Below are 110,860 nucleotides of genomic sequence, written 5' to 3' on the forward strand. Positions count from 1 at the left end.
CAAAGTCCAACAATACTGTCATTGCCTTACTCTTGATGCATTGTCAGTTCCATTTAAAAACAGTATTATTTCCTTGGCTACTGCACCATGTTATTGAGCATGCAAAAATTCCTATATCATTTTTAAACAACTATTTAGCTGTATCTTTCCCCTATCAAAAGTCAGAGGGTTGTGGGATCAGAGATTTAGACCTAGAAGGGACTTGGGAATTCATCTAGTCCAACTTCCTCATTTTGTACTTGTGAAAATGATTTGTTTACTCAACAGAGTAAGTGTGATGGAAGAGGAATGTGTGATGGCAGATAGGAAGTGTAAGGATGGGAAAGAGAAGACTATGGAATCAGAAAGTTTTCTTCAGTAACAAGCTAGTAGCCTCAGTGTAATATGAGGCCCCTCAGAGAGAAGAAGTGAGTCAACTAATTCAGTAATTCAACAGACATTTTTATTAAGAGTCTATGATATGTAAGGCGCCCTCCTGGATGTACAAAAATGAAATAGTCCCTTACCTCAAGAAGTGAACACACACACACACACACCATATATATGGCTTCAGTTTATCTTTCCACACTGATTTTACATTACTGACCTTCACAAATTCTATGTTCTAGCCAAACTGACATATTTGCTGTTCCCTATATAATGGGGATAATTAGGAGAGATTTCCCCTTTCCTATAATCTGGCTACAACACACCCAAATACAAACATATATATGCACAGATGAGTATTTACAAAAATAGAGAGATGCACATAAATATGTAATGAGAGACTGAATAATGAGCTCAGTCTTTATGAGCATGAACAGAGTGCTTCTGTTGCAACCATAATATGGATTTTGGAACATGTAGAGACATTCGGTAACAAGTTTTGTTCTGCTACCTGTACAGTTAGTAAGAGTCCCTTGTGCTACATAGCTACAATTTGGAAGTACATTCAAATGTCTCGAATCAATTTAATCCTTCCTCTCTTCATTTGATTTCTTTTAGACTGATAGTATAATGGTGAGGAAGAGACATTAGGCTTTGCCCATTCCAAGCTCTTGTGGTTCATGAATAAAGACCTGTCTTTGTTCTTTTTTTTTGCATTGCTTTTAACTTTAGGTGAAGATTAAAGATAACCATGACTTTATAAGCTTCAAGAGATCAGGAGAATAAGCCAGAAGGTTCAGAGATTGAGTCTAGATTTTATAGCCAACTGAATATATCTGACAGAGAAAGAGAAAGACAGAGACAGAAACGTAGACAGAGAGACAGAGAAAGAGAGAAACAGATACTTTAAAATATAAAGAAAACAATCATGACCTCAAGGAACTATGATTTCACCAGACTGGAAACTCCTTCTATTGATATTGACTAGCAATTTGTCAGTCTTATAGAGTCATTCATGGCACTGTGAGACTGAATTAATTGTTCATAATCATCAATAGCAGCCAAAGACATGTGGTAAGTACCTTAGAAACAGCCATGTGGTGGGGAAGAATTCACCCAATCATCACCAATACATAGAAAACAGCAACTAGGCCAGTTTGGCTAGGACATGAACAAAGAAATGCATTAGTGTGGAAAGTAGATTGGAGCCAAATAGTGAAGGGCTTTAAATATGAAGCAGAGGAATTTGTATTTTATCCTAGAGTCAATAAAGAGACAATTAAGGGTCTTAAGCAGAAGAATGAAATGATCTGGCCTGCATTTTAGGTGCAGTAGTTTGGGCCAGCTATGTAGAAGATGAATTAAAGGAGAGAAAATGAATTTAGGCAAGCCATTTAGGAAGCTATTGAATGAGTACCAGACACAAACTATGATACAGACTCTACCCAACATATAGAGGAAAATATTTTTATCTAAAAATGATATAAAAATTAATAAACAAAATCATTTGCAGCTAAAATAGAACGAGCAGCTTTTGGAGATCACTGTGGGTTTCTCCTCAATAGAAATTTGCAAGCAAAGACCAGTTGACAATATGTTAGAGATTTGTACAAATGATTCCTCCTCAGTTATCACTTGGCCTAAATGGACTTTTAGGTCCCCTAAATGCTTAAGTTTCTATGTTTCTTTATTTGAGAAATGTCTACATTTAGAATTTTAAGATGTTCAATAATAAAAAGTCAATACAATTAATCTATTTAAACAGTTTCTATCTTTTTTTTTTTTTTTAAAAAAAGCCCTAGTTGAGAATAATTGTTCCCTATGCTGTGATCCCATGATCTTATACCAACATGTAGCAGATGGTTATATTTTGCTTTCTTTTTCAGAAAACAAAAGTTATATACATCAAAGCTTCTTAAGCTGTGTTACAACTATACATGTGGTCATGTAACTGAATGTGGGAGCCACGAAATTATAATTTATCATCAGTAAATGTTTGATTTGTATATCTATATAACCAGGATCACATAAAAATTTCTCTGAGAGAAGGGATCATGAGTGGGGACAATTTAAGAAGCTCTAATGTATACCAATTAGTGTCTCTTTTTGCTTTGATTGCCAGAAAAATTACAGCCAAATTTAGGTGCCTCGTAGATTTTAGAATATTTAGAATTTAGATTGCTTGATTCTATTTGTTTTTTATTCCTTATTATTCTGTCCATAATTGTCCCTTTCTATAATTATTTGTTCTACCTCTTTGGAAGTAGATAAGGAATAAATTTATCAGAAATTATTATTTTATTATTTCATCCCCATAAAAAATAAGCCATGTGCCTATTTATTAGATAAATCCAAATTTTCCCTGCAAAATTTAGTATAATCAACTATGCAACCCATGATGACCTTGGAGAAGCAAACAGTGAAATAGTAAGTAATGAATTTTAAAAAATTGAAACATTGGGGTTTGAATTATGAGTCAATCAATTTGTCCAGGGACCTGTTTCTTGACAGGTAGCTTGACTTGGTAGCTGACTGCTCCTCAGCAAAGCTTGCATAGAAGAGATGAAAAATAGAAATCTGTCTAGTAATAGAAATATGTCAAGACATTTCATAATATAAATTTTCCAGAGTAATTTTTACTTTCCAGGCAGGGCTAATTAATATGGAATGACATCATAGTAGCTGGATAAAGGAGTAACAAAAGTCAAATAGTGAGATTGATCTGCAGCAACATAAATTACATCACACATCCTGCAAAATTCATAAAATAAAGCATCTATCAAATATATAATGGGTTGAGAATAGTTCATTTAATTTTGAATTGAAAAATTCAAATCTTTTGAATCAAAAATTCTCCATACTAGGAAGGAGTTTATAGAACAATGAGAAATCATCTACATGTATTTTAGGATAATCTCTATCTATTACTAAGACTTTTGAAGGTCTGATAAGAGTTCTCTTTTGTTGATTGTCCATCTTTTTTTTCATTGCTAAGGCTAATATTTTCAGAATATGACATTTTGGATTGAATCTTTAGTTCCTTTGCTTTTTTTGAAATACAATTTCTCATTAATATGGAATAATCCAATGTGAATCAAATTCTCTTATTTCATGTTGGAAAATTTGTATCATTATAAGGTCATAAAATGTTTTGCTTTTCACTTAAGTTGGAATATTTCATGATCACACACCTTAGGATTTGAAGCATGGGTATTTTCATGATGGTGATGAATTCTCTACATCAATATTTTGTTGTCTGCAATCAAAAGTTCTGAAAACTTTTATTACATTATTTCTGACATTACATGATTAAGATTTTTTTGATTTGTCATGTTCTTCTGAGAGATTTATGGTCATTATCTTTATGCATACTATCATAAATTGTTTTGTTTTATATGTAATTTATGGACTATACTGAAGATAATACTGCCTTTTGCTTTTCTCCTGTCAAGTTTTTTTTTTTTTCCTCTTCAGTATATCTGGCCTATAAATCTAATCTCTCTCTCTCTCTCTCTTTCTCTCTCTCTCTCTCTCTCTCTCTCTCTCTCTCTCTCTTTCTTTCTCTCTCTCTCTCTCTGTCTGTCTCTCTCTCTTTCTCTCTCTCTTTCTTCACCAGATCTTTTGCTTTCATCAGTATATGGAACGTCTACTATAGAAACTCTTTCCACCATTGTAACTTCTCAATTCCTCTATAATCACACCTGAAAGAAAAGTAAGTAATCAGGCTTTACTAATGTGCTAGCAATAGCAATACTACCTCTTTGTTTCTCAACCCTGACAACTATTGAGAATAATTAACAATTTATTTTATCATTATTTAACAATACCAGCATAAATTTATTTTTTATTTATTAAAGCTTTTTATTTACAAAGCATATGCATGAGTAATTTTTCCAACATTGAACCTTGCATAACCTTTTGTTGCAAATTTTCCCCTTCTTCCTCCCATACCCTCCCCTATTTGTCAGGTAGTCCAATACATGTTAAATATGTTGAAATACATGTTAGATCCAATATGTGAATACATATTTATACAGTTATCTAGTTGCACAAGAAAAATCAGATCAAGAAGGAAGAAAAAAAACTGAAAAAAAAAATACAAGCAAATAGCAACAGAGTGAGAATGCTATGTTGTATTCCACCCAATGTTCCAATGGTTCTCTTTCTGGGTGTAGATGGTACTCTGCATCACTGCACAAGTGGAACTGGTTTGAATCATCTCAATGTTGAAGTGAGCCACATCCTTCAGAATTGATCATCATATAATCTTCTTATTGTCGGGTACAATGATCTCCTGATTCTGCTCTTTTTACTTGGCATCAGTTCATGTAGGTCTCTTCAGACCTCTCTGAAATCATCCTGCTGGTCATTTCTTATAGAACAATAATATTCCATAACATTCATATACCATACTTTATTCAGCTATTTTCCAATTGATGGACATCCACTGTGTTTCCAGTTTCTTGCCACTACAAAGAGAAGCTGCCACAAACATTTTTGCACGTGTGGGTCATTTCCCTCTTTAAAAATCTCATTGGAATATAATCCTAGAAACACTGCTGGATCAAAGGATATGCACAGTTTGATAACTTTTTGAGCATAAGTCCAAACTGCTCTCCAGAATGGTTGGATCATTCATAGTTCCACCAACAATCTATCAATGTCCCAGTTTTCCCATATCCCCTCCAACATTCCTCATTATCTTTTCCTATCATCTCAGCGAATCTGACAGGTGTGGTGATATCACAGAGTTATCTTAATTTGCATTTCTCTGAGCAATAGTGTTTTGGAGCACCTTTTCATGTGGCTATAAATAGTTTTAATTTACTCATCTGAAAATTGTCTGTTCATATCCGTTGACCATTTATAAACTGGAGAATGGCTTGAATTATTATAAATTTGAGTTGATTTTCTATATATTTTAGAAATGAGGCCTTTATCAGATCCTTTGGATGTAAAAATGTTTTCCCAGTTTATTCCTTCCCTTCTAATCTTGTCTACATTAGTTTTGTTTGCACAAAACTTTAATATAATCAAAATTATCTATTTTATGATCAATAATGATCTCTAGTTATTCTTTGGTCACAAATTCCTTCCTCCTCCACAAATCTGAGAGGTAAACTATTCTATATTCTTCTAATTTGTTTATAGTATCATTCTTTATGTCTAGGTCATGAACCCATTTTGACCTTATCTTAGTATACAGTGTTAGGTGTGAGTCTATGCCTACTTTGCCATACTAGTTTCCAATTTTCCCAGCAGTTTTTGTCAAATAATGAATTCTTATCCCAAAAGGTGGGGCTTTTTGGTTTGTCAAATATTAGATTGTTATAGTCTTTGGCTATTTTGTTCTATGACCCTAAACTATTCCACTGATCAACTAGTCTATTTCTTAGCTAGTACCAAATGGTTTTGATGACCATTCTTTTTAAAACCACAGTTTTAGATCTGGTACAGTTAGGCCATCTTCATTTGCTTTTCTTTTCATTAATTCCTTTTAAATTCTTGACCTTTTGTTCTTCCAGATGAATTTTGTTGTTAATTTTTCTAGTTCAGTAAAATAGTTTCTTGAGAGTTTGATTAGTATAGCACTAAATAAATAGGTTAGTTTAGGGAGTATTATCATCTTTATGATATTTGCTCATTCTATCCACAAGCACATGATATTTTTCCAATTGCTTAGATCTGACTTTATTTGTGTGAAAAGTGTTTTGTAGTTTGGCCTATATAGTTCCTGACTTTCCCTTGGCAGATAAATTCTCAACTTTGCTAAAGTTGTAGGTTATTTCTAATAGCTTTTTAGTTGATTCTCTGGGGTTTTCTAAGTATACTATCATATCATCTGCAAAGAGTGATAATTTTGTTTCCTCATTACCTACTCTAATTCCTTTAATCTCTTTTTCATCTCTTATTGCCAGTGCTAGCATTTCTAACACAATACTGAATAGCAATGGTGATAGTGGGCAACCTTGTTTCACCCCTGATCTTATTGGGAATGGTTCTAATTTATCCCCATTACATATGATGCTTGCTGATGGTTTTAAATAAATGCTACTGATTATTTTAAGGAAAAGTCCATTTATTCCTATACTCTACAGTGTTTTAATAGGAATGTGTGTTGGATTTTATCAAATGCTTTTTCTGCATCTATTGAGATAATCATATGGTTTTTGTTAATTTGGTTATTGTTTTAGTCAATTGTGCTAATAGTTGTACTAATATTGAACTAGCCCTGAATTCCTGGTATAAATCCTACTTGGTCATGATGTATTATCCTGATGATGATTATCTGTAATTTCTTTGCTAATATTTTGTTTAAGATTTTTACATCAATATTTATTGGGGAGATGGGTCTATAATTTTCTTTCTCTGTTTTTGTCCTACCTGGTTTACGTATCAGTACCATGTCTGTGTCATAAAAGGAATTTAGTAGGAGTCCTTCATTCCCTATTTTTTCAAACACTTTATATAGTATTGGAGTTGATTGTTCTTTAAATGTTTGGTAGAATTCACATGTGAATTCATCTTCTCCTGGGGATTTTTTCTTAAGGAGTTGATTAATAGCTTGTTCTACTTCTTTTTCTAAAATGGAACCATTTAAGTAATTTATTTCCTCTTTTGTTAATCTAGGCAATCTATATTTTTGTATGTATTTCTCTATTTCACTTAGGTTGTCCAATTTATTGGCATACCATCAATTAGAGAATGGCTGAGTAAATTATGGTATATGAATGTTATGGAATATTATTGTTTGTAAGAAATAACCAGCAGGATGAATACAGAGAAGCTTGGATAGACTTACATGAATTGATGCTAAGAGAAATGAGCATAACCAGGAGATCATTATACACTTCAACAACAATACTATGTAAGGATCAATTCTGTTGGAAGTAGTTATCTTCAACAATGAGAGGATCCAATTCAGATCCAATTGATCAGTGATGAACGAAACCAGCAGCATCCAGCAAAAGAACAATGGGAAATGAGTGTGGACCATAGCATAGCATTGACACTCTTTCTGTTGTTGTTTACTTGCATTTTTGTTTTTCTTCCCAGGTTATTATTACCTTTCTAAATCCTAGTTTTTCTTGTGCAACAAGAGAACTATATAAATATGTATACATATATTGTATTTGAGATATTTTTAACATGTTTAACATGTATAAAACTGCCTGCAACCTAGGGGAGGGGTTGGAGAGAAGGAAGGGAAAAGTTGGAACAGAAGTGTTTGCAAGGATCAATGTTGAAAAAAATACATATGTTCTGTCAATAAAAAGCTATAATAATAATAAAAAGTTATAATTGGGCAAAAAAAACAAATTTATTGGCATAAAGTTGGGCAAAGTAACTCCTGATAATTGCTCTAGTTTCCTCTTCATTGGTGGATAGTTCTCCCTTTTTATTTTTGAAACTAACAATTTGATTTTCCTCTTTACTTTTTCTAATTAAATTAACTAATGGTTTATCTATTTTGTTAGTTTTTTTTTTCATAAAACCAACTCTTAGTTTTATTTATTAATTCAATAGTTTTTTAGTTTCAATTTTATTGATCTCTCCTTTTATTTTTAGAATTTCAAGTTTGATATTAGATGGGGGTTTTAATTTGTTCTTTTTCTAGCTTTTTTAGTTGCAAGCCCAATTTATTGATCTTCTCTTTCTCTATTTTATGCAAACAAGCCTCTAGAGATATAAAATTTCCTTTTATTCCTACTTTGACTGCATCCCACAAATTTTGGTATGTTATATTTTTATTGTCATTCTCTTGGATGAAATTATTAATTGTGCCTATAATTTGCTGTTTCACCCATTCATTCTTTAGGATGAGATTATTAAGTTTCCAAATTCTTTTTGGTCTGTTTTTCCCTGGCCCCTTATTGAATGTAATTTTTATTGCATCATGATCTGAAAAAAAGTGCATTTACTATTTTTTGCCTTTCTGCATTTGATTTTGAGGTCTGTATGTCCTAATATTTTTGTATAGATTCCATGAACTGCTGAGAAGAAAGTACTCCTGTCTCCATTCAATTTTTACCAGCATAAATTTAAAAAAAATCAAGTTCAAAATATAATTTGTGGAATTTATTGTATTAAATACAATATTTCTCAGAGTGCCTCATCTAACCTATATTGGCAGTGGAAGTTTGGTCCTAAGACAAGGCAATTACTATTACCAGGGTTCTGGTATAGGCTGGGAGTGGCCATTCTTCTAATATTGAAGTTAGAAGCCAACATCAAACTCTATGAATAGCCCTTGATGCACTTTTTAGAGAAGACATTTATTCATACAGCATAGCAACAATAACAGTTACAAAGTATTTCTCCAAAAAAAAATCCTCTCCCACAAATGTACACATAGCATGGGGCAAGGTTGGAAATAGAAATAAATAATGTGCAAAAGAAAAGTACAGTAAAATACATATGTATGGAATACACGTGGCAAAGGCAATTTATAACTCTAAAACTTCAGGTTGCTAATACCTTTTGATCTCTGAACAATTCTCACAAAATTGGCCATGTTATAGTATGGTCATGATGGACAAGTTGCTTTACCGCTGCTCAGGTGGATTAATACAATGAAGAACATAGTACCTAACCTGGATGAGGCAATATACTGCTAAGCTGAGACAAGCAGGGTCACTTAGCTATATAATTAGTTCTTCATTAGTTTGAGTTAGGATTGACTGCTGCTGCCACTGTGCTTTGCACAAATCTCATCTACCAGATTTCCTAAATTCAATCTTAGGCAGCTGCAAACTTTATTACTTTTAGCTCTGGTTTGGCTGGGTGTTAAGACATTCTTTTCACTCAGAGTGTTACATTATATGTATGTATTATTTGTAAGCACATATATGTGAGTGTGTGTGTGTATGTGTGTGTATATATATATATATATGTATATATATATATATATGAATTGTTTTTAAACTTAAAGATCTTCTATAAGTCACATATAATGCATTTCCAGGATTCACTCATTGATGCATATTTGCTAATTAATTTCTACTTAAACTTATCTTATTATTTTTCTTCTAAGTTATCAGGCAGTATTGTGATATTTTTATATGGAAGCTAAAGGAAATATAAATTTATAATTTCATAAATATTTATTAGCAATTTCTTGAAATAAATGGATGAAAGCAAAAATATTCTTTACTTATAATATTTTTCTATGTAATAAAATTGACTTATTTTGAATAAATGTATAAGTAGAAGAATACTTTCCAATTGAGAACATTATGAAATAATACATAACAGATAATAATAGCCATTTCATTCCAAGTAACACAAAAATACTGAAATTAGAATATATTTCTGGAAGAATCTTAACTACAATCAAGGCCAACACAATCTATTAGTATTCATTCAGATGTTTAATTTTATTCATTTTTTTTGGTTCACAAAAATATAGCATATTTATATACTCAAGTATGTTACTACTGATTTTGTCACTTTAATATACATTCTTCATAGTTTTGTAGATATATATTCTTCATAGTTTTAGCTGATTACTTTTTATATAAAATACATATTTGCTCAACTTGTTCAGAGTGGAACTGACTAATCAAACATATCATTCTAAAAATAAAATTTCTCATTTAATTTTTTTAGGTATGGCAGAGTAATGAAAATATCCTATGACACAATTCTGTGCAATTTTTTACATTGTTCAGGTCAAATAATTTTTTAGAGTAGATCATGTTGTAGAATAGCTGAATGAGAAAGACAATATTCAGTTTATAATCAAGATGGGTTACAGATGTCATGGTTGTCAAATTACCACACAGAGAGTAAAAGGTATCCCTAAAGAAAATAAAACATTTCTTATTTAAAGAGAGCCATCAGCTTCCAGAATTGTGATTCATTTCCTGACCTCACAGGAGACCTGTGAAGTTTTATCAGTGATGTAACAACCTCCACACCAATCTTTCCTCCCCTTATTTCCAGAGCTTTCCTTAGGAAAGTTAACAGAATAATCTATTTATACACATATCTCATCTTGTCACACTCTTGCTCAAACCCATTCAATAGTCCTCTGTTGTCTAACAAGGTAAAGTTTAAACCTGCATAATCTACACTTCTCAATCGATCATCAGTCTTATGCCACTCTGTTCCCCTCTTCTATTCCCCTTTTCCTAGGTACAAATAAAATATAGAGATAATATTGATCTCAAGTTTTTTAAATTTTTCATAATATTTTACATACATTACATTATTTGATTCTTAGAGTGCTGAGAAGTAGCTATTATTATTATTCTCATTTTATAAGTGAGGGAATTAAAGTTCAAAAAGGTTTAGTGCCTTGAATTGGGTCACATGTCCAGCTCATATCAGAAGCATAATGGGAACCCATTATCTTCCTTCCTCAAAGGCCAGCATGCTATTTACTATTATAACACAATTTTCTAGCCAGTTTCTGTTCTATCCTACATTCTAACCAACTTAGAGTTTTGTCTTCTTTTTCTTTCTTCTTTTTTCTCTCCCTCTTACATTCCTTTTTTCCTTCATTACCTTTTTTCTTTCCTCTCTTCTTTTATTTCCTTTTTTCTTCCTTTCCTTCATTACTTTTTTCTTTCCCCCTCCCTTTTCTTTTATTCTCTCCTTCCTTCCTTCTCTTCTCTCTTTCTTCTTTCCCTTTTTTCTTTCTTCCTTTTTCCCTCCTCATTCCCTTCTTTCTTTCTTCTTTTTTTAAATTTTTAACAGCTTTTTAAAAAAAATATATGCAAAAATAGTTTTTAACAGCTACCCTTGCAAAACCTTATGTTGCAAATTTTTCTCCCTCCCTCCCCTAGAAAGCAAACAATTTAATACAGGTTAAACATGTACAATTCTTATAAACATATTTCCACATTTATCATGCTGTTTATTCTTCTTCCTTTCTTGAACATGATTTCTCTCCCCACCCCCTTATTCCTATTCTTTACTTATCCAATTCCCTATATCTAGAATATCCTTTCTACCTATTGAATTATCATCATCTTCAACAGCCATAATTTCATCTAGAAACCAACTCCTCAAAGAGACAACTCATCTTTAAATTACACTTGTATAAAGTTGTTTGAAGCCAGGGGAGTGCTGGTAAACATTTAACAACTGATTCTCCCCTAAAAAAATTGAATGTATGACAAATTGTTAAATTCAATCTACATAATTACATTCTCTAGCACTTTCTTAAATCTAGACAACCAACATAACACTATATTAAGCCCTGAGTTGTAACATTTGTCAATTTCTGAGGTGTAAATGCTCACAGTGAAAATTTAATAATCATCTCTCATGAATTGATACAAACTGGCTCTAGTTTATCACTGTCTGAAGCACTGAGAATTTCAATTCATAATTCCTTTATTAGTAATGATTTAGAACATTATTTCATATGGTTGTTAATACTTCACAGTTCTTCTTTTGAGAAGTGTTTATTCATATCCTTTGACCAATGAATTTTGATTATAAATATATATGTGTATGCATGTGTGCACATTCATAGATATACATATATATATTCACATATGTGACATATGTTTAATACACATACATTATTTGTATATCTTAGACCAAGATTTTTTTCTCATTCAACTACTCCCCTTATTATTCTAAATGAATTAATTTCATTTATGCATAAAATTTTCAACTTTATATAATCAAAATTATCTATTTTACCTTCTGTAATAAACCTTCTAATCAGAGCTATGAAAGATATGTGGTTTTTTTGTCTTGCAATTGTTTTATGTTATTATCTTTAACATTCAGGACGTATATGCTTTGACTTTATTGTGGAATATGGCATAAAATGTTGATCTAAATCTAATTTCTGTTTGACTTCTTTTCAAATTCCAAATCAACAAATATTTATTAAGGGCTTACTATATACCACACAATGGGGTAGGTGCTGAAAATATAAATACAAGCAAAAAAGAAAAACAGTTCCTGTCCTCAAGAAGCTTGCATTCTAAAAAGATGATAAAAAGATAAAACAGTGTTGAAAATATTAGAGATGGTATCCATTCAGGCACATGAAGATAGGCTTCCAAACAGGAATAACTTCTGAAAATTTGAGCATAATCAACCAGGTTGTACTGTAGATTGATCACTGGAGTTGGGATCAGGAAGGTCAGTTTTAATAAGGTCTCAGATAATTACTAGCTGTGTGACCCTGGACAAGTCAGCTAACTTCTGCCTGCCTAAAGCTTTCTTATCTGTAAAACTAGAGCCTCCCTGTGTATGTAGAGAGTATAAAATAAAATGCTATTTTAAAGTGTTTTGCAAACTTTAAAGTGCTATATAAATTCTAACTATTATTATTATCATTCCTCCTTTAAGGGAGAAAATTGGTCTCTAATGATATGGGGACTATTGAGTATTTCTGATGAAAAGACCAGACTAGGAACTTCAAAATACAAGTACAAGAGAACAGAGAATCCTACAAGGATAAATTTAATTAAGGAATTGGAAGGAATTGGATGTCAATTACAATCTAATCCTTCAAAATGGATTGAAGGCATTAAATAAGAAAAACAGAGGGCCTGAAAGTGGGCTGGTTTTCTTTAGAGGGTTCTGAAAACAGGTCAATAAAGATAAAAGAAATGTATGGAGTAGAAGGTATAATTCTGACTTCCTGGGATGAAGCCAAGATGGCAGAGTAAGGGCAGGAATCTGCTCAAGTTCTCCTAGTTTCCCTCAAAAACCACATGAAACCAAATCTCTAAACAGAGTTTGACAAAATGAAACCACTCTCCAGATCAAGACAGATTTAAGATCAATTGATCAAGAAAAATCAATCTCACTGGAGTGAAAGGGATTAAACAGAATCTGGGAAAGCCAATAAGAGGCTCTTAATCATAACAAATTGTCAGCTAAGGCCCTCAGTCCTGGTAGACCAGTAGAACAGTCCCCAGAACCATCTCAGAAGGCAAATTTTGGAAAACCAGGCTGTTTCCTGGAAAGAGCAGGTAAAACTGCAAACAAAACACAAAACACAAGGGACCCCTGTACTCAAAGACATGGCTCAGAGTTGAACAGGAAGCCTGGTACAGCTCCCCCTTGCCTCAGGAATAGACTTGACCTTAAAAGGTTTTTTTTTTTGTTTTTTTTGTTTGTTTGTTTGTTTTTAAAGAAGAAATACAAAAAGAAAAAGGAAAAAAAATAAGCAAGAAAGAGAAAAGAACTTTGACTATAGAAAGCTGTAATGGTGACAGGGAAAATCAAAACACCAACTTAGATGAGGACAAAATGTCCACAGAGGAAATTTCAAAGAGTGATATGAATTGGTCTCAAGGGCAAAGAGGTTTTTGGAAGTGCTCATAAAAGACTTTAAAAAGAAAATAAGATAGGCATAAGAAAAAATGAGAAAAGAAATGTATGAGAGAGTCAACAGCTTGGAAAAGGAAAGCAATTCCTTAAAAAATACAATTGGCTAAAGGCAAAAAAATCCATCGAAGAAAACAATACCTTCAAAAGTAGAATAAACCAAATGGAAAAAGAGGCACAAAAGCTATCTGAAGAAAATCACATATTAAAAACTAGAATAGGGCAAATGGATGCTAATGACCCTATGAGACATCAAGAATCAATCAAACTAAAAACAATGAAAAAAGGGAAGAAAATGTAAAATACCTCATACAAACAGGTGACCTGCAAAATAGATCCAGGAGGGACAATTTAAAAATTACTGGTCTACCTGATGGCCATAATCAACAAAGGGGTCAAAGAATATGATCAGACATTTTTCAGATGATGAAGTTAAAGTCATTTATAGTTATATGAAAAAATATTCCAAATCACTATTGATTAGTGAAGTTCAAATTAAAATAACTCTGAGGTACCACCTCACATTTCTCAGATTGGTTAAGATGACAGGAAAAGATAATGAAAAATGTTGGAGAGTATGTGGGAAAACTTCATTGTTGGCAGAGTTGTAAAACAATCTAACCATTCTGGAGATCAGTCTGGAACTATGTTCAAAGGGCCATAAAACTTTGCAAACCCTTTGACTCAGAAGTGGCATTACAAGGTCTATATCCCAAGTAAATCACACAACTATGTGTACAAAAATGTTTGTAGCAGCTCTTTTTGTTGTAGCAACAGATTGGAAAAGAAGTAGATGCCTGTCAGTTGGGAAATGGCTGAACAAGTTGGGGTATATCAAAGTAATGGAATATTATTGTTCTATAAAAATGGTGAACAAGCTGATTTTAGAAAGACCTGGAAAGGTTTACATGAACTGATGCTGAGCAAAACAAACAAAACCGGGAATACATTGTATACAAGAACAGTAAGAATGTGCTATGATGTACAATGAAAGGCGTGGTTCTTCTCAGTGATTCAGTGATCCGAAGCAATCCCAATAGACTTTGGACAGAAAATGCATCTGCATCCAAAAAAAGATCCTTAGATCTTTCCTTAGAAACTGAATGTAAATCAAAACATTCTATGTCCACTGCTTTTTCTGTTTTTTTATCTGTCTCATAGTTTTTCTCTTTTATTATGATTTTTCTCTCCTAACATGATTCATAAAGCAATGTATATTAAAAAAAAATAATCAATGAACTTATTACAGCACACACACACAAAAAGAGCCTGGATAGCATTCTTCAAGAAATCATCAAGGAAAACTGCTCTGATATTTTTAAAACAGAGGATAGAAATAGTCATTTTGAGAATCCACCTATCTTCTCCAGAAAATGATCCCCCAAGGATAACTCAAAGAGCATTGTTGCAAAACTTCAGAACTATAATCTCAAGGAAAAAAAATACTACAAGCTGTCAGACAAAAGAAATTTAAGTATCAAAGAGTAACAGTCAGGATTACCCAGGATCTGGCAGCATCTGCAATATAGGATTGGAAGGCCTGGAATACAATATTCTAGAAGGCAAAGGACCTGGGTTTACAATCAAGAATTAACTATCCAGTTAGAATGAGCAACATCTTTCAGGGGAAGCAATGGATCTTCAATGAAGTAAGAGACTTTCAATCATTTCTATTGAAAAAAACAAAACTAAATAGAAAATCTGATCTTCAAACACAGAACTCAAGAGAAATATAGAAACAGTAAACAGGGGGAAAATATATATTACTTTACATCCCTAGATGGGAAAATGATATCTGTAACTCTTTAGTATCTGTTATTGAGGTAGGGGGCATTACAGAAGGTATAGTTGTGAATGGACTATCATGTAATGGTATCAAAGGAACAAAAACATTAAGGGATGGGAAAACGACTCTGCTGGAAGAAGAGGAAAGGGAAGGTGTTATGGGTCAAATTAGATCACATGAAGAAGCACAAAAGATCTATTACAATAGAGAGAAAGAAGGGAGGAAGATGAGCATTGTCTGAAGCTTAATCTCATCAGTTTTGGCTCAGAGAGAGAATAACTTAACCATTCAGTTGGGTGTAGAAATTTATCTTACACTTAAAAATGTAGGATGAAAAAGACAGAGGAGCTGGGATAGAAGGTAGGGCAGAAACACTAGGAGAAAGGTGTAAGGGAATGGGGAGTGCAATAGAAGGTAGGGCAGGTAGAGAATGAGGTGGGTTAAAAACAAAACACTAAAGGGGACAGAGTGAAAAGAGAATACAAATGTAGATACAGGAGAGAAAATAGGATAAAGGGAATTTAGAGAGAATTTAGAGAGGGAAAAAGAGTTAGTAATCATAACTATGAATGTGAATGGAATGAACTCTCCCATAAAATGGAAGCAAACAGCAGAGTGGATTAAAAAACAATTCTACAATATGTTGTTTACAAGAAACACATTTGAAAAAGAAAGATACATACAGAGTAAAGGTAAAATGCTCGAGCAGAATTTACTACACTTGATGCAAAAAAAAAAAAAAAAAAAAAAAAAAAAAAAAAGGCAACAATTCTGATCTCGGATAAAGCAAAAGTAAAACTAGATCTAATTAAAAGAGATAAGGAAGAAAAGTAAATCTTGTTAAAGGGTACCATAAATAATGAAGTGGTAAATATACTAAATGTATATGCATCAAGTGGTAGAGCATGAAAATTCCTAGAGAAGATATTAAGCCAGTTATAGGAAGAAATAGACAGCAAAACTATTAGTAGGAGATATCAACCTTCCCCTCTAAGAAGCAGACAAATCTAATCACAAAATAAACAAGAAAGAAACGAGGGAGGCTAATTGAATCCTAAAAAACTTAGATATGATAGATCTCTGGAAAAAAAAGTGAATAAGAACAGAAGGAATATGCCTTTTTCTCAGAAGTACATGACACCAACACAAAAATTGACCATGTATTAGGGCATAAAAACCTCATGATCAAAAGCAAAAAGGCAGAAATTGTAAATGCTTCCTTTTCAGGCCACAATGCAATAAAAATTATATTCAATAAAGGGACAGGGAAAGATAGACTAAAAACCAATTGGAAATTAAATATTTCTAAAAAATGAGTGGGTCAAAAAACAAATCACAGAAACAATCCATAATTCCATCCAAGAGAATATCAATAATGAGACAACATACCAAAACCTATGAGATGTAGTCAAAGCAGTTCTTAGGGGAAATTTTATATCTCTAAATTGTTACATGAATAAAATAGAAAAAAAAAAATAAAAAGGAGATCAATGAATTTGGCATGCAACTAAAAAAGCTGGAAAAAAGAACAAATTAAAAACCTCCAATTAAATTCCAAATTAGAAATTCTGAAACTCAAAACAGAAATTAATAAAATGGAAACTATGAAAACTATTGAATTAATAAAACTAAGAGTTGGTTTTATGAAAAAATCAACAAAATAGATAAACATTTGGTTAATTTGATTAGAAAAAGGAGAGGAAAAAAAATTACCAGCATCAAAAATGAAAAGGATGAACTTACTATCAATGAAAAAAGAAATTAAAGCAATAATTATGAGCTATTTTGTCCAACTGTACAGCAGCAAATCTAACAATCTAACTGAAATGGATGAATATTTACAAAAATATAAATTATCCAGATTACCAGAAGAAGAAATAAATTACTTAAGTGGTGCCCTTTTAGAAACAGAAATTGAACAAGCCATCAATTAACACCCTAAGAAAAACTCTCTAGAGCCAGATGGATTTATAAGTGAATTCTACCAAACACTGAAAGAACGATTAATTCCAATACTATGTAAATTATGGAAAAATAGGTAAAGAAGGAGTCCTGCCAAATTCTTTCTATGACACAAATATGGTACTGATACCTAAACCAGGAAGAGCCAAAACAGAGAAAGAAAATTACAGACCAATCTCCCTAATGAATAGAGATTGCTGCAAAAATTTAAATAAAATATTAGCAAAGAGATTATAGCAATTTATCAACAGGATAATACACCAAATGGCATTTACACTATGAATTCAGATCTGATGCAATATCAACAAAACTATTACCATAATTGATCATACCAAAAATAAAATAGAAATCATCTGATAATCTCAATAGATACAGAAAAATATTTTGACAAAATATATTACCCATTCCTATTAAAAACACTAGCAAGCATAGGGATAAAAGCAATTTTCCTTAAAATAATAAGCAGTATCTATCTAAAACCAAAAGCAAACATTACTGGCAATGGAGGGAAGCTGGATACATTCCCGGTAAGATCAGAGATAAAGCAAGGACACCCATTATCACTATTATCATTCAATATTATACTAGAAATGTTGGCTTTAGCAATAAGAAAAGAAAAAGAAAGTAAAGTAATTGGAGTAGACAATGAAGAGATAAATCTATCGCTCTTTGTACATGAAATGATGATATACTTAGATAATACTAGAAAATCATCCAAAACCTACTTGAAACAGTAGACAAAATAAAATATTTGAATGTCTACCTATCAAGACAAACCCAGGAACTATATGAACATAATTACAAAGCACTTCTCACACAAAGTCAGATCTAAATAACTAGAAAGATATCAATTGCTCATGGGTAGGCCGAGTTAATATAATATAAATGACAATTCTACCTAAATATGGTCTACTTGTTTAGTGCCATACCTATCAAACTGCCAAAAAATGAAGCCTTTATCAGAAATACTAGCTGTAAAAGCATTTTTCCTATTTTTCGGATTCTCTTCTAATCTTGGCATTGATCTTGTGCAAAAGCTTTTAAATGTAATCAAAATTATCAATTTTGCATTTTATAATGTTTTCTCTCTCCTCTTTGGTCATACATTCTTTCCTATTCTATATATCTAACAGGTAAACTATACCTTGCTCTCCTAATTTGCTTATGTCTGTCACTCTTTAATGTCTAAATCATATGAGATATATATGTTTTTGAAGTGGCCACTGTGTGGATTTGTTTTGCTTCACTATGCTTATTTAAAATAAGGCCTTCTCCTTTTTTCCATTTAATTAGGGGTAGGGGAGGGGTAGCTATACTGATCCCACCAAAAATGACCATTTAAACTTTTTTTTAAGTCATAGAATAGAAGAGAATTACGGAGGAGGCAAAGATAAAAATTGAGGTTTTAAGAGTATCATGTAAGATTTGCTATATACTTTAACAAAAAAAAAAAAAAAAATTTTTTTCCCCCCATATAATCCTTTTTTTTAATGTTCTGCTATGATTGTAAAAATTAGGGGGGGGGGGGGTATTTGTTTGTTTTTTGGTGTTTAAATTCATAATAATTTTTTTTTTATAAAAAAGCACCTCATAATAAAAATAAAAGCACAAAAATAATAATAACAAGATAATAATAATATCTTATTCTGGGAGGAAATAATAGAATAAAAATACTTCTTCAAGAATTCCTGAGGAAATACTAGACTTTAGTAGAAACTCTGAAACGCAAACACAGGGATCAAGAAAACAAAAACAAAAATAAAAGCCTTTGAAAACTCTATTTAAGGAGCCACAACAGACCACTCCCTGAGGTCAAAGGCCAAACCACCAGCCTCGCAGAAAGCGAATGGAAACGAGGAGGTTTGAGCACTCTAGGGCTCCGTAGGAAGGATTACTTCCGTCTCGGCGCCGGAAATGCTCCCGGTGCCGGAAGGCTTCCACTAGAGTGGCAACTATCCACAAGTTCTCTCAGAAACACCGAAGCAAGCCTGGGAAGAGTGGGAATGGCAGCCGCTCGCCGTTCTCTGGCGGCGAAGTTCGTCGTGGTCGGCGGGGGCATTGCCGGCGTCACCTGTGCCGAGCAGGTGAGTGGGCGGGGGAGGGGCACATCCGGGAGGCCCGCCTCTACGAGCCCCTTATAACCCTTCCCTCCTTCGAGCGTTGCTCCCTCCTCTCGGCTCTTACTTGCTCCGAAGCCCCGTCCCTATGCGAAGGCCGGTCATGTTTGCGTCTTTTAGTGACTGGACTAGACAGGAAAGCCAAGTGTCTCGTTGTTGGAAGTTGTCTAGTTGCTAGTAATTTCCTGCCGCGGAGCTCGTATAGAGGGAGTAGAGAGAAGGGCCGGCTTTTCTTCTGCCTCCAGCCGGGTTTCGACTCCCGAGTTCTGTGGAAAACTTTCCAGGAACAGAAAAGTGGGGAAAGGCGACTTGTGGTTCTTCCCATTAGGGAGGAGCCTGAGGTCTTCAGGGAAGAAAATACTCTTGTAATCCCTTGGATAAATTTAACAGTCTCCCCAGAGTTGCTTTGACTTGATTTAATTAAATGAATTTTAGGTGTGCATAAGTGCTAAATCTTTTTAATCTTAGGTTTATCCTATTGGCCGAATTATAAATATCGTCAAAAAATATTTCTCCCTTAGGACTAAGTCACGTCACTTGTTAAGCATTGTTTCCGCATGTGTGAAATGGGATAGTTCAACTTTACAGTACTTAACCTGTAATGTAAGCACAAATTTAATGGAAGATTGAAGATAATCAGATAAACTGAGAGAAGAAAGTTTGTGCATATATAAAATATATATGTGTATATATATATATATATATATATATATATATATATATATATACATGCTGGAGTTTGGCTTGCATTTGGTTATACTTCGATGATGATGTTGAAGATAATGGCTAGGATCCCGTTTTGTTTTTATAAATAGCCAGCTCTTAAATCATCTGAGCCACTAGATGTGACATAGATCAATACTTGATATTTCTGTAGGGCTTTAAGTTTGGTTAAGTGTTTTATTTGATCCTCAGGTCAACCCAATGAGAGAGATAATTACAGGCAGTTTTACTATTATTTTACTGATCAGTAAATGGCTCGCCCAGGGTCACACAGCTAGTAGTTTTACTCTTATTTTACTGATCAGTAAATGGCTCGCCCAGGGTCACACAGCTAGTAGTTTTACTCTTATTTTACTGATCAGTAAATGACTCGCCCAGGGTCACACAGCTAGTAAGCATCAGAAGTGGGATTTAAACTGAGGCCTTCTATGATTCCAAATCCAATGCTTTGTCATTTGGATGTATTTTATATATTGTGTCAACAGCAAGATTTATTAAACTAATCATTTGTATTTCCAGAGAATACTGTGGGTACATTGTATCTAGGATATACTATGACATATTCAACATATATAGGACTGCTTGCCATCTAGGGGAGGGGGTGGAGGGAGAGAGGGGAAAAATCGCAACAGAAGTGAGTGCAAGGGATAATGTTGTAAAAAATTATCCTGGCATGGGTTCTGTCAATAAAAAGTTACTATATTTAAAAAAAAAAGAGAGAGAATACTGTGGGAATATTGTCAGTTTTTCAGGGCTCTTTCATTTTTTTCTACACTTCAGCCAAATTTATTCCAAATTAGTTATTTTACATTGTCTGAATATGACCAAGCATTCCTGCCTCTGAGCCTTTTTTTTCTTATGTTACATCTTGCTCTTGGAATGGCTATACCACTATCTCTACTTGTTGAAATTGAACTTATTCTTTGAGATTTAACTCCTCTAATCACCTCAAAGAGAAATGATTTCTTCCTTCTCACAATTCATGTATTTCTTTGTATTGCACCATAGCTGCTTCTGTACTATTGACAAAAACATGTATTTAATGTCTACTGCTGTATGCATGAAAAATGATAGTCTGCCCTAAAGTAGTTTATGATTTAGTAGTGCATAGACCATACGTACACAAATAAGTAAGGTATAATGTAGATAAAGAAAGGTAGGGTGGTCTAATGGTTAGAGAACCAACCTCAAGGCCAGGAAGACTTCAGTTTAAAGCCCTGCCTCCAATACTTTTGGGGCATATCATTTAACGTCTTAATTGTTCTTGACAAGTTCTTTTTGAGATTTTTAGCTGTATAAAAGCTGCCAACATTGAGAGGAATTTTCTCACTCAGGAGTTCTGTGTACCAAAGAAACCATATATCAGCTCATCATCCTTGTAATACAGATCCAGACTATATGCCCTAAGAAAATGTGAAAAGGCAGAAATCTGTTTTAGCTGAGGTGCCCCAGGTAGGCTTCATGGTGATTGTTCAGTTGTTTTAATTGTGTCCAGCTCTCCATGTCTCCTTTGAGAGTTTTCCTTGGCAGAAATAGTGGAGGGTTTATCATTTCCTTCTCCAGTGGATTAAGGTAAAAAGGGCCTTTGCCTTACTCAGGGCTACACAGTTAGTAAGCACCTGAGGCCAGAACTCAAGAAAGAGTCTTCCTGATTCCAGGCATGGGGTTCTGTAATTCATAGAGCATATGCACTTTCTTTTCCTTTCAGTGATGGAAAGGCAATTTCCACAATTAGAGATGAACATTCCAAACATAGAGAAATGAATATAGGACAAAATCAGGGAAAAAGAAATAATTGAGTTTGGCTGTACTATGGAGTACATGAAAGGGAATAATATGAAATCAGGCTGGAAAGGTAAGTTAGAACCAGACTATTAAGGATTTTAAATGCTAGCCTAAAAAGTTTCTATTTTATGCTATAGGTAATAAGTAACTACTGAAAGTTCTGAGTAAGGACATAAAATAAACCTTTATCTTAATAATTTATTTTACCAGATGTGAGGATTCAGAGAGGGATGACTGGAGATAGTAGATCATTTAGGAAGTTGGATAAGAGTTCTGCTCAAAAATGACTAAGACCTGAACTAGGAATGAATATAGTGTATAAGGAAGGAGTATAATTGCAAGAGATAGTGATTTATATACAAGTTTTTAATAGTTGTCCGACCTTTGATACATATAGGTTATGTGACTGTTTTATTAGCGCTTGTTATGTGCCAGGCACTTTGCTAAGTCCAAGGTATATAAAGAAAATAAAAGATAATCCCTGCTCTCAGGGAGCTCACAAATAGGAAAGAATCATTTAAACTTTCTGTTTAAATGCTCTGGGCAGCTCTCTAAGATCATGGTTATAAATTCAGTGTTAACTTGAATTGAGAGAGGGAAGTCTCCTCTTTTCGGAATTCTCTATACTACCTGAACTAGATCCTTGTCCTAACTACTGTGCTTGTTAATGTACTGCTTTATACCCATATAAAATAGACAAATTACAAACTGTCATGTGAATGATATTGCCAAGAAAAAAAAATATATATATATATATATGTAAACCAAAAACAAAATATTGGAATATACATGCATTAGGTGATCCAGAGAGAGATTATATTCCAATGAAGGAGAAAAAAAGGGAAAAGTTAGGAGGGAAAACCAGGAAAGTGTAATGTCTTAGAAATCAGGAAAAGAAAGGAGATGGTCATCAGCATTAGATAATGCTAAAAGAGTCAAGGACTGAAAAAAAAAAAAACCAACTGGTTTTATTAAGCAATTTTTGACTATTGAACTGGCTTGATAACTTCCTCACAAACTATATTCCTTCTCCCAAATTTGCTTTTGCAGGAATGATCCCTAGGCCTTGCAATATACTTTACCTCCATCTCATAGAATCTCTTAACTGTCTTCAAAGCATAGCTCAAGTGTCACTACCTGCATGGTACTTGTTCTTATTGCCTCCCCAACTCCACCAAGGTATTAGGACTTTCTCTCTGGAAATTACTTCTCTTTTGTTTCTCCTCCCTGGGTAGGATGTAAGTTCCTTAAGATCAGAGACTCATTTTGTGCTTAGCAGAGAGACTTAAACAGAAGATGTTTAATGAATTTCTTGTTGAGTTAAACTGAATTGAATTCCTCCTTCCTCTCATGTTATGCTTTAAAAGTATTGTTGAATGAGGGAGGGAAATAAATTTTTAATTTACTAGGTAAAATCTATCTACCCCATGTGACCCCAGTGGATAGAATGTTGTCAGAATTTTGTCAGGTAGACCTGAGTTTAAATGTAACCACAGACACTTACTAGCTATGTGATCCTGGTCAAGTCATTTAACTTCTGCCTCAGTTTTCTCATCTGTACAATGGAAATAATAGCAGCACCTACTTCACAAAGTTATTTTGAGAATCAAATGAGATAATATTTGTAAAAAAGTGTTAGTAGTGACTAGAACATGGTAGACACTAGCCACTTAATAAATACTCATTCTGTTACATTGCCTAAATTTTATTGTTTATATTCTACAGATATCAATGCTTATACTAATTGTGACTTTTTTTCTTTTCTTTCATTGCAAGTTGGCTACTCATTTTCCATCTGAAGAAGTTCTCTTGATAACAGCTTCTCCTGTTATTAAAGCAATTACAAATTTTAAGCAAGTAAGTACCTGATATCATTTTTCTTAATATTATTCAAAAGAAAATGTGAAAACTTAACAGTTAAGACAGTTTTAAGGGTACTGATTTTTATGCTGTTTGCTATTTAGATTATGACAATCAAATAATGGCTGGGTTTTTCAGGAAGATTCCTTAGAACATTTGAATGAAAAGTGTATAAATGCAAAAGTGAATTTATGAATTCTGTTAAGTTTTTCCATTTAAAGGAAGAAAATTTGTATTTTATCCTTTCATGCATACTTTCAGCATTATAATACACATTTAAGACCATTTTAGCATAATAAAAAAATTGATTATAAATCCAATCATAGTATTATAAATCTTGATCTGTATCTTTCCTTGAAAGATATGGACAATCAATACATAGTTTCCAGTGGTCATTTAGGGGTGTATATTGTGTTGCTTTTATATAACTGCATAACAGCCACATGTGAATGTCCTGGTGCCAAAGCATCTCCAAAAGAGCTGTTGTAGCAATTAACTTATCTATGTTTACAATCTTTATTTTCTTTGTATATATACTTCCCATCTCTTTAAGTAAAATGTTATTTTTTTTTTAGGGAAGGAACTGTTTCATTTTTGTCTTTGTATCCTTAGCTTTTTACCATTCCTCTTTCCTCCCTGTGGTGGAGGGGCAGAGGGCACATTCAAGGCTAGACTTGATTATTCAGATAATAGGGGGTGATCTGAAACAATGTAATTTTAGTATCTGAGACAACTACTAACATCCTTATCCATCATTGTATGGAAGCAACCTTAGGTTCAACTGTCATTTCTCTCCTCATATTTTTCAAGAGTACTTTTTTCCTATCTCTCTTTTTTGCCCCATCATCAGCATTGTTTTCAGTTACATGTCATTTCCCCTGGAGATTAGTTTCTTGGATTAGAGGGACTTGTGTAATTTTTCATCTTTTGTATCAGTCTTTTTTTTTAACTTATTTTATTTTTTTCTGGTTAGACTTGTACATCCATTTTCTTTTAAAATACACATTTCTTTATGAATCATGTAGGGAGAGAAAAATCAGAGCAAAAGGAAAATTCATGAAAGAGAGAAAAAAATGAATATAGCATGTGTTAATTTACATTCAGTTTCCATAGTTTTCTCTGGTTGCAGATGCATCATAGTCTTCTAATCACTGTCTTATACAAGAGTTGTTTAATAAATGTTTAAATTGAAAATAAGTTATCAAGCATTCATTTTATTATTATTTTACAGGTTTCCAAAACATTGGAAGAATTTGATGTTGAAGAACAACCAAGTTCTGTTTTAGAAAAACACTTTCCCAACATTAAGGTTTTAGAGTCCAGAGTAAAGCAGCTCAAGGCAACAGAACATGTGAGATAATTTTTTCCTAAGGTTTTTCATGTAGACAATTTTTTTTTTATTCTACATATTATATTTCTAGTTTTCAGTTCTTTTGACCCTTCTGTTTTTCTGAATGAGAATACTAAGACTGAATATAGATCAAAGCATAATATTTTCTTCTTTTTTAAAATTGTTATTTGTTTTTTTTTTCTTTCTCATGGTCCCTCTCCCCATTTTGGTCTGATTTTTCTTGCACAAATGAGAAATATAGAATATGTTTAAAAGGATTGCACATATTTAACCTATGTCATATTGCTTGCTGTCTTAGAGAGAAGGAAGGTAAGGGAGAAAAGGAGAAAATTTTAGAACACAGAAATCTTACAGAAATGAATGTTGAAAATAAAAAAGAAAGAAAAGTAAATATTTAATTTGGATACATTATTAGCAAAAATTTATTCTGGAGAAGTATCATAAAGGATGTCAATAGAAAGACGTGACCAGAAAAAAAAGCAGCTTTAGCACAAAGAGAGTGAAGGGCAGACAGCCCATGTGTGGCATTGATATACACACAGTATCAGCAGATCTTAGAAGGTATCTAACATATTGGGTGCTCCTACATCTTTCCCCTTCCTTACCAACTCTTTTAAAAAAAAAAAAGTTATTTCTCCTTGCATATTTGCAACCCTCTGTTGTGCCTTAAGTTCTATCTAATTTAATCACAAATTTTTTTATCCCTCATCATCTTTCTCTAGACTATTGCAGCAATGTCTTCATTGATCTCCCTGTATTATCTTTACTCTCTCCAATTCATTTTCCATCCAGTTATCAAATTGGTAGTCCTAAAATTCAGGTTTTACTTTGTCATCTTTCTGCTCATTCAGATTTAGTAGTTCCCCATTGTCTTTAGGTTAAAATATAGACTCTGTTTGACATCTAAAATCCTTCACAATCTGACTTCAGTCTATCTTTCCACTCTAATTATACATTACTATCTCATTTACTACTAAGCCAACTAGCCTGCTTGCTATTCTCCATGCATCAGTCAAATCACTTAAGCTGTTCCCCATACCCAAAATACTCCTCATCTCCATTTCTTAGAACCCAAAGTTCCCTTTAAGATTCAGCTCAAGTGCTTCTTCTTCAACTAGCCTATCCTGGTTCTTCTAGTTGCTAATTGCTAAACTTTCCTGATAATCCTGGAGTATTTTTTTGTATCTATACTATACTTAACTTCTTTATGAATATGTGGTATTCTCATATTAGATTGTAAGCTTCTTAATGACAGGAAATGTCCCACTTTTGTTATTTGTAACCTTAATCTTAATCCATAATAATTACATATTAAATGCGCATCGATTGATGGATGAGTTGCAGGCTTAATATAGGAGTCAGATGAGATGATAGTTCCTTTGAGGTCATCAGTCTCATACAGTTTGTATGACTTAGTCCTTTAGGTTAGATATTTTTAAAATTAACATTAAGTTATGAGGTCTTTTTGTTTACCAAAGGATGGAGAGGAGGCACATAATTTTTTTGAGCTATGAGGTTAAAAAAAAAAAAAGATAATATATCTCATTAAATACAACCATACTATTGGGAAAAAAATAAATCTTAGCTTAAAATAGAAAACTTGGTGGTTGCTGGTGTAGCTAGCGTTAAAAATCGTAACATTAAAATTGGTTTTGTCTTTGTAGTGTGGATTGATTTCAATACTAGAATGCTATGTAATAATATTTGTCAGTGAATGTTTATATCTAAATATATGACTTCCAAAAGACATTTAATCAGGACCAGTATCTAGTATCTATTTTTTAATTGGAATTATAAATAAAACTATATTTTTAAAATTGTGGGGATTATTATGTATTGTAACATTTAAATGACTCAGAATACATTACCATTTGAAAGACTCAGATTCATGTTTGCATGTTCTTATCCTTTCTCAGGATTCTTTAATGAATTAGAAAATGTCTTTTACTTTTTTGGACATTCATTCTACCAGAATTCCTATTCTACCAGAATAGGAATATTAACAGAAGCTAATGAAAAGATTTTTTGAGCACTTAAATGTGAATCACCATTTTGTAAGCTCTTGTGATCTCAAAATTTTTATTTTTCACCATATAAAATACCCATATTATCTTACTTTAATATTTTTTGTTTAAAAAAAATCCAAACAAAACTTGACATTTATGTTACATTTAAGATTATTGACTTCATGACATTATTAAATAATTCTGTTTTTATTGGCTTAGAAATAATGTCATAAATTGAGTGATAAATTTATTTGTTATTATTTCAGTCCCACTTTGACACATACTGACTTTGTGACCCTGATCAACTCATGTGACCTCTCAGTACTCTAGGCTTCTTAATGTTAATATTCAAGTTGCAGAGGTGGTGCTGACCTGAGTTAGTGAAAGGAATTTCCCTATTCAGGAGTTTCCTATAGTAGTAAAATCACAGGGTCAGTCTTTACTTTAGTTTTGTTTTTTGTTTTTGTTTTTTTTATTTAGTTATTCTTTCTCAGATTTATCTGGTAAGTCTTAAATTATTATAACCATTCCTATGGCCTCCTAAGGCAATGTATAATTCTTTTTATGTACTTCTATTTCTTCCATAAATTTTATTTTTTGTTAACTGCTACCAATGATAGAATACTCCCTGATTCACTTTTAGGAGTCTCATGTAATATTTGAAAATTTTATTATTATATGTTATTTGAAATAATATAATAAAACAACACCTTTAAGGAACTTCTTGTTGGTATTCTAGCAGAACATAATCAAATTACAGGGGGTTTTTTTGTTTGTTTGTTTTTAATGTGTCCTTTTTGTTATATATAGTATAGTAGTTCAATACTAATTAAGAGTTTAACCATTGAAAGATTATCCCAAAATCTTATGGTTTTCATAAAACATTTTTATTATTACTTTATTTAACAGTTAATTTAAATTATGAAAAGCTAAAGGAAAACACATTCTGAATAATGCCAAAACATTTACATATGCTGTTTGTGCTATAGAAAAGCATTTAGTGCCTATCAGAAGGAAATTTCATAATTTTTGGCAATTCTAAAATGAGATTTATAGTTTAAAATTATGCTTTTTTGGCACTATCTGAATCCAAATCTCCCTACTCCTACCACCAAATTGTTTTATCTTGAAATAATATTTTTCCTTTATTAATTTATAATTTCACAGTGTATTTTAACAGAAGATGGCAATCAATATAAATATGAAAAACTCTGTCTGTGTGCTGGAGCGAAACCAAAGTTAATATCTGAAGGAAATCCATATGTATTAGGAATCCGTGATACAGACAGCGCTCAGGTAATATTTATAAATTGTAGAATGTCACAGAACAATTTGGGTGAATATTATAGACAGGAATAGGAAACATTTTCAGAATGATTCTGTAGTGAATATTTCATTCATTATTAATAAAATTCATGTAAACTTTCCCATAAAATAGTTTAGAGACCATTTAATCAGAAACATTTTTTTAAAGCATCAAATACTAATCAACAAATACTTATTAAATACATCAGTGCAAAAAAAGAGACCCATAGTATACAGCAGAAAAGTTTCAGGAATATCTTAATACTTTCTGCTAGAAGAAAATCTGGGGGTTCTGAATATAGAGAATACCAAAGGATGTTGCAAAAAAGTGAAGTCAATTGAATAGAAAATGATTTGCTTTTAAGTGGGAATTATATTTAAATAAATTATCCAGACATGCAGACCATCCTTGCTAAAAGAAAGATCAAAAATGAATTTTAAAAAATCTATAAAAACAAGAAAGCATGGCATGCATTTCATACAGCTTCAATTTGACCTATTAACACAAGCTATAGGAAATAAATAAAGGAACAAATGACAAAATCAACTATTCCCATTTGTTTTGTAAGTTTAAATAATGTAAAACAATCACCACAATGAGGAAACCAAGTATTGTTTATAAGTCAATTCAATCAGCAAATATTTAATATGCTTGTCAAGTGCAAAAACATGGCACTTAGGATATAAAGTCATTTTTACTAGCTTTTATAGGTAGTTGGTGGAAGATTATGAATAGAATTGTACCATAAAATAGAGGAAGAGCAAGGTAAAAATGATTTAAAAAGAAAGTTTGTCTTAAGAATCAAGTAAGCATCTCAAAAAATTTCAATATGAAGCTATTAAGGATATAGCAAATATGAAAATTAGAAAAAAAGTCAGTATTCTACCACAAACTCTTTACTCTTAATATGGTGTTGTAACAATGGAGAGACCATGTTTGAACTCTTAATATTGTTGTGCTCAGTGTGCTGAATCCAAATAATTAGAAATGGCACTAAAAAAGGAAAAAAAGGACTTCCAGCCAAGATGGTGGAGAGGAGGCACACAGCTACTTAAGCTCTGCATTTTCTCTCAGAATTTATTTCATGACAAGCCTCAAAATTAATGCTTGACTGAAAAAAACCCCACAAATAATTACCAAGAGAAGACATCCTTGAAATTCGCCAGAAAAGGTCTGTTTTTGCTCGAGGACAGGGATGGTTTTAGATCAGGCATAGGCTGAGGGCAGGCAGCCATTGCAAGAGCACAGCAGGCAGCTCATAGCTGAGCAGACCGTAGTGGGGTGAGGTGTGATCTCAGCAATCTCTGCAGGAAGAGCTTTACCACAGTATTGAATACTTTTGTCCTGACAGCAAGCCAGTAGACAAGCAGAGAAGCTAAAAACTACAGGGAGTGAAGGCTATAACCCCAAAAAGCTAGCGTCTCTTGGGACCTAACTAATGCAAACAAGATTAGAAGGGAAGCAACAAACTGGGAAAACATTTTCACAGTTAAAGGTTCTGATAAAGGCCTCATTTCCAAAATATATAGAGAATTGACTAATTTATAAGAAATCAAGCCATTCTCCAATTGATAAATGGTCAAAGGATACAAACAGACAATTTTCAGATGATGAAATTGAAACTATTTCCACTCATATGAAAGAGTGTTCCAAATCATTGTTTATCAGAGAACTGCAAATTAAGACAACTCTGAGATACCACTACACACCTGTCAGAATGGCTAAGATGACAGGAAAAAATAATGATGAATATTGGAGGGGATGCAGGAAAACTGGTTCACTGATGCATTGTTGGTGGAGTTGTGAATGAATCCAACCATTCTGGAGAGCAATCTGGAACTATGCCCAAAAAGTTATGAAACTGTGCATACCCTTTGATCTAGCAGTGCTACTACTGGACTTATATCCCAAAGAGATACTAAAGAAGGGAAAGGGACCTGTATGTACCAAAATGTTTGTGACAACCCTCTTTGTAATGGCTGGAAACTGGAAAATGAATGGATGCCTATCAATGGGAGAATGGTTGGGTAAATTGTAGTATATGAATGTTATGGAATATTATTGTTCTGTAAGAAATGACCAGCAGGATGAATACAGAGAGGCTTGGATGGACTTACATGAACTGATGCTGAGTGAAATGAGCAGAACCAGGAGATCATTATATACCTCAACAATGATACTATATAGGATGTATTCTGATGGAAGTGGATTTCTTCGACAAAAAGAGAAGCTCTAATTCAGTTTCAATTGATCAATGATGGACAGAAGCAGCTACACCCAAAGAAAGAACACTGGGAAATGAATGTAAACTGTTTGCATTTTTGCTTTTCTTCCCAGATTATTTTTACCTTCTGAATCCAATTCTTCCTGTGCAACAAGAGAACTGTTCAGTTCTGCATACATATATTGTATCTAGGATATACTGTGACATATTTAACATGACTGCTTGCCATCTAAGGAAAAGGGTGGAGGGGAGGGAGAGGAAAAGTCGGAGCAGAAGTGAGTGCAAGGGATAATGTTGTAAAAAATTACCCAGGCATGCTGTTCTGTCAATAAAAAGTTATAATTTAAAAATAAAATAAAATAAATAAAAAGGAAAAAAAAAAAAAGACAAAAGAAACAGCTAGACCAGATCAAGTAATCACAGAGATTTTCTACATTAGAAGGGCTACACTTTTCACACTGTTAAAGAGATTCTCAAGTTAATGAAAAAGATTAGATATTGAACAACTGAAAAAAAATTGCAAGCATTACTACTTATGAAAAAAAAAGGCAGTTGAAAAAATAACAATAACTCTTAGCCTGTAAACTATAAAATATTTATCATCTAAAATATAAGGAGGGAACAATCATATTTTCACACTTAATAAATGTAGTCAAACAGTTGACTGAAAAATCAAAGCAGAGGATAGAAGCAACTCTTGCATATCATTTATTACTGTAAAAATTTGTTTGATGCCTGAAAAAAGCAATTTCTAAGCTCTTCCAGTATCTTAGTATCCAATATCCAGTGTATTTTAGGCATATGCAAAGATTATAAAAGATTATATGATATACAACAATATAATTTTTCAATTTTCTGATTATTGAAATCAAATGGGGCATAAGACACAACCTCTCAAGGATCCAGATTTGTGATATGAGGCAGTTACACTAACTGACCTTCAGTTCCTCTTCTAACTCCAAATCTCTGATTCTGACATATGTTCAACCAAGATGTTTATTTACTACTGTCAAGAACATATAATACAGATTGCCAATTAAAAAAGCATTCCCAAGATATAGAGAAGTGTTCTTAATGTTCCTGTTTGAGAATGGCATTGTCCTGAGTGCTTCCAACCTTGACATGTTAATCACTACAAAGTCAAAATCCTGTGACAATAAATAGGCAGTAGTATAAAAGACATTTGGGAAAAGCTACATGAATAAAAAATGAGAGATAATAGATAGTAAAAATCTATGTGATGTATTGTACCACACACCATTTCAGGAAATCTAAAGGAAAATCACTGACATGTTAAGTAGCTCACTATGAAGGAATTTGAAAAGGACACAAATAAGAATGACTTTACTAAAACCTACCTTTATTGATGAATATTTTTTAAAATATCAATTTGAATATTCTCTTCTTTGATACAAATCCTATTTATTATTGCCTACCCATCCTATGTGAGTCTTGTCTTGGTCCTTCTATAAATTTACTACAAATTATGGAGCTTGCTAGAGGCTTTTCTCAGTTTCTCCTGACATTTTAAAGATACTACACAGGGCACTACCTTTATTAAATGTATTTAATCTTTAATATACTTCTTTAACATTGCTTGCCCTGAGATTCTTCTGTAGACTAAATTTTGACTTTTTTTTCCTTTGAAATGCATTTGCATGTGGTTTTTTACCCTTTTTTTTGTTTTATGCTTTTTTTTATCAGGAATGATAGACATGAAGTAAGCATTTCTTAAGATATTTTGAATTCATTTTAGTATACAATACAGAAATTCAGTTCTTCAAGACCATTTCAGTATGGATTAAAACTGTATTTTATTAAATTTTCTCCCCAGAAAATAAATTAATAAAATATGATCATCTTCTAACATCAGCAGTTCCATTAAATGAATCATATGATTTATTTAATGTGTTTCTGTTGACCTTTCAAAATTCTTAAAATATCTCAAGAGTCATACTATTTCTTTAGGCAGAGTTGAAATGGCACAGTTAAAATAGTCTAACCTAAATGAGACATCATTTTGAGCCCTGTAATCATCTATCACACTAACTAAAAATTGCCCCAAGTACTGAATAAAGCACAAACTAAATTCATTTTCATTTTTTCAGTCTTAGTGTCATAACAATTTTAGATACATTATTTTAATGGACTTTCTAAAATTTTTATAACCATTGTTTATGTTTTAGGTCACTTAAACAGTTAATTCTTTTTTTATTCCTTTTAGAAGGAACATGCATATTGGAAGTGTTTCAGTTCTAATTCTGAAGCAAGGGAAGTACTCTGTCTTTCCTGTTGAGGCCAGTTTGTCAAAAAAAGTTAGAACCACTAGTTCATTCTAAATCATCATGATCTCTCCCATTAGATTAGCATTTGATAAGTCCGTCATTCCTAAAAATACTTAACTATTAATGGACTCACTATGATAATAAGACAGTGCTGAGTGGTATGCAAAAATGAGAAGTCAGTCTCATATTAGTGAGGTAAGTCCAGCACTAATGTAGTGAGCCCCCTGCCTTTGTTGGAAAAACTGAACTGATTAAAGCTTCATTTAATCAGTATTTGGATAGTGTCCCCACAGTATTTGATTGTCCACAAAAACCTTACTTAAAAAGTAGAAAATGTGGATTAGTTAGGAGTGCTATAAGGAAGAAGAAACCATACAGTAAATATAGTGTACTAAAAAGGTATAATAATCTGATAAAGCGATCAAAGGACCTAACATGTAGTGCTTTAAGGTTTACAAAGTGCTTTTCATAAATTATCTTCTTTGAACTTTACAACAATCCTGTGAGATATAGCTTGAAGAAAGAGAGCTAAAGGAGATGAATACATTTAAATTTTTTTAATTGGCTATAAAATTATTATATAGCATTCTATTCCTTCAAATATTACCCAGTACTGCCATAAGATTTCTGATTTGTTCTCTCTTTGATACAGGAATTCCAAAAACAACTCATGAAAGCTAAAAGAATAACAATCGTTGGGAATGGCGGCATTGCACTTGAGTTAGTGTGAGTATTATTCAACTTAATAAATAGTTCTGAGATTTTAAGTAATTTTTGGTAAACCACAGGATAAAAAAGCTGTTAGAGTTAAAATATTTGAAGTATTTTTAATAAATTTTTAAAAACAGTACTTGATTTTCTCTTTCCATTATAAAAAAATAAAAAATAAGATCAGTAATATTAATGTTTTCATACAGGTCTTTCTGAAGTGTCTTATCTACAATACTAAGGCCCTACAAGTTTAATAAGCATGAATTATTTTTATTTATTTTTTGTTCTTTTTTTTTTTTCCTGTTAGATTCCTCTTTTGTGAAGATCACAATAATAAGCATGAATTATTTTTATTTATTTTTTGTTCTTTTTTTTTTCCTGTTAGATTCCTCTTTTGTGAAAGATCCTCTTTTGTGTATTAAGAACTAATGAAATTAACTACAAATAATAAATTTTTTTCCAAGCTTCTGGATTTTTTTTCTATGGTGACTTTGCTTTTGGTGAGATATTTGGGAATTTTGTTTGAAACAAAGGACCTGGTTAGTATCAGAACAAACAATAAAGAAATGTCTCCCCGCATAAAATTAGTTATGATGAATGTTACTTCATGTTATTTCATTAACTGGTTTTATAAAAACAGCGCATTATAGTTTGTTCCATAGGAAGAGTGTTATAAATGGAAGGGTACTTCTTAGATGTTCAGAATTTGTACTATAAAATCTCAAAAATAAGTCTTTCTGGCATTAACCAGCATAAGTTCCTGAACTGGTCATGATTACCCAAGACATGAAGGGAGACGGGCTGAGACTAATGCTACTGCCCCTTTGGGAAGATCCAAGAATGCTAAGAAGTTTTCCAATTTAAAGTTAAAGAGAAGAACCACATTACAGAGAAACAACTTACATAGAAAGGTGTTTTTGCATGACTACATATTTTAACTTATGTCAAATTGCTTGCCTTCTCGGTGAGGGATGAGGGTAGGGGAGGAAGAAAAGGAGAGAAAATTTGGGACTCAAAATTTGAAAAAGGGGGGGGGGAACCCAAAAATTGTTTTTACATGTAATTGGGGGAAAACAACAAAAATATTAAATCCATGACTAGAATGAAAAAAAATTTTAAAGGAAGAAATTGCGTTATTCTAGGGGAAGAATTTTAGTTGTGAGTTTATCTCCTACTTTGGCTTGTCAAGAAAGTAAATTCCCTAGGAGCTGAAGCTACTTAGGCATCTGTGGAACCTTGGTAATTCTTACAACTTGATGGAGTGTTGCAAGCATCTTTAGGATGCTGCTCTTTGTGTGCTACAGTAGATGATATTCATTAAGGTTCATACCCAGGTTTGAGCCTAACATTTCTCCCAGGGGACCTCTACTATTTCTACTCTCTTTCCAAAAATGGCCATGTGATTTGATATCTAATTGGTAGAGGAGGATTTAGGGATATATTTGGATATAATATTACCACAATATCCCTTGCAAAGGGACATCAGTTGAGATCTTTATAGATACAGAATGATTAAATGTGTACTAGAGGAGTGGTTATTACCAAATTACTGCTTCCATGCTTCGCCATTTGAAAGATGTATATTTCATTCGTGTAAGTTCTTAATGTACTCTCAACATCTCTGCATCATTGTAGGTAATCTTTATAGTTACTGTAGCTGAATATTTCATCACCCTCTGGCCAACTGGATGATGAAATTTTCTGAATTTCATTAGATAATGATCCTGAAATTGCAGTATAATCTGTATTTTCAGCCTTTAGGGCTTGGTGTAAGACTTCTGCATAACCTTTAAGAATCCAGGCTTGCTTTCCTTCCTAGTGAGGTGTCATAATAGACTTTAGTGTAAATTACTAGAATAATCATTTATTTTATCCTATTGTAACCTTATTTTACATAATAACACAAAACATCACCGTGGGCCCTACACAGAAATAGAGATTAATGGATGTAGAGAGAAAATGAAATTGAGAGATATAATTCAATCCCCTAATTTTGCATATAAGGAAATTGTGACCAAGAAAGATAAAGCAATTACCCAAAATCACATAGACAGTAAACAACAGAAAGGATTCAAACCCAGGTTTTCTAATTCTAAATTCAGTGATTTGTTTTGTTTTATACCATAATGCCTTTGGGAAATAAATTTGTTACACAGAACTTTTTGTGCATCAATTTTCACTATAATGAGGTTTTGCCAGTATTCATCATAAATTAGTTATGGATTCTTTTGGTCTATTGGATAAATACCTTTTATAAATCTTCAATAAAAATCTTTTATTCTGAATATCTTTTGCTTATTAGACAGTTTTCCCAACTTGAGTTGGAATTTTTTTTTGCTCAGTAGTCAGTTGCTGTTTATAGATTTAAATATTCTCTTTTGCAAATCATTTTTAACTCTACTAATGAAATTTAATATCTTCTTCAGGTATGAAATTGAAGGCTGTGAAGTGATTTGGGCTATTAAAGACAAAGCAATTGGGAATGCTTTCTTTGATGCTGGAGCTGCAGAATTCCTGACCACAAAGCTCACTTCTAAAAAATCTGAAGCTAAAATTACATGTAAAAGAACCAGATATACAATAGAAGGTACATTTTTTAAAACATATCTTCCTTTTCTTTCTATCTAGAACAAGGTAATTACTTTAAGGCAGAAAACATTAGTAATGTGTAGAAGGTCTGAAAGTGTCAATGACAAACAAGGGATATTTTCTACCCCAGTATTTTGGGGACATTAGAGAAGGTATAACTATCATTTAAAGGCACAAACTATTTTTGTTTCCAAAGGAGATGGGATCAGGAGCACAAATGCCAGGAGGTTGCCCTTGGAGGAAAAATTCTCTACATTTGAGAATGAAACAAAAGAGGAAAGAGTGAGAGAAGTTAATGTTGAAGGAGTTTGGAGGCATTAAAGAGAGCAGAATTAGCTTATGTTTGGATGACTTCTTTTCTGCCTAAAATAGGCTCTGGGGCCCTTCTTGAGAGAAGCAAGATTGGAATGATATGATGAAATAGTGCAGAAAATTTAGGAGAAGATAAAGTTTAGAACAAGTACCATGGGAAGTTTGATAAAGAGTTGATTAGAGAAGAAAATAAAGTCACAGTGGTTTTTGCTCACTTGAGATTAGTTTATAAATTTGTAGCTAAGAAAATTGATACGGTCATGTGAGCTTCAGAACACATCCAGGGGTTCATTGACATGAATATGGTTTTTGCTTTTTGACCCTAAATTCTGTTTTCAGAAAGTGAAAAAGAAGCAAGTGACATAAATAATGCTGCTAATCTAGGCAGTGCCTTGGGACCTGATTGGCATGAAGGTTTAAATCTTAAAGGAACAAAAGAGGTATATGTCTCTATGTCCTAATTAGTTTCTATAAATACAAATTTTGTATATCTCCCTGAATTGACAAAAACATGAAATAGTTTGAAAAGTAGTACAAAAGACAGTTGATTTATCCCTCCTCTCATAGGTAGCTGCATATTTAAATCTTGAAAGTAATCCATTGGTAACCTGTTCAAGTCTTTATTATGTAATTCCTATATCCAATTAAATTCCCTAGTGTATTATTTTTAAACGTTTACCAGGAGTTTTATTTATAGAGGTTAAGTAAAATATGATCAGTGTCCTTACTATTCTTTCATGAATTTAAAGATGATTAAAAATTTTAATCAATTACATAATTTAATTTTTATTTTTGTTTTGTTTTGTTGAGGCAACTGGGGTTAAGTGACTTGTCCAAGGTCACACAGACCAGAAGTGTTAAGTGTCTGAGGCCAGATTTGAACTCAGGTCCTCCTGACTTCAGGGCTAATGCTCTATCCATTACACCAGCTAGTTGCTCCTGAATTGAATTTTTTTAAACTTAACCCTAACCCCAACTGATCCACCTCCAAAGAAATAACCACATTTATTAAGTATCTGCTGAGAGTCAAGATAAATATAAAATTTTGCTTCATAATGGTTCCTGGCCTTAGAAAGTTCTTAGTGTAGTAAGGAGACAAAATACAAACACAGAGAGCTATAATATGCTATTTTTCATGGTATCATATTGTTTTGTAATTTTGTAATGTGTTATGTAAAGTCTGAGAAAAAGATCATTATTACCTGATAAGGAAAAGGCTACACAGAGGAGCTTATATTTGAGTTGGACTCTAAGATCGGGTGGATGGTGGGCATGGGAGTGGAGTACTGCTAGAGGGATGGAATGGAGCAGGCAAATAAGGAAAGGCCAGATATATGTAAATATAGGCACCAGGATCTGGCTAGGAGAGTGACCATGAGGCAGAGAGAATCCATTTTGACCAGTGTCATCATTTTAGAGATTTACAATTCCTTAAAAATGCTATAAATAAGTACAAATTATTTCCAATGTCTATTTCTTTTAATTTCTTATAGGACATTTTAAGTGTCCATTTTAGAGTTAAAAATTATATCCTCTAACTAACCCTCATTGTAAAAATGGGGAGGGTCCATCCCTATGAATTTTAAGTGAGTTGCCTAAGATTATACAGTAAATTGTTGAAGGGCTCAGGCTACCAAGTAAAGCTCTTTTTATTTTCTTCATTTAAATGTAATCTCATTGAACATTTGCTGCAGAGACAGACTAAGTAATTATTCATCCAATATTAACTATTAACTGCTGAACACTTCCTCCTCCAAAAAAAAAAAGGGGGTTATTTTTCTGTGTTCACTTTCTCAGCCACCTACCCACTTACTCCTCAATTTTATGTAAGCAGGTATCATTTATTAACTAAAATTTCTTAGTGTTACTAATGATCCCTTATCTTCTAAATCCAGTGGTCTTTTTTCAATTCTCATCAATCTTGACCTTTCCTGAAACATCTAATTCTGTTGAACACTCTTTTCTTCCTGGAAACTTCTCTGATCCTGCTCTCTCCTGATTTCCTTTATGAATTTGATTACTCCTTCTCAAGTCACTTTTAATGAATCATTTTATCTCCTGACTTGTTAGTGTAGTCATCTTTTAAGCATTTGGCATTTGCCTTCTTTGTTTTATTCCTTTCATTATTGTGATTTCATTTGCTTCTAATGTTTCAGATATCACCTTGATTTGAAATAAGGAACTAATAAGTCTATGATTTCACTGGCATATGGAAATTTCCTGCACCAACAGAGTTCAGCAGCTTCTTTGAAACTTAAATCTTAGAAATCTGCCTATGACACTAAAAAATTGAGTGACTTGCTCAGGATTACATAAAAAAAGATATGTCAGAAGCTAGACTTGAACTTTGATCTTGGTTTCAAAGCCAATTCTTTATTCACTTTGTTTTGCTGCCTTATAATCTTATCTGCTTCCAAGGTCAGCTTGATATCTGATGACACCCAAATCTATCTAGACCCCATCTCATCTTGATGCCAGTTGCATAATATCTTATCAGCTACCTGATGGACATCTCTTGGATTTTGTCAAGTGGTTTGCCACTTTGTCAAGTGGAACATAAACTGTTCCAAGCTAGATTCAAACTCAGGTCTCTTTAACTGTTGTGCTCCATTCACTCTGCCACCTTCCCAGCCTCAGTCAATTAGATCCAAAATCTTTCCTTGTCTATTACTCATCATATCTAATCACTTGTTCTCTTTGTCTTTTACCTCCACAACATCTCTCTAATTTATCTCTCCAGTCACACTTATTGTTGTTCATTTGTTTTGGTCATTTCTGACTCTTCATATTCCCATTTGGGGTTTTCTTTGCAAAGATACTGGAGTGATTTGCCATTTCCTTCTCCAGTTCATTTGACAGATGAGTTAAATGGGATAAACAGGATTTAATGACTTGCCCAGGGTCACACAGTATCTGAGGCTAGATTTGAACTCAGGTCTTCCTGACTCCAGGCCCAACACTGTGCTGCATAGATGCTCTGTCCATCCTGCTATCCTAAGGGGTCCTCAAAATTTTTAAACAGGGGGCCAGTTCACTATCCCTCAGACTGTTGGAAGGCCCGACTATAGTGAAAACAAAAACTTTGTTTTGTGGGCCTTTAAATAAAGAAATTTCATAGCCTTGGGTGAGGGGAATAATCATCCTCAGCTGCAGCACCTGGCCCGCAGGCTTTAGTTTGAGGACCCCTGCTAAGTGATCTTTCTTATGGATTACTGTAGTGGCCTCCTACTTTTTTTCTCTGCTTCTATTCTCTCTCCCTTTCCACTCTGCCTTTCACATAACTTCCAAAAGTAATTTTCCAAAAATATCTAATCATCTTAACTCCTTAAATCAAAAATTTTCAGTCACTTCCTCTTAGTTCTAAGATAAAATATATTGTTATTTATGCACTTCCACAGGCTGGATCCAGTGTATCTTTCCAACCTTTGGTGCAGTAGGTGTTTAAAAATGTTTTTTGTTTAATTCATATTCTATCCAAATTGGACTCCTTTCTGTGTCCTAAACTTGGCATTCTATTTTCTACCTTTCTGCATTCACAAAAATTATTTTTTACTTCCCTCCCCCCTCACTCTCACTTTAGAATGCTTCATTTCTGCTCCAGAATTGTCTTCTTCAAGGCTTCAATACTTCCTTTGCAAAACTTTTAGTGATCTCTGTAGTATCTGGATTGGCTCTCTGGAGGGCCTCAGGACCAGCCTTGATCTTAGTGGAAGAGTGAAGGAGGCAGGAGAGCCACCAGGGAAAAGATGGTGGTCAAAGATGGAGTCTCTTTTTTCCAATCCTCTCAGCCTTTAAATATGACTTTCAGTATGACTACATCATTACAGCGCGCTAAGTGTGTGCCAACTAGAGAACCATTATCTCATCAATCACACTAAGTAAGTGCTAACTATAAGCATCCTGTTGTCCTTCAAGTAGAACACAGGTGGTCACACTCTCCTTGACTTCTCAGAAAGGGAGGTGAGAACACCAAAGGGAAATGTGGAGCCAAACCAGATATTGTCAGCAGGTTTCCTCTGTGCTAAAGGGTCTTATAAGACACCTTACCCAGAGTTCCCCCACTATCTGCGGCTCTCTACAGATCTCTATGTTTTTAGTGTTCTTTTCCTCTTCTAGTTTCCTTGTCCTAAAAGTATTTTTGTACTTATCTTTTCTTTGCTCCCCCTATTCCCAGTAGAATGTAAGCATCTTGAAAACAGGTACTATTTCATTTTGGTTTTGTATGTGAGTCATTTAAGAAATGTTTATTTGTTGAATCACCATTTAGATCAAAAGAATTTGCTTTTCTATATATATTTGACTTACTATAAATATATTATAAATTAAGATATTACTTCAAATACTTCAATATACTTCAAATAGGTTGTTATTATTCCCTAATGTTAAGTTTTATGGTAACAAGCAAGTTCTTTTTTTATTTTTAGTTTTCCCACAAAGTTCACATTGAAACCATATGTGAAATTAAAAAAATTTATCACCAGGAAGAATTTAAGCAACTGAAGAAAAGATCTTTGACTTTTCCTACAGATTGTCAGGATGAGTCAGCTGATAAAGGTAAATATTAAAAGAATAGTTTACAACTTCTTATGATCTAATTTACGTTTTTTAAACATTTGAAACCTTTTCAGATGTACATATAGGCATTACACAAATAAACTAAATAATTGCAGTTAGTTACATTTTTTAAAAATTTGTAAATCATTACTTCAGCCACTATTCAGACTATATTATATTTAGCCAATGCTAAACTCAAATAAATTCATTTTGCTCTGAAACTTTTCTCCTTTCAAAAAACTTGACTAAGTCATTGAAGGAAGAACATGTGAAATAGGTAGTTTTATCCAACTGAAAGTACAACATAGAACTTAGAATTGTTTCAAAGTATTATAATTTTTTGTTATTTTTATTAATGGAAGGATATATATATATATATCTGACGTAAAATTTACTGATTGCAATTTTGTTTTGATGTTTTTTGTGGGGGTTTTTTTGTTTGTTTTTTTGCTGAGGCAATTGGGGTTAAGTGACTTGCCTAGGGTCACATAGCTAGGAAGTGTTCCATGTCTGGGGTCACATTTGAACTCAGGTCCTCCTGACTTCAGGGCTAGTGTTCTTATCTATTGCGCCACCTAGCTGTCCCTTGATGTTTATTTTTATATTCATATGGTGCTGGGTCCATATAATTCCAAGTAAATACTTATTGACTTGATACTTTCTGAGTCTTAGATCTTCACTTTTTTTAGATACATGGCCTGTATACATAGAATTGACCAATGAGAAGATATATGGCTGTGATTTTATTGTCAGTGCAACTGGGGTTATGCCAAATGTTGAGCCTTTCCTCGATGGCAACAATGTAAGCAAACACTTTGTATTTGTTTTTTAAAGTCATTAATTGGGATGTAGTAAAATGTTAACAGTCTGTATGCAGTAGTCTTAATTCTAAAAATGTGTAGAATTTGTCTCAAAATTGGTATTTGAAATTTCATTAGCACCCAGCACCCAGTAGTGGTTTTCAGTTTGACTGTATTTATTTCTTGATTTATAGCAGCATCAATTCCTTGATCATCCTGAATAGTTATCAGTTCCACGAATTCACTTACTTCATCTTGATATTTAAAATTAGGTCATTGACATGAGCCTAAAACAATTGATGAATTTTGAAGAGTGGTTGTGCTGTGGTAAATAGGCCTGCCCTTTAGTTGATTAACATTTAATTTTTATGAGTCCATATTAAGTACAGAGGTTCATTGTTCTTTTTTTAAAATATATTTTTAATTATATGAAAAAATAATTAACTTTTTTTTAATTTTGAGTCCAAATTCTTTTTCTGTCTTTCTCCCCTTGCACATTGAGAAAGGCAAGCAATAACAGTTATACATATTCAATCATGTAAAACATTTCTGTTCTTAGTCATGTTGTGAAAGAAAACACTAACAAAAATATGACAAAAAATAAAGTAAAAGTTTCATTCTGAATTCAGATTTCAACAATTCTTTCTTTAGAGGTAAGTAGCATTTTTCATAAGTACTGCAGAACTGTCTTAGATCTTTGTTAATGCTAAGAATAGCCAAGTCATTCACAGTTGATCATTATATCATATTGTTACACAGGTTCATTTTTTAATTCAAAATGATTGCTAAAATCTCCTAAGTAGGAAATTAGGTGGCTGGAAGGAAGCTGCTCTAAAAAGGTTCTAAATAGTTCTTTGGAAATATTTTTTAAATGGTTGATTAGTTGGTTAGTTGGTTTGGGTTTGTGTACTGAGCCCTTTTTCTGTTTTCTGTTATATACTAAATATAAATCTACCAATAAGAAAAATCAGGATTTTTCTAGGTAAGCATGCAAAAGGCCTTGTTTTATTATTTTTTCCTACTTTTATTATTTTTTTACATATATTCTTAGTTTATGCTAGATGAAGATGGTGGCCTGAAAGTAGATGACCATATGCGTACGTCACTTCCCAATATCTATGCTGCAGGTGATATCTGTACTGCATCATGGCAACCTAGTCCAGTCTGGCAGCAGGTAAAACAACCTATTTAATACCGTGCTTTTATAGTAATTTAAACTATTGATCCCACCTAGTCAATTTTTTCTATAGTGATTAAACAAAAGGCACTACAGAGGATAATGCAAGATTGAAAAATTTATGGAATTAATTTAATTAACTTTAATCTTATTTAGGTAATCAGTATTGGCATGGGCCACTATGTCTTTTTTCAGACTTTTTAAAATATTGTAATGGTTTTCCTTGTACTTGTTATTTAAAAGCTTGAGAATAAAATACTATTTTGTGTCAGCACCATAGCATAATGGATTGGGAATTGGCCTTGGGGTCAGGAAAGCTTGAGTTCAAGCCCTGTCTCTCAGCTACATTGAAGACTTTTCTCACTAAGAGTTCCTTATACTATTAAGATTATTAGTCCACACCAAAATACATTTTTTAGACTTGTTTCTAAAAGTGGAAACTGTAGAGATTAAGTATTTTGTTCCTTGGCTAACTTTTATTTCCTACTCTATTTCACTTGTTGCCATTTTAAAGAATTTATTAGCATTACTTTTTCTTAGTGATTTGCTGCCACTCATTGCAGTACAATGGTCCCTGAGATGATTTTAGGGGTTCCAGAAGGTCAGAACTATTTTGGTAATAATAACTGACTAGATAATATAAACCATGTAAACAATAGCTTTTGGGAACCTTTTCAGTGATTTTTAAGAATATAAAGTGTCTCTGAAATAAAAAAAACTTGAAAATTGTTCATCTAAAGCAATTTAAACCTGAAAACAACAATCTTCTCTACAAATTTCCAACATGTCCTGCAGTCTTTACTTAAATGTCTCTAGAGGGTAGGAAGTAATCTCTCCTAAGGTAACCCATTCCACTTTCATACTCCTGATTGTTAGAAATTTTAATTTTTTAACAAGCTGTAATTTCTCTGCAGTTTCTTTCTACTTGCTGCTCTTAGTCCTACCTGCTATGGCCAAGGAAAAAGTCTAATCTGTCTTTTACATGATAGCCCTTCACATATTTTAAATAGCTTTGCAAATTCCTCACTTCTCCAGCCTAAATTTTCTTCAGCTTAGTTTCAGTATAAATTTACCTTCACATTAAAAAAAAAAAAAAAAAAAAAAAAGACCTGATGATTTAACAAAGAGCTAAATTCAGAGCAATCTGAATGTCTGTTGAAAGAATTTTAAGATACAATTGAAATTATGATGTGGCAACATGGCAGAAAATTCCAAAACTGGGGTAAGTGCTGAAAGTTTTGCCAAGGAAAAATTAATTCCAAAATTTCTGTGGAACTGACTGTCCCTATAATCCTTTTTGAAACTAATATTTTTTATGAATTTTTATTAGAGAGAATTTTTTTTAAACTAGAGAATAATGCCATCATTTGGTTTGATAATTAGAAAAGCTACTGAGAGCCATTTTGTTGGAACTTTTTTCCTTAAAGTGAAGGTTATTATACGGAGTTAAGCAAAATTATAAAATTAATATCTAGCACTCTACAGTTAAAATAATTTCAGTCTTTCATTTGGATTGCATTTTTTCAATAGAAATACTATAAATTTGGTTTCAGTTTTCAGCCCAGTTTCACAAACATCTATTTAATATCCCTTGGCATATCAAGCATAATTCCTTTAATTCTTTAAGGATCTGTGATTTCTTTGATGTGTGTTCATTTCATAAATCCAAATTTCAACTTGTCTGTGCTTTACTTTAATAGGCTTTTTAAAGACTTTTGTAATGACTAGAAAACATATTGCCCTTAGACTAACTTATTGACTTTTCTTCCCATGTCCTTAGATGATACCCCATTACAAGGTGTACCTTTGAAATTTTTTCAGAATCACCATAAGACATTCTAGGACTTAAATCTTAAGCTGTGAGAACCTAGGATCACTTTCACACTACAATAAGATATTAAAGAAGGACTTAGTAGTTATCTTACCAATAATACTATCATTGTGTATAACAACACTTTTATGGAATTACTAATAATAATTATTATTTCAGATTCCAGGAACCTATTTCCCTTTGTTTCATTAGGAAATCCCCCAGGTCCAGACAGTGATGGCTTTAAAAACCTTTCATATAGAGACATATGTAGTATATAATTGGTTTCTTGCCAATATAATATCAGGAATACAACTAGATTGGCTCCTTAGTGATCCCCCCCCCCCCCCTTTTTTTTTTTTTGTGAGCTCTAGACTAGATCATCTACTGCTACCAACTGTGATTTCTAAGCAAGGTTTCTGTACTTCCATGGCCTAGTTGGAACTTTTCTCTTTACACTCCTCTCTCTGAAACAAACATGCAGCCTTTTCAAGGTATAGAATATTTAGTGTTGTAAGAATTTTAAAATTACCACTTGTGTTTTTTTTTCCCCCACTTAGACTTTATCAAAGAATATTAGTTTATTTTACTCAAAAGACTGAAGAATAATCTGTATTTTTTAAAAACCCTTAAATTCAGGCTAAGGCATTTATTCATAGCCATGTAGGGTTGGGGACTCTAGAGATGTCATTAGACAAATGAGTGGCATTTTCCAACCTTTTTGTCCTTACCAGACTGATCTTATTCTTAAAGACCCTGTTCAGAACTGATGAAGATGAAAATATCACAGTAGCAGTAGGAAAAGAAATCCTTCATCCAAAATTGTTATATACAAGTCAGATTATGTTAAGTGTGTTCTTAGTGTCATGTCAGGGAACCCTTGGTATGGAATTTCTTCCTGTGATGATCAACACTAATATAACTTGCAGAGTTAACTGTGAGCTGTGAGTACCAAGAGATTAAAAAAAAAATTGTCCATAGTTACCTACTTAGTCCCAGAAATAGGATATGAAATCCAGGACTTCCTGGCTTCAAAGCTGGCTCTTTATTACATTATACTGCTTGTTCTAACAAAATTAATGAATTTTAACATTTAATTTCCTTAAATTCATAAATTCTTGCCATTGCAGCAACTTTAAACTGAGGTAATAATTTATCACATTATTTTGTTTGCTTTTTAATTTGTAAAAGCAATTGCAATTTAATTTTGGCAAATTCATTTGGTCTGAACTGTAGTTCTGTGTTTAGTTAATTCAAGGAAACTTATAAGGGTAATGTAATCTGATAATTTTATAAGTATTATCACAAAATGTACTATATCCTGCCAAAATGTTTAAAATTATAATTCTATAACTTTCAGATGAGGCTATGGACTCAAGCTAGACAGATGGGAAACTATGCTGCAAAATGCATGGCTGCAGATACTGTGGGAGACTCTATTGATATGGATTTCTGTTTTGAACTTTTTGCTCATGTGACAAAATTTTTTAATTATAAGGTAAAGTATCTTGTTAAGTTATCAAATATGACTTATCTGTTGTACACAAAATGTTGATATCTGCTTTTGGCTTATTAAGCTACCTAATTCTAAACAATCTTTTTTTTTTTTTTTTTTTTTTCTGAGGCAATTAGGGTTAAGTGATTTGCCCAGGGTTACACAGCTAGGAAATGTTAAGTGTCTGAGACTAGATTTGAATTCAGATCCTTCTGACTTAAGGGCTGGTGCTCTATCTACCACGCCACCTAACTGCCCCATTCTAAACAATCTAAAATTAACTTCAGACTCTTTAAATTGGAAGAGACCTTAGAATTCACATACACCAACCTTTTCCTAAACACAGGAATTCCTTGTATAACATTCCTAAGTGGCATCTTCCCTCTTCTTGTAGACGTACTATGACTAGAAACTAAACAGTTTCAAAATCAGCCCATTTTCAGTTGGTGATTGTTTTTCCTAAACTGTGGTGCCCAGAATAAATAGTATTTCATAAGTGGTTTATGCAGGCAGTTCTTTCCTTTTTCAAGATACTAATTTTTTTTAATTAATGTAGCCTAAGAATATGTTAAGTTTTTGTGTTAAAATTAATTTTATTCATGCCTTTTTGTCTTTTCATAAAGCACTTTTGGATATACTACTTCCCTGACCCTTTTCCTGTCTCAGAATTGAAACCTTCTTTTGTGACAGAAGAAAACAGATTAAAAGGAACCTAATGTTCCTTTATGCACCATTTTGCCCCAGTATGAGGGCACTTAACTGCCCTTCTTATGAGAAGAAAAGTATGTTTAATTTTCTTTTCTCTAGGACCTTTACTGATCTTTTTAACTTCATAGTTTCATTCTTAATGATAACTACCTTTCTAAATTCTCACAAACTATTGTCTTTAACATATTGTAGAATTCCTCAGCCTATTGTTTTAAAATTCATCCCTCTCCCTTTTTTAAAACTACCAGTTGTATAATTTTACTTCAACTTTTCTTTAGTACTTTTTCTTTATTTTCCAAAAATCGACAGAGATTACATGTGTGTGTGTGTATGTATGTATATATATATAGTATTATAGTAGAGAGAGCACGCGCTCACACACACACACACACACACACACACACTTATTATTGTATGAAGTGGGCAAGTCATTTGACTTCCCTAAGCTTCAGTTTCCTTATCTGTAAAGTGGTAGATCTCTTGCAGCCTATGCTATTTCATTCTCTAAAATCTAGTCATATTTTCATTTGGAAATATCCTTAGAAATTAACCTCCTTTAGTCTACTTCATCTTCATATAATTTATTCTATATCCATCCCTAATTGTGCTGTCTCATTGATATCTATTGTGACCTTAAAGTAACCTTTTCTCCAAGCCAGTTTTAAAGTATTTATTTATTTATTAATTGTTAAGATGGTAAAAAGATTTTTAGATACCTGAAACTCCTAGAACTAAATCATTTTTTTTCAGTTGAGACTAAGAATTTTCAAATTAATTTTATAGATTTTCCCCTAATTTTTTTCCTAATATTGTGGTTTTTCAACTTTAAGTGCCCATTGAAACATAATTTTTACGTCTCTTTTCAGGTTGTATTATTGGGAAAGTACAATGCCCAGGGCTTAGGTTTAGATCACGAATTAATGTTGAGATGTACCAAAGGACAAGAATATGTTAAAGTGGTCATGCAAAATGGACGGATGATGGGAGCCATTCTGATTGGTGAAACAGACTTAGAAGAAACATTTGAAAATTTGATTTTAAACCAGATGAACCTTTCAGCATATGGAGAAGATTTACTAGATCCAAATATTGATATAGAAGACTATTTTGACTAAAAAATTTACTTTAAACCGCTGGAAATAAGAAGAATCTCCAAGTCATTGCAGAAAGTTAAATCATTTTTATACCAACCTAGATGATAAACATTCTGAAGTTAATTTTGCAAAGGTCTTAATGATGAATAATTTAATGTGAAGATGTGAAATTAGGTGAAACAGACTTAGAAGAAACATTTGAAAATTTGATTTTAAACCAGATGAACCTTTCAGCATATGGAGAAGATTTACTAGATCCAAATATTGATATAGAAGACTATTTTGACTAAAAAATTTACTCTAAACCGCTGGAAATAAGAATCTCCAAGTCATTGCAGAAAGTTAAATCATTTTTATACCAACCTAGATGATAAACATTCTGAAGTTAATTTTGCAAAGGTCTTAATGATGAATAATTTAATGTGAAGATGTGAAATTAATTTAAAATATCAATAAGTGTGCTCAACTAATTTTTGTGTTTTCATACTGTATTACTCATCAACTTGAACACATAATGTAATTTGGAAATATTTATGTTACATTACACAGAATCTTAGAATCTCTTAAAAGAAGAGACTTGAGACAATCTGGGTAAATCTCTACCTGAATAAGATTCCCCCTCTGTATTCATATTCTACAACTAGTCACCTGGTTTTGACTTGAAAACTTGGAATAAGAGTGGGAAGGGAAGATGAGCAAGAGTAGAAACCAACCCTATCTTCCAAAAGAGTCTGTTTCGTTTTAAGATGGCTTTAAGTTTTTTCCTTACATTAAGTTTTAATTTGCCACTTCTGCACACTTATTCCTAGTTTTGCCTCTTGGTTCCAGCAAAACAAGTCTAATAACCCTTCTTTGTGACATGTGAATGTAGCTATCCTGTTCTTTAAATACGATTTTCCTAGTCTCAAGGCTTTTCGGTCTTTAGTCAATCTACTTTGAATCATCATTAGCTGAATACAGCAAATATCCCATTTAGTTTGACCATTTTTTTCCTAATTCCCTCTTTGACCTCATCTGCAGTTCAGTCTCTTGTTAATCTTCATATTTGGCATTCCCATCTCTGTACATTTACACACCATCCCTCATATCTGGAATAAATTCTATCACAATCCCTTCTTAGAGTCCTTAGTTTCATTTAAAGTTTAGTTCAGAGGTCCTCTAACATGAGGGCTTTACTAATTCAGCTGCTGGCAGCCTCCCTTCATTCCTCATTGTATTTGTTTTGCCTTATATAGAAGTTGTCTCCCCCAATAAAATGTAAGCACCTTAAAGGCAGGGAATTGGTCCCCAGTGCCTGATGTATAGTGGGCATTTAATAAATATTTAATGATTGGTTAGAGGCAGAATAGACTTATTGCTTCCCTAATCATCTATGTCATCTCTCAATACAACCAAAGATACTGTTAGCTTTTTCAACCATTATATCAGACTGTTGACTCACATTGAGGGACTAGCCCACTGAAACCCACAGCTTTCACAGGAACTGTTAACAGGGTATATGTGGAACTGAATTTTTTTTAACTCTGTATTCATATTTATTCACTTGTAGACTGTTGAAGATTTTTTGAATCATGTCATTCAAATGACAAATGTAAAATCTATGCTTTTATTAAGGTCATTTATAAAAACTTTGAATAACACAAGTACAAACGGATTGCTGGAGTACTCACTAATATAGAATCATTAACTCTGGATCCAAGTCACTCAACCATTTCTTAAGCCATCTCATTTGTCCAGCCTACAACTCTCTACCTTGTCCATAAGAATAACATAAAACTTTTTCCACAGACTTTGCTAAAATGCTAGAGAGTTTATGCTATTATAGTAATTTTGGGTATCTGGCACAATCGGTTCTTTGTGAAGCCATATTGGCACTTGGTGATAATTTGCTTCCTTTTCTAGGTGCTCTTCATGATCCCAAATGGCAAAGACACCTTTCCTTCTCCAGCCCAGCTGACAGACAAGGAAACTGAAGGAAATAGGGTTAACTTGCCAGGGTCACACAGCTAGAAAATGTTTTAGGCTGAATTCATTATTCTTGATTCCAAGTCCAATGCTTCCTTCACTGTACCACCTAGCTGCACCTTTTTATTTGTTTAGGAAAAAAGGGTAGAGATGAGCAGAGATGGGGATTGTTTTGCTTAGATTTAAGATTAGCTCACTGGCCTGTTGTTTGCAAACTCTGCTCTTTTCCTTTTTTGAAAAATCAGATTGTCCACAACATTGTTCCAACCATGCAAGTTTATTTTAGTAATCCTCTCACTTTTAGTAATTATTCTTCTCCTTTCACTTTTGAATTTAACAAATTAATATTTACAATTTGTAGTCTCCCCTTTTAGAGAAATGGATGTTACATCTAAAATTTTGTTTCACTTCCATTAAACTAGAAGTACGATGTTTTAGGTGGTTTATATGTAGATAGTTTTAATATTGTGATTACTCAGGTATTTGTCAGCATTTTAGTTTACTGGATGGTACATTTAAACAACTGTGACATTATTCAATACCTTGGACATTATCAAATATCTATTTGCAATTTAAACACAATGATGTGTTTAAAAAACTAATGAGGTTAAGAAGTTGCTTTAAAAAAATCAGCTGAAACTATCTGAAAGGTTTTTTACAAGGAAGCTTACCAAATATATATTAAAAAAACAACCACCACCTTCCAAACCTGAAAAATGTTATTTAAGTAGTGCCAATTAAAAGTTTTTAAACGAATAGCTACTTTTCCTTTAGCTACTCTAAGTCATAATGGAACTCTCTTTATGTTTTCACCTTTACCTAAATAGCAACAAAAACTATGGTGCCTCTTGATATTTATAATAAGGTACCTATTATCTTTGAATTTGTGAACAGGAAAAAGATGCATATGGTATGGTCCAAGCCAGATTAAAATGTAATTGGGAAATATTCAACAAAATAAAAATATGATAAAGCATAATGTTAATATGTAGTTTTCTAAGTCAATATATACCTAAAAGGACCTTTATATACAGTTGAGTGGCTCCCATTTCTATTTGGGTTTAGTGACACTGATCTAGTCTAATCTCTTTTCATTTTATACATGAGGGAACTGAGAGACTAGTGGAAGTTTATGCCCAAGCTCATACAGGGAAGCCGTGTAAGAGGTGGTATTTTTATCCAGATTCTCTTGACTCCAAAGGCAATTGTTTTTCTGCCACTATACTGATTTTAATCTACCTTTAGTGTGTTGCTTTATTAAAAATACAAGCTGTATTTTTACAGCTATGTTTACCAGCTATGGCAACTGAATAACCTATGTATATTTAGGACATTCAACATTCTCCTTAAATTTTTACTTTTTTTGTACTTCATTTTATTATATGTTTTTCTGTTTTCTGTTTGTTTCATAATCTTAAATCGGCAGTATTTCAAAAAATACAATAATTGTTCATGCAAAAATCGCTTAAAATTATGAAAATGTAACTCTATATACATACAATGAAACAATCCAAAAATTAATTTTGTTGAGGTGATAACAACTTTGCTTCTTTTAGAAAATTTAGTCAACTGAGTTATCTAGCTTCCTTTTCTTTGCCTTTGTAGTCTCTGAATGAGGCCGTTTAAGCATATTTCCACACATCTTTACATCTATATTCTGGAAGTTAGCAGAATATTTTTCTTCCATCTTTCTCTCTGCTTCAGAATTAGAAACCTGAGGTAATTCAACCTGTAGATCCAGAAAATAATACTGGTAAATATTCAGTGTTTTATCTTATAAAAATTACAGTTAGATAATATATAATAAAACTTTTTGCATCATTAATATATAGAAATATTACCTCTCAAAGCAGACTAACATAAAGGTATTCTTAAAGAGTGTTATTCAACATCCCAATTACATACATAGGTACCACTCAAACTATGCTGATCTTATTAACAGTACATTTGGGAATTAAGTTATCTGAAGATAGCTAAAGATTGTAAAACATATAATAACAGGCAACTGGTAATAGATTACTTTACTCAGAAGCTCTACAGAAAGCTAAAATAAGTTTTCAAGCTTCAGTATAACTTAAGCAAAACAATGGGCTATTAACTCTTCCAAATGAAGTTTTGTTTTCTAAGCCTCAAATAGTATTTTGTTAATAAGGTAAAAAAATCTTCACTAAGCATTGGACCTAAAATCTAGGGGAGAAAATAAGAAATGCTCTGTCCTTCTAGACCTTATAATAAATAGTCCCTATGCGTAAGAGGAATTTATATTTTTTTAATAAGAATGTTAAGCTTGTTTATAGTACCTTGAAAAATCCCTTTGTGCTTTTCTTCACTTTCATGGTAATGATATGTTCTTCATTGTTCAGAAGATGAGCTTTAGGGCCTATTTTCAAATATGAAATAGTAGCATATGCTGTAAAACTGAAGTCTTCTCTGTGGAAGAAAAAGTCCACAATCATAAAACATCTGAATGCATCACAAAAGTAATAACTATATATATGAAAGCATTATATTACATGATGACAAATACTTTTTAAAAGTAACCTGTAATGATTTTTTTAATATCCAAAGAAATTTTTTTAGAAATAAAAATCTAGTTATGAATGTTTTAAATTTGTTCAAGTAACCTTTCATAGCAACTTTAACTAAACCACTTTTAAAGAAAAAGTATACCAGAAAAAAGTTTGTTTTATACTTGAGATATTGTTGTAGGATGAAGTGAACAATAATTTTCTCCAATTCATCACGTGGAAGTTTAGGGGAAACAACATCAGACACTCTCAATTTTGCTACACCCTTTCCCATCCAGGCATCAATAAGTTTCAATGGCGTTAACTTTTCATTTAGTTTTTCAGCATGTTTCAGTATCTTGATTAAATCTCTGCAGTAGTCAGTAACATTCTTCTTTTCAAATGCTACAAAGGAAGACATATCCATATAGAGTAAATAAATATTGGAATATCTAAAAAAAAGATTTAAAATATTGGCTTATGAATATATTAATAATTGGAAGGAGCTCCCTACTTTTTATCTATTTTTGCCTTTGCTCTTCAATGACTGCAGATGATTAGTAAGTGATAACCTCCATGCCTACTTGTTATTCCTATTATTCAGATAATTTTCCTTAAAATTCATCTTAAGATGCTCACTGTCTCACTTCCAATTTTGGAAGGACATTAACCATGGGCATCAGTTTCTGGAAATCATTATCACTGATACCCTTTCTTCAATTTTATTTAAAACTGTTTTTGCCTACTATGAAATTTTTAGAGCAAAAGTCCCTCTTTATTAGAACATATCCTTACTAAAGTCCTCATGTTCTAGAAATGTTTGCTGTATGCAGTCCTAAGTTCAAATCATGTTACACAGTTTAACAATAAAAAATCCACAATGAACTCACAAATGTCTTTACAGCAGTTATCACACATTTTGTTGCAAGCTGCTGAATTCCACACTTCATCAAAATGTTGAGCTATCAGCATACGGCGACATCTAAAAACAGAGTAGAAAGATAACTGATAAGCAGATTAGACGACAGCTTAATGATCTCTAAGCAAACGTATTTCAAAGTGTAAGGTGATAAATTTTAAAACATTTATCTTTTGTTTTAAATTGTCATCATATTACTTGCCATTTAGGGAAGGAGGGGAGAAACTGGATCACAAGGTTTTGCAAGGGTCAATGTTAAAAAAACTATTTTTGCATGTTTTGAAAATAAAAGCAATGTGCAAAAAGCAACTATTAGGTGCCTATTATATGCTAAGCATAGACTAAGGGAATACAAAAACAAAAATGAACAGTCTGAGCTCAAGAAGCTTACGTTTTACCTGGGGAAATGTAATCCCCTACTTTACTAGGAAACTAAGATCCAAAGAGATGAAGGGATGACCCAAAAGTTAATTTTTTTTGCTAAATCTCTGATATCAAAAATTGAGTTCTAAAAGCTCAGGTATGATATGCTGAGGGAGAAGGGGATGGTGAGGGGAGCAACTAGGTAGTAGAATGGATATGGTATTACACCTGGAAGTCAAGAAAACCTGAGTTCAAATCCAGCTTATCTTCAGATAACTGTAATCCTGGGCAAATCACAATCCCATTTACTTCAGTTTTATCATCTGTAAAATGCATTGTAGAAGGAAATGGCAAACTACTCCAGTATCTTTGCCAAGAAAACCCCAAATAGTCACAAGGAGTAGACATAACTAAAAACAACTAAAACAATGATTTATTGGGACCACTTAAGTTTTAACAAAATTTCCTCTCATCTTTCTCAGAGTATTGTATATAGTAGGAAAAAACTTCCCATGGAATATCAAAAATTCAAACCTACTATTATTCAGTTCAGGATTTTGTTCCAATGATTTATAAACACATCTATAATTCTGACTAGTGGAAAAACTAGTTTTACTTAAATAAAATGCAAAAAAGTATGCAAATATTTTTAGATCTTTTTGATTTCATTTACTTAAACTTAACTTAAAACAGGATTACAATGCTACTCTATAAGTGCAATCAAACATGATGAGCTCAGCAATCAAATGGAAGCTAATTTTTTACATGGTATAGCCCTAAAAAGCTTCTCTGAATTAAAAAAGTGATTTGAAATTATGAGCCTCTACTTGACCATCCTTCAAATCCCATTGAGAAATTTTTAGCCCTGAATTATGGTGAAATCTGCAGTTGATGTTAGGGCAGCAAATATATTTGAGTATTATGCAAAACATTCCACAGAAATGCACTGCCTCTAGTTCCTTGTAGACAATTCCAGAATAATTAGCAGGACAGCATTATTGATCTCAATTGTCTGAATAGTATACAGAAAGAAATGAGCTGTAAGTCATGTAATAAGGGTCCAAACAATTTTTGCTTCTGAGTTCACATGCCGGAAATGGAAAAACGAATACATATACTTATATCTATATAGGTATTTTGTGTGTGTGTGTGTGTGTGTGTTTTTCTTTTCTCTAAAATATATGATGGTTCTCTGTGGGAGCAGGTTTCTTGGGGAGGTTTTCTGGAGGCAGCCTTAGTTTCAGTTCCGTGTAATAATCACCTCAAATACAGCCAGAAATTAAAGTACAGTCTTTTATTGTCTCTTCAAAAATAGCCTGGTTAGTTTTCTTAGAGACCTATCTACCTTCTTGGTTCTAAGAGCTCTTGCAACTCTCTCTGAATCTCCAGTTCTCAATCTCAATCTTGGTTCTGCTCCTCCGAATCCTTCATTCTGCCCAACTGCAATCTCTAGCTTGTCAATCTCCCGAACTGAATGACTGACCAACTGCAGCTCTAAGAGCTTCTTATATATGATCTCTTAAAGGTGTGAACCCAAAGATTGACTCCTCCTCTGAGAGAGTGGGATTGTGGGTTTCTGACTTGTGAATCTCCCGAACTTGTAAACTCCAATGTGTGAGCTAATGTGTGAACTCTAAGCACACAAGCACTGTTTCCATCAATTCCATTGAGTTAACACTAGGATTCTAACATATATATATATATATATGTATGTATAAAAGGCCAACTGGAATATAGATAAGACATAATCCTTGCAGCTGTTAAGCATCACACATGTTTAAGAGGCAAAATGAGAACTAAATAAGAACTACTTTTCCATTAACTTGTTCCTTTACATACATACTCATAAATAATTGTATATTGCTTTCTACTTTACAATCCATCTCACTGGACAATTTCATTCAGATGTATACAATTTTTTTATAAAAGTAGCATTAAAACTTTTTAAATTATATAGAATTGTCTGATGGTTTATAAGTTCCTAAGGGCAGGACTTGTTTCATTTTTCTTTATATCCACAAAAGTTCCCAAAGGGCCTGACACAGAAGAGCCAAATGCTAAATAAAAACTGAGTAAATGACTGATTTTAGCTAATAATAATTAAAAATATACATATACATACATATATTCAATGTAAATACAAATGTAAAATAAAACTTACTTGTGCATATTATGGCAATATGACACCATTTCATAAAGTTTCTGTTGACCTACATTTTCCATCACCACCATTGTACTTATTCTGAATATGTCTCCAAAACCAGAATATAAAATACAATCAGCTTTCAGGTCATCTCGACCTAGGATATATTAGATAGAAATGTTACTCTTAATATCAAATTAAACACAACTCCTTTTAGCCCAAGCATGAAAAAAAACTTTAATGAAAGAAAACTGACAAATGGAAAGAAGAACTGAACAGCTAAAAATTTCCCATATATGTGTGATAGGTGATCTACACAGTTAGCATCAAATAAATAAAACTTCTATTTAATAATAAGTGACATTATTAAATATAAATTATATTACATATTAACAGCTAAAAATAAAACAGGAAAGATAGTAAAACAAATTTTCTTAACAAATTAAGGATAAAGGAATTTATAAATACAAAAATGAAACAATAGCCAAATACATATGCTGAAATTTTCTTTATTTCCAAGTAATTCTGGATACAAAAGCCCTCTCCCCAATTTTTTTTAAATTCACTCTTGAATTAAGAATTTAAAGAAGTATAATAAAATATTTTGGTATATATTATATCTACATTAAGCACAATGCTCTTAGATATATAAATTTTATGATACCTGCACGTCCACTCTCTTGGTAATAATTCTCCATAGACTTGCTCATTGAATGATGAATAACAAATCTCACATCTGGTTTATCAATTCCCATTCCAAAGGCAACTGTTGCCACTACTACCTGAAATTTAATTATTTAATAAATTAGCAATTTAATTATTAGGTAAAATCATGATTATTTTCAAAGTCCATGAATGTTTCTACTAATAAATATATACTTAACCTGAATTTTATTTGCTGACCATTTTTTGTGAACAGCAGTCTTGTCTCTTGGTTCCATATTTGCATGGTAAGCACCTGCCTGAATTCCCAGCTTCTGTAAACTAACTGTGACTTGCTCAGAGTCCTTTTGGGAAAAACAATATATGATTCCTATATAAAAAAACAAATTTTTTTTATTACAAATGCCCGTTTGTCTGGAAAAAAGCAAATTTGTCAAAAGGAAATTTACAAAATATTCTGACATATTAAAACTATATATCAGGTAAAGGACAACTATGAAGAAGCCCAAAGCTGTATTTTAATGTTTGAAAAAAAGTTCCCAGCTTATCTGCTCACCAAAAAAAAAAATTAAGTCTGTTTTATTTACCTTATTCCCATTCCTGAGTCTAAAAGCTAAAATAATATTAGCAGCATGATGAATTTAAAGGAAGAAACTAGTATAAAGGATAACTGATATTGCAGACAACATACAGGTGAAACATTTGGAAAAGTGAATAGACTTTTAGTTTCTGATATAACAAAGCTACATTATTAATATGGAATAATCAAAACTGTAAAAGCTTTACACGATAAAATACAGTGGAATCCTTTCTAAACTTTCTTTCCTTGGAAACCAACATTCTCATCCTCCTCCCCCTCTGTTGTCACTGGCCGTATCCAGATTCAAGTCTTCCTCTTCCATCTCTCTCTACCACTACTTCAATCCAGGATCTTATATCCTCATACAACTATTATAATAGTCCCTTAACTGCTATTGCTCCTTTGGGGCTCTGTTTTCTCTGTTACATATTATGATTTATCTTTGCTTTCTAAAAACCTAAGTTCTAAATTTTATTTTAAGTTCCAGGACAAAAACATCTCTTCTGTGAAGCTTTCCCTAATTATACCAGCCTTTGAACATACATTATTTCCTTCTCAGAACTGTTGTTGCATTCATCAAAATAATTCATTTGGCAGTAAAAAAAAATACTCTGTATTGCTCTTTATCTTTTTATGACTACACCCCACTTCTGAAATTTGAATAAGTCCTCTGAGAACATGGATTATCTTAAACATTCTTATGCACAAGTAAAATGGAATATACGTATGTGTTCAATAAATGTTCATTAATTATAATTCACATAGAGAAACCAGATAAATTAGCTGAAACTAATTTTCTACAAACAAAAGATATATGCAAAAATTCTATATATACCTTCTAAAATTTATGACTAAGCTAGGTAGAACTATATAATCACATTCTAAATTTACAAAAAATGTCAAAAATTACAATCTATTAAATTTCCAATGAGTAAACAACCAACTTCAGTTACCACTTTTTATAGGGAAGGCATTTCTAAGTCTTCAAAGTTGTTATTTTTTCCTATATTACCAGACTGTCCTTTGTATCTTCCATTAATGAGCTTCACAATATCTTCAATGAAATCATCAGTGTTCGAGGGCTTCTGCCGAACCTAGAAAATCCATTACCTTTTAAAAATAAACTAGTAACAAAATAATCAAATTATCACCCTTATTAGAGTACATCTTTCTTCCTAAATTTTCATAAACATAGTATCCATAGTGCTCCTCCATTCACCTTACATGGCTCTCTCCTGCCACCCTCTGGATTTTGCTTTTAGATTTTTTTTTTTTTTTTGCAATTTATCATGAGAGAGAGCCAGTTATGAAATTTAGGATGTCACATATATTCGGATCATAAAATCCTGTAAGAAATCACTGCTTGGGTAAATAAACCTACATTTAATCTATTAAGACTAACCTTAAAATAATGGAAGCAGAGTAGGATGTCTAATTGGTACTTTAGTTGTCTCAATGTTAAGGCTAAAGTATAATGTATAATCAAAAGCCCACCACAGAACTATTAAAAAATTCACAATCAGACTTCAGCCAAGAATAATCATTCTATTATATTATCTGAGGTCTCATTATAAAGTACTTACTTGCCTCCCCAAAAGAAAAAAATATCTAAATTATAAACACTAGAATTTCTCCTATTTCTGCATTTCCTAATTGAAGCTAATTTCAGATGATAATCCTTTGCAAAACACAAAGATGACGACTTTGGCTTGATTTAAGGAAGAACTTCCTAACAATTGGAGCTTTTCAAAAACATGAGAAGCCTGGGAAAGAGGAAGGTAGTGATCTTCACAAAATTCCAGGCAAAGGCTAAACACAATTTATTAGGGTATTTTGTAGAGGGGATACTTTATTCTGTTATGGATATGATTAGAGCCTTGTGAGACTATTTACAAAGTTGTCTCTAACATCTATTCATTCTCTAGTCAGAACAATCATTTAGGTAAAAGTACTTGTAATGTAAAAAAAAAAATGCAAAGAGTCTATTTTACATATTTTTTACATATTAAATTAACATAAAAGTTACATGCCTCATAATAAAGATTTGGCCGATTAAAAGACGCAGTAAATGTAAAGCACTTCTCAACACACAAAATTTTCTGAGCATCCTTCAAAACATGATTGGTAGCAGTTGCTGTCAAACCAATTAATGATGTATTGGGAAACTGCCGCTTTAAGATACCAAGTGCCTTATAATCTGGAAGAAAAAAAGGGGTGGAGGGGGGAAACTTGTTAAAGCTATTCTTCCCTACCTGCAACAATTAAAATACATCATGTATTGTAACATATTATTGATTTCAATTAGTATATGCTATTATTACCAACATTTCTCTAGTGCTTTTGAGCCTAAAAAGCACCTTCCTCATAACAGTTCTGTGAAGTAGGTAATGCTACTTACATTATTGTCTTTTTTGGCTTAATATAAAACTTTTCTATTCAGTTGACTACCTCAGCTGCCTCTAAGTTAATAAATAGCATTTACTTCCAGAATTTAATTTGACCATTTCTTCAGGAAGAGCTTCTTGGTCAGAATCAAAGATCAAGAGCTAATGAACAACTTACTTCTAACCATTTTTTGTGAGGTATCTAACAAAACAGCCTATCCTTTCAAAATAATCTATTCTCTTCTATTTAAAAAAAATAAAATAAAAACAGGAAATATACTGAGTAGAGATAATGAGGTGGATTCAGAAGTCAAGCTAACAAACATTTATAAAGCACTTACTATCTGCCAGACACTACTGTGTGCTAGGGACAAAAAAAGCCAAAGACAATCCGTACTCTTGAGTAAACAAAATATATAAAGGATAAATTGGAGACCTTTCCTACTAACAGCACTAGCAAGTAATGGGATTAGGAAAGGCTTCTTGAAGAAGTTAAGCCTTACAAAGGCTAGAAAATGAGTTAAGGAGGGAAAGAATTCCAGGAATGGAGGAGAATCAATGAAAATGCACAGAGTATCTTGTAAGTAAGCAGACCAATATCATTGTAGAGTATATGGAGATGAGTAAGGTATAAGAATATGGAGAAGGTAGGAAGAGATCAAGTTATAATAAGTTTTAAAATATAAACAGTATTTTACATTTGAGTCTAGAAGTAACAGAGAACCACCAGAGTTTACTCATAGAAGATAATCCACTTCAAGAAAAAAGGACTAACAACTCACTGGGATGTGATCTGGCCAACCTATGTTTTAGGAAGATCAATTTGACAGATAAATGGAAGATAGACTAGAATGGGGGAAAGGGTGGCAGGGAGACCAACCAGAAGGATATTGCAGGCATCTATTTTTCTAATATATTTTTAGTACTGGATAATTATAATACATACCAGGTCTGAAATCATGTCCCCACTGACTACAGCAATGAACTTCATCTACAGCAATTCTAGTAAATCTTCCTGCTTCATAGGCTTTCTCCAGTCTTGACATAAACATTTTGCTTTTAGCAATTTTCTCTGGAGTAACATAAATGAGCTTTAGCTTAGAGTTTTTATTTACCATTTCAGCATGAACCCATTTCACATGCTCCTGTAAAAAAGAAAAAAAAAAAAAAAAAAAAAAAAAAACTGATCTATTTTACTAAAATGGTTAATGAAAACATTTCACTATTATAATTTACTACTACAACAACTATTACTAATTATTATAATTTAATACTGTATAAACATTGCTATATTATATAGTTATATATATACTATATAATATATATATTATATAGTATATAATTATATAAATTATATAATTTAATACTGTATAAACATTGCTTAATATATATATATTATATATATAAACTATATTACATAGCTTAATATATAGTATATAATTATATATTATATATTAGAGAGAGAGAGAGAGAGAGAGAGAGAGAGAGAGAGAGAGAGAGAGTGTCTTCCAACATATCCTCAGCAAAATTTCAGTTGACAAAATACTTTTAATAAATATACTTAAAATGAGCTTTGTGCTGGATATTAAGATACATACAACAACGACTGAATTAAGGTAGGTTCCACAGTCTGAAGCTCACAGTCTCAATAAGACTCAATAAGACATAAACATATGTATTATAAAATAACATATGACAACTGAAAGACATGTAAAAGGTTATGAGAAGATGGCTTTTTAAAGAAATTAGATTTTAAAAAGCAGATCAGAAACCTCATAATACTATTTCCTATCACCCTTCCTCTTCATGTTGCTTACTTAGCGTTTCAGCAGCCAGACTAACTTTGTCAAGAAAAACCTTTATCATAGCAGTTCCTCACTTGGGGTCTGTGATCTTCCTCTACCCCCAATATTTTGATAAATTTATTTCAATACAATTGATTTCCCTTATTATAGTCCTATGAATTTCATTTTGCACATTTAAAAATATTATTCTGAAAAGGCATCTGGCTTCATCGGATACAAAAAAAAAAAGTTAAAAAAACAGAATAGGTGTCCTTAACCTTGGGTCCTCAGGCTCCTAAGGCACCAGTGGATAAATTTCAAAGAATATGTGAACTCAGATGAAGGGAAAAATACATCTTAATTTTCACTAACCTCTAACTGAAATTTTGTATTTTCTTCATTTATCTAAAAATCACTACTGAGATAAGGCAAGAATGAGGTTCATCAAATTAACAAAGAACCCCTGGTCTAGACGGTATTTTTAATCCAGCTAGGTTTTAGATAAACAAAAGCATTACTCTCATCAACTATCTTGTAAGAGAGATGGGTGAGCATAGGTAGATGACAAAAAGAATAAGTGAAAAATGCTTTTTGATGTATATGTATTTTAGTCTCAAAACAGAAGAAACTACATAAGAGCAGGCTATCTTGCCTAAAAAATATTTTTCATTTGTTTATTGTACAATAGCATATTCCTAATTATTATTATAGAATTCTAATTTAAAAAGGTACCAATTTATAGCATTAGAGGAACAAGAGACTAGAAACCCACCTTATATACTTATCAAAAACATACCTTAGTGCTGGAAGCATTTAGTAAAGTAGCTGAAACTCCCAATTGTTCTAAAACCATTAACTGATCTTCCATAAGAGAAATCAAAGGGCAGATCACAAGTGTAAAACCTGAAAGATAATATTCCTGCTTTAAATTTCATAATTTCCTCAGTGAGTTATTGGAATATTAGGTAAATATGGGCCAATAGGCAAAAATCTGAAAATTATTGCAGAAGTTGTAATATTTGTTTCTCTTGCCTTATCAGTTTTTCAATATAGTCTAATATCCCAAATAATAATATTTTGGAATGCTTAACTTACATTCAATGATATGTCAATATAATATTAGTCAAGCCAATAACATCTTTGGATCACACTTTTAAAGTGATATAGATGCGCATTCATGAGGAGCCTATAATTTAAGCAAAAAAGGAAATAGCAACTTGTAAATTTCCAAATATTAATTACAGAGTAGTATTAATACATCAGTCTACATTAACATCTTCTGAGTTTGAGTCCAAGTGAAAATATGGCTTTTTCTAAAAACTACAACCTTTCTCTTTTTTATGTTCCTTCCTATAGCTGAGACTGACAGCTCCTAAAAACCCTGAACAATATTAATACCTACCTTCAATACTTCAAGATTCCAAGATTTAATCAGAGAACATACTTCCTTCACTGATGCAAAATGTAATCTTAATATCTTCATGAGTTGTTATAACCAAAAAAAAAAAAAAGAAAAATTATCTGATGGTCAGTTCCCTAATGATGTTAATATTGTTCCTTTCTTTCAGTCAGGTCCAACTCTTCATTATCCCATATGGGATTTTCTTGGCAAAGATTCTAGAATAGCGTGCCATTTCCTTCTCCAGCTCATTTTACTAGAACTGAGGCAAAGTGTCTTGTGCAAGGTCATACAGCTAATAAGGCCAGATTGAACTCAAGATGAGTCTTCCTGACTTAAGGTACAGTAGTCTACCCACTGTACCACCTAGCTGCCCTTTCTACTGAGCCTCTCTCCAAAATAGCTATGTCTGACAACAGGTCATCCATATCATTAGGTTTTCCCAGGTTGGAAAAATCAGATTTACCAGAGCTCACACTTCATTGGCATAATCTTTCAGAGGTCAGGGTTACCTCCATGTTAAGGTAGCAGTCTAGGACTGCTATTGCAGAATAGTTATTCTAATTAAAGTTTAGTGTAAACTAATCTTCCTTAATTAAGGATTAATTAATCATTAAGATTAATAATAATTACTTAAATAACCCCATACTTACTTAGTGCTTTACAGTTTTCAAAGTTCTCTCTTATCCCATCTGATTACCACAATAACATTATCCCAAATTTGTAGGTGACAAAAAAGTATTAGAAAAGTTTTGTGACTTATTCAAATGTCACACAATTAGTTAAGTAGCAGAAATATAACTCAGACTCAAGTTTTCAAAGTCCTGAGTAAATGTCATCCACTCTACCTACCTTCCTTCTACTGTTATATTTCAAGGTCTACATGAAAATACTTTCATAAGAGAAAAAAAAAATCACTAAAGTTGATTTTTTAAAAAAACCAACTAAATTCATAGGTAAATTTTAAAGTTTGCAAAATTAGTATATTATTTGTAAATTAGTTTAAAGCTATTTACAAACTAATATGAAAGAGCAACATATTTTCCCTCAATTTTAGTTTTCTTTCACATACCATCAGAACATACTGCTGGTAACTGGTAACACAAGCTCTTTCCACCTCCAGTTGGCATCACAAGAAATACTTCCTTTCCAGCCATTGTCACATTAATAGTTTCAAGCTGTAGAGACCTAAACTTTTGCAGTTTAAAGACATTCTGCATGGCATCCTTAATTTTTCCAGACCATGGAAAATCTAGGATAAGAAAAACATAAAATTATATGCACTGAAACACTTAAGCAAAAATACATAAATCAATGTTTTTCTACAACAGAATTTCACATGCAGTATTCATTAACAAAATCCAGATGAAATGAATGCCACAAACAGTTTTAATTTTTGGAGACACATTTATAAATATTGACTTATTTTTATGACTACTTGACTATTTCAACAAGATCAATGAAATACAGAAGAAACATTTTGTGGGGTTTTCCCTTTAAGATTAAAGCTAAGAATAATCACAACTTCCAATTGGCATACTAAGTATGATAATCATAATTAAACATTTTTTATTTTCCTTTACAATGTTCAGATAGTTACATTTCATTACAGGTTGTATGATGCATTGAGAAATAACAATACGTATAATATTTTGCTCATAGTAGGCAATAGATGTTCATCAATCTTTTGTTTTTACCTCAAAAAACAGGAACCCAATTAACCAGGACTGTTAAATGGCTATACTTTTCTTTGTATTGTTCATTATCAGAAAAGAAAATAAACGTTTTTGACATTTAGTACAATAATGAATATGCCCTAAAATTTTTACATATTGATTTCAATATTTTCTGTACCTTTAATACTCTGAAAGTTATCTACGATGTTCCTAATGACATCACTTTAGTTTTGCAAGATCCTTTTTCATCAAATAAAGATTCAATTATAAGAATATAGGCAAATATATTTTTAAAAGGTTTTTAAACAGTGAATCAGGAAGCTTAGTTAACACTAAATTCTAATTAGAATAACTACATTCTTCAAGTATAAAAATTAATTTTACTTTATCTTTCAAAAAAATAACAAAATCTAAGTCACAAAAACTAAATTCACAAGGATCTATAAAACTGTATCCAAAATCCACATCTAGTTTTCCCTTCTTACCATCCAAAACCCACATCCAGCTTTCCCTTCCCACCATTTCCTGAAAGAGACAACCAACATAACCTTTCTAAGACTAATGGGAAGTATCATATTAAATAGAGCAATTTAAATTTCAATACACACACACACACACACAAAACTTTAGCAAGATAAAAAGTGAAACCTTCTTTATTCCAGCCCTCAGGAGAGGAATCCAATTCTGAGCTTGCCCCAGCACCTGAATCTTCTAGAGATTCCTTTATTTTCTTCTTTAGGGCAGTCTTTTTCCGAATAAGTTCTTGTTGTCTTTCCAAAAGTTCTTGTATCTGAATTTCTATTGCTTGTAGTTCACTGGTGACGGAATCTAATTCCTCACTTAGCTCTACAGGAAACAAAAGAGGTCCACAAGACCATAATGAGTTTATAAAAAGCACTATTACAATGACTTTATTACGCATTTCTCAGCAACCAAGCTATGTATAAACCACGGAATAAAGGAAGAATTATTCAAATGAGACTAGAGATGGGTAATCAAGAATTTCCAGACCATTTATATCTTAATTATAAGAACTTAACACATAGGGAATTTATTTAAACTGTTTATACCTAACTACTGCAATAAGTTTCCTATCAATGTATTTATATATTATGCTAGTGATAAATCATGACTATACCCTTGTGCTAAAAGCACAGAGAAAAACTATGTATTACCAGAATTTTCTTTATTCCTTTGTTAACTCCAGTGAAAAAAATGCCAACCTGTATGTTCTAATCAATATGAACATTGACTTTAGTAAGAAATAGCAGAAAAGAAGGGTTTCTCCCATAATACTTCATTCAACTGACAACTGGAAAGCTATTAAAAAATATCCCTAAATATTTTCCAAAGTATCAAAATAAAGGCATACAAAGTAATGTCCTAGTTTTACTTCCTTTCAATCTCAACTTCACTGTTATTAAATGGATAACATATGACTTGAATACACAATAGCTACATTACAAAATAAACAGGGCATTGTCTTGCATGACCTTTTGTAGTGCCAGTTTCAAGCTATCTGCTTACATTTCTCTTTTCTCTCACAATTTGAGAAAAAGCTATCGATACTTATTATTTCACTTCCTCTACTCATCTTTAATCTCCTACTATCTGACTTCCATTCTAAGAAGTCAGCTGAAATTGTTCTCTATAAAGTTACTAACGATCTCTTAATTGCCAGATACAACTAGTCTCTTCTCAGTTCTCAGCTTTCTTGACTTTTCTGAAGCACCTAATAGTATCAAAATGCTTCTTTTCCTAGATACTCTTTCTTCCTTGGGTTTTTATGATACTGATTTCTTCTGATTCTTTTCCTTCTTTATTAATTACTCAGTCTCCTTTGCTGAATCACAATCCACGTCACAACCCCTATATGTAGCTACCTTGGCCATCTTTTCTATTACATCAGTGATCTTAGAGCTCACTTGCATTCAGCTATTATTTTTACACTGATAACCCTCAGATTTTAATATACAACCTTAATTTTTCTGAGGAGCTCTAAACCCACATTCCAAATACTTATCAATCACCATATATCTTAAACTCAACAATTCTAAAACTAAATTCATTATCTGTAGTTATATATGACCCCTTCCTTCTAACATCTTCCCATTTCTGATTGAGGGTACCATCATTCCACCTAACCATGACAACCCTCCACTCACTTGATCACCATCCTAGTTCATATATATACCTTTTCTTCAGACCTAGACTATTGCAATAGCCTAATTAGTACTCCCGCTTTAAGTTTCTTCCCTCTCCATAGAGCTTACAAATTGATAGTCTTAAAATACAGGTGTGACCATCTCATTATTCTTCTCAAAAAATTCCAGATGCACTTTTTACCTCTAGGATAAAATACTTCCATTTGTCACTCAAAGTCCTTCACAATCTGGCTCCAGCCTATCTTTCCAGAGTTATTGTACATTCATAGACTCTTTGTTATATTAATGCCAAACAAGACTGCCTACTTGTTCCCCATATTTATTCACATCCCCATTTCTGTACCTTTGCACAAACTGTACTTCATGATTGCAATATATTCTCTCCTTACCTCTAGCTCACAGAATTCGTAGCTTCCTTCAAGGCTCAACTCAAATGACATGTTCTACATAAGACTTACCCTTATCTTCCAGTTGCTACTGGCTCTCTCATTTCTGTGAAATTATTTAATCTCCCTTTTGTTTTTACTTAACTGTATTCATGTTTCCCTTCCCCTCAAGAGAATGTAAAAAAGTTCCTTGAAGGAAGAGGTTTGTCCCTTTTTTCCATTGTATTCCCCAGTACCTAACATGATACAGACAACTTAATAAACATATATTGAATAAATGTACAAAGTCAACAAATTGGGCTGTTGAAAAGAAGTCATATAGGTCTAAAAAAAAAAAAAAAAACTTTATCCTATCAACCTAACTTACTTTTCAGAAATAGTTTTCATGCTTAGAGAATCTGAATCAATATATAATGATAATGCAAACTAAAAAAAAGAAAAAAAAAAAAAAGGAGGATAAGGCCTAGGTTCTTAAAACTTAAGCACTTTCTTTTTAACACTATCTCCAGCCATCAGGACAGCAAAAAGGGCTTTAAGGAAGAACATGAATGTATCTTTTGAAAATATTGCATGAACCTGAGAATTCAGGCTCGTACAGATTTTTCACATATCATGGGCACCGAAGTTTGGATCCAAGTTCATACTCATTATGTTCTCCAAATATCCATGATAGTAATGATTAGTGACTATTTTTTTGTAATCAGCAAAATGTTCCTGCATGTTTAAATCTGAAGCAAGCAAAATTAGAAATAAAACGGAACAAAAAAAGCAATTATTTCAACTCACCTGAAACTGATTCCATTTTCAAACTGTTTAACAATCCCTGAAGTTCTTTCTAAAAGAGAAAAACTGATCAATAAGCTTTTTAAGTCTTATCTTCTCTCCATTAATATTATTTTCAATAATAAGCATTACAAAATGAATATGTGAATTGTTCCTAATTTGCAATTAGTACTTAAATAAGAAATGCTACTCCAAGTAATTTTGGACTATGCCCAAAGGGTTATAAAACTGTGCAGTACGACTACTGGATCTGTAGCATAAAAAAGAAATCATAAAAGAGGGAAAATAACTCACATATGGAAAAATGTTTGTAGCAACTCTTTTTGTAGTGATAAAGAATTGGAAAATGAGTATACTGCCCATCAATTGAGGAACGGCTGAATATTTAAGATATTTGAAACTAATGAAACATTATTGTTCTTGAAAAAAATGATGAACAAGCTGACTTTACAAAGGCCTGGAAAGATTTACATGAATTGATGCCGAGTAAAACAAGCAGAACCAAGAAAACATTGTACATAGCAACAGGATTGTGCAATGATCAACTATGACAGACTTGATTCTTCTTAGCAGTTTAGTGGTCCAAAGCAATCCCAATAAACTTTGGATGGAAAACGCCATTCGCATCCAGAGAAAGAACTGTGGAGACTGAATGTATTTCAGACATAGTATTTTCACCTTTTTTTTCTCATGATTTTTCCCTTTTATTCTGATTTTTTCTCCAACACGAAATGGAAATATGTAAAAAAATGAATGCACAGGTATAACCAAAAAGAACTGTTTTACATGTAACTGGGGAAAAGAGAAGCTTTAAAAAAAAAAAAAGAAAAAAAGAAATGCCGCTCCAGCTGAGAAGTCATTAGTCAGTTAGTGAAGATGTAAGAAAATCATCTTCCCTTCTCCAAAACATTTCTCAAGGACTATACCTTCCCAGTCATCTCATATATTTTAAATTACTATTGTCTCTTCCTACTAAAGATCAAACTATAGTTGCCTACAAATAATAAAAGACTCCAGTATGTTTGTCTGGATAGAGACAAGATTGTTACTATTACTATCACATATTAATATTAGTGCAATGAAAAACAGAAAAGGCAACAGACCTTTTTATTATAATGAGGCACTAAGCTGTGGATATGGCAAATCGGTCTACAATAAAAGATGTTTCCATAGGCTTGTACTGCAAATGAAAAACATGTTTTATTAAAAACAAAATATACAATATATTAAAATCAACCTAATTAAGAAAGAAAAAAAAAACATATTTCCCTATAATGTTCAAGATTATACTTGGGGAAGTATAGAAAGGAACAACTTCACAAACTTGCTAGTCATTTCACAATGAATTCTTTGGCCATGGCAACCCATGAAAGGTAGAATAATGTAAAATGGTATTCCAATCCTTTGTAATACAATTTGTGGTAATACAGTAAGGTGGTAAGAAAAGAAGACAGAGAGTGCTAAGAATCACAAAATGAACAAGAGGACATATTACATAAAAAAACTGAATCCTGTCAATTCTGACATTCTTGTTACAAATAAAATCAGAAAACAAAAAGAAATCTCAGCTAAAATTAAAGCTTGTTCATAGATTATCCCTGCAAAGACAAATAAAGAAATTAGCAGTATATGATATTTCATGAATTGGAGAAGAAAAAAATATTTCATAGGACACTGGTCATCTCATCAATAATGTAGTGATCATGTGAAGCATTTGCAAAATGACCAGCAAGAAAACCACTGCAATTCACACCAACTCTTAATGCAGAGGATGAAGAGGTAGAAAAATTCTACAAAGACTTCAATAAGACCTTACAAATTCAATCAGTATAAGCTTTAAAAAGGAGTGTCTTCAATGCAAAGCTGTACATATAGGAAAAAACCAGAAAACAAAATATTGTTAAAAAATTAAAAATTGAGGAAAGTTAAAGGCTTATAGAGGTTTTATACGTACATTATCACATATACCCCTAACTCTGGTCCACTAACAAATATCAGAATTCTTCCATGTCAATCTAGGTACCTCTTTTGGAATTGATGTTTTCAAAGGTAGTTTTTGTTGTTTTCTTGGGATGTTTTTAAAAGTAGAAAGACAACGAGCATAATGACAGACTCCTGAATTCTAAGTCTGGACAATTTGGGTTCAAGAACCATTTCTCATTTATGAGTGTGTGCTCATAGGCAAATCACTTAATTTCTTATGTTTAAAAGTTACAGATAAGTTATGATCAATATCAGTAGAGAGAATTGCCACACCAAGAAAAATCACAAGTTGATGAAATACTTAGGAAAATACAGGGATCAAAAATGGTATGGGACTCCACAGTGGAAAATAATGACAAGAAAAATGCTTTCTGAACTGGAATGAATGGGATAAATATCACTAATAAAAATACATATGAAAGATATGTAGGGAGATAAGAGAGCACCTAAATGCCCTTGATGTATTCATAACCCAAAGTCTGGAGGGAAGAAGAAATTCGGTTCTGAAATAATTGGTAGGTTTGAGTGCTGAACACAATTGATAATTTATGAAAATATTGTACAGAATGAGAAAGATACCACATGATTGGAAAAAAGAAAATGTTCTGTTTTTTTTAAGGGGAAGAAAGTAGAGCCTATAAATTATAAGCCAGTGATCTTGATTTTGGTAACCTGGAAAAATTCTACAATGTTTCATAAAAGAGATGGTTAGTGGACAACTAAGAAAGTAAGAGGTAATCACAAAGTGTTGATAAGAGTTTCATTTAAAAAGGTTATAACATGCAAATGTCAGCTCCTTTTTTGACAGACACTGAAATAGTAGTCAAGGAAACACTTGATAAACCTAAATTTTAGCAAATAATTTTAAGATTTCTCATACTACTCTTACAGAGAAGATGAAATTGTAGGCCAAACAATAGTACAGTCAGATGGATTCAAAATTAGCTGGATTACTGGACTTAAAAAAACTAAAGATTAAGGGTTCCACTAAGGCCTTTAGATATATGGTTGACTCTATCATTTTTAACAACTTAAATAGCATGCTTATCAAATCTACATATGACCCAAATCTGGGACTGATAATTAACAAACTGAATAGCAGAGTCAGGATTCAAAAAGAGCATGACAGGTTAGAGTTCTGGGTTAGGTGGGAAAAATGCTTTAGACAAAGTGAATTTGAGATGACTATGGGAGACATTTCTAGCCACATGGAGATAACTAGCAAGCAGTTAGAGATATAAAGGATAGATATGTAGATTTGGGGGTCAATTGCACAGGACAGACATAATGACACCCCAGTAAATGTCAGTGAGAACAAATAAAGAAACATTTTCCTCCTGCTGTAAAACAGGTGGGAGAATGCAGGAGGGCTGCAAACACCAATTATAACGTCTTTTAAGTGATTGTTACATGAGAATTTAATGTAGAAGGAGGAAGGAAGGGTTCCATCCGCAAGTGTGCCAACGGTTAATTTTTTTTAAGTGACAAACATGACAAATCAGATATTGATTGTTTAACTGGTTATCTAAACTTAGTAAAATAATGAAGAAAACGAATCGCCTCCAAGTTACTAATCGGTAGTAGCTTGATTTAAAAAAAAAAAAACTTGACACATCTTACAACTTGCCCCGAGCTCTTAAAATTGTGCCTAAAGCGAAAGACACGCAACTTTCCCTCCCAAAGAAGCCTACAGAGGGCAACACAAAAACCTAACCTTCCCAAAAGATTCGGGTGGCCCAGAGGAGCCTTCTTCCAACGACATCGGGTCTTCCCTAGTCCAAGGCTGGTCACCCGCCTCGCCGCCCAGCCCGGAGAGGAAGGAAAGAGTGCAAAAAGACGACCCGAGGACCCGCCAAGTCTCCTCGGTTGCTAACAGAAGGAGCATCCCCTCAAAAGTCCAAAACAATAACCCTTACCGCTGCCATTTTCCCCGCTAGCCCGCGACCAGCAGAGGCCACCTCGGACCCGCAGACCAGCCCCTCCATGCCCAAGCCAGTTACTCACCCTCAGCGGTACAGAGAGTAGTTTCCCTCCGCCGGAAGTCTTCTTCTCAACCAAACGCGACGGCGCACGATCATTGTTTCAACCTTTTCAACCAATCAGAAGAAGCATCCTCCTCGGAGGCTGTCCTAAGGGGAGGATCAAAGCCTACGACACGGAACAAGATCCCTCGCGATTGGTTCGCTGAGGGAGCGGGTTCAGCCATCGGGAAGATGTTTTAGAATCGAGGTACCGGCGGCTGCGTGTTTCCGGAAGACGTGGCGGCTGCTGCCAGGGTTGCTTTCCCTTATATCCCCCCGGCGCTATTGGCGTTTCCCCCAAGCCGCTGCCGCCACCGCCACTGCCACCACCGCAGCCATGATCTCCTTAACGGACACGCAGAGTAAGCACCACCCCCGGGTCCCCACCTTCCCCTCTCCCTCAGGGGCCGCGCACGCCCCTCCCTCACACCCTGGCTCTGCTGCCCAGCCCCGCCCCGCCTACCCCAGGCAATGAATGAAGCCCCTCGTGAGGAGGTCGGGGGGGAGGCTGGGGACCGAGGGGCGAGGTTGGGCCCTGCTCCTGGGCTGCATCAGGTCGGGACTAGAGCAAGAAAGGGTAATAGGATCAGAAAAAGAAGTCGAGGCTCGCGGGAGCCTAAGACCCCCCTCTAACTCCGGCCACCTCCTCTGCCGGCTAAGCCCTCCGGGGTCCGTCGCCGCCTTTGTTCTCCCGGGGGCACCTGGAAGGGAGAGTTAGATGAACTAAGGAAGGCCTCCGGGGTCTGAGAAGCAATTTCAGTGCCGAAGGGACCCGGGATCCCACCCAGCACCAAACAAGCACTCCTTTGAGAAGTGCTTTTTGTTTTGTTTGAAGGCAACTGCTTTCATGTATTTCTTGTATTATGAATGCATATAATGTAATCATGCGCTTAAAATGTGCCCTAGTACTCAGAGCTTTTAAATGTATTTGCACCTACTTGGTTCTTACAACTACCCTCATGCTTGACTAATAAGTCTCCACCGGAGAATAGTCTAGGTTATCTACTTAGTAAAAAAAAAAAATAATAATAATGTTAGCAATACACACACTAATCAGTTAAAGTCGGTCAATGAACTAGTGTGAACTAAGCACCTACTATTATTTGTCGGGTGTTGGGCTCCAGAGACTGGGGATACAAAGAAAAACAAACTATCCCTCCTTTCAAGGACCTCACAGTCTAACCTAAAAGCTAATGTTAGTATATTATGCCCTCTGGGATTGTCTTGTTTTCATTTTTGGTATCCACCTGCTCTTAAGTTTTCAAGACTCAACTTCATACCTTCCAAAAGTGATATTTAGTTTACTTTTTTCCATCCAGACTTATGTTTTCATTTACATGTCCAGCCTGTAGCACACTTCATAAGTGCTTTTTCATAATATTGATTCTATTTCCTTATTTAATCATTTTTCCCACCATCTTCTTGGTGTAAAGTTTCTGTAACCCTTTCTTTGTCAAACAGTACTTTTTCTGCTAGTTGAGGTTTTTTTTTGTGATTTGTTTTTTCACACAAGACAAATCTTGAATACAGAACAACTTTACTATAAATGGAATTGTGTTCATTCTTACTCAACTACTATTTTAGATGTCCAAATGGAGTCCTGAAAATACCAATATTTGAAATTCTGTTCAGTGATAACATTGCTTTCATCGCAAAAATAAACAAGATTATATTTACCCCATTAATGAGTGTCATCTGGTTTTTAGAGACAATTGAGTCGCAGTTATTATAAGCTGTTCAGAACTATATAAGAGCTAGCTAGCATTTATTGTTTTGTAAAGTGCATTATATGTTTTTTATTTTTTACAACAGTCCTGTTAAATAGGTGCCAGTATTATATTATTATTATTGCATTATGTATTATTATTATTAAATTATATATTATTATTATTGCCTCATTATTTTTAAGAAAAGGAAACTGAAGATTAGAGGGGCTCAGTAACTTGTCCAGGGTCACACAATACATAATGAGAAGCAAGATCTGAACCCAAATTAAAGACTTCATCCACTATGCCACCTAGATGCCTCAAATACACATATACCTTCCTTGTCTTTCTTGAGACATTAAATGTGAACATAATTATGACTTTTCAGATTGGATGCAGCAACATAAATGTATAGAGTTTTGAACAATTTGCTTTAGTCTCCATTCTACCTAGGGGAAAACTACTATGCCACAGTTTCCCTGCTTCTCACTTGCCTCGAATTTTGTGATGAATGAGTAAGTGAAATGTGAATTAACTATTCTGTCACTGGACTTAACACCTACATTCATATAAGATCTCTTTACAGTTACTCCTCCAAAAGATTTGTTTTGGTTGAGATGCTAACATTGAATTGTATCTAATATGTTTATGTTAGCTGTCTGCAGTTTAGCTGATATGATCAAACTTTTGCCTTACATACTGCCATTTCAGGAGAAGCATTGTTGTTACAATGTAAATTCAAATTCAATTCAACAACCACTTACTATGTTTTAGTGACTACTGTATACTAGGTCCTGTGGGGATGTAGAGACAAAATTGTTCCTTTCTTATATGTATTTACCGTCCTTTGGGAAATAATCACATGTACACGAATATATAGGTAAAGATTACTTCAGGAGGTAGGTAATGCTAATAATTTCAAGGATCAGGAAAGGTCTTACATAGGAGCTAGTATGCTTTATACTTGATGAGAAAGTTGAGGGGGACTGTGTACAAAACCACACTGGTGGGAGATAAAATGTCAAGTATAAGAGATAGCTCACAAGTTTATTTGACTAGAACAATATGCAAGTAGGTAATATGAAATAAGGCAGGAAAGCCAGTATCTGGGAATCCAATTGAGGTGGGCTTTAAATGCACTGAGGATTTTATATTTTATCCTATAGGCAAAAGGAAAGCATTGAGCATTTAGAGATGGACATGTGACATGAGCTTCTCCGTTTTAGGAATATCAATTTGGCAGCTTTGTAATGGAGATACTAGAGGCAAGGAGAACAATTGTAGCTGTTGGAGTAGTTCAGCTGAGGTAATGAAAGCCAGAACTAACATAGAAGATAATTAAGGGACAGATGATAGAAATGTTAAGGACACATCAACAGAATTTAGCAGCTAACTGAATATGGAGGAAAAGTTGAGGAATATTCTTTAAAAGAGCCAAGAACTTGGAATCAAAGGACTTGGATTTGATTCCCATCTCAAGTACTTGATTCTCTTTGTAACCTCAGGTTAGTCACTTTAAACACTTCTGTACCTCTTTTTCCTCCTTAGAATAAAGACATTGGAACAGAGATGACTGACTTTCTCTGAGTCTTGCCTGCTTTAAATTATAATCTCTTTGATCCGTGATTCAAAAGCTAATAAACAAGATCAATTTGTTCTCATAAAAATGAATGTGATTTATTTAAAATAAGAAAAATTAATAGTAGAAAGGATGCCTGTGCTTCTCTAAAGTCCCCCCCCCCAGAAAATATTAATTTTTCAATAATTTGTAAATTAGTTAAATAAGATTTTAATGGAGATCAAATCAGATAGAAGGGAAAGAGAAAAGAATTAGGTTAAGAAACCAGTAGGGACATTGTAAAGTGAGTATTAGTCCACATACAACACTGCCAATGGCTTGTGTGCCATGTTTACCACTTAGCACATAATTGCCTACTATACTATTTCGAACAGAGAAAGAAATGTTTGTAAAGCAGCTTTGTGATATAGTGGATATAATAATAACTGGAGTTAGGAAAATACGAGTTCACAGCTGACCTAGGACACTTTTACTAGCTGTGGGACCCTGAGCTTCCTCAAATGTAAAATAGGAATAATAACATCTACCTACGAAGATTGGTTTGAACCCTCAGTGTTCCCCAGGCAACTCTCTAAGATTGTAGATTAAAGAACTGTTGGAAATCTACATCTAACAAGGAACAAACTTCCTCACTAGAAGTTTCTTAGACTAGTAAAATGACAGGTCTGGACCAGAAACTTTGTCATCAGCAAATAACATTTCATACTCACATGAAAATGTTCAGAGATATACCTCATAGTCTATTGTAAACAGATGGAATATTTTTTTATCCCAATCTTTGGTTATATTATACTAATATGTTAATATCATATAACCTTTTCAAATTTTTATCACAGTAATCATGTACAAATTTATGGATAATTGTACTCATGCTTGTTGACCATGTATTATAAATCAGAAATGAAAGGATTAGCTAGTCTAACTGAATATATACAAATAGATCTATGTCAACAGTTCTGTTATATGAAAGAGATCTGTGATTTTGCATTGTGGTACAGTGGAAAGAGGATGTCAAAAAGCTTTGATGTCAGAGGACTTAGGTTTTAGGCCCTTCTCTAATGACTGTAAATCTTTTATGACTATGGGCATAAGTGACTCAACTTCCCTGTTGCCTGGTTTCCTCATCTGTAAAAAGGGGAATAGACTAGCTGGCTTCTGAGATCCCTTTTAGTTTTAGCTTTATGTTCCTGTAAACTATTATAATTTTACAATATGAAATACAAAAACCATGTGGAATTTTACTGAAACTTTATTGTTTTTTCCTCCAAAAAAATCATTCCTATTTCACTGAGAATAGCTTTTTATTTTGTAAAGCTCACAAAAAAATATATAACTTCATTTTATATAGTACTTATATAGTCACCAAAAAATTAACATAAAAGAGAAGTAGCTTAAAAATGCACTGGGAAATAAAAGGAAACCCATCTGTGATAAAATCTGTAGCATAGATGAGCTATAAGTCAGGTAACTTGTACAAAAGTGATACAAAGTGGATCAGTATTGTTTCACTGATAGTATATCACAATTCTGGCATTAAATTACAAAACTTGTCACTGTCTTATCAATCTACTTAGCTTTATAACACATTTGCCCCCCAAAAAAGATTAAATAAATACCTTGTGTGAAATTTCATAAATTATATGGAAATGGGTTTTTTAATGATTAATATACCACTTGAAACAAACAAATAAAAAAAGATATAATAGGAAAGAAATTTATTGATTTATTTGTTAGCACTCTTAAAAAAGCATGAAACTAATTGCATTTTTTTGGAATTTGAACCTTTTTATGCTAACCACCTGTTTTTATTAGCTTATTCATTATAGAGTACAAAAGATTATACGCTAATGAAAATGGAATTAGTATAGTAAATGGGAGTGAATCTCTTTGAAATATTCATGCCAAATGAAGTTTTTATTAAATCTTTTTGATAGCTTTTTTCCAAAAAGTTATGTTGAGTAGATGACATTTAAATGATATGTTTATCTATTTGAAGCAAAAGATTAACTTTCAATTAGAAATTATTGATAGTGTCTACTTTAAAGTGTTTTATATCCTATGAGATTTGCTACTGTGGTTTTTTTCTTATAGGTAGAAGAGGGAATAACAGTATTCTAAAGGCAAAGAAACTAAAGGTTAGAGGAACTGGGGCTATGAATAGATTAGATTAGCATCCTTCAGGCTAGGAAAAAATGTCCCAGTCTATAAAATCAAATATATAGGTAAGGTGAATTTGGAGGTTAGTTTTAAGACTCCTAAAACCCTCAAAAGAGCATCACAGCTGGTCCTAAAGTCAGAAGAGCTAGAGTTCAGAGTTAACTTCAGACCCTTATTAGCTGTGTGACCCTGTAAATCACTTATCCCTATTTATCTCACTCTTCTCATCTGTAAAATGGAAAAGGAAATGGAAAACTGCTTTAGTTTCTTTGCCAAGTAAATGCCAAAGAGTTGCACCCAACTAAAATGACTCAACAACAAAACCCTCAAAAACTTAGGTAAATGAACATATCAATAAGTTTAAAGATAGCATCTATAAATTCATAGATGACAAATAAATCTATATCAAATCATTAAAAGTTTCAAAACATTCAGATTTTCAATGGAAAATCAAAAATTTTGAGTTAGAAGGCACATTAGAAGCCATTTATATAAATTCCTAATTTTGTAGATGACAAAACAAGCTCATGGAGGTTACGTGGTAAGAGAAACAATTTTCTGAGGTCAAAATGTAGTTTTGACACCTATCATTTTTCTCATGGATTGTTGAGTCAAATAGCAGATACACTTAACCTATTATATCTAGCTGACCCTAGACTGCTTACACCCAGCCAACAGTTTACCCTGACTCTCTTTTTGCCATTTTACCTGCTACGCATCACTTTCTCTGCACCTCTTGAGACCAAGATTCTTACCTTCTTTCTATTTTTTGCTCCTGAAACAGTAATCTAATAATTGCTATCATTGCTTCTGGAAAGGACTTGTCAATTGACTCCCTTATTGCTTTACTTAATCTCCTGGTGACTTCCTAAATACAAATACCTTTAACCTGCCAAAATTCCTTTATGTTACCTATCCTTTCCTGGCCTTAATTCCTTTATGTTATTATCTAAGTTCCATGAAGGCAAGGACTATGCTGTTTTTTTTTTTGGGGGGGGGGGGGGCGGAGGGTAATTCTAGTGCTTTAGCATACATATCAAACACTTGATAAAAACTTTTTATTGATTCATTCAGTGATACCACTTTTAGAGAAATTAGTATTAGACTAAGTACAATGACCCTGAAGAGTATTTATGTACTCACAGAGTTCATTCAAAAGGGGACATAAATATGAAAAGTGAAGAAATATACATATTTACTTGTGTGAATGTGTGTATACACACACACACACACACATACATATATATATATACATAAGTGCATTAAATATTGTTCTTATAAAACATTATTTAATTGGATACAAAACATGAAATGAGCATAATTGGAGAAGATCATAAAATTGTCAAATACCAAAGAGTTATTGATATAAAGTTTGGAACCAGTGGCTTAAATAACCATAATTCTTATCTCTTTATACTGTGTTTCCTGTGTCCTAAGAAAAATTTTTATATAAGGATGGGAAATTTCCATTCAAATTTCATGTTTTGAAGACATTAACTGATGTTCATTTATACCATTTTTTGTTACTTCACTTAGAAAGCTGTTCTATAATGTTTGAAAGCCTGTTCCCTAGTGTAACAACTAAGGAAAAAAACCAATCAGTTTTAGAAACCAAGACTTTTATTCTTTGTTACCTTAATTCTATAATTTTTATTACAGAAATTGGAATGGGATTAACAGGATTTGGCGTATTTTTCCTATTTTTTGGAATGATTCTCTTTTTCGACAAAGCACTACTGGCTATTGGAAATGTGAGTTTTTAAAATATATTTTGATGAATATATTTTAACTAAATTCATAAATAACTTATAGCATCTATATTATAATTATATGGGAAAGAATTCACTATTTTTAGTATGTTTTTAAAATTAGAGATTTAGATTTAATTCACTCTGCTCTCAATTGGGAATGAGTTTTAATTATTAATGTGAAATTCAGTGAGATCATCTAGGTCCAGAACTACCTATAATTTAAAACATTTAATTAGTGGTTAAAGGAAGACTAAAGAGATATCCAACTGATTATATTAATTTGTCTACCTGAAAGAAGAGGTTGAAATATTCTATCTGAATGTCCTAAGTTTTAGTGAGTCTTTTAAATCGTTTTATCTCAGTCTTCCAGTAAGCATTTCACATTTGCTACTTTAGTAAAAGATTAAAAAGGTGCTTAAATTTTTCAGTACTTCTACTCCTACAATACTTAGAGAGTATATAGTTTATACTAACTAAACATTTATGCTATCATTTGGAAAGAATAGAAGAAACCTAAAAGGACAAATTCCTGATAACTATTAATTATAAGGGGGAAAATAATAGAAAGTAACTGGCAACCTAACAATTTTAAGTTAAACACTAATAAAATATGAATGTTATGAAGAATCCATATTGAGTCAGAGAACAAAAAAGGTAAAAGGCAAAATAAATCAAAATTGTATTTGGTTTTTGGTTTCGGGGTTTTTTTAATTAAGGGATATTCACAGGACTAGTAATATTGGTATAATGTTTGAATACTTGTTTATTATAATAATGGTTATTATTAAATGATTAATGTACATTTTAATGAATTTCTTCTCAAAAGAAACTCACATTTTGGCAATTAGCATAAGATGTAATACACAGGGAAAATATTTTTTTTAAGAAAAATGCTTTAGAAAACTTGTCTATTTCAGGTTTCTGACAGTAATTATGGGCTTGGAAAGGTAAAAGCCAATTATTTTTAAGTCTTCTGCCCACCGCCACTTATCTTTTCATTTGACTACATATTCTTTAACATGCACAGGAAAGGGTATGCAACTAATTTGCTTCTGCTGCCACCATGTTCTTTGAATTTAACAAACCTTAAAGGGCCATATACATGTTAGCTGTTATTATTAATCTTCTTTATGGTAGGGAGCTTGGGAGCCATTTAATTCAGGCCTACCTGAAAAATAACTTTGTTTTCAGCGTAACTGCTTTAAGTCCAGCAACTCATAGTCTCAGCCTGTTCCACTTTTAAATAGTTCTCTTCATTAACACATTTATCTTCATATCAAGTCTAAAGTTACCTCTTTAAAATTTCCCCCTATTGATCTTAATCCTGCCCTTATTAGATACCAATTCTACTATCTTTTCAAAATGAAATCCTTCACATATTTGACAAGAGCTAGTCTCCCTTCCCCCCCCCCCCAAATCATTTCTTTATAAGTTAAACATCTTAAGATTTTCGACAAATCCTTATATGCCTGAATTTAAGTCCCTTCACCATCCTGACCTTCCCTTGAATATTTTCCAACTTATCAGGGCCATTCCTTGACCATAATACCCAGAACAGAACACAAGAGTCAGAAGACCTGGGTTCAAATCTCTACTCTGTTGCTTAGTCTACCTATATGACCAACAAATCACTTAAATTCTCTGTTCTCAGTTTCTTCTTGAAAGGAGTACACTAGACAATCTCCGAGACTCCTTAAAGCGCTATATCTATGTTCATTTGCCTGCAGTGAATATATAATACTACAGCTAGTTATAAACTGGCTAGTGCAGAGTATATATCAGGGCTCTCACCTCTTTGTATTTTCAATCTCTGCATCTCTTAATGAAACCCAGTGTTTCATTAAGTTATGGTTGCCCATCATGACTTTTACTCAAGATACTCCATCTCCTTACTCTGTATATTTTTAATCACTTTGCCTCATTCCTGGAATTATTTTCCTCCTCATTTCTGACTTCTAGCTTCTCTGATATTCTTCAAATCCTAGCTAAAATCTCATCTTCTCAAAAAATACTTTCTAAATTTCTTTATATTCCTTCATTTCCTATGTTGATTATCTCCAATTGATTCTGTCTATATCTGTTTGTATATGGTTGTTTGCATGTTGTCTCCCCTATTAGACTGTGAACTCTTTGAGATTAGGGACTATCTTTTAACTTTCTTTGTGTCCCTGACACTTAGCACTGTGCCTGGTACAGAGGAGATGCTTAACAAATACTTCTTGACCTGACAACTGACCATATTAACTTCTCATATTCAAAGAGGGCCCAGCAGTTTTATCTTAAAATAAAAGGATTATTTAAAGATTCCATTTCCATAAGCCTACTTTTTTGTTTTTATGCATTATAGTGAAATACTTTTCTTTATTTTGAGATGAATTTTCTTTGTCTTCCAGGTATTATTTGTGGCTGGATTGGCTTTTGTAATTGGTTTGGAAAGAACATTTAGATTCTTCTTCCAGAGACACAAAGTTAAAGCTACAGGATTTTTCCTGGGTGGTGTATTTGTAGTTCTTATTGGTTGGCCTTTGATAGGCATGATCCTTGAAATTTATGGATTCTTTCTTCTGTTCAGGTAAGATAATCACCTGAATAGAGGCTTTTATAATTGAGGAATCTTTTGAGGATTGAGGAATTGTATAAATTGAGATATTTATACATTCACTCAAATATAAAAACTTTATCAGAATAGCAAATATCAAATGTGCTAATCAGATATGGTGAAAATAGATGGATAAGGAATAATTTCACAGAATTCTTTTATAAAAGTTGTTTTAAATGTGCCCCATTTTTCCTTTATAGATTGAAAAATCTTATCTTAATTTCATTTTTTCAATTTAACAATGTGCATTATACAAATATAATATTTTATTTTTAATATAATCATACTCAATAATTACTGCCACTATATAATTATACTTTTTATAACAGGATTTTTTTAGAATTCTGTATCAAAACCATCATGATAGATTTTAATCCAGTAATATTTTGTAAGTGCCAGTGATACCTAAATAAGCAATAGTGTATAATTTGTAAAAGTCTCAAGCTGCACTAAGCACTTGCAACCCTGGTTATAGCAGTGTTGAGAGAATGAATTTAAAGTCCCACCAGTGCAGTGATTTTGTCCAGAAAATATATTGTCTTCTTAATTGAATACAATAAGTGTTCTAATTCTTTGGTTTGTGGCTTTGTACTGGATATTTGAGGCATTTACTTGACAGTTTGCATCAATAAGTGGTGGAGTTTGAAATAAGGTTTTTTTTATTTTAAAAAAAAAACTACTTAAAATTTAGGATCTAGAACTGATTTTTCTAAATTAAATGCTATTGAGGAAAGATGATTTTATTTTGTGATTGTACATTTTCAGAGCATGAGTGAAATCTAAAATAAAACTTTAAAATTACTAGGTAATTTAGTAATAACTTATTTGACAGTATTTGTTTTCTAAAAACCTCTGGTTACCACTTTTTCCTTTAAATCTAAAATTGAATTCTAATAATTTTAATATTCACATCACTGTCTAATTGTAAGGACCTTGAGAATTTTATTAGCTCTACAAGATATTTGTAATATCTTGAATCCACTATGAATTCCCTATAGATTCAATCTGCATCTCACCAATAGCATAAATTTTTCTTAGACATTTGACCAGAGCTTGAAATCTAATTTGCAGCCACAGAAAGTCCATTTAGTTTACATGGTTATTGATCTATGGCTTCATTATATTGCTGCTTTTTCACTTTTTCATTATTTAAATTTTTTTTTTATTAAAATGTTAGTAATTTTAAACTTCAGCTCAAAAGTAGATAATATTAAATGATTTTGCACTAATGTTAAATAGTAAAGTTTTAAATATTTGGTATTCTGAACGTTAATTTGTCATTATTTGTTATTAAATTTTAGGGGATTCTTTCCTGTGGTGGTTGGCTTTATTAGAAGAGTGCCAATTCTTGGATCCCTCTTGAATTTACCTGGAATAAGATCAGTATGTTGTCATTTACTTTTTATTATACCTTTTTAAAAGTTTAAAAAAAAAAGTTCAATTTTTTAAAAATACATATAACTATTTACTAGTAATAAAAGAGTAAAGATATACATGAGCATGGCTGTGACAATAAGTAATTTGGTCATATTTGGTATAGTTTTTACGTCTTGTTATATAGTACCTTATAACATAATCAGTAAAAAACAACAACAACAAAAACTAGTAGAATATGAAATTTTAATGCCAGGTTTCACTGCATCCATATTTTCCTATTGTTCTCTAACTTCTATCTAACTTTGTTTTGATTTCTGGGTTATCCTTCCTTTAGAGAGCTTAAGGCACTATACAATTAACTTTTATATATAAGTTGTAATTTTTTAAACTAGATGAGGGGAGATTGTGCATAAGCAAGTGTGATCACTCCCACTATTTGCTGTTAACAGGCAATCACTACACAATCATAGGTTGCTTTTGTAGTGAAATCATAGAAAAGGTGGAATATCCAGAGGCCAGACCATAGAAAAGAAATTGGAATTTCATTTCCTCTGACTCGCTTCCTTAAATAGACATCTCATCTCCAAGGACGGAGAACACTTGACCCCTCGAGGCAGCCTTTCAAAGAGTAACTCTCATCTGTCCTACTCACCTTCAGCAACAAAGAATAATTCCAAAAAGTCTCTGTTATTGTTCTCAAGCATTTTCTCCTTCTGGTGACACTGTTAACCAATGTGGGAGGTAGCATGGCCTATCTGCCATTAACCAGCTATGTAACCTTGGACACGTCACTTTATCTCAATGAACAGTTCTTTCCTAGTCTGTATAGTGAAGGGTAGTAAAGGGATTTAGAATAAGGAATTTTCAAGGTTCCTTCCTACTTTAATTAGTTTCTGTGAGCATTGAGTGTTTATTTGTGCCACCCCTGAAGATACAAAGAGGCCTTGCTCTCTGGAAGCTTGTGGTTTAATGGAGGAATGAATCAGACAAATTAATTAGGACTTTACTCCGGTTTTTTTCCTCTAAACTTATTGTTTCATTGGATAGGAACCCTTTTAGTAAAGAGACTTCCTCTGCAAGTGTGGATGAGCTTTTGTTCTGATATTTATAGAGAATCTTAGAGAGTGGACTAGAACAATGAGGAGTTAATTTACTTGCCTGAAGTTACTCATCAAGAATATTTCAAAGGTAATTGTCAAGCTTAGATTTTCTTTACTCCAATGACAGTAAAAAGCAACATGAGAAGTAGGTAGAAGTCTGAGTAGCCTGACTAATTCAAAAAAGGAAGAATCATAGCTAACTAGAAGTTTTCAGAGAAGTCTTTATTGGAAGAGATGTCCTCTTAGTTGGATCTAGAAGTTAAGGTTTGAGATAGTTTTATAGATTAGATAAATTCAGATTTGGCTGTATTAAATGGGAAGAAATAGTGAAAGTTACACAGGAAAATTTTTCTAGCAGGTATATGACAATATAAGGCTGCAACTCAGGACCAAGATTGAGGTTAAAGATAGACATTTCAGTAGCTTCTACCTAGAGATGATAATTGAAACTAGTGAGTCAGTGTACATTTTATAACCTCCTACAGAGTGCCAGATGTTATGCTAAGTGTTGGGAATACAAAGAAAAGGAAAAATCCAGATGCCCTAAAAGAGCTCTAAAGAGGGAGATATTGTGTGCAAGAATATCCAGAGGCCAGACCATAAGCTCTGGGGGTGGCTACTGGAATGGGTGAATGGCAGAGCTCTCTATCAGGAGTCTTAAAGGAATGCCAGGAAGCTAAGCCCCTAGAGTAGATGTCAAGACAAATTATTAACAAAAATTTTAAAAAGAATCCCCTCAATAGCTAGCATTTATATAGCACTTTCAGGTTTGCAAAATAATATGAACTCTGTGAGATAGGTGCTGTTATTATCTGAAATCTATAGATAAGAAAACTTAAGGCTGGGAAAGGTTTGAGTGACTTAGCCAAGGTCATACAACTAGTGAATGTCTGAAACAGGATTTGAACTTAGGCCTTCTTTATTCCGAGTCCAGTGCTTTGATTGTACCATTGTACCATTAAGCTGCTTCAAATAAGTGACTAAAATCGTGTCTATAAAACACTAGTAAGATAGTTGAATGAGTGAAGAAATTATTTTTTTAATAGTCCTGCCAAATAAAGAATTGTACTTTCTGCTCTTTTAAATAAAATCTCAGTTACATAAAAAGGAGTATTTTGACTAATTTGGTTATCAGCAGAACAGTTTACCAAGCTGAGACTTAAACTGCCTTTTTTTTTTTTTTTTTTTGATTGACTGTTAACTTTTTTTCCTGTGGATGCAAATGACATTCAGAAATTTAGAATGAATTTATAAATAGGTACCTGTTTGTGCCTCTGCTACTGACTTTTCAGTACTTTGTCAACTCAGAATTAGAGCTAGTTTGCTCACTTTTGCCTCAGGGTTTTGCTGGCTGATAAATTCTTGTATCTTTTTTTCCCCTGAGGCAATTGGTGTTAAGTGACTTGCCCAAGGTTACACAGGTAGGAAGTGTTAAGTGTCTTAGACCAAATTTGAACTCAGATCCTCCTGAATTCGAGGCTGGTGCTCTATCCACTGCACCACCTAATTGCCCCTGAATTCTTGGTATCTTTAAGTCAGAACTATCCAGGCAAATCCTGTTCTTGAGGCCTCTTCATCAGCCCTAAGTCTCAGCTGAGTCAGGCTTGTGCTGAAAGCAGTTAGCAGTAGATTCTAGACTCAACCTCTCCCATTTCAGTCCCCTAAACTATCTTTAAAGCCACAGCCAAGATGGTTTTGGGCTGAGATTTGGGAACTTATATTTCTATTATTATATAGTCACTTCAACTTGAATTCAAATCAGAATTCTAATTAAGACTTAGATCTATGAAACAACTTTCAAATTAGTCATTTCAGTTGCTAAGTTTACTGTCAGGCAACCACAGGGACCTTAACCTCTCATTTTACAGACCAGGAAATTTGGGCCTAAAGTGATAAAAGTGATTTATCCCAAACTACATAGTTTAAGTAGGAGAATTAGGAACTTGAACCCAGGGTCTTTGACTTCAACATCAGCATTCTTTCCACTATACCATGTCTATCAAATGTTTAATTCCAGAAATAGACATTCAGCATTCAAACACATACTGTTGCCAGCATTATACAAACTCAGGTCCATTGTCTTTTAATCTTAACATAATTTTACTTAACTCTATTTTGTAAAAAAAAAAAAAGTAGTCTTCATATCTTTGCTATAGGAATTCTGTAAGTTTAGTCTGATTAGAAATGTGATTACTCTGGTCCTGCACTTTCATTAGCATGAGGAACTTCCAGTGAGAAAACTTCCTCTAGCAGTAGCAGTCAGTTTTTGAGAGGTTAAATAAGAGAATAAATGACTTTCCCAGTGTTACATAGCCAATGTGTGTGGCAGACAGGATTTGTGAAAACCAGGTGTTCCTTAGTCCATGGCCAATTCTATTTACATATATTTCTATAAATACATATATATTTATTTTCTATAATCATAGCATTATATAATTTGTTGAAGTAAAAATCTTAGTGACTGGTGAATTAGTTGTTATACCTTTTTAATATTGTAACACTTGTTATTTAAACTTAAATGCCTCCGTTAATTAGTTGGAGGTCACTGCCTGAGCTCCTAAGATATCGAATAGAAAAATAAACCATTTATGTGTTTAATTGAAACAATATGTATAAAATTAAATGCAGAATTTTATTATATAAATCTATAACTTTTGCATCATATAATTTGTGTTTAACACTATTGCCAAACATTCTCAGACTAAGTCTGGAAACCACAATTTTAGTTTAATTGAAATTTTAATCAGTAGTTGATCTTCACTATTGATTGATCTTAATGGAGTTAAATCTGTTTGTTCAAAGACTACATAGGCTCAGAAGAGAATCCACACTAATGGTCAGTTGAAACATCTTACTGGGATTATTAATGCATGAATGACTCATATTTTTGCTTTTTTTTTCCTTTTTTTTGTTTGAGCTAATAGTGATGCCCTCATTTTTCAATTTTATTTATCCATTGTATTGCATTTTCATGTTGCACCTTCAAATTTCAATGCAGAACATGTCGTGCAAAAGTACTTTTGTAAGAAATTTATTTTGCAATTTTTATAAAATGTCAGAAGACTTCAGTGAATATTATTTAATCAGTTATTATTAGTCATACCTTGGATTTCTTCAAGTATTTTTCTGAGTTTGTGTTTTGAATAAACATATATAAAGTATAAAGCTTGTGAATATGTGCCATTAACTGCCTTCTTTCTTTTCTTCCTTACAGCTTGTAGATAAAGTTGGAGAAAGCAACAACATGGTATAACAGCAAGTGGACTAAAGATTACATTAAAACTGCATTATTTACAAAAGCCCCTTTGAAGAAATTCAGCACAAAATTAAATTACACAAAACAGCTTATAACACCTTTTATATAAGTTTATAATGTGTAGTCTGCGAAGTACCTAAAGTAATTAGCAATGAAGCAATGAAAAGGTGCTTGATTCTAAGACAAGTAACTAAGAATTCAGCAAGTGAACTGAAGAAGGGGATTGCTATGTTACAATCTATATTGAAACTGTTGAAAGTTATTTTTATTGTGTTTTTTTTTTTTTCCACAATGTGCTAAACACAGCCATCCCTCTAGAACTGTGGTGCCTGATTTCTGTCTCCTTATTTTGAAGGTGTGGGAGAACCACCAGGCATTTGGATTTTTTAAGAAATGCTCATCGCAATGGCAAAAACATTTCCTGTTGTTTAACAAGAGTTGTAGCTTCAAAAGTGTTGCATGAGTTAGGATGGATTATGTCATTTTAATGTATTAAAAACAAAGGAAAATCCAAACAACTGTTGTATGAATCAAACTTTTTTTTTTGTTTGTAAATACATAGTTTAAATAAACTTTTGCTGTTCCTAGGAATCAAAGCCAGATGTAAATGCTAACTTGGATTTACCTTCTGTGCTGGAATATGCAAAGGTTATTCATTTTTTTTTTTAACTTTGATCCTAAATTATAGGAGACTAAAGCTTTCTTTGGTCTGTAGGATACTTTGGATATACACTCCACGACTTGGGGGATTTCATCTCCAAGATACCTGCATGTATAATTACATGTGAGCATAAAAAGACATACCCTTTGTACCCTTTGTCCACTAAATAACCTGTTACATTTATTGTCTAATGGAATAGTCTTTTATTTAAGATACTTAATGATTCTAACTTGTATTTTTCCTATTCAAACATAATTGTTTTCAGAGTTTAAAAGGTCTGTCTGATATGATGATAGTTTCCTAGGGGAGAGAAAAATCCTGCAAGTTTCAGATCTTATTTTGCTGTTGTTCATAAAGAAAAACTCCCTAAAGAGTTAACTGTTGTTTACCTTGAGACATATGAAGTGTTGAAAAGATGTAACTTCTGATTGTATCTTAAAGGGCTATTCATATAAACTGAATGGTTTTCTTATTTAAAAATGTCTTGTTTGTTATGACGATTTTACACAAAGAGTTGCCTAAAAAAAACTTGAGTGATGATATAAGCAAATTATTTTAGACTATTTGGTAATTAGATTCTTTCAAAGCTAAGAGAGCTAAGAAAAAAAATACATTACTTCTGTTTTGTAATAACCATTTGGCAAGTGATAAGAATTTTTTTTCTTTATAGACTTACCCAGTTGGCATACTTTTTTCAAAGATTTAGAAACATTAGAAATATATTTTTTTAAATCGACCACAGTACAGATTGTGTTACCATTCATTTTTGGTGATGACATTCATTTTTATTTTTATTTTTCATACATTTTGCAATGCTTCTTGAGCCAAAAAATTCATAATTGTAAAAGTTTGATTTTCATTTTTAAAATATTCTATTACTTCTCAAGTTTTCTGTTGAAGGAGTTAACAGTGAGAAAAGGGGGGGGGGGGGGGGGGGGCGGACTCCTAACTTAACCAAAACAGAAGAAAAGGGTTAAAATATTCAGTGAACTGATTCAGTCTTGTGGATTCAATGCAAAGGTATTTGATGCATGACAGAACTCATGCAGCTAAGACATTTTAAAATGGAGACTCCTACCTCAACAGCTGTCATAATTTTAAGAGACTTGGTGTTTTATGTCTGTGTAATGTTCAGATACTCTCATTTATTGTAGAATGTAAAAAAAAAAAAAAACACACTTTGGGCTTTAAATGTTGTAGGCCTTTGTTCTACGTATTTTTGACAGATGATCATTATTTAGAGTAGATTGTGAAATCTGTCTTTTTTTAAAAGCAAAAACAAAATCTACTTTAATGAATAGCTGCATTGCATTTGGATCTTTATAGATGTGAATTTCATCAAATTATTCCTTGCACTGTGATACACACTCCTTTCCCAAGAATCTTCTTTTAGTAAGTAATGTTGGACAAAAACTTGAAAGAGATCTAACAGTGATCCCTCAGTCAATGAAATTGAGAGGTGGTGCAATTTTCATTTAAAGTGAATCCACTGTTAAGATCAGTCTTGATTTCTGAGCTGCTTGGAAAGCATTGTATATTTTATAAATGTACTGGTTTTCTGACAGAAAGCACTGTAAATACCACTGTCTCTTAAATTAGCTTTCTGTCTTTGCCATTAAAGTATAATTTGATTTCCAGAGAGGTGGAAGAAAAGGTCAAATGCTACCTAGCCTTAAGTGTTTCTGTCATTGCTCAAGTGTATTTTCTGTAACAGAAACATAATTGGAATGTTTTTCTTTCCCCTAATAAATTGTAATTCTTAAAATATTGCTGCTTTGAAAAGTCTCAGATTACAGAAACAGATTATATGATCTAAGCAACTGAATAATGTAAATACACTTGTCTTACCTCTCAATAAAAAGGTAATTTTATATTAAGTGGTGGTCAAGTGTATGTTTATTATAAAATTCAAAAAATTAAAGACAAGCATGATAAAATAAACCACCTCACTTTTAAAATGTATCATGTGATTTTTATGAAATTTATCATATACTTAGTACCTCTTATATTATGATTCATTTATCAAGTCATAGTTTTCATGTAAAGTAAAAATATTTTAGAAACAAATTTTGTGCAAAGCATCTGTATCCCTATAAAATATTTAGTATAATTCATTTAACAAATCACAGTATTTGTGTAAAGCAAATATTTTAAAAACATGAATTTTGTTAACAAAGCACCTGTATCCCAGGGATAATTTACTCGATTCAGGTTGTCTGGCTTCTATAAAGAACTTCCCAAGTTGACAACCTTCATTCATTCAATTTTATAACATGCTTCTATATTTGCAACCCTATTTATATAAGGTTACATAGTAGTCAGGTACAGAAATAATTGAAATCTAGATATTTTAATTTCTTTTTCATTTTAGATAGCTGTTCTTGACTGACCAATTCCCTTCAGCCTTGTAAGTGTAGCATGTATATATAAATGATTTTTGCAAGGTGAAAAATACTTCACCTAAAATTATGGTAATTTTCCAAAATGTAGTGTTTGTAGTAACTATGCTTTCTGAGAGCTAGATGGAGTTATTTTTAATATAGGCATAGTAATCTGAGATTGCCACTATTATAATTGTTGATAAATTATCTCACCTATCTGGGTCTTGGTTTTCCCAGTTATCAAATGAAAAGTTTGAACTAATCACTAGGATCTACTGGACCCTGTCGATGTATTATACAGTTTTTCAGGAGCTGACTAAATATTTGCAGCTACTGAGGACAGTCATCACAGATTCCAGTGGTTGTTACAAACATTTTCAAAAAAGATGAAGGAGAAATTCAGGAATTAATTAAGTGGAGTAGAGATGCCCAATTTTTTTATTTGGCCAGTATCTTATGGGACTGTTGCAACCTACCTTACAAAGCAAGATGGTATTGATAGGAGCTTCTGTTTGTAGTAATAAGGCCAAATGATGAAACCTCTTAACATTCTCATAATAATGAACTCTAGGTTCTTATCTGATCTCAATCTGTCATTCTGCCTCTTCCTGTTTTTTTTAAACTCCCAAACCTTGTTCCTTGTCCTCACTATAATTTCTAATCCTGGGAACCTTCAATTGTTTCCCAATCCATCCCTGCTGAACTCATCTTCTTTTCCCATCTTGACTACTTGAAGAAGCAATTTAATTCCACGCTGATCTTCCACTTTACTGAGATGGCTTCACCCAGATCCTACATTGAAAGGTAGTCCATCTCCTTGCCAAAGCATTCCCTATATGTCCAAGTGATCCCATTCTTTAGTCTTCTCCAGTAGATTGACCCTTCTATCATCCCTGCTTTCTCAAATCTTCAATTTCTTATCCTATTGCCTGCAAATATGCTCATGTCCCTCTTCCTACCACCAAAATCCTCAAAAAAATTCATTTGATCTATACTTCCTCACTAGCTATTAATTATGCCAAACCTCTTCTGCTTTTTGTGGCTAGAATTGAAAAGACCATCTACAACTATTATAATTCTATAGTCTTTCCTTTTCTCTTCTTAACCCTCCACTCATTTGATATTTTTTCCCCTCAAAAGACTGAGCTAGAAGAGAGGAAACTATATTAAAATATATAATGTATTATATATTGTGTTACATATATTTTGTATAAGATTTTATACAATATAAATATGATGTGTATAATATATTAATATTTTTAAAGTATGTCATTTTAATTTTTAATAATGTTTTCATTTTAGCAATAATTGGGGGAAAATATGGTAAATTCTAAAGCCAGCAGTAATATCAACTAAACTACATGTTATGAATAGTCATTTTTGATCCAAATGAAGTGGAGAACCTAAGAAAGTTAAACCTCTGCTCCTGAACAGCCATCTCCAGTACCAAGCTAATCCTAGTCCCTTGTACTTCCTAGGTTTTTACCCTCTCCTGTAGCTGGAGAGACAGCAGCTAAGGTGTCCATATGATCCATGAAAGTGAGATTAGGTACAGATATGGTTCAGTGAAATTTTATAAATGTGAATTACTTCATCAACCTTCAACCATATTTTCACCTCCTAGTCCTAATATTAACCAACAACCCCTCCCTCATTTTTTATGTTTCACACACACACAAATCACAGAGTTCTAAAGGACCTCAGAGACCCTACAAGCCAATCTAAAACTGATTTTAGTACAGTATTTGCCACATTTGTTGTTCAGTTGTTTCAGCCCTATGACATTTTTGTGACCCCATTTGGGGTTTTCTTGGCAAAGATACTGGAGCAATTTGCCATTTCCTTCTTTACCTCATTCTCCAGATGAGGAAACTGAGGCAAACAGGTTAAGTGACTCAACAACTCCTCTTTTAATTAACAGATAGTTTTCAAAAATTTACTATGTCTAAGGATTTTTTCTTCTTGAAGCCAGTGTAGTAAAATAACAAAAAAAAAAAAAAAAAAAAAAAAAAACACCTTAACTTAGTGAATATGGTCCTTAAACTACAAACATATAGTTCATTACTGGACCCCTACTTGAAACCTTTTGACATGACAGGGAAGACAAAACATGCTAGTGCTATCTTCCATGCCATGATGAGAAAATGAATAGGATATTACTTTAAAATTTAAACAATGAAATTCTTAACTTCTGACAAAAAGAGAAATATTGAGAAAATGTACATCAAGGCCAAATTGATTGGTGGCCCAGTAATGATAATGAATATAGACCTTTGCTTAATGTTTTGGAGCCATGAGGCTCTATGGATTCTCTATGGAACTTGTTTTATGAATTCTTCATTGTAATATATTACTCACCATCTTCTTGTCTCCTGGTTTACAGAAGACAAAACTTCAAGAAGGGAATTAGCAAAAATACTAAGGCCTCAGATATTTATTAAAGATGCAAAAAGTGTGAGTGATAAGCCAATGGGCACACATACAGAGTTTATTTATATATGTATGTATAATAAACACATCTTTTCTTACATTTGTACATACATACAAACATACATTCACACATGCAAAAACAGGGAGAGTTTAAAAAGCTTGATATAATCCGGATATACAAAATCCAAAGGGAAACATTTTGTGGAAATTTACCCCCAAAGCCTTCTTCCTTCTGAATAGCTCGAAGATCATTATAATGTTCCTTGCTGAGTTCTTGATTGTCTGTTCTTGTTACTTTTTTTGACCTTGATTGTTCCTACCCTCTAGGTTTTATCTTTGAAGGTCCCTTCCCTATCCTGATTGCTTTAATCTTAATTGTTCCTTCTCTCTGCAGATGTCTTGATTTATACATCCATTTATACAAGCTATCACTTGTATGTATGAGTTAGAATGCACTCATACTAACTGTTCTTAGCTCATCTGCCTCTTCTAAGTTCAAATTGCATTGCCATGGAGATGAGATGTACAAGTAGACACCACCCAAGAACATTGAGTAACATTTTGGAAATGGTAAGTATATTTCTGTGTTAATACAGACTATATATGGCAAAACTATTCAAATTATCTCTCTCAGATGATTTCCTTCTCCCATGACTCTAAATAGCTGAAGGGAAAACCTGCATTAACTGAGTAACTGTCCTCCCAACAAGAGATGGCAATCAAAAAGGGAATTTTAAATTTCTTTTGCAGCTAGCAGTGGTCAATACTGTGCACATTCACAAATTCTATATGCCTTCTTTTGTTCTCTGTACTTTATTACCACCATTTATTTTTCCCACTATACAAAAAAAAAAAAAAAATCTCATGGTTTCTAATCTGAGTCTCATAATTAAGGTTGGTAGTACTATGAGTTTGGGCAGAAAGGGAAAAAAAAGAGTTCACAGGCTCCAGACTGACAAAAAAAAATAAATAAATAAAAGTTCCATGACAAAAAAAAGTCTATATGGAGTAGAGCACAGTTGTGAAAGCTTAACTGGGAAGAGAGATCCTTTACTGATGTTCATGTTGTTTCTCCATGGTGACTAGTTTCTTATTCTTTACCTCTATTGAAGGCAGTAATACATGAGGAAATAACTATTATCACATTCAATCTCAGGATGTAAGTGAGGATTTACAGAAGAGAAACCACCTGAGCAGCCCTGATCCCACTTATATCATCCAAATCTAATTATGTGTGATGGTTCTGTCCTTGGGAATTAATATTTGAGGATTTTTCTTTTTTTTCCTTTTGGTCCCCCCCCGCCCCTCTTTTCTTCTTCTTCTTCTCTCTTCTTCTTCCTCTTCTTCTTCTTCTTCTTCTTCTTCTTTTTCTTCTTCTTCTCCTTCTTCTCTCTTCTTCTTCTCTCTTCTTCTTCCTCTTCTTCTCTCTTCTTCTTTCTTCTTCTTCTTCTCCTTCTCCTTCTTCTTTTCTTCTTCTTCTTCTTCTTCTTCTTCTTCTTCTTCTTCTTCTTCTTCTTCTTCTTCTTCTTCTTCTCTCTCTCTCTCTGTTCTCTCTTTATGTCTGTCTGTCTCTGTTCTCTCTATGAATGTCTGTCTGTCTGTCTCTCCTCTCTCTCTGTATCTCTCTGTATCTTTCTCTCTTTTTTTCCTCTATCTCCCCTTATTTCTGCTCCTGAGAGTTAAGCTTTGTTTTTATACAGCTTCATTGAGTTTCTTTGGTTTCATTTTTGTTTTTCTTTGGCTTTCCAAAAAAACCTCTCCACTTGAGAAGATTGCATTTTATTTTGCCTTTTCTTTCTCTTCACTGACCAGATTTTTGAAAAATCCTTTTGGAATGCATTAAATCTTTAAAACTTTTCAATTTTTCTTATGTAAAGATTTTAGTACAATTTCTGGTTATGTGTTGTATATTTAAACATTTACTTCAGGAAAGTCCTATTTCCAATTTTATTTTATTAGATGTTGTGTCTAGATCTTTATCTTCATCTGACAAGTTCTTCCCTTATAATCTATTGGCAAAATAGGAAATAATTGAATTTCTTTTACTTCTAATCAAATAGATGGGGTAGTGGGAGAAGAAAAAAGAAGCTCACAAACCACTGTACTCCTTGTGAATGGGTGTGAATACACTATTGATCAGATCCTGTAATTCCATGTGAATATTCTGGAAGATGATGCTAGCTATCTCAGAGGGAATACAAGTTGTCTTCTACTCTATTAAACTGACTCTGTTATGTTTCCCAGTCTCTATAATTATAGTCAAGTTGCATACAAGTCATGCTTTTCTGATCTCAGGTGTCCCAGACTTCTTGACAGCTACAAATTTTCAAGCCCTCTTGACTCAGGCTGCCAAAGTCAATCTCCCCCTCTCACAAGAAGCTTTCCCATCAGTCTGGGGCTAGATTTAATAGCTACTCATCTTGGAAGAGATGGATTTTCTGTTTTTTTCTTTAATGACAGTGGGATTCTGACCCACTCTTTATGAGAAGTCCCAAAGAGATATAAACTAAACATTCCAAAAAGAGATCCAGAGAACAGTTATTTCTTTTGAAGCCTATTGAGTAGGCTTCTTGACTCAGAGGTCAGTCTTCTCAGATAGTACTTTGGCTCAATCCTCCCTCTCTTGGGGAAGGGAGGGAATTTAGGAAAGGAAAATAAAGGGTCCAACCAGAGTTTAATGTCGTCATCCTAAAGAACCAGTGCTAAACATGTGTCCCCAGAAGTGGCCAAGTACAGGGTAGTTCTACATGGTCCATAGGATGGCTACTGTTTCTTCCTTCCTTCGTACTTAATTTTTTCCTTCCTTTCTTCCTTCTTCCTTTTCTTCCTTTCTTCCCTTTTTCCTTCTATTCATCTACTTAAGATTATACCACCAACACTTTTAAGAAACCTTTCCTGGAATTGAACATTTAAAACCTATATTGGATTGCTTACTGTCTTGGGAGGGGGAAGATGGAAGAGAGGAGAAAAATTTGAAACACAAGATTTTGCAAAAGTCAATGTTAAAAACTATCTTTGCAATGCATTTGGAAAAATGAAATGCTGTTTAAGAGAAAGGAAGGAACGAAAGAAGGAAGGAAGGAGCGAGAGAGGGAGGGAGGAAGAAGCAAAGAAAGAAACCTTTTCTGCCATTCATACTTTCCACTTTCCAAATCTTTTTCTAATATATTTTTGATTGATTTTCTTTCTCTTTTAATTAATTCTCTCTCTCCGCTTAACTCTATGGATGAAGACATTACCCAGGTTCTTTAATCAGCTTTATCTCTCTACATTTTTCCTCTTTAGTGATCTCCTTCAGTCATATGTCTTTAGCTATAATAACCATGCAAATAGTTGCTTGAGCCCTAATCTTTCCTCTGACTTTCAGACTAACATTTCCCATTGTGTTTTGGACATCTTTATTCCTATTTTCCACAGTCATATCTATCTTAAACCATTTAAGAACAAGTTTACCGTATTCTCCCCAATCATAATAACATTTAAGAAGTGCTTTAAAATTTACATTGTGCTTTCTTTTTTACAATCAAGTAAAGCAGTAGAGTGTTACTTTAGACACTTGATATCTCTCACATGAACCTCATACCTGGTCTTCTTGCCTTAAAGCTCATCTCAATCTAACCAAGACAGAATAAGAATTATACATGCTCAGAGTTGGAAGGGAAATAACAAATTGTCTATTCTAGCCTGTATCTAAATAAGAATTCTCTCAAGAAAATAAAAATGAATGATCATCCTCTTATCTACTTATCTACTTCAAGTGAGGGGGAACTCATGCTCTCTCAACACTATCCTCTGTTGGGAAAGGATCCACATGTGCAAAAATATTTGTGGCAACCCTTTTTGTAGTGGCACGAAACTGGAAACTGAATGAATACCCATCAATTGGAGAATGACTGAATAAGTTATGGTATATGAATGTTATTGTTCTGTAAGAAACAACCAACTGATGTTAAGTGAAATGAGTAGAACAGGGAAATCATTATACACAGCAACAACAAGATTATATGATGATCAATTCTGATGGACGTGGCTCTCTTCAACATTGAGATGATTCAAACCAGTTCTAATGATCTTGTGATGAAGAGAGCCATCTACACCCAGAGAGAAGATCGCAGGAACTGAGTGTGGACCACCACATAGCATTCTCACTCTGTTATTGTTTGCTTGCATTTTTTCTTTCCCAGTTTTCTTTTTCTTCCTTCTTGATTTGATCTTTCTTGTGCAGCAAGATAACTGTATAAATATGTATACATATATTGGATTTAGCATGTATTTTGACATATTTAACATGTTTTGGACTACCTGCCATCTAGGGAGGGGGTGGGGGGAAAGGGGGATCATTTGGAACAGAAGGTTTTGCAAGGGTCAGTGTTGAAAAATTACCCATGCATATGTTTTGTAAATAAAAGGCTTTAATAAAAATTTAAAAAAACTACCCTCTGTTATTGTATAGTTAAGATTTTTCTCTTACATTAAACATAAACTTGGCTTCACTGTAACTTCTGCCCATTTTTTCTAATTTTACCTGACAAGCTCAGACAAAAAAGGTCTAACCTCCCTTCCATGAGGCTGCCTTTGAAATATTTGGAGAGAGCTATCATACATCCCTTTCCAAAATCTTTCCAGTTTTTTTTTTCAATTAATCCTCATTTTATGATTTTTTTTGCCCTCTTCTGGAAAGTCCAGTTTTTCAATGTCCTTTTTAAAATGTGGAACTCAGAACAAATAATAGTCTAAAGACTAATAGATAGATAGATAAATAGTAAGACAGACATATATAGATATTTGTATATAGAGATATAGATAGAATATATATAGATAGACAGATATATATTCTGACCATACAGAATATGGCAAATTCCTGATTGGTGGAAGCCATACTATTTGGACAAAATCTGTACTATTGGAGTGAAAGCCATTCCAAGGGAGGAATGTGTGAAATCTATTACAAAATTACAAGAACACTGTACCAGCAAATAATCTGGTGTTTGGGAATTTACTCAAACTGACCAGCATGTAGTCTTCTTGGGTTGAAAGCTACAAGGATATAGTAATCAAGTGCAAGCTATAGCAAGACCCAAGGACACCATGATCAGAATATAACCTTCACTGTGTCCACCACATTGGGTGTACAAGTACTCATCTAAGGGTGCTGGCATGTCACTAAAGTCCTGTAACCCAGGCCCAAAATTAAAAGTACTTGCTAAGTATAATGCAAATCTACAATGACATATATAATGATGCTTTTCAGCTCTTCCTCCCTTTGATTTCTAAAATTATCATGGGATTTTTTGGGAGGAGGGTGTTTGTGAGGATCTACTGAATATCCTGTTAGTTGCTCCCAGACAGCCCCTGGGTAAGTAAGCCATTATGATTATTAAACCATTTATAAAGTCATAATAAAGATCCCTATTTCTTTCTTTGGCACAAATTTCTTGTAGGGAAGAGGCTCTGAGTTCCATTTGTTGGGGAATTTTAAACCCTATAGCAAGACTAGTTTGGAGTATTCCTCTTAATGGATCTATTAGCCTTCTTGATTTCTAAGATTATATCATCAGAATAATCTTCCTAAACATTACCATGGTTAAATTGATCTTCTACTTAAAATTCTTCAATCACTTTTCATTACCTGCAGAATAAAATTCAAATTCTCTAACCTAGATTACACGAAATTCCAATCTTTTTTTTTTTTATAACCTAGTCTCATATCAACTTGTATACATTACTCTCAGGCCAAATTGCATTTTTAAGCAATCCCCCAGAATAATAAATGAATTGTTAATTTAATGCCTCTGTTCATAGTCATCTCTACATAGAAAACCTGCCCTTCTCAAATGCTACCTCTTAAAATCATACTTATTTTTTAAGTCTGTTTAAATAATACCACATTCACTAAATTTCTCTTGTCTTTTAACTTCTATGGCATTTTCAACTTTTTTGTATCCTCCTCCTTGTATCTTTCACCTTGTTATATATAGAAAACGCTTAAATGAATTTAAGTCAATTAATGAGTATGTGACATAAAGTCATATCGAGATTCACTCACATTTCAATTTCTCAAAAATTGAGCCAGTATTTAGTTGTACCATAAATTATAGTTTGAGTAGCAGATAAATTGCTTAATGTGGAATTGAGATACCTTGGGTTTAAATCTTCCCTCATACACTATAGTTATGGAATCTTGGATGAATCACTTTATGTTTCTAAATCTAATTTTCCTCATGTAAAATGGAAATAACAAGATCGTCCACTTCATACATCGGTGAGCCACAAATGAGATATTCTTTGTAAAATACTTCAGAAATTTTAAAATGCTCTCTAAATGTCAATGATATTATTCAAGTTTCACTTCCAGGCAGAGTCATTGACCATTTATAAGACAATGATGCTTCATTGAAAATTAGAGGGACACACTGAGTTGATGCTGATGTATTCAGAAAGTCGCCTGTCTCATGTGGCTAAGTGGCTAAACTGAGTGTCTACCCTTTTAATCATCTTGACTTCCTGCTGGCTAATCTCCCAGGAAGGATCATCAGACCTCCTTCTCTGTCTCCAGGGCTGACAAGAAATCCTTTTAAATACTCACTCTGAAAGAAATGGAAAGATGTCCATTGACAGGGAAGATTTAAAAAGGTCTCTGTATTCAAATTGGTTCAGATAACTTCTACCAGAGAATCCTGGCAGAAAGTAACAATGAAGGTAGGAGAGTTTTTCCTTTACTACAGAGGAAGGCTTACTTCTTTATTAACAATTTTCATGTTTAGTTAAGAAGCATTTCAGAGGGTGATGAATATTTTAATAATTATATTTTAGAATATAGTTTCATCCTATTAGAATGTATTTAACGATATTTAAGAACTGAATAGGACTTCTTAATTGTGCTAATATTATTTATTAGTGCTGCTGATCCAATTTTTCCATTTATTCTTTTAGAAAAGAATATCCACTATATCTTGTGATACTTATTGCAAAATTTATGAGAAAAATACATATATATTGAACATTATAACAGCACAAAGAAAATTCGAAATGCCATAATATAAAGCAAGGATTATATACATTTAGGGTGATTGTTTCTTCTACTTAGGGAATCCAAAGTCTGAAAGCTTCTGGATTGGCCCTGCTCCTGGCGGTTTCATTCATCTCCTACTCCTGCTGTGCTCCCCGGGTAATTGCCTCTTTAAAAGCAGAATTCTCTAAAGCTTGCATGCAGTTGTTCTTTTATGATTGGCCTTTTGGTTTTAAACCCCCAAAGGACTGGATCATGATGTCCCATTAACTGCTCTTCTCTCCGGATTTGTAGAGAATTTTGGAAAGAAGAAACTGGACTCCTCAAACTATTCTCTACCTCAAGGGGACTCGTAAGTACTGAAAAAAAATCTTTTCTTTTGTGAGCTATTTATTCAGTGAGAGCAAGAGTTTGTAGCAGAAAATGCAAAGGAACTCTGGTAGGTAATTCATTCTGCTTTGCAGTTTAAAATTTTTTTTTTTAAATTAATGAAGATTGTGGTATAGAAAAAGTAAAAATTTTCAGATAATTAGAAATTTCACAGCCTTTATACTTATGGATGGATAGATGTTTTTCTTGACTCTTCTCAATCAAACGTTGTCATTATAATTACATTCAGTTCCTTTTTTAGCTTCTTTTGCTTTATATTATTGGTTTTGTCCATTGTTTTCCTGGTCCTGCTTACTTTGCTCTTGCTCTGCATCAATATGTGAAAGTCTTCAGGGCAGAATTTATGACAAAGGAAATTTATAACAAATTCCATTTAAAATTTTAAAAAAACTTTCTCTCATTTATTTCTCTCTTCTCCTTTCCTTTCCTTTCCCCTGGAATCCAAATTGACATTTTTTCTTTCTTTTTGAAAGCAATTGGGGTTAAATGGCTTGTCCAACCTCACACAACTAGTAAATGTCAAACATCAGAGACTGTGTTTGAACTCAGGTTCTCCTGATTCCTGAGGATGTTCTCTATCCCTAGTGACATCTAGTAAAGACATTTTTTTAATCCCTATCAATGACCTTCAGGCTGAAACTTAGAGGAGTTTTACTGAATGGGATTCAAGGGTTTATCAAGTGAAATTAAAAATTATTTCTCTCTGTTTCCTTCCCTGTTACCTAGTAGGGCCAAGCCACCCTCCTCAGTGTGTCTTACACAGTATAAGAGAGCAGTCATTCAATTTGCCTGCCCAAATCCAAAGCTGCAGCCAGCATCCCACTGAAGCCATTTGAAGCTACTATAGGTTTTTCTTGTTTTTCTTGTTTTGTTTTATAGAAGGCCGCCACTTCATCTCAGAGGAAAGCAGGAGGAAAGATCTCTACAACAGACTACAGCTGGGTAAGAGAAACACAAAGGCACCAGATGCTTTCAGGCTGGAACAGCAAAAATTATTTTGTCTGATTATTAGATAATTCAATAATCTAAAACTCATCATAGGGAAAAGGGACTGATATCTAAAGAAATTACATAACTTGTTCAGGATCACAAAGTGGCCCTTGGAACAAAGATCCCTTGACTCCAAATCCACTGTTCTTTCCACTGCATCCCGGGAAAGGGGAGCATACTTTGCTGTGATTCACTGCATCATAAAATGTTGGAGTGGAAAAGAAAGGATTTTAGAAACCATAAAGTCCAATTACCTCATTTCCAGGTTAAAAAAAAACAAAAAAAAAAACAGAAATTGGGAAATCAGAGTAATTTAACAAAGTGTAGAGTTGGTATGAGAATTGTGTTATGTAATGAATCAAATTCACTGGGCTGTCCACTGATCCTATCAGTCAGTCAACTGATATTTATAAAGCACCTATTATGTGCAAGGCACAGTACTACATCAAGGAAAGGAGATAGGTTTCATGCCTGAAGAGATCCATTTCCACAAGAAAAGACAACTTAGCCCTGTGCTAAAGTGGGACATTTTCTTGTGGTTACTGCTTATCTTACCAATTACAAAACAACTGCAGTCATAAAGGGGAGCAGTCAGGGATGAAAATCAGATAGTTTTGCAGAATGTGCCAAATCAACAGGCAGATAAGATATTTGGGTAACCAAAAGCAGATGTGCTTAAAATGTGGTTGGAGGAGTAGTCTTAGATGTTTAGGAAAAATAACATTCAGTTACTTCATTAAAACAACTTTTGTTTAAACTTAATTTTAAAAAGTCTAAACATCTATTCCTCTGTGTTTTAAAAGGTTGATACTGAGCATGAGATTTAAGAGCCAGCATATTTATAATGAGATAAAGGAGATAAAGAAAAATAGTGAATAGAAAGCCAGTACTGCAGTCAGGAAGACTTAGATTGGAGTCCTTCCTCTGATACAATGATCTTGGGCAGGTCGTTTAAATTCTTTTAGACTCAAGTTTTAGAACAGATGCTGATTCATATTGAAGGGAAGGAGTTAACTCATTGCATATTTTCTGCACAAATGAAACTGATAGAACTGTACATATGTATATCTATATGTACAAGTATATTACATATATATTTATATATAATGGATATATTTATATTCTATCTCATATCATATGTGGATGTTATATATGCATACTATTTATATACATATATATATATATATATATATATATATATGAAAATCTCAACCAACAAACACTTATTAAGCTACTTACTACAATGTGTCTGAGATGGAGAAGTGCTGGAGATATTATACAAAAATAAAATTACCCCTGCTTTTTGAATAACTTACATTCTTTGAGGTTAAATGCTATCTATATAATAAGTATGTGTAGAATAAATACAAGGTAGAGATTTCAAGGAGAAGCAATGGCAGTTAAGGTTGGTCAAGAAAGGGTTCAGGTAGAAGGTGTACCTTGAGCAAAGCTTTGAATGAAAGAAGAGACTCTAAGAGCCACAAAAATGCCTCTTGGGCATTCCCATGGAAGAAAGAGAGGTAGGGGGTAGATCTAGTTTCATGTATCATTGCACAGCAAGAAGGACAGTTGTCTGATTCAAAGATTAATAAAAGTGAAAAATAATAAGACTGGAAAGGAAGGTTGGGGACAGATTGTGCATGACTTTGAAATCTAAACAGAGAAGTTCATATTTAATTGCAGAGAGGTTAGGCAACCATTTCAGGAAGAGAAAAATGGATCAGGAAGACAGAAGAAAAGCTGGCTAACCTATGACACTACTATAATAGGTGTAGCCAGATTTTTAGTTTCAGATGCATTCCTACTTCCTCTCCTAATTTTCCTAATTAAAATGATCTTTTCAAAGCTATTCACAATAAGCATTAAATTGTGGGGCTTTTTTTAAAGCATATCTTCCACTTTTGCACAGAAAAAATAAAGGTCCTATGTAGTGCTAAATAGTGTCCTAAAATATTGTAGAAAAGCAAGAATTTTAGCACACATGTTTTTATTGCTGTTCATGGTACATCCTTATTGGAATTGTAACTTAGGGCAGAACAGCTAGGAGTTTGCTTCAGGACACCAAATTTCAGCATTTATACCTATGAACTTTCCACTTGGCCCCATGTTTCTTGGGCAGGAGCCTAAACTGTCCCATGTTCTATGTCTTCCCAACTATGTCCAAAGTGGATAGGAGGGGTGGGTTTTAAAGCTGCTTTTCCAGATACCAAAGTTGCTAGTTTTAATTTTGACCATTGCTACTTTGTTGTCTGCAAATGTGCTTGTTACCCTAAAAATTAGTCATCATAAAATTACTTAATATGGAGAAAATATTAGATTACTGAATGCTTATCAGTGAGTACAGAACATACCATATATAATACTAAGTACTTGACAAATATTCAATATGCTTTTCTTGGATGAGATTAAATTGATAGCCATGCATTTTGTAATTTTTGTTCATGGTTTTGTTTTTTTTTTTAGGAGGCAATCTGTGTCTTACCCAGGGTCACACAGCTAGTAAATGTGAGAGCCAGATTTTAATTAAGATCTTCCTAACTACAAGATCAATACTCTATCTACCGAGCCATTTAATTAGCCAACTTTTTTTATTGTTAAACAAAGTAATTAGTATCATAGAACTTTAGATCTGAAAGGGATCTTACAGATCTACAATTTATCCAAACTTCTTGTTTTATAGTATTGCCACTGATTTTCAGATTTAAAATTTCCCACATCAAATTTCATAAATAAGATTAAACCAGAAAAATTTTCTTTATGTCAAATTTAACATTATTTTTAGCATTTATTATACACATCTATTTTATATACTAACAATATTACAAATGAAGTTATCACATTCATAGTGAGTTGATGAATTTCTCATCAAATCAGAACTGAAAAGCATATTAAACAACAATAAAAAAAAAAAAAAGATATTAGGGCACTCTCCAGAGCATGATTTTGTCTAAAAGATCCTAGTCAGATAGATAGGAAAGGCTCAGACCTGTCCTTTCATCCAATACTGGCTCTATTCAATTTATTATATTACCTCTCTAAATTTTCACAATGAAAAATTAGTATAGGTTTTATCACAGTATAAATAATTTCCAAGAAAGTGTCCTAATTCCTTTAATAGAATCATAGATTTAGCGCTGGAAAGAAGCTTAGAGGCCATCAAGGCCAGTTCCTTTCATTTTATAGAAAGGAAACTGAGGCCAAAGGCAGTTAATTGCAACCTGCCCACAGTTTTAAATTCCTATCTTCCAGACTCCCCAAACTCATACTCTATACACTGAAGCCATTCAGGTGCTCAAAATTTGGTATATTAAATAAAATAAAGAGGCCACCTGCTGAGCCTTGAAAATCTTTTATTTTATACAGATTTTGCTTTTCACCATATTTATTGGACCAGTCTAGACATGAAGAAGTCAGGTTGTGCAGTTCATAAAGATCTAGGCCTGGAATCAGAAAGAACTTAGTTCAAATGTGCTCAGATACTTTACCAGCTGTGTGATTTGGGGCAAATCACTTGAACCCATTATCTCAAATTATCTCATCTAAGAAACAGGAATTGTAAAATTGTATCTAACTCTCAGGGTCCTTACAAGAATCAAAACAGGTAATAATTAATTATAAAGCACAGAAAGCACTATGTGAATGTTATCTAATTAATCTAATTATTAATTATTTATTAATATTATGTGATGAGAACATTTGTTTACATTTTATTTCTCCAGAAAAGCGCAGCCAAAGTCTAAATCCAATAATTATTTCTGAAGCTGCAGCCATGTTCTTTAAGTCCCTGCAGAAACCACCAGAAGAAGGTAAATATAGAATGAATCCTTTCAAGACAGACAAGCAGACCTTTTGAAGTAGTTTCATTCTTGTTTTGAACTTCCTTAATTTTTTAATTTTTATAATTATAGCCCCCAAATTCATAGCAATGTTTGTTGTGAAGAGGCCAGAATATGTTATAATAATCCTTCAAAACAAATAAAAGAAAACAAAAAAATTCCTTCCTCAGATTATAAAACTTAATATGAATTTCACAATTTATCACACCCTAGAGCTTATTACTTCAGAATAATTTTTGTCTCCCTTTCAGAAATTAAAGTGATAATTTGTATTTTTAAGGGGGGTGCCCCACTGTATTAATGTACCATTAGGGATAATGATTTTATTATACAGAGATGAGCAAATATAAAGAATATATCTCTCTAAAGCTAATTTTATATCACAGGAATGTCTGGCTCAGTGGAAAAAGCATGGGCTTTGTAATCTGGGAACCAGGGTTCAAAAGCTGACTTTGTCACTTAGTAGTTGTGGGACCTTAGGCAAAATATTTAATTTTGTTAGACCTTGGTCTCCTCATCTATAAAATGAATGGTTGAGTAGATGTCTACTATGATCGGATAACCAATAAAAATGTAGTATGGGAAGCAGGAACATTTTGCTAATGATCTGTTGTTGCAGACCCACCCTGATTCAGTGTGACACAGTAGATAGGAAACAGGACATGGGGTAAGGAAGATTTATGTTCAAACTCTGCTCCAACCACTTGCTATCTATACCTTTCTGTGTCTCAACTGCAAAATGAAGAAGATGATCATAATGGTTTTAAGGTCCCTGCTAGCTCCAGATATATAATTCCCTATGAACTTTAAAAGGTTTATTATAAGTGAAATGAAAAAAAAAATGAGATATTATTATAAAAGTGAAGGTAACACCATAACTAGAAAATAAAAAAAAATTAGAAAGTCAAGTTCAGTTTGCAATGATGGCAGGATACGGTCAGGTGGAACTGTGCCATGGAATGGATCAGAAGTCAAAGCTGAGATTTAAATTTGGGAGTCTTTAATAATCATAGTGATCACTAAAGGTTTAGAAATAGCTGGTCTCCCCTAGGAAAAGTTTGGTCTTGAATTCTTGAAAGAATCCTATTGTAAGCCCATGAAGGAAATGGAAGAAGCTGGAGAACTGAAAAACATAACATTAGAGAACCAAAGAGAGGAAAAGAGAATGAAGGAGAGAATGAAAACCCTTGAAAGGTCAAGATGGATAAATATTTGGAGGGGGGAAGGGAGGAAGAAGGTGAGATAGAATCTGGGGACACAGAACCTTAGACTCAAATAATATTTCCTTGATGATTGTACTGGGCTTTAAAACACAATTTATAATTTTATTTTATTTTCTTACAGCTAGAGCAGTAAACTTTGATCAATCAAGATTCTTGGAAGATAATCTATTAAACTGGAGAAAATGATGCAATTTACTAAAAATTTCCCTTGTATTTCTGTTGAAACCATTATTTATGTGAATAAAAAACATGGTCTACATATGGTCTATGTTCTGAAGGAATATATACATACAAATGTAATCTCAGTTTCAGTTTTTTAAGGATAATTATTGAAAAATAATTTTAGCAGATAACATTACTTTTTTCTTTATTATATATTTCATTTAATTGACAAAATTATGTCATACTTTGAATTTGTCATAGTATTTTAAATTTCAAAGCTCAAATATATACTGAGTGATCTTTCTTGTAATTAGTAGACATCTCAATCAGTGACTATTAAAATATTTTCATGATACTACTCACTTGTATGGTTCATCTCAAATATATTCCTAGCTATCAACCAAAAGAATCCATAACCTCAAAACCCAGCCCCTCACACACCCACTCTGAGAAGGAGAGGGACTCATCATATTGAAGATTTATAGATACCACATGTTCTTCAAGCATGGCTGTCTCTAGGTGGACCTATATGACTGTCTCCTCCAGTGCTCCTCAGCAAGTAGACCAGTGTTCATTTAAGAGTTCATCTCTCAGTATGAAACATCTTATCAATTTTTTGGATTTGTTCATTTCTTAGCTCTTAGATTTATCCAGGAAATGTGCAATCCTTGGTTGAAACCAAAGAAAGGTTAAATTCTATCTGGACAAATTTGTAATCTCTATTTCCTAAGGAAGATTCTGAAGATCACTTGGCAGGATAAGGAACAAGTCATTGAGGTCCTTTCTCAAACTAAACCTCCAAGCATTCAGATTCTAAAGCAGAGAGCACAACTCTGATGGGCTGCCACTGAATGCCAAAAGTACGTTTACCTAATAGATTATTTTGTGGAGAACTCACACAGGGTAAATGCTCACCAGAGAGGAAAAGAAGCAATACAAGGACATTCTCAAGGTCTCTCTGAAGAACTTTGGAATTGATTGTGTGACAGGGGACACAGTAGGGTGGGCTTTCAGCAAAGAAGGTGCTGTGCTCTATGAGCAAAGAGTGACTAAAAAAAAAAAAAACCCATAAAACAAGCAAATTTTTATAATCCCCTCCAAATACTCCCGTGGATTATTTGTGCCTGAACTGATAGAGGCTTCTGAGCTCGTGATGGACTGATCAGTTGGTCATACTGTAACAGACATATTCTAACTTGATGCTAACATAGTGAGGTGATTCCTTCCAGAAAGATAATTACCAACCAACCACCTCCCAGGAATTTTGTGGTACCTTGGACAGAGTCGAGAAACCTGAGTTGACATCTGCCTCAGGCCCTACTACTACTAGCTTTGTGACCCTGCATTAAATTATTTAACCTTTGTCTGACTCAGTTTCTTCATCTGTAAAATGGGGATAATAATAGTCCTACCTCCCAGAGTTGTTGTGAGGATAAAATTACATATTTGTAAAGCCCTTTGCAAACTTTAAAGCCTATATAAATGCTATTATTATTATTAATAATGATTCCTCAGTAGATAGTGGGTCAGTAGAGTAAATCAATCAAATAACAATAACTGCAATTACAATAACAATAACTAACATTTATACAGCATTTTAAGGTTTTTAAAACACTACTTAAAAATGCTATTGCGGTCACCTCACCTTGGTAGAAATAGTCCTCCACTAAATTGAATAAAATCAATCAAAGGTTTTACAACTGTATGTAAAGAGGCTTCAGTCAATTTAGATCTTTCTGTTGATCCCTTAAATAAATTACAGGAACATGTCTACATAGGACATGTAGGTATATTATAAAGGAAGACTATTCAGACTGGCTCCAGAAATTTGGTCACACCCTAAAGATTCTTCTAAAAAATAACATACCACTGCAACAGATTAAATACATGACTACAAACTGTAAATAAGAAGAGAACATTTCAGCTAGGGTCTTGATCCTAGCTTGGCTGAGAGAAGAACAGTCTAGATTGGTCTTGGTTTCCCCTACCGGGTCCTTAATATTTGGGGCTTCCTATCTTTCCATCAATGTTTCAGCTTCACCCCACTAGGGACAACAATATGAGGGAGAAGTGTCTTGACAGGAAAGTTAATTTTAATACTGTTAACATCAAACGCAATGTTCTCTTCTCGGTCAAAAAGCCATCCTGACAAAAAGCTCTTCTGTCTAAAGAATCTCAGGAATGTCATTGCATTCCGACTGCTAAGGCACTTTACTTTCAAATATGTTGGACTGGGCTCCACCTTGGGAATCTGGGCTCTGCTTTATCCTGTAAACAGAAACTAATTTGGGCTAATATCTTAGGCCCCTCACCAAGATTTGGGGTAAATTGGATCATGAAGAGTAAAAGCGACCAGAATGAAGTGGGCTTCCTTGCTTGGATTGCCAAGGGTAGCTGGGACCTCATGGCCAGCTCTCATGCCTCATATGCCCCTGCTCCCTTCTTTCCTCCTGAATTTTTTAAAACCTTTCTATACTTTTCCCCTATAAATACCTCATATTCAGATTCATGGCAGTATCTCAGTCTTATGACCCCTTTTGTCTTAATTAAAAATGCCTTTTCCTACATTTATGAATCTGATTTATTTCAGGATTTGACAATCTAAATCAGAGTTTCTTAGACTTTTTCCACTTGTGACTTCATTTTACTCAAGAAATTTTTATATGACTCCCAAGCATATAGGTATATAAAACATATACAAATCAAACATTTACTAATAAATAATAATTTTATGACCCCCATATTCAGTTATGAGACTCCATATGGGGTTGCAAGCCACAGTTAAGAAACTGGGGTCTAAATGGAAGTTAAAGACAACTGGTCAGATTCACAATTCTCCAAGAAGCTTAGAGAGAAGTTACACTAGGCCTAAGAGAAACTTTGAGCACCCCACAAAGGAGATAGAATATGAGACGCAAAGGAAAAAGGAATAAGCATTTAGTAAGCACCTACTATGTGCCAGACATTATGCTTTGCCCTTTGCAAATATTATTTCATTATATTCTTAAAATAACTCTGTAATGTATCTGCTATTATTCTCATTTTATAGTTTAGGTAGACAGAAGTTAAATTTCTTAACCAGCTAGAATACAAGTATCTGAAAATTAATTTGAACCAATTTGAATTCTTCTTGACTCCCAGCCTAACACTCAATCAATTATTCCATCCAGTTACCTCAGAAATAATGTGTATAAATTGGTTTTTTTAAAACCCAAAGAATTATGTACAAATCTTAACTACTTTTGCAACTGGATCCCTTCACCCTAGGATTATTGCTGTCTCTTCTGCTAAAATAAGCTTGCTTCTTAAAATCTATACTGGATAAAGGACCCCTCCTTCCTCCTCTTCCTCCTTTTCTTCCTCCTCCTCCTCCTCTTGCTCCTTCTCCTTCTTCTTTTCCTCCTCCTCTTCCTCAGCTGCTGCCCCTGCTAGCCCTGGCTGAGGAGATTAGAATGTCATTTGAGCCCTTTCTTCCATGACCACCCAAACTGGCTTCCTTAAAAGGAGTCTTTCCCATTGCTAACTAATTGGGAAATTACTAGAATTCAGGTTTCACATTTCTCAATAATCTTATTCTTGACTATCATGGTATGTAATTCCCTTCAATAGGAAAGAAAGGGCATACATAAATCTTTTTCTTTCAATTTAAACTTTATTATGTTTTCAAAATAATTTTGTCTAATTAGAATTATTCATATTAAACATCCCAAAATAGCTCCATTAAAAATATTCCCAGATATAACTTTTTAGTTTAAGATACATAATTTACTAAATATAAACATAATGAAAAGCATACCTTATTTGAGCCAAGCCTAGGATGAAAGGATCAACATTTATTATTCCTCAGACTAGGGCTTTAGATGAAAAGAAGAGCAAATGTTTCCAACCATTAAAACCTCATAGAATGTAACACTGCTTTAAAGTTTACCTCTATAAAATTATCCCGTTGGTATCAACAATAACATTTATAATAGAAATTCTAAAGCTAGTTTTAATTCTGAAATCCTAAGAATCCTACCATTATCTACTTATGTTTATGGAATCATGAAACATTAGAATTAGAAAGGACCTTAGAATTATCTAACTAACTTTATCATTTTACAGATACAGAAACTGAGGCCTAATTTTGGGAATGATTTGTCTAAGTGATAACATAATGATTAAGTTGAGACCAGAACCAAGCTTCCCCTGTTCCTGATTTAATAT

At 33.1% G+C, this 110,860-nt stretch overlaps 4 protein-coding genes across 8 annotated transcripts; 3 read left to right on the forward strand and 1 right to left on the reverse strand.

Annotated features, from left to right (window-relative positions):
- Window positions 1-19,263: 19,263 nt before the first annotated feature.
- On the forward strand, window positions 19,264-50,111 carry PYROXD1 (pyridine nucleotide-disulphide oxidoreductase domain 1). Of its 3 annotated transcripts, XM_012550669.3 has the most exons (13): window positions 19,264-19,503; window positions 23,821-23,901; window positions 25,136-25,255; window positions 28,429-28,557; window positions 33,729-33,802; window positions 36,214-36,374; window positions 37,028-37,128; window positions 41,113-41,242; window positions 41,932-42,044; window positions 43,094-43,216; window positions 46,390-46,527; window positions 48,099-48,231; window positions 48,501-50,111. In XM_012550669.3, the coding sequence occupies exons 1-13, from the start codon at window positions 19,423-19,425 to the stop codon at window positions 48,614-48,616; spliced, it is 1,500 nt and encodes a 499-aa protein (XP_012406123.1). In that variant the 5' UTR covers window positions 19,264-19,422; the 3' UTR covers window positions 48,617-50,111. The 3 variants fall into 3 exon arrangements, with proteins under 3 accessions (XP_012406123.1, XP_003771207.1, XP_031794288.1); XM_003771159.4 differs by having other exon boundaries at window positions 48,099-50,111; XM_031938428.1 differs by lacking the exon at window positions 19,264-19,503 and adding an exon at window positions 19,583-19,971 and having other exon boundaries at window positions 48,099-50,111.
- A 423-nt stretch (window positions 50,112-50,534) lies between these two features.
- Window positions 50,535-72,111, reverse strand: RECQL (RecQ like helicase). 2 transcript variants are annotated; one of them, XM_012550684.3, is made up of 16 exons: window positions 72,031-72,111; window positions 69,147-69,223; window positions 68,047-68,095; window positions 65,358-65,555; window positions 64,106-64,285; window positions 62,431-62,537; window positions 60,797-60,995; window positions 59,497-59,663; window positions 58,479-58,560; window positions 57,108-57,256; window positions 56,888-57,005; window positions 56,242-56,380; window positions 53,689-53,780; window positions 52,984-53,203; window positions 52,592-52,721; window positions 50,535-52,020 (listed from the first exon to the last, which is right to left on the reverse strand). In XM_012550684.3, the coding sequence occupies exons 3-16, from the start codon at window positions 68,060-68,062 to the stop codon at window positions 51,853-51,855; spliced, it is 1,965 nt and encodes a 654-aa protein (XP_012406138.1). In that variant the 5' UTR covers window positions 68,063-68,095; window positions 69,147-69,223; window positions 72,031-72,111; the 3' UTR covers window positions 50,535-51,852. The 2 variants fall into 2 exon arrangements, with proteins under 2 accessions (XP_012406138.1, XP_012406139.1); XM_012550685.2 differs by lacking the exon at window positions 72,031-72,111 and adding an exon at window positions 71,943-72,024 and having other exon boundaries at window positions 51,694-52,020.
- Window positions 72,112-72,237: 126 nt separating this feature from the next.
- Window positions 72,238-90,108, forward strand: GOLT1B (golgi transport 1B). Its single transcript, XM_031938429.1, has 5 exons — window positions 72,238-72,409; window positions 79,149-79,240; window positions 81,634-81,812; window positions 83,141-83,222; window positions 87,531-90,108. Exons 1-5 carry the CDS (start codon window positions 72,385-72,387, stop codon window positions 87,567-87,569), a joined length of 417 nt encoding a protein of 138 aa, XP_031794289.1. The 5' UTR covers window positions 72,238-72,384; the 3' UTR covers window positions 87,570-90,108.
- A 2,325-nt stretch (window positions 90,109-92,433) lies between these two features.
- Window positions 92,434-106,831, forward strand: SPX (spexin hormone). 2 transcript variants are annotated; one of them, XM_012550673.3, is made up of 7 exons: window positions 92,434-93,614; window positions 99,601-99,743; window positions 100,132-100,212; window positions 100,348-100,405; window positions 101,323-101,385; window positions 105,153-105,239; window positions 106,614-106,831. In XM_012550673.3, exons 2-7 carry the CDS (start codon window positions 99,738-99,740, stop codon window positions 106,676-106,678), a joined length of 360 nt encoding a protein of 119 aa, XP_012406127.1. In that variant the 5' UTR covers window positions 92,434-93,614; window positions 99,601-99,737; the 3' UTR covers window positions 106,679-106,831. The 2 variants fall into 2 exon arrangements, with proteins under 2 accessions (XP_012406127.1, XP_031794290.1); XM_031938430.1 differs by lacking the exon at window positions 99,601-99,743.
- The last annotated feature ends 4,029 nt before the right edge of the window (window positions 106,832-110,860 follow it).

The sequence above is a fragment of the Sarcophilus harrisii genome, chromosome 5 (assembly GCF_902635505.1).
Source record: "Sarcophilus harrisii chromosome 5, mSarHar1.11, whole genome shotgun sequence".
In the NCBI taxonomy this organism is placed as follows: domain Eukaryota; kingdom Metazoa; phylum Chordata; class Mammalia; order Dasyuromorphia; family Dasyuridae; genus Sarcophilus; species Sarcophilus harrisii.

What these genes read in the sequence shown, in the direction of transcription:
- PYROXD1 (XM_003771159.4), top strand. Translation starts at nt 19,423, where the DNA reads ATGGCAGCCGCTCGCCGTTCTCTGGCGGCGAAGTTCGTCGTGGTCGGC. An exon ending in AGCTCAAGGCAACAGAACAT is followed by an intron (nt 25,256 to 28,428) that starts GTGAGATAATTT and finishes ATAATTTCACAG; the next exon opens with TGTATTTTAACAGAAGATGG. An exon ending in GTGATACAGACAGCGCTCAG is followed by an intron (nt 28,558 to 33,728) that starts GTAATATTTATA and finishes TCTTTGATACAG; the next exon opens with GAATTCCAAAAACAACTCAT.
- RECQL (XM_012550684.3), bottom strand. An exon ending in AAGATACAAAGGACAGTCTG is followed by an intron (nt 57,257 to 58,478) that starts GTAATATAGGAA and finishes TTTTTTATATAG; the next exon opens with GAATCATATATTGTTTTTCC. An exon ending in ATCCTACAACAATATCTCAA is followed by an intron (nt 52,722 to 52,983) that starts GTATAAAACAAA and finishes TTTCTTCCACAG; the next exon opens with AGAAGACTTCAGTTTTACAG.
- GOLT1B (XM_031938429.1), top strand. Translation starts at nt 72,385, where the DNA reads ATGATCTCCTTAACGGACACGCAGA. An exon ending in GGATTCTTTCTTCTGTTCAG is followed by an intron (nt 81,813 to 83,140) that starts GTAAGATAATCA and finishes ATTAAATTTTAG; the next exon opens with GGGATTCTTTCCTGTGGTGG. An exon ending in ATTTACCTGGAATAAGATCA is followed by an intron (nt 83,223 to 87,530) that starts GTATGTTGTCAT and finishes TCTTCCTTACAG; the next exon opens with CTTGTAGATAAAGTTGGAGA.
- SPX (XM_031938430.1), top strand. Translation starts at nt 93,555, where the DNA reads ATGGAGATGAGATGTACAAGTAGACACCACCCAAGAACATTGAGTAAC. An exon ending in CTACAACAGACTACAGCTGG is followed by an intron (nt 101,386 to 105,152) that starts GTAAGAGAAACA and finishes TTATTTCTCCAG; the next exon opens with AAAAGCGCAGCCAAAGTCTA. An exon ending in GCAGAAACCACCAGAAGAAG is followed by an intron (nt 105,240 to 106,613) that starts GTAAATATAGAA and finishes ATTTTCTTACAG; the next exon opens with CTAGAGCAGTAAACTTTGAT.